Source organism: Numenius arquata, chromosome 2 (assembly GCF_964106895.1).
Source record: "Numenius arquata chromosome 2, bNumArq3.hap1.1, whole genome shotgun sequence".
In the NCBI taxonomy this organism is placed as follows: Eukaryota; Metazoa; Chordata; class Aves; order Charadriiformes; family Scolopacidae; genus Numenius; species Numenius arquata.
Window position 1 is genome coordinate 8275033 of NC_133577.1, and position 144179 is coordinate 8419211.

Here is a 144179-nt window from a genome sequence, read left to right on the forward strand (position 1 = left end):
CTGCAGAATAAAAGTCCGCAGACAACTGAATCCTAAATGTATGTATTTTGTGTGGATGCTTTTATCTTCCCTACTAGAACTGCCATCCCCTGCTTTCTAAAGCAGTAACCATATCTGATTAGTTCTGCAAGGTACCACTGAGGTATGAAGACAGGACCCTTAAAAATGAAGTGGTTGCAGAGAAAACATATAAAAGAAAGTCGTCACCATCAGTTAATTTATGAAGAAAAAAACCCAAACAAGCACAACAACCAAAACAAAAGAAATTGGCAACTTAATACAGCCACACTGGAGGATGTGATAACTATACCCATTTTATCAGCTTAAAATCGACCTTGAGGAGTTTATTACTTCACAGGAATCATAGCAGACAGATGATATATATTCTTGCATTGTAAATCGGGCTTTTACATAGCAGGGGAACACAAATTCCTTTGATAAAATTAATGAGATTCACCAGAAGCAGACAGGAACACTTTTATGTTCCTGTTTACGAGTGACTCCAAAGAGGTAACTCAAGTTTCTCAAAACAAACCCTTTAAAAATCATTTTTCAAGGTAAGAAAAACAAATGTGGGGAATCAATGCAAAAAAACTCTGCTGAGAAATAAATGACAGGAGTTGGTTGTTCAACAAGCTGCCCCTCCAAAAGCCTTTCCTCAGGTTGAAGAAGGGACCATGAGACCATCTAACTTCCCCTTGGCTCCCACTGTGGGATTGAGCCTGGTCCCTCTGTACCAGCCCCACTCCCTTGTCTTCAACTCTGGGCTGTTATAGGGGGCCTGGATTTGGAGGTGTCAGGCAAAGAGCCTTGCCTTCAGTGTTTGAATGTCCAGGAGTGCTGCAATGCTATTCTCTCCTCGCAAAGGCACCGTTAAGTTAAAATGCAGTGTGTCAGTCTTCCCCGAGCGCATCGGTGCCAGCCTTCTTCAATCCTTTTGTTGGAGAGCACTTTCTGCACTTCCCGTCTCATCTTGTGGACCTCTTTTGAGCTGTCTCCCATGACCTGGCGTCTTTTTCTAAAGGGAAAAGAGCAGCACTGGACATGGGACAGCACTTTTGGTCTCATAAACAGTGTGACGATGTAATGGGATTTCTGCCTACCCCTTTCCTATTTGCACATCCATATGTGAATATCAGCTCCCTTTTGTACCAGCACCAGCTCAGGAGGAGCTCACGTTGAATTTCTCTGAGCCCCTACGTGCAGCATCTTTCTAAGATACCTTCCTGTGTTGTCCCATCCTGCAACTCTGACTTTTTTCTTCTTTTGACCCTATTAAAACTTACTTGTTCGAAAGAGCTGAGTTTATTAAATAAACCAGATAACTCTATAGCTGCCTTGTCATCATTATCACTCTGGTAATATTTACTCCATCTAAAATTGCTGCTGGTGGTGATTTATTTAGTCTTTTAAAGCTGTTTGAAATAATACTTCTCTAGATTGCTGATGAAAGCGCTGAAGAGCCTCCCTGCAGCTCCCCAACAGAAACACCCTCATTAAATGCTAGTGTTACTTGGACAATTGATTTAGGTTTTCATCTGCTTGTGCTTTATTAATTTTCTGCTGTCCTCACTTTTTTTTTTTTTCTCTTACTAAATCAAGCACCTAGCGGAAGTCTATTACACTCAAGCCTGTACCTCTAGGAATTTAATCATACAAAACGAGGAAATAAAAGACCTGTTTACCAAGACCTATTTTCTATAAAAGCCATGAAGAGTAGTATTAGTTGTATTCTTCTCTATTTACCATGTGCTAGCTGATGACTACATCTCTTCTGCCTATGAGTGAAGTCAGGCAGAAGCTATCTGTGGTGCTCCGTTTGCTTCCTGAGTACAGGAGTTCCATCCCTGGAGGTGTTCAAGGCCAGGCTGGATGGGGCTTTGAGCAACCTGCTCTAGTGGGAGGTGTTCCTGCCCATAGCAGGGGGGTTGGAACTCGATGATCTTTAAGGTCCCTTCCTTCCAACTCTAACCATTCTATGATTCTGTGACCACATCTCTTCTGCTTATGAGTGATGTCAGGCGGCAGATATCTGTGGTGCTCCGTTTGCTTCCTGAGTACAGGACCCACGCTAACGCAATTCTCCATCTCCTGAAATACCACCACAGTGCCAACACGTACAAAGATCAGCAGGCCAGAAATCTCTTCAGCCAAGCCCTCTGGGACTTCCAGGCCACTCAAGAACACAGTAATTTCACCATATATCTTGCTAATAGGTGTTCTTTAGATGAGCCTTGAGTGTCCTCGGGTGATGCATATGCACCTCCCTGCTTGTTTCTAGACGCTGCGTAGTAATAGCTATTACACACTTGGGCTTTTTTTCTTCTTCTTTTTTTTTTTTTTGCATCACTGGCAACAGTTATCTGTCTGCTCTAGCGTTAACCTTGTATCACTGCTTAGATTGTGGTTGTGTATTAAGAAAAAAACATAAACCTTTGTTCCTTTTGCCCTTGTGCAATGCGCAATGTCTATTTCTCCCCATCTTCACCATTAAAGTATCCAACTGATTACATCCCTTCTTGTCACTTGTGACAGCAGAGTGTTATCTGGATGCTGCTGTTCTAGACTATCTTCTTTCTTTCCAAATTAAAAGTGGTCCTGTCTTTGATTATGCACCTGGGAGAGAGACAAGGGTTGGGGACTTTTTCTGACCTCTGTCTCAGTGAAACGAGGGCTTGTTGTGACCCCACGACCTGCCCTGCCCAGGTGTTCCCCATCCACTCGTGTTGGTGGCAAAGCCCTGGAAACTTCTCCCAGCCAAGAAGTGGCTTGGAGCAGGGCGCTGGGATCGCTCTCTGGAGCTGTCACACGTTTTTCCCTGGATCTGCAGAGAAGGGGTGGAAATAATGTTCTGTCGGGATCGAAGTTTTGGACTTCAGGGAAGGGCAGGGGCTTGGGACGCTAGCAGTGCGAAAAGCCTCACCAATTAAGCACCGTCTTTCCCAATTTCCGTGTAATTAAGGGTGGTTTTCTTTCCTTTCTTTCCTTTCTTTCCTTTCTTTCCTTTCTTTTTAAATTTATTAAAGACTTTTACGGCCCCTCCCGTGCCCCGATCCGGGCAGGGAGCGGCGCAGCCCCCCCGCCGCCGGGTGGGGGCGAGGCGGCGCCCCGGGGCGGGGAGGGAATCGGAGCCGGGGGGACGGACCGACCGAGGGACGGACGGGGCTAGGCTGGGGCCGACCGGCGGCCCGGCAGCATGACAGGCAGCCGCCGGTCCCCAGCCCCAGCCGGAGTAGCCGCCCCCCGCCAGCCGGGGAGCGCGGCCCCGGCGAAAAGTGAGATGCCCCCCCGGAAACAGCCGCGGCGGAGGCTGCGCGCCCGGCGGGCGGCGTGATCGCCTCCCGGCCCGGCCATGGGCCAGACCTCCGTCTCCACGCTGCCGGAGCCGGCCAGCGGTGAGTACCGGAGGGAGCCGGCGGCGGGACGGGGCGCAGGGAGGGCGAGGGGCCGCCGGGGCTGCGGTCCCCGGGGCGGGGGTGCGGTGCCGGCCGTCCCCGGGGCGCTGCCGCCCGCCGGTTCCCGCGGAGCGGAGCGGGATGGTGGCGGCGGCCGCTCCCCGCTCTGCCCCTGCCCGGCTCGGTAGCCCCGGGGGACGGGGGGGGAAAAGGGCTCCGCGGTGCCACTCTCCCACCTCCCCCGAGGGCTTGGGACTCCTGTTTTTCCCCCTTTAATAAATAAATAAGTAGGAAGGGGGAAGGAAAGGAGCTCTGGCACCTCGCCCGGCAGCGCGGCTCGTAACCCGCCCATCTGGTTGCTTTTGGCTCCGGGACGTTTTATGTGTAAGCAGACTATTGAAAATAAATAAATAGCGTGTGAGTGGAACCCCCCCCCGCCTCCATCTCCCCCCCCCCCCCCCTCCAGTAAAGCAGCCCTCGCTGTTTGCAAATTAACTTTTTTGAAGATAGTACGAGCTACCTGAGAATGCTGTTTGGAGGCGGGTTAGGATAACCCGGTGTGTTTTAGTTACCGCAAAACAGAGCGGGGCTCTTCCCACAATAATAGGATGTAGGATCTAAATTAACTCCAGCGAGGTTTGAAGTTCCCTGCGAAAATGTCACCGCACGCATGTTTTTCCTCAGCGCCTGTTTCCTTTGCATCCATTGAAAAATATAAACAAATCCTGTTGTAGACTTTTAATTCCGAAGGCTTGACTTTATTCTTAATTTGCTTATTGCTGTTAACGTAGGAATGTTTTGTCAAATAGGAGACAGCTCAACAAACTTTCTTTTTCCCCTTGTTTTGTCTTCCCGGGTGTTTCAAAGAATAGTTTTAACACATACATTTTCAGAAGAGCTCCATTATGTTGCCAGTGGTGCAACTTCCCAGTCATACTATCCCGGTCCGGATCTTGGATGATTTCTTCTCCCACCAAACACTGCATGAAAGAGAAATTTGACTGTTTCCAATAAATTTCACTATCCTGTTGAAGGTTTCACCCAGCAGCCAGCGCGTTAGAATTATATCAAGGTAGGCGTCGGGAAGCAGATGTAAGGAAACAGATGGACCAGTTAAAAGTTTTTGTTAAACTTCCTGTACAAAAATGTGTCCGAACTCTTATGTGCAAAAGTCTGTCGTGAGGGTGGTTTGTCTGGGAGGGGGCTGTGGTGCCTGTGTTCCCTCAGCAGAACGCTAACAGGCGGTAATTGGGCTGGATTTCTAGTTTTAGCTAAAAGAAAAAAGTCATCCTTGAATTTTTTCCTGACTGAAACCAAGATTTTCAATCAGGAGCAAAAAGAGACCGTTATCTGAAGATGTGAGTTCGGGTGAAGCTACCTCGCTATTGCCAAGTAAATTCTAGTTGTCGCCATTTTAAGAGCACTGCACTTGTGATGAGATGCTGGTAGCAGTGCCTCTGGAAGGTTTCACAGAAGAGCAATCCCACTGCACTTTCAACCCTGTGGAAAATGTTGGGAGAATATATTCTCAGCAAGAAATCATGGGGCCAGGTAGGTTTCTGGCTGGCATGGATTCTTGGGGGCGCAGTCATTTGTTTTCTCTAGCCTGCTGCGCAGTTATGGCCTGAATGCTGAAAACATTGGGAAGTTTGGGAGGACCCATCCAGCTTTCATCAGGGCAGGAGAATGACTTTGATCGGTTTTAGTTCAGATGGGTTGCCCCTCAGGCAAGTAGTCTGAAAATCTTCGTTGATTTTGCTGTGCCAGCCAACTACAAGCCATTTAAGTCTTTGACAGCTGCTAGAGATTAGAGCTGAAGGAGATCCCTGTTTTACACACGCAGGGGCTACAAATCTGTTTTAGTGCTAAGGAATCAATAGTGCATTCAGATCCCCAGTGAGCCACACAAAAGCAGCTGTGAGAAGTTACTTGCCTGTTCGCTCCCTTTTTTTTTTTTTCCCCATCCCTGCCAGCCTGGGAGGGCTCAGATCCTGCCCTCTCATCCCTGCTGTGCCCCTGCAGGGTTCAGAGGGGCTGTTGGCTGGGCGCAGGGTGGGGGGCACCGCTGGTAAATCGCCGTGGGGCCTTCGGGTGGACTGATACGGTGAACATGGTTTGATGGAGAAAACTGAAGTAAAAGGTTTTCCTGAAAGTCACAGAGTGTTGGAAGAGATGAAATATATGCATAATACAATACTCAGCATGGACTCCAGCCAACGCCCTGCATTGTTTGTGGGGTTTTTTTTGTTCTTGTTCTTTTTTAAGATTTACTTTAAATCAAAGATTTTACTCTTGGAAAAGGAAATATTGTCCTGAAGTACTTACACAGACCCAGGTCCTCGTGGTACTTTCCCATTGGGTTGAGTGCGAGACCGAGGCCTAACCATAAAACTCAAAAATCCTTCTCGACTGGGCAAATGTAGACTCATACCAGTTGGATTAGAGTGCCTATAAAGAGAGGAAGAATCGGATTTTCGTGCCCCATTGGAACTTTCTTTAGTAGCAGTGCTTTCTCGTTAGAGTTTGCCGTCAGCTGTGGGTGAGTGGGTGTTGAAGTATTTTGGACAGGAGGATCAGGGCTTTAATCATCTCCCATAAATATGCCCATAAATGTGGGCAGTAAAGCAGGTCTTAGCTGCCTGTGGACACGCACCAGGCAATCCTTTGCTCCTTCTCCTCCTGGGTTCCAGCTTTTCAGTCATTCAGATAAATTTTCTAAAGCTTGTTTGTTATTTGTCGTTGTTAGCAAATGTGAACAAGCAGTGGTCGGAAGAGGGGCTTGGGAAGACAGTACAGATATATGGAAAAAGAGGAGTGTGTACTCTCTGTGTTCATCTTCCTTCCTCTTCTGTGATTTTCCCACGCCTGGCAGGACTCGATTAACGGCTCTCTCCCCATTCATTGGCTGGAGTTCAGTGCTTTTGGGGGTTATCAGCCATTGTGTGCAAAGGCTATCACTTCTGCTTTCTGATCTACAGTTTATCAAAGGGCAGCAGAGCTGTGTGCTTTTTTTCAGTCTTTTTTTCTCTTTTTTTTTTTTTTCTTTTTGGATTTGTTCTTGTAGTTCAGTACCAGCCACAGTACTGGGAAACAGCCAGGTCCTCAAGTGGAAGCGTGATCGGCATATTGGGAAGGTAACATTTAAAAGCAGACCCAGTTAGGTGGCAAAAGACATTTTTGCTGTTTCTTGAATAGCGATGCCCTGTTGGGAATGAAACTTGCAGTGAAAACAGACCCACCAGTGTTCCTGGGAAGAGGTCGGTCAGTTGAGCACGGAGTCTGTGGAGCACAGCAGAGGGTACGTGGAGGGGAAGGACAAGCTGCAAAGGGAAGGTCTCGGGAACCTCTTGCCCCGATGGTCAGGGTGCTCAACGGGGCCAGTTGAAGACTGGGGTCAGATCCCTGTGCTGACCCACAGCGCCAAGTACGTAATCCATGGTCTTGTTTACTCCAGGGTGGGTGGGGAGTTCCTCTCATCCTATACGTTTTACAGAAACAGAACACAAATTGTCAGGCTGGCCTTTCATCCTGTTACAGACCCAGAGTTTTTTCAAGCACATGAAAATGTACTTCGACAGCACAGGAAAACCGTTTCCCACCCAGCTCCCCCCGTGAGATGAAAGCAGTCCATGGTAGGATCCCGTTGTTTGTTGACCTTGGCACTCGGTGAAATGATTATCAAAGGTCAGAAGCGAGCATGTTTCTCAGACTGCTCTTTTTCATCTCTCTTGGCTTTATGGGATTTCCTGCTCATTGGCAAGGAAACAGCAGCTTCACCTGTGTCTGTGCAGAGGAATTGTAATTGCCTTAATGGGGCAACCTTATCTTAATCCTGAAGTGAAATGGAAAGCTAATATGTGTTTCAGCAGCTCTAGATGTTGGTAAGCAAAGGAACTGGTTATCAGTACGGCAATTTCAGGACTTGTCTGAGGAGAAGTTATTCCAATAGTGCTCTTTGGTAGTAGGTACTTGTGAGCCTTCCCGAGGGTGCTGTTCTGGAGCAAGCACTTCTGTTCCTGAAGAGTTGGACATGGATGTACTCAGCCGTAGCCTTAAATTCTCATCCTGACTCAGTCCACTATGAATCTGGATGTGCAGACAAGCCCTTACAGTAGTAATTGTGAATGAAGAAAAAAATGAAGTTGTTTTTTCTCCTCCATCTTCTCTTCCTTTCAAAAGCAGAACAACTTTGACATCATGTGTTAAAGTGTTGGTTGACTGTCAGCTGAACATGAGCCAGCAGTGTGCCCAGGTGGCCAAGAACAGCATCCTGGCTTGTATCAGGAACAGCATGGCAAGTAGGACTCGGGAGGTGATCTGTACTCAGCACTGGTGAGGCCCCAACTCGAGTACTGTGTCCAGTTTGGGGCCCCTTACCACAAAAAAGAAATTGAGGTGCTAGAGCGGGTCCAGAGAAGGGCAACGAAGCTGGTGGGGGGTCTGGAGAGCAAGTCTTATGAGGAGAGGCTGAAGGAACTGGGGTTGTTCAGCCTGGAGAAAAGGAGGCTGAGGGGAGACCTTATCGCTCTCTACAACTGCCTGAAAGGAGGGTGTAAAGAGGTAGGGGTCGGTCTCTTCTCCCAAGTCACAGGCGATAGGACAAGAGGAAATGGCCTCAAGTTGGGCCAGGGGAGGTTCAGATTGGATATTAGGAAAAAGTTTTACTCTGAAAGGGTTATCAAGCATTGGAATGGGCTGCCCAGGGAAGTGGTTGAGGCACCATCCCTGGAGGTATTTAAGAGATGGGTTGACATAGTGCTTAGAGACATGGTTTAGTGATGTTTTTTATCAGAGTTAGGTTGATGGTTGGACTAGGTGATCTTAAAGGTCCCTTCCAACCTAGACAATTCTGTGATTCTATGATCATTGCACTTTACAGGAGGGCATCTCAGAGTATTTCCAGGCACAATGAGCTACTCGCAACACACCTGTTAGCTGGTCATTTTAGTTATTGGTGCACTTTAGAAGAGTGAAAAGCTGAGATATTGAGCTGAAATGTCAAGTTGCACTTGATGTGAAGCCCTAAATGACTTGACCACAGCCACAAAAGTTCTTCCTTCTTTTTTCTGAGGGTTACGTTGATTAGGGGCTTTGCGGCTGAACCCTTGTAATACTGCACTGGGAATCCTATTCCTTTTTTTTCCCTTCTTTATGCTTTTTGAAGAGTTGTAAGTACAAAGGGAACTCTGGTTTTAGTTGCTGCTAAATTTACATCCAAAGCTTTTCAGTTTTTGTGGATCTTGTGCAAGGGAAACTTTTTCCTCGTCCTACCAGCATTGTCAGATGGGGCTACAATTGTGGCAGCTCCAGAATTTGGGTTAATTAAATAGGCAATTTGCCCCAGACTTTGGGCTGATTGAGTGGATATTTTAGATACTTAGTCAAAGGCATAAAAAGCCCATGTTTTCAGACAGAACGGCTATCCACAAATTTGCCTGCTACTAATGGGAGCTCTAAGAGCTCTTTTAAAAAATTAGTCCTTGTGTGTCTTCAGCTGAAATATCAAAAGTAATAGCAACTACTGAAACTGTAGGTCTCAGCACCGAAAACCATTCTGATTTGTGCTGTTGGTGAGGGTCCGGGTGTGAGCATGTGGAACGAATCACGATTTATAGAGAAAAAAATTGTACATGTTTGGAAATATAACATGTTTAGAAAATACGAAGTGTATTTCCATGTTCATGGGTGCTGCCATATACTCCGTGCTCTGGCCCGGACCAAGCTCCTCAGCTGCAGCAGTAACGCCCTGCAGAGGAGGCTGCAATCTGAGCCTTCGCTATGGGGCATGGCCAAGAGCAGAGATCTTGTAAGGACATGGAGGACCAGCCACACCACAGGTTCCTGTCGTATGTGAACTCCGGGATGATGAGTGTGTGAAAATAAAGGCCTGATGCTCAGCAGGTCCCAGGTCGGTGTCTCACCTCTTCTCACTCTGAGGCTGCTTCAAGGATGATCAGGAATTCTCCTCACTTAGCTGCCAAAATAGGTGACCTTTCATGTCAGGCAAGCTGGCAAAGATGCCTTCGTGCGCTGGTGTTTGGTAGCCACTAATCACCTGTTCACAGTGTTAATCATCAGCTTCCTCATCTGCCACGAGGAGAATGAGAGCTGGCTCCTGGGACATCAGTGTGGGCAGGGTGGTGGAGCTCTGTGGGCTGGCTGGGTTTGTGTAGAGTTGTCTTCTCAGATGACCACCCCGATACTTCCCCCCCAGCTGAAAAGCTCACGGGAGATCTTGTTTCATCCTGAGCCCCCTGTGCTAAGCCCCACCAACAACTGATCCCACTCCGTTGGATCTCAGCCACCCCTTGGATCAGTTGTCCTTCCTTCCTAGATCTGCTTTCTCGGCTTTCTTACTGCTCCTGGGTAATATCACCCTGTCCTTAGGTTGTGTTTTCCATTGCAGATTTCAGAACACTTTCCAGTCCTTTTTATAATATTCGTTGATTTAAATGGGAAAACTGAGCACAAGGAGGTGGGACAGCACCTAAGACACCGCCAGGAAGAAACCAAAGAGCTCCCAAGTCCTTATCGGTGTTTGAGTCTTAGCACGATCCCGCCTATTAAAAGCAGAAAGGACTTGGACTTTTATATCTTTCTTTATATGTTTTTACCTACTTAAAGTTGACCTTTAGTGGTTTTTGACACTGATGCTTTTTGGGATTTAAGAAATGAAGAAACAGTAACATTGCTGAAAAATAATTCTGAATCGGTGCTGGGTTTGGATTTATTTTTCACTTTAGTTTATTGTTTTAAAATATAATAATGATGATTTAAAAAAATGGAACGCACTTCAGGCTTTGCGTCAATCACTGATGGATTTAAAAAAAATACTTCAGCAAACAGCCAGCTTATTTCTGCCCAATGTATTCAAATTGTGACAACAACTAGAAGAATATTCCTGATCCGCAACAACGTCCCAACCAGCTGCCATTCAGTCCCATCTAGAGAAGTCATTTCCGACGTGTCCATTCATCGCCTTCTCTAGTTGACATAAGGTGCATTCCAATGTGGTTTTTCCAATGGGAATCGTGACAATGTGGTAGAGGGGTTTTCATTCAAGTAGGTCTGGGCAGGGCCGGTGCTAGGCATCGGAAAAAAAGAGAGGAGGTAGTTTGCTGGTGACGATAGCCCAGTTGTGTGTCTGGGAAGAGGCATTTCAGTTTTGTCTGTGCCCCTGAGTCAACAGAATTCAGTTTTGCCAATGCTGCTGAGAAGCCATCACTCAGGTCTGGTTTCAAGCCACATAACGCATACTGATGTTAAAAATAGGTGCAAAACTGAAGAAGGAAGAGACAGAAAATGAGAGTATAAACCATCAGCAGGGAAGGTAGGTAGACAGTGAGAGGGTTTTTTATTTTATGTCCCCAAAACAAAGTCAAAGGCAAAGAACTAAATCATTTATATCTGCTTTTAGGTGGACTCTACAACCCCTAGACTGTCAAGCGTATTTTTTGGCAAATGGAAAATTACAGTGGGGCTCCAGAGTGTGCTATTTCCTAAAATGTTGTGATAGAAACAGTTCAGTAGGAACTAGGTAGGATGGTCACTGTGAACGTCAAGGTGGTGCATGTTGTGAAGATGGGCTGCTTGATCTCTGACCAGAATCGCATGGGTTACAGTGCTGTGTGTCCTCTCTCTTGGGTTTGGTTTTTTCCCCCATTTTGTTCTGGATATTACAATACATGAATCAATTTAACTATGCCTGTTTGCAGTCCACGGAGTATTTTGGACTAACAATCTGTACAGACAATGCAATTACCTCTGTCCATCATGTGGAGGCTCATTATTAGGAAATTTGATTTAAGACTTGAGCGGCTTGCAGGCTTTATAAGAGGTCACTGCATAGGAATTAATTTCTTCTGTCACTGACTTGGGTCTTGGGCATTTGGAAATAAGGTCTCTGTCAAAAGTGAAGGTCTTACTTACCTTTGTGCTCTCTCACTGCTTTGAACAGCTGTGATGATCAGTGTAACTGGGGAATCAGTGTTTACTCTGAGGGTGGTGAGACTCTGGAACAGGTTGCCCAGAGAAGCTGTGGCTGCCCCATCCCTGGAGGTGTTCAAGGCCAGGCTGGATGGGGCTTTGAGCAACCTGGTCCAGTGGGAGGTGTCCCTGCCCATGGCAGGGGGCTTGGAACTTGATAATCTTTAAGGTCCTTTGCAACCTGAACCATTCTATGAAAAACGCTAGGGAGAAATGAGGGCCTAGGTTGCTCTGCAACTGTATGGAAGTCTAGGGTATGCCGTCAGGTTGCATGCATGTAAAATAAGAAAAAAATGTGAAGATAATGACTTCCTGTCTGTTTTGTATTGATAAAAGAGTTGACTGAGTGTATGTTGTAGTAATACTGTTCTATATAATACTATAAAATTGTGATAACACTTTGTTACTTGGCAGATCAGAGTGCTAATACAGAATCCTGTATCAATCGTAGCTTTGTGAAAATGAAGTTTAACATGAAAAGATGTAAACAGCAAGGGATGTGTTGCCATTTTCTTCTCTGATTCCTGCTTTGGTTTCATATGAATTAGAGTAATGTTTTTTCAAGCAGAGTCAGACTGTGACATAGCTGTTCTAACATTTGAAACTGTGTGAGTGTCGTGGCTTCTGTTCCCAAAGATCAGCCTGCATCCCTCACCCCTGAGAATGTCCTTTTTTTCCATTAGTGTTGCAGCATGTCTTCATTCTGACCAACTGGCCAAACTGTCAGCAAATCCTAGTTGTGTAGATGGGCCATCCTCGTTTCAGTGTTATTTAATCCTTTTTGTATTTGCTGGATCGGTATGTTTTAATGTGTTGCCCAGGAAAAGTCCAAGAACGGTGCAGAGACCTTAGATGCTGGTTGAGCTTTTAAGCCTGGGCTATTACTGCTCTGTGCGAACAAATCATGTAGTTTATAGTCTAGAAATAATTAATGAAAAATACAGACAGTCTCTAATGTTTATTGATTTAAGCTACATAGGTAATTTGCACAATTAGAATAACTGTGATAGACCATGAAACTTGATGTTTTCACTGCGATCCCATAATTTACATTTCCAGCTTAAGCCATTACTGACAAGACTTAGAGGTGCACAGGGACTCTTTTCCAGGCTTAAGAATTTTTCTTTAATGCTTGAAGCTTCAGCTCAGAAAATTAACTCTTGACTGGGGATTTGTCACCCCTGGTTGTATTTCTGGGGTTTGCAGCCCAAAGCTTTGTTGATACACACTAAAATTATTGTCATTTTGCTTGATCTTTTCTGCTGAAGAAGACAGGGCTCAAGATCAGGCTGGATGGGGCTTTGAGCAACCTGGTCTAGTGGGAGGTGTCCCTGCCTATGGCAGGGGGGTTGGAACTCAATTATCTTTAAGGTCCTTTCCAACTCTAACCATTCTACGATTCTGCCTGTAGAGAGAGGGCGGGCAACAGAAAGTGATTCAGACCCCGACTTCTGTTTGGTAGCCAGCTGAACTCAGTAAAATCGTACTTGTCGTGAGTGAAATTGGGTCTGAATGCCCGGGAAACTTCACAGGAGGGCAGCCTGTTGCTGGAGAGGATGGCATGTTGAAGAAACAAACCACAGCAACGGGAGCAGGGCCCTCCATTCCAGCTCAGCCCGCTGCAGTTGGATGCACCGGTGGTCCTCCTTCTCAAACCAGGAGCTGGGAAGCCAGTGCCGTGTGCCAGTGTCTGTGTCTGCATCCTCAGCAAACTGTGGCCTCTGTTGATGTATCCCAGATACCGGTATAAGTCAGTGTGTGGTGTTACACAGATACCAAAAGGCACAGCAGTTCATGGAAGAGTCATGGTGCTGTAGCCCTAGGTCATGTCCATCTGTTCCCAGTGTCATTTTTTGCCTATACCATAGGGAGTGAGGTGCCCGAGATGCTCACTCCTGGCCAGCGTTTGCCTGTGAGGCCCTGGTAAGCCTCAGTGTGGCTTGTAGATCCCCCACCTCTACCGTCTAAGAGGTGCATGGAGATTTCCAGTGCTTGGGCACCAAACCAGTGAAGTTCATCAACACAGCAGCTCCCTGAGTTAAAAACGTGGTGTGACTGTGAATAGTGAGGGACTTTTCTCCCAGTTGCTTTCCTTGCTGATAGCCCCCAGAGATAAACTTACCTGAAGCATTTCTGTCATAACAAGCAATATAAAGTCACCCAGGCTGAAAACTAATCTCTTGTGGGCTTTTTTTTTCTTTCCTCCTTTCTCCCCCAGATCCTGGATGAGTCAACAAAGAAATGACACTTTCATTGTGTGCTTATGAGACAGATTCAGTGGGATACAATCAAGTAGTTTGACTCACGTAACCACTTAAAGTTGTTGGAAGCTGGTGGGAAATGATTTTTAGATACTAGCTGTCTTTACAAAGGGAAAAAAAAAAAAAACCCAAACAGTTCATTGCCAAGAAACTGGGCATGTTTAAATTATACATATATAATGTGTTATAATTTATTGCTTTGGTAATAATTCAAAACTGGCTGTGCATTTCCTTTCCTGTAAATTCATTCAATGTGTCTGAAGGTTACTGGTTTGTTTCTTGGAGTTGTATAGATTTATTGCATTTCTGAAGGGAAGGAAGTGTTGATTTTGGCACGGATGCTAAGAATATTCTTGTTCTGAAAATGTGAAGCAGGGCTCAGTGCACTGCTAATCTCGCCTCTTTTGTGCTGATACGGGGAAGGGTGTAGTGGTTTTCTGGTCCTACATGTTATACCACCATGCATGGTTCTCCTCTTCCAATGAATTGTTCAAGTGATTGATAAAAAGAAGCAAAAAACTAGTATTAATAATTAGTATTAAAAATCTGTATGTGATTTAAAACGATTGCACTAATTGCAGAGTAGTTCCTGTGCTTAGATTCCTGAAATGAAAAGTTTTGGAAAGCGGCTCTGACTCTTAAATAAAAGACACCAGATTTGATTTCTTGGGAAGAAGATGCTGTTGTTGCTTCTTACTTGAATATTGCTGCTGTTGACACATGGAAATAGGGTATGGATGAAATCTATAAGGCCTGATGGTGAGACATGAAAGAGTCTGTGTCTGTGCGAGGGAGCGAACAATAAAATGGACAACTAAGAGTGTGGATAAAGCCAAGTTGTCAAGAGCTGGACAAGCACCAAGCAGAAATGAAAAATGGTCTATACTTTAGTTGGAGGAGAAAGTCGTAGAGAGTAGCAGGATATGAGCCAGCAAGAGAGAGAGGGAGATGTTAACTACAAAGCATTGCAGAAACTACATGACCATGACGGTTGGCTTTCAAAACCTTTTGTTGGACAATACCATCATGTAACTGTGTGGTGGTATAAAGCGAACATGACTCTGAAGAGGAAGAAATTTTTGTTGGAAAAGTTTGGGGGAATTCGCAGAGACCTGAAACTGAAAAAACAAGTATCTTGGATACTTACAGCAACACCTCTCTCTTTACTCCCCTCTGGCACTGCTCCTCCTGCTGATTTAATTTTCCCATCCCTACTGGAGGCAAGCGGGGGGAGAGGAGGAGGAGGGCATATTTCAGCCAGACCCAGCAAGACAAACAGTTTGCTTCTGGAACATCTAATGCACCTGGAAACTCTGTAGCTTAGTTTGAAAAGCATAATAAAAAAATGTGTTGAAGAGAAAAGTATTTAATGTCAATATTGGATCTCTAGCACCATGCCTCTTTGAAAGAAGAGCAGGAAAAAAGAATATACTTTAATAGCTGTCACCTATGTATGATGAAAAAAAACTTGAGAATACAGAGCTGGGACACTAGAAAGCATCCAAAAGCCAAGCATTATTTTCAATACATTTTAAACCATTACACAAAGATTTGGGACTTTATGGGTTTCTCTAGTTAGCAGGGGAAGCTGGACACAGAATTTGGTGTATAGCACTGCACGCTGTAGTGAATAGACTGATTATTAGTTTGGGAATGGCTGTGGCGGCTGAAGATGCACCCACTCATGCTTACCTTCCCTTAGACAGAAGTTACCCTCACCTCGGCTTAGCCCTGCTGATGTTCAAGCCTCTCCCAACTGCTTCAGTGCAAAATCTGTTAGTTTGTAAGAATAAAGGCCACAGCTTTTTATCCTGGCATGATCTGGAAGGGTTCGTGTCCTGTGTGACAATGAAATACTGTTATCCCCTGACCTCGCTGTGGATGGAGCATGCTGGACCTGAAAGCCATAGACCAAAGAACAAAGTGAGCACAAATGAACAAAAGTCAGGCCATGGATTTTTGGGTTTGTACCTTTCAACCAGCCATCCTTCAGGGATCTGTTTGTAGAGAAAACATCTCTCTCTGTTGCTCAGCCTACACTGCATTTGGGGTTTCCTCAACCACAGAAGAAAAACATTGCGAGAAACATCCCTAGAAGATGAAACGAACAAAAAAAAAAAACACCAGTAATTTGAAGTCCTTCATTAAGTGAGTTCACTGTGGTGGAGAAATACAGCTGAGGACAGCTGGTGGGTTAATGCTGTGGCTAACTCTTCCTTTAGCTTTTTGAAGGGAGCAGCAGCCTCAGACCCTGCCTGCCTGTGGTTTAGCAGATAGTGTCCTTACACCCTGAGGATGTTCCTGGGTGGGAATGCTACTGTTTAGCATATTTGGCAATCTGTTTTTTCCCCTGAGGGCTTGTTTCAGGGGTTATATACCACCAAGGCAGAACTGAACACCAGTGTCTTTTCCTCAGCACAGAGGTGTCTGGTAGCACAGATTAGGTTTTTTTAACCCCCTAAGAATTGATACACCCTCTGTATATATGGGGCCAGAGGTTCCTTTCTTTCAGTTTAATTTTTTTTACTCTTTATGCAGTAAATTCCACATAAGAGTGAGGGGAGAGTGGAGGAAAAACAGATGCAGTGCTACTAATTAAATTAGCCATCTCTTAACAACAAATAAATACCAGGCAGTTCAGTCTTGTAAAAAAAAAAAATGCCAGCATGGAGCCTGTTCTTTCTGGTTTAAGGGATTACTTGAATGCCCACATGTCAATGTGGGGAAAATGTGCAAATCTAGAGAGACTTATTTTGTCTTACCCTGTGTATTTCTTCAATTCCACCTTTGCACCTACCACTTTTGCCTTTTTTTTTTTTTTTTTTTTTAAACCTGTGGGGTGGTAGCAAAGGTTTTGAGGCAAAAAAATGTCATTCTTGAGGGGTGAAAAAAAAGGAGTGTAGTTGAGGTGAGAGAGAAGGGAGGGGAGTTCTGGTAGTGCTGAGGCTGTGCAAGAGGTGACCCTTCAAGGAGGTGGGTAGCAATGTGAAAAGTCTTTTTAAAGACTTCCAGTAGCCCTCTCTAGCCCAGCAGCTTGCTATGAAATTGTGTGAGAAAGCCAACCATTAATATATCTCAATGCAATTATTGTTGATATTGTATTATGGTTGTTGTTATATTTTGCTGTGAATTTCTGTAGCACAATTTGCAAGAAAACTGTGACAACTTTTCAAAATATTTCTCATCTCTTGTTGGTTAAAATAGAGAAGCCAGGGCTCTGGTAGCAGCAACTGGGTTTAGACATAGAGAACTGTTTGCAGTTGGAGGATGGTTCATACCTGTGCTGCTCAAGTTTAGTATATTACTCCTGATCTTATACAGGAGTTTAAATAAAAGAGCCAGTTGGCTCTTAAATTGGTTTTAATTTACTTTTATTCCTTCTAGAACAAGAAGGTACTGAACATCCTTGGAGGTGTTCAAGACTAGGCTGGATGTGGCTGTGAGCAATCTGCTCTAGTGGAGGTGTCCCTGCCCATGGCAGGGGGGTTGGAACTCGATGATCTTTAAGGTCCCTTCCAACTCTAACCATTCTATGATTCTATGTTCAGTGAAGGTTAATGATGCTTTTCTAGCCATTTTTTTTAACCTGAGTCAGGCTGTGCTGTTGTGCTTACCTACGCTCCTTGTGTTACACATCTATATTGAAGCACAAAAAATCTACCAAAGAATAAGGAAGTCTTCAATTTTACTTTTTTTGGCTTTGTATGTTTTCATCACGTATTCAGGTTTTTGCTTGAATTCCCATACCTTATGTGAGCACCACATGTGAAAGGTTCAGTATGACTTGCCGGCGATGGCCTTCTGTACCTCCTGTGTGTAAGGGAGAAGACAGTCCCACCGTCGGGTCAGTGGCCGCCGCATGCAGTGACCCCTGCGTGGGGCAGGAGCTGTGCGGTGGGACGCACCGGTCCCTTTTTGGGTCCCTCCCGGGGTGAAAACTGCTGGTCCTTCCCACAGCTCAGCATCCAGCACTCCGGAAAGTGAGCCACAGGGTCTAAAAATGTGTTGAATGTGTGTGCCGAGTGCTTGAATGTTTGCAAGAACGGGAGGGAGGTTTAGGGAAAATTATAGACCTTTTTCAAGGCAAGAAAAGTGACTGAACCCTTTATCACTTCTTTTCACTTCCAAAATGTCACAACCACTCCCCTAAGCTGGGGAAGGTTGCCGTCATTTGTTTGTAAGCTCCTTGAAGGCGCTCTTTTAAAGAATAATTATTAACCTCTTTCTGTTTCAAAACCTGCACTTACACAGAGCGTGTTTCGGTGGAGATGGAGTTACGTGACAGCTTTGTTCAGCACGGCAAAGAGAATTTTCCAGGAGGTATTTTCTGGGGGAGGTAAATTGCCAGAGGCTGCAGGAGGGCCCTCCGCTGCTTCGGCTGAGGTTGGAGCTGAAGGGGCTTCAAACAAGGCAGTTGGAGCAGTGCTTGGGGACGGCTGCGAAGGCATCGTGCTTTGTAGAAGTGCGGGAGGACTAGGTTCCACCCCTGGTTGCCAGCCCGCTGGCACGGGGGCAAGAGCATCCATCATCCGTGGGCTCTTTGCTTTCCTTTCCCTCCTCAGATCCTCACAGAGATGCCGTTTTGGGATCGGTGAGCAGGGACCCAAGTGAGCCCTGGCTGCTGGGACAGGCTGCCTGCTTCTGGGCAAACCCTTGGAGAAAGACCCCCATGGAAAAGCCACCAGTGATAACTAAGGATTTGCTTGTTTCTTTGTGGGAGACTCTGCACATATTGATTCATTCTAATCTGCCCAGAGGCTGCCCAGAGAGGTGGTGGAGTCTCCATCTCTGGAGACATTCAAACCCACCTGGACACGTTCCTGTGCGACCTGCTCTGGCAGGGGGGTTGGACTAGATGATCTTTAGAGGTCTCTTCCAACCCCATATCACTCTGTGATTCTGTGAAATGAGTGGATAAATAACGCTTTCTCTCCCTTGTTGGGAGCTCCCATCTACTTGATGGCAGCTCCCATCAGCTGCCATTGAGTCGCAGAGAAGAGAGGAAAGAGAAACAGTCAGGACAGGCAAAAACTGCCAGCAGGAATTTCTGAAATATTCCTCTGGGCTTTCCTAAGGGATGGCTTGCTTTCCCAGGGACCGCTGGAAACAGGCAAGCACCCCGTCACATAACGTTCCCTCTCTAGGAAAACATTTGGTAGTAGTTTAAAAAAGAAAACTTTACAGAGCTTAAATAAAGCCAAAGATGAATTTGGTGAACCCTGATGCTGTACATACTTTACTGGGCAGGATTTTGAATTTCCAATGCTGCTTGGAGTTGCAATAGGTGCAGGGCTTGCTGGGCATATTTGGGCTTTTTGCACCACCTTTTTTTTTTAAATCAAGTTCTTACTATGGCACTTTTAAGCACATTGCTAAACACCACTTTTGTGTTCAGTTCATCTGTATCAGCACGGTCGTGGCACTCAAAGACACTGCGGATTGTAAGTAATCGTAACATTCATGAAATCCTAATAATTATTGAGAACGGCTTCAATTTCGTTCAATTTTTAAAGCAAACCATTTCAGCGTTTTTCATTTCTATTCTGGCTTGTAATTACTCAAGGATCATATAGCCTGGTTTACCTCTGCAGTCATAAGGAATAATTAAAAAAACCCAAACAAAACTGTTTTTTTTTGTTAGAAGTTTAAAGAGAGTCTTTAAGAAAACACGAAACAGTGAAGTGTGTCGTTCTGTACAGTGGGAGTGACCTTTATCATCGTTAGTCTGGCTAAAGTAGGCTAAGTGATTCTTGATGTCTGTATTGGGTTTTGTACAAAGTAAATAAATCAATATATTATCTGATTCAGGACAAGCTTGAATACAAGCTGGGAGACTTAAAATTTCTCATTGGGCTACAACGACTGCTAACTCCTGTCTGTGCCTGGCTCAGTAGGGGAAGGAGAGGAAGGGTATTCCAGGCGGCAGCTCAGTGGTACGTGCTCTCGTAGCTGGGGTGGGCTCAGATCCACCCCTGCCCCCGCCAGGAAAATAGGCATCACTGCCGGTGCCGTTTGAAACTCTTATTAATGATGTGTGCTGAAGCTAAGTACCGCATGAATACAGTTAGTCTGTGATAGTATAGCACTAAAATGCATTGGCGGGGAGAAGATGGGGCCTGGTATTTATTCTGTGGGTAGATGCTTTCCGCCTTAAGGGATGCTCACCCAGCTCCAGCTAAAACAATTCGGTTTAAACTGGCACATACAAGTTCAATTTGGCATTTTATTTAGCCTACAGATGACAAAGATGCATTTTTATGATTGCTCAGTGCCAACGTCTGAATGAGAGAAGTGTTGGAAAAGGACGTGCTGCAAACAAAATCGTACGGACTTTTCAATAGCTGAAAACTCCTAAAAATGCAACAGCTGAGCAGGTGGCAATGAAAAACCAGAAATCTGTTGTTCAAGCTGTTCTCTTTTGTTTTATACTCGGAGATGGAGCAAGAATGGTCGTTATGGTTTTTGTTTGTACGGCTCTTGTCACAAAGAGGTTCTGATCTATGACCAGCCCTTGTAAGCACAGCGATAATACAGTCATTCATTATTAACGGAGCAGAGGAGAAGTGGGGACCTCAAATACAGCACAAGACAAGCAAGTGGGGAAATGAAGGTATCAATTATGTATCTGCTGTGTTGGTGATGCTCGTACAGAGTTAGTTGTTTTCCCCCAAGGGAAGAATCTGCTGGAAGAGCGAAGTGTATTCTCAGTGCCTTCTCTGGCAAAAAGTCTCCCCATCCGAGGCGTCACCAAGCCCTTTTCTTTAACCCTTTTCCCTCCCAGGAGGACCTTGATGCTTTGGTTAATCCTGGCCCTACAAGGAGAGTGCTGCTGGCTCTCCCACAAGGAAGTGGGATCCTGGTTTCCAGCCCCACTTCCGTGAGCATCTGCACCCTGGGGACATGTTGCAAACGGGGCACTCTCCTGGCACGGCATCCCGGTGCGCTGAGCCCAAGGGAAGCAGCTTTCCATTTGCAATTTGTTCCAAAAGCTGAAGCCTTTTGATTATCTGTGCCTCACTTCCGTAAACACTGGTTCCATGGAAAAATTGAAGTTCAAAATGTGTTTCAATACAGCCTTCAAATCTATATAAAGATAGTACTGCAATTCCACTGGGTTTTGCTGTAGTGATCTACGGTGCCACCAGCTCACTTGATGGAATTACTATTTCTTGATTGCGTAGGAAAGGGAGCATGCTGGTTTGTAAAGTATAACTGAATCTCATCACAAATCGTACATGGACCTGAGGGTCTGTGTTTAAATTGGCAAAGGAGGAGCAGCTGGGCTGACAGATATGTCAGCTTGTGCCTTATTTTCCCCACCCTGACCCTAATAAAGAACAAGATACAGGGAATAAAACAGCTGTTTGCTGTGTGGCCGGGGATGGAGAGAGTAATGAAACTTGATGCGGAATAAAAGTCAGCTGCAACTTGGCAACTCCCATTTCCTCATAGCAAAGAAGATGACTTTGACTGTAATTCAGAATTGTGGTATTGTAGGTACAGAGTGATATGAACAGTTTTTACAGGTTGTGGTTTTAAGTGTTGACAAATTGGCGTTTTGAGTGAGAGGAACTGTGTTTAATCATTATTAGTTTCTTCTGAGTGTGTTGGAGTTTTATTATTGTTATTGTTTATCCACGCTGGTATCTAGCAACAAAGACAAAAATCTTAAAGGCAGCTAAAAAGCTGAACTTAAAAAATAAACACAGTTTTCTCTACAAAGACTGCAAAGCGAATAGCTGTACAAACATTTGCAATGACAGCAACACTGAGAAATTTGCTGGTTGGATTTAAAAGTGTCCTTGACCTCCCCAGTGGGGTTCTGAGGCCAGTGGGGTCGCAAAAAAGAAACTATTTGCTTCGAGTTTGACTTAGACACGTTTGGAGAAGTGCAATGTGCTGTTTCCTGTACTAGAAAAAAGGTGTTGAAGTGGTGCCAGTATAAAAGAAAATGTCACTTTAAAAAGGCAGCGCAGCAAGCTCCGGGCTGTCCTGTACAGGGGGGATTTAATTACATGAGTGATCAAATTGCTCCTAAGGTTTTTTTGTACGTAAATGTTCTGTTATTTGTAGATCAAGAGCTCCTTGTTAAAGTGCTTAAGTGTGAGGAAGCGTTGGAATGGCAGCCCACAAAACCAAACCTGTTCTGAGATGTATAAACATGGTAGTTGTGAAAGGTTTGGTTAAAAATAGTAATAATAAAGGGAAAAGCACACGTGTAATGTTTATACAGAATTGTATTTAGCAAGGGTGCTGGGTGGTCTGGAATGAGTGGGATGGGATGGGGAGGAGAGGAGTGTACCTCCTTCCCTAGCTCCCTTCGTGCAGAAGAGGAAAATAGGTAATGGTGTTAGCACTTTCGGGCCTTTGTTGCTTGAATGTTGGATGTGGTGAAGGGGTCGGGGCCCGCTGGGGTGAGGAGCACCTCTCGCACCCGCTGGCAGGGAGCTCAGGCACTGACCGTGTGCCAGGACTCTTCCATCTCTTCCCAAACTTCTGTTCCTGCCCTAGCTCCATGGCACACCACCCAGCTCAGCCTCGTCAGCAAAACTATTTGCCTGACCCTCCTGTGCCAGTAGAAAGAACTGGTTTTAAAAGCTTAGGCAAAAGGTTATTTTTCTTCTGGCTCAGTGGAGTGATGAAGTGCAGCCTCACAAACGGTCACCAGCACGGTTGGTGGTTCCGCTGATGTTTCTGTTGTGGTGGTGTGAAAACACGGGCTGAGATGAGCAGGAACCCACTTTTGTGGGCAGCATCTCTATCCAGCCATAGCTGCGTCCTGCCTCTGCTGGCAGCGGTGGTGGCTTCTGGGGACACATCCAGCGAGCTGCAGGGAAACACCTCTGGCTTTCCAGATGCACCGAGGGAATGGCCAAAAGGCATGGGAGCCTTTTGCGGGGAGCCATCAGCGGCTGGGTCCTTTAGCCGGTGCTGCAGGGTGGGCGAGTTGTTAGGGCAGTAAAAGCCTCCCTTGGGATGATGTACGCCTCCAGAGGAACCAGCCGGCTGAGACCTGAAGCAGCCCCAAGCTTGTGTTTGCTTAGGTGTGGGGAGGAGAGGAGCTAGAGACAGCCCAGAGTAACTTTGGCCGTGCTTTGACCATTTTGCTAGGCTTTTGACTCAGCTCGGATAGCAAGTAGCAAGGGCCATCTGAGAGTGGGCTGATGCACTCTCAGAAGGAGTCCAAGGTAAACACCTAGACCTGCCCAGGAGTTAGCAGCCTGAAGGAACGGGGGCTGCTCAGCTGAGTTTGCACCAGACAAGGAGGTTTGCGTTCACCTTGTGTCTTTCGGTTTCCCTTTCTCCAGGTTCCTCTGGTCCATGTTTCTCATCTTGTCAGGTTCCTGGGAACGCCGGGGATGAGATGTTCCAGTGTGGCAGCGACATGGCCGTACCTGTCTCCTCGGCTCTCTTGTCAGGAGGAGGCAGCACCAGGAACCTTCCCTTTCCTCATCGGCCACCGCTGCTGCTGGGACAGGACATCCAAGGGTTCCTGGCCCCTTTGGGGCCGATGGAGAACAAGTTTGCCAGAAGCTGGAGAAGTGGGAAGGGAGCCAAAGGCTTCCCTGTGACACGCTTGGCCTGGTTTTGTCTCAGCATTAGTATTCCATACCTGTTAATTACCACAAAAATGTTTCCTTTTAATCCCTGTTTACTACCACACGGGAGAGGGGCCACATTCTCACTTCAGTTTATTTTCACACTTAGCAGCTATCTGCTGGGAAGTTTTACCACTTGCCTGTAGCTAAAAATAGTTGTAAACCTATTATAGTTATTTTTCTCCACCATATTAAGGCTCTAGCAAGAAAAGTCAGTAAGGAAATATTTCCAGTTCTGCAGTTCTGGTTTTCCGATGTGATGTTTTAAAAATATCATTACAGAATTTAACAAGACGAGTATGTGCAGCTTGCTTTTAGGTGGAATTACAAAATTATCCAAAAAGATTTTAAAACTATAAATAGAAATCTATATCATTGTACTCCAAGGAGATTTATCCCTTAATATTCTGACACAAGAAGCATTAATTTTCAGTCCTCAGCTGTTCAGAGTAGTTTAGTTGCTCTTTTATGTGCGCTGCTTTTAGCTGTTGTTGTTTTTTCTGCCCTCCCACATCCCTGTTACTGTGCCTGGATTTTTTTTTTTTTTTTTTTTTGTTCCTCAGTTTTTGTGGAGAAGTTGCTTGGATCCATAATTTGACCTTTTGACCTGATGTTTCGTATATCTGGAAAATGTAACTGTCTGGCAATTTTTCATTTGCTGCTCTTCAATCAAGTATTGGGGTTGAGAGGAAAAAAAAAAAAAAAAAGGAAGAAGCAGCCTGCATTAAACCTATGATCCCTTTCCTTCTGGTCGGAGCCGGCTGTGCTCAGGTCAGAGAGGAGGTAGCAAGAAGATTTTTGGCCAGGTGACTTTCAAACCTGTGTAATGGGGTTGCTGAGCCTTCGCTTATTCCTTGTGTAGGAAGCCAAAAGGAGGGAATTTAAAGGTTTGGTTGAAAAGGAGGAAGTAGTGGAGGTGTTCTAATAAGGACTGCAAGAGGCCAAAATGTAAATAATTAATTTGCAAACACATGCTTGTGGGCATATTGCAAGCATGAGGTCAGGTCCTTATTTTTATTCAGACCTTAAGGAAATCCCTAGTGTGTTTTGACACAAGAAACAAGTGAGCAAAGAGGTGGTGTGATGGTAGAGGTACTACTGCAGTGCTCAATGCACTGTAGAACCCCCCCAGCTCACACGCCAGCAGGTGTAGCAGACGAGATCTGCACAGGTTCCTGCATGAGAGGTGTCATTTGGTCAGGCTGGGTAGCCCTGAATTGCCTGTGGTATTTCCAGTCTCTCTGCAGAGTGCCCTACAAACATAACTTTGCTTTTTTTTTTTCTTTTTTTTTTTTTTTCTGTAGAATTAACCCAGTAGGAGTGAAAATTGTGCTGTGAAGTAACTCTGAAGCTGCGCGTAACAAGTTGTTATCTGCATTTGGGTTGCATTAGCAAGAGACAACTTGCGGTAACTAATGTGATAACGTGATAGCCTGTAACTTGACAAAACACCCAACGGCAGTGAAGTTGATGTGATTATTGTGACCAGGATATAAAAAAAAAAAAAAAAAAAGGCAGCACTTAAGGTAATTCTAAAGCAAAGATGTCCTTTGTGCTTTACCCCCAGTGAAGCACCAAGCACATCTCGAGCCCTAAAGTTAACACTGTTTTACTTACTGTTTCTTGTGTAAGGTAATAGGAAGACAAGGTAAAGTCCCCTCCTTGCTTGCTGGGGACCAGTTTCCTGCAGGGCTTCTTACCTAAGAGACAGCTAAAGCTACCTAAGAGGTAAACAAGCTCTTCCAGGCAAGTTAATCCCGGGTGTACAGATGAGAGTGAGAACTAGAATTAAGTGCGTGTGGGAGGCAGCACCATTGCTTGGCACTTTGCTCATGTTCCTCTTCTGCACACTCTGGAAGAGGATGGTGTGGCAGGGCATCCCTCTGAGCCACGCAGCTTTTTCTCTGAAATGTGGAGCCCTGGGCATCTGTGGGGTCACTCTCGGAGGGGAGAGGGGGGCAGTACGCTCCCCTCCTTCCCTGGGTGGGAGCACCTCCTGCTTTTCACAGAGCTTAGGCAGGGACTGATCACAGGGGCGGAACAGAGTATGGCCTTTTCACTCCAGACGTCAAAAAGCTGAATTTTCCACCCCTTGCAGCGTTTGACTTTCTGCAGCGAGGTCATGTTTTGCTTGTGGCAAGATGGGGAGTTAGGGGGTTCAGCCTCCTGAAGCCCTTTCTGGACTTTGGCTCTGCCGGTCCATGTGTGACTCCGACAACCCGAAAGGTGTTTGTGTGTGTATCCCTGTAGAAACCTGGAGGCATCCAGGCAATCGCATCCATTCCTGGGGTGGTTATCCCAGGAAGATCCCCTCTGGCTGTTTCAAGGCAGCAGCCAGCATCCCTCAGAAGTAGCCGCTACCCAGCCTGTTTAGCTCATCGCCAGCAGGAGGTCCAATTAACATTTTGCAATATTGGCAGTTCCATATGGAAACTACCATTCAGCCGCCCACATCTGAACTTCAGCTTTTTCCTTTCATTTAATTAAAACACAATCAAGTCAATTAGCTCATGACAGAGTTTCCCCAAAGTTAAACTCCAGATGTATGGCAAGGCGAAAGCATTCTGATGCCAATTCATTGTGCTGCTCGGAGGTAGATTATAGCTCTCCCATTTGTCAGTTTATCCACTGGGGATTAGTCGCATTTTTTCCCTTCCAAGTAGAAAATAAAAAGGGAGAAAGAAAAAAAGACCTGTCTTTCCATCTAGTTCTGGTCAGGAAAAATCGATATAACGTTACAGAATTTGAGTTGATTTATTGAAAATGACATTGATAGTGTCAGAATGACTTCTGGTTTTTAATGACCACGTCAAACATTTTACCATGCATTGTCTTGATTTTTTTTCCAGTAAGCTCCAGCTCACCATACTGTGTAGGAAGGCGATGAGTTATTGTTCTTGTCACTAAATGGGGATAATATGCAGCTGCATAAACATGTTGATTTTGTTGGCATAAAAATCATGGCTTCCAACTCTGTGCCCTTTGGCAAAACTGTATAGAAAATCATAACACTGTCAGAAGAGGTTTTGAGGTCTCAATAAACCAAGATGATTTTTGCAGCACTTCCCTGTGGGGCATCTGGGTGCAGTGAGAGGAAGAGAAAAAATTACTGTACTAGCTAACCAGTAGTTAATAAGCATAGAAATTATTCAGACTCAAATCCACACATAAAGTAGCTTTGAACTGAAGCCATTGCATCTCCTGTTGTGTTTCTTAATTCATTTATGGTTAGATGTGGCAATGCCCTGAGCCTGTATTAAAACAAAAAGGTCATCCTCACACACGTCAGGTGATGTAGTGATACCATGGTCATACTGCAGGATGCCCAATGCTACCTTAGTACCTGGATACTGGTGGAACACTTGGGTCTGTGCCTTTTCCCCTCTTGGTCATGATCCCCAATGGGGAGGAGGAGAGGCTGGAGGCAGGTTGTTCCTTCATCTGGCTGCTCTGCACCTTGCTTTTCTTGACAAGGATCCAGAGCAGAACTGCAGTGCAGGTGGGTGAGCCCTTGGGAGGCAAGTGAGTGGGAGAAGGGGCTGCAGCATGAGAAGTGCAGCACCCAGAGAGGTGGAGAAAGAAGAGAACTTCGCCAGTACCGTCCCGTACTTAAGAGCCCCGATGTGAGAAAGAATCCCTTAAATATATATCCCAGTGCTCCAGCAAGATTAGATCAGTTGTGGAGTAGGGTGCTGGTGAGGGGAGTAGAGAGACAGGAGAAAGAAAAAACACTTCTGACTACTCATTTGGAAGGTTCAATAGCATTGCAATCCTGTAATTTTTTATTTCTTTTTTATTATGAGGAAGATTCAAGTGATATTGTAGATTCTCATGTAAAGTACAGCGACTGTTTGTCTTGCAGACCATGATGTATATGAATTCCCGTATCTTTGTAAATGAGTGAACTTAGCTACCCAAGTCCAGCATCACATTCCTCCTGGTGTTCTCTGTCTTGCTTGTGACAGAATGTCCCCAAAACTGCTTTCTGCAGAGGACCATGACTCCCGCTCCCAGTTAGGATGTTCTTCTTTGGGAAGGGGAGGATAGTAGGTTTCAACAGTACTTGTTTGGGAAGGGGGAGGAACCCAAGTCTTCCACCTGCCCTGTGAATGCGCTAGGCAAAAGTATGCTGATTTTTGTGGACTTACCCAGGTTCAGGCACATGGTATGTGCCAGGCTGTGTGGCACTGCCAGGCTCATGGCTGGAGCGTCCTGGTGTCCTGGCTGCAGCTGTGAAGCTGATTTAGGCTTCCTGCCCAGCCCAGTTACCAGCTCCCACCCCCGGCCACAGCCCGCTCCTCAGCCAGCCCTGACACGTCAAGTGTTTGTAGGATTGTGCTGAGGACTAATTCACTGAAGTGGCCCAGATTAAAAATAACCTTTTAAAAAAGGAAAGAGGGCAGAAAGGGGAAGGCGTTTTCGGCCGGGATCATTCAGAGATCTACTTGCGATGAAGCCCAAGGAACAGTTGTATTTTTACAACCGAAGGGATGGCATATTTTTTTTAGGGTCAGGAATGAGCAGATGGAAGTACAGAGAAGAAACTTCCCAGACTGACTTCATCACCAAAGCCACTCTGCTGTGAAACTCCAGTCTGGGATGCTGTGTTAATGTACAGCGAAGCAGAGATTTCAGATAGGTTTAATGTCGTGAATAACAGCGTCTGTACCTTCAGAGTCCAGGGAGCATCTGATCAGAGTTTCTCAGGCTCCCAATAGCACAACTTTTGACATACACACCTAAATTCTGCCTTATTTCTTTTCTTGGATGTCACCCTAAGTGCTTTTTACTCCAGGATCTTAAGGATCTTTGTGACAAGAATAAACTAATTAAACTTTACTTATTAGCATTGATTCCAGTGTACTTCTTATCAGCTTGGAGTCTCTGTAAGACTAAATTAAAATGATTCATGTTTTTCATATCGTGTTGTTGTTGGCCAGGCCACACAACACAAAACTCCATTTAAACACTGTTAAGATAAGACTTAGTAAACAGCAATTTTAAAAGACATTCCCTTCTATATTACAACAAAGTCTATCTAATCAACTCTTTCTCATTGGGTCTAAATGTGAGTGTGGACTAGCATGAGAAAGAATCTTACAACTATTCAGATTCAGTAAAGGATACTTCTACAGAAAAATCTTCCAAGTGTACTCTTACTGTAGCTAGCTACTTAACTACTCAGATTTGACCTTTTATAAATCACCAGTGGTTCAAATTTCTAGTAGTAAACTACAAGCAAGGAATTCGGTTCATATACTTCAAATAAAAAAAAAAAAAAAAAAATTATGATTCTAAAATACGCAAACCCCATATTTTCAAATTAAAATATGGTTCTACCAGAAAAATAATAGCATAAGGACATCCTGGTGTGGTTTTTTTTCCCATATATCTTGTATTACTCCTACTATTCAGTCATGAGGTTAGGTTTTTCTACTGGCTTTCCGCTTTCACTGCCAAGAGTGAAAAAATACAGAAGTGAAAGTACAGAAAAACTTATGGTAGGAATGTAGCCCTGTTTTTCTGATCATGAATTTTCTTAAGTCAAAGATTTTGAAAAACGGTCTTACTGCGTTCCAGGTCAAAAGGCCCGGAACCAGCAGAATCACAGCTATTTACTTCAGAGGACTTGCTTGAAATATATTGACTTATATTAGACTTGCTTGAAATGATCCGATGGATAGTTTTTTGTGGCATTTTGCTTTTGTAAAGTTAGTTGTAAGTTCTTACCTGAAGAAGGTGTTAGCGTGTGTCAGTGCTGAAGCGTACAATGCCCTAGGAAAAACTATGATGAATTCACACACCTGCTTCAGCCCCACAACATCTCTGGAGCTCGTTCACAGCAGAAAAGTGTCTCCTAGGGAGCTACAGGGATCAGCGATGCTTATTGCCAAGTAGCCTTTTTAAGATAAGACGTGATCAGGTATTTCCATCTTCGGGTGTTTATAGGAAAGCTGGTATTATCCATAAATTGGTCTAATCTTTGCTGGCTGCCCACAAGCTTGGGGAGAGGCCGTCATTTTTGTGTCCTTCATCTATCTCATGGCCTGTGCCACCATGATTTGGCTTCGCAGTGTCTCAGTCAGAGTTATTGTTGGTCTCTTACAACCAGATCGCCGCCGCGCATGACATCAGCATGCATGGTTCGTATACTTACTTCCTATCCTTGTTGTGTACACTTTTTACCCTTCAGATGTAAAACCTACACCTAGGGCAAAAGACTGGAATGTAATAACATGAACTATGCAGGCAGTATAGTCAAAAGTCCTGATGTCAAACTTAATAATGATATTTATTGAAGTCAATGAAGTGACTCATGGGCTTTTTGAAGATGGTGGGAAGAAGGCAGGACTTAAAGACACTGTACAAATAAAAGAATAACACAAGTGACCAAGCTCCTCTAATCTTGGAAAGCTGTTTCCTTTCATCTCAGTGAATATGTATAACATTTATAATGGTTAATAGAAGGTACATAAGCTCTCTGAGGTGAAAAGTACACTGCTTTATTCTTGAATAGTACATGACCTATAAAGCAAACAGTGTAAATCTTAAACATCAATTTCCTGCTGAGTATTTCAAAGATGAGGAGTAATAGCTTTTGAAAAGATCTTTCCATAAACGCTCTGGAACGTCATTGCTGAAATTGTTTGGGTTTTTTTTTTTCTAGGCAATTTATTAATTAGTAAAATGTGCTACCTTATGATTACTTTTGAATATAAATAAGTCCTTTTTCCTAGAAATGTTTCTTTATCTTAGATTATTTCTGAAATCAGTGTTTGGCCATGCTTATTTCTCCTTTCCAGATACATATTTGGGTCCCTTTTTGCAAATGAAGGAACTGGTACAAGGTCAATCGTTTAGTAAATTCCCAATTGTGAGCACTTAATGAATTCATTTGATAAATCAACTCCTTGTGTTTTATTGTCGGAAGGAGTTAATGTTGAATCCTATTTTCAAAAGTTACAGTCTTCCTGAATGGAATTATTCACCACTAAATGGATCCCTTTTTTCATATGTTAGCTCATTTGAAGCAGACACATTTATTTCGCTAGGATGAATATTGTAATTTCAGAGTTAAATATTTTCAGCAGAGGGCAAAGCAGGGACTGATGCAAATCCATGTTTCTCTGTGAGGAGCTATTGGAGCCATAATTCTCCTTCATTCCTGCTGGTAGGCACTGGAGAAAAAAAATTTAGATGAGACTTTTGTGAAAGTGGTTGCCTGCAACAGACTGGACTCCATGACCCAAGAGGGTTTGAAAAGATCTATGTTTATAAAGACTGTGCTGTCTGTCACCAGGGTGCAGGCTCTTCACATCAATAACCCAGCCTTTCTAAGCTGGTGGAGGCAAGAACATGGGTTTTGTCCTGCTGACTCCAAGGAGCGGGTGGCCTTTCCCTCTAATGAGCTGATGGACTGCCTCTGCCAGTGAGATAATGCTTGGCTCCTGTCCCAGGGTAAAACTTCTCAGCCACCAGATCCTGGTCTCGTCTCTTCAGGACTTCACTTCTGATTCTTTGGATTTACTAGCACAGATTTCACAAAGCAACCGTGTCTTTCCACGTCCCTTAACGCTATGGGTATCTTGATTGGGAAGGACCTCAGGAGGTCACTCAGTCTAGTCCCTCACTCAGAATAGGACTATTACTGACAGTAGGTGAGATGAAGCCCTGGTTGAACCTTCAAAACCTCCCAAGACCTGCTCCAGTGTTGTGCCACCCAGCTCTAGGAAGCGTTTTTCTTATGTCCAAGCCGACTCTTCCCCAGCCGCAAGCCGGGGCCCTTGCCCCTTCTTAAATCAACTGGAATTGTAGCTACCTTCCAAGTAAACGTACTTCTCCCTTAAATCCAGTTTCCAGCAGAGGCTCTGTATTCCCTAGGGGATTGTACAACATAGGCAGTCACTGGAAGCATAGACGAAAGCGTGATCCCTAATTCCAGGTGAGGCGCCCCCACAGAGGTCCTTCTGCCGTCCCATCCCTCTCTCTTTCTGCAGAGCTGCTCGCTACCTTTGGTGGTCTTCTCATCCCCACCTCTCACCTGGCTTCTCAGGGTCTGTAGGGTGGTGGCTGGTTTGCTTTAAGGGAGTCTCAGCTAAAACGTCCCTAAAGATCACCCTGTTGCATTCACTGGGATGCACAAGTGAGGAAGCTGAGGTTTTGTGCTTGTGCAAGGGGTAGACATATCCGGGTCCTTACCAAAAGCTTGGCTTTTTACACTTAAAGCCCATTATCGTGCCTTTATTCCATCTTATCTCCATGCTATAGACCAGAAAGTACCCAAGGAAAACACTTAAATAGAAGCTTTAAATTCTGATGCATCTGAATAATTTATCCTGGAGAAGTTTTCCATCTCTCTGACAGTACAGAATTTATTACATTTGATGGCATAACAAACTCAGATTTATTGATTTAAATGCTATCATTTTCATACAAATTTATCTCTGGTTTTAACTTCATAGACTCAGTGAAGTTATACAATAGATCTTTTTCCCCAGTAATTTATTTTAAAACATTGGAAATAAAGTTTCTTGGACTCTGATTGCATTACATCAGCTTTCTCACAGAAAAGATTTTTTTTTTTTTTTTTTTTTTAGCATCCTGGATAGATCTAAAGTCTAGGACAAATATAGGACTCATTAAATGCCATTTGTCTGAGAAACAGAATAATAAGATTGCACCATGATGTTATGTGTCTGAATATGTGTCTTTTTAGCAGCTAGGACACAGGACCAGGATTCAGGAAGCCATTTGGCAAACATAAAATTAAGCACTTAACAATTCTGTGCTTCATATTTTCCATCTGTAAAACGGGGACAGTGATATTTCCTTCTTTGAATAGCACTTTCTGATTTAATGATCTATGATTATCACTATTACTGTTGACAATGGCATCAACTCTGTTCCGAATTGGTTATAATTAGAATGTTTAGATGAATGAAAGCAATTACAGAGCCCTTATGCCGCAAACATTTAAGCTTGTGATTAATTTTATGTACGTAAGTAATCGCAGTTACTTCAGTGAAGCTGCTCACGTGAATAAAATGAAGCATATTTGAAGTGTTTGCAGGACCACGAATGGAGAAGGCACTAAGAAACCTCAGTTCTTAAATAGAAATAGATAATAATAGAGTTCTTGGGGAAATTTCCGGGAAATTTACTTTAACTGTATGCTACAGCATGTTGTGGAATGAGTCTTATTTTGGTTCACAAAACTTGATGTTACAGCCATCGATGATAAATATTGGCTTTCATACCACTCAATATGTTTTTGCAGAAAAGTAATCTTTCATTAAATTTTGGCTACAGCCCAAAAGCTTATTGTTAAATACGTTTTGTTAATAAGAAGCCGGAGTCACGGCAGGCTGTACTGTGAATGACTGATTACCAGGGATATCAAACGGACCTATTTCCATTCCACTGCCAGAACAGTTATTTTTAGAGCTCATTTAAGAAAGGATTTGTTTTACTCAAAAGAAAATAGTTTATGTTTTATATTGTAAGGGTTTTGTTTTCTGTATGATGACAGCTGGTTATTCAGCTTTACCAAAGATAAAGTCACCCAAATATGTATTGAAAGAAACTCTCCAGTAGCGATGAAAAACCCCAGAGCCGTGCAGACGTGCCAGATGTGCGTCGTGAGAAGCAGATTCTGGCCTGCTGCAGCTGAGGTGCTGAGCAGCAGCGAAGCCCAGGGCTAGCTGAGGTGGGGACTGGCTAGTGACCACAGGACACAGTGAAATGCCCTTTGGCTGTCTCCTGGAAAAGAAAACACATGGACCCACACGCGGCTTGTTGCAATCTGGTAGTGGAGGAGTTTAGCTGTCGGGTACCGTTTTGTTTTGCATCCTTCAGTTACCTTTACTTTTCTTGTTTGAACAGTTGATGGCTTGGATAAGGCTTCAATCGCTAATTCGGATGGACCAGCCCCAGGATCCCAAACTCCCCCCTTCAAGAGGAAGGGCAAACTCTCCACCATTGGCAAAATCTTTAAACCATGGAAATGGCGGAAGAAGAAGACAAGCGACAAATTCAGAGAAACGTCGGCAGGTATGTCTGTGACCCTTTGGTGGCAAATAGTAGAAAACACTATGATGGCTTTGTAGAGTAATATTTGAAAAGCTGTTGGAGCTTGTTAGATGGCAGGGATTATTTAGGCACAGTATTTGACATACGGAGAAACAGTTTGATCCTTGGCGAGGAAAATCCTAACCTTGTTCAGCTTGTCCTGAACCTATCACCAAAAATATGCAGTTTATGTGTTAACTGTACATTGTATGTGATATTCTTTTGATGTTGATGGTACTCTTTTTTCAACTAAGAAACACTAGGCTTTATGTGGCGTATCCTCAAATATGTTGGAAATGTCTCTCTGTCCTCCTGATAGTCAATGACTTGGATTATGAAACATACCTTGCCTTCCCGGGGACAGAAGTTTGGTCTGTTCAGAGGGGAGAAGCAGGTGTGGCCATGCCAAGCAGAAGAACGAGGATCAGCTTTGCCACCACTGCCTTCACACAGGCTGCTCTGTCCCTTCACTCCCCCATTGGCAAGGCTGAAGAAGGGTCTGAAATAAAATGCTATGATTGGATTATATTTCTTCTGAAAAAGAGGAAGATTGAGGGCTGGGATTCAGTTAGCTAAATGCAGTTGCTTGGTGCCACCTAAGATGTCCTTGCTGCTCTCCCAGAAGGTTCTGTATCGTATTTGCCATCCCTGTGCGGACATTCCCAAAACCCTGGGGCATCTCAAGTGGCTGTAGACCTCCACATTTAGGAAACTGAATGCCACCCTGCATGTATGTGCCTGTGTCTCTGTGTGTCACAGCTCTGGCCAAGCTTTCTCCAGAAAAATCCCAAACTTTTGTTTTGGGATTCAGATGTTTGATGTTGTGCTTTTCTAAATCTGATCCTAATCAGAGTCCAGGGGGCATCTATGAGCTCTTCAGACTCATTGCCACAGTGCAAGCCCTGTCTTCAATGGCTTTAGGCAATAAATCCAATGCTAATCTCCTAAGGTATCCTCAGTAGGCTCTCCTGAACTCTTAAGAATACACCGCTTGACATTTTAAACCCATAGCGACCCTTGACAATTACAGCAAGGAACTCTGTGGTTTTGCAGTGTAACTTCTAAAACATGCTTTATTTACACAAAAGGCAAAAAGAAGCCACGTTCTCTGGTGCCATCATCACTCCAGGTACCAAATGAAGATTTGGAGTGTCTTTCTGAGACCCTCAAATCCTTCTCTCAGTCTCTCTCTTCTTTGGTTTGGTTTTTTTTTTTTATTTTCCTGAGTACCCTACAACAAAACCCACACAACTTCTTCCACGACTGCAATAAAAAAAATCCCTTCAGTCTGCTATTTGCTTCACTGCTTCCAGTTTCCTTCAGCTTCTCCAGTACTTTCATCATATTGCTTGAGCAAAATGATTTCTAGTTAATGACTCCTGAATGTTCTGCAGCTACGGTTGGACAGGTATGTGATTTTATATGCAGTGAATTCTCCAGAATAATCACCATTCATAAGCTGTGTACACAGACATTCCCCAAACTGTCACAACATATAAGCATGCGTTAAATTATTATGCCATTAAATAATAATTCATGTGTCATTTTGCAGTTATTTTTTTTACAAATCAGTATCTGGTAAATTCATGTTAAATACAGTATTTCTTATGTTGGTCCTGTCTTTCTTTAGAGGCCTCAATCCAGTCTTACAAACATGACAGATCAATTCTTATAATACCAAGGCAAAGTATGTGTTTGTATTTCTTTTACATAAGGAGGAACTTGGGCACAAAGAAACTAAGGTCAACGTTTCCAAAAAGGCCTCCTTAGTTACTTGCTGGTACTTAATTTGTTTATGATGGTGTGGTCCCTCAAGTCCTTTCAGGGTTGTGAAGAGCCCACAGTTCCCATTGGCAGTGACTGCAGATGGATTTAAGGACAGTTTATCTCAAGGTGAGCACCTGAAAATGCCTAACAGTAGGTGTAATGGACAGAAAACATTAAATCATTTCAAAATTGTAATGAAAATCAAGCTTTAAAATTATGCTATAGATACAAACATGACATAGATACATAAATATGTATTATGTAATATACTTCCATGAAATGAGGTAGTTATTGGGAAGCAGTGTCCATCCTAACGACCTCAAAACTAGTTTTCAAGTGATAATTTGTCACCCCAGTTCTCTCAGCTCTGTCTTTGTACTTCCACTGCCTCCTGTGTACTGGCACCAGTTTTGCGATGAGCAGATCACAAACCTGATCCAGCCGAAAACAAATCCGGGAAAAACATAGCAAGAAGGAGTAGTTTTCACTCTTCAGCAAAGGTTACTGCTTGGATTACTATCAATAAAGCACTCTGAAGCAAAGAGGAAAACCAGAGCCACTCTTTTGGATGACTTCTTAACGTTTAGACAACCTGATTATTTTTTTCAGCACTGCCTTTCAGGTCTGGAAACTAAAAGAGTAATATAGACCTTCTTGTCTTTTTTTCAAAGTTAAAGCCTTATTTTCTGATCAGTCTTTTCTTGAAAATGGAGAGCACCAGTGTGCAAACAGAAATCCATGAAAGTCAGGAGAATTTGCGCTACAAATTGGCAGAAGAAGAAGAACAGAGTAGGTAATGAAAGATAAGTACAGTTCATAGATCATGTAAGTGTGAGCTCTTTTGGTCAATTGAATACATGATTATATATAATTATGTATTGAAAAGTGGAAGTTAATTATCTGTTCAATGGAGCATCTTTGTAAATGGTGTAGTGGATGGGAAAAGTTCAATGCAGGAGGAGGAGGAGGTAACAGTTCACTAATGGACGTCCCCGCTCTAGGTCCAGTCACAAGACTGTATTTATAGTCCTTTGTGGCAAAAAAGCAACTAACGCGCTTGATTGACTAAGTGCTTAATGTATCTTCTGTATCTAGAAGTATCATCTTCTATATAGACTTTTAAATTACCTTGAAAAACCTTTGATTTTTTTACTTCATTGTTTAGCTAGCATCCTGCTACATAACCACGTAGTACATACTCAAGCTCTTAGACAGTAGAGACTATTATTATATTTAATAACATAATGTAAAACAGCTAATAAAACCCCCAAAACCATTCTAATGCTCTGAATAAGACAGGCTACAGTATTTTGATGCCTATATAGTTTGTGAAGAGTAAATATACAAAATTCAGTGCATGTCTTGGTGAACAGAACTTAAGATGTTATACAGGAGGTTTGGGAATTTTTGATATTTTTGCATTATTCAGTAGATTGATTTTTTTTTTTTTTTTTTCTCTAAGGAGTACATATGCTTTATTTTTAATAAAGTTCTGCTTATTCATCCTGATACACTGTAAAATTTAATTTGTTTGGGTGGAGTTACACAAACATAGTGACAGGGAATTTCAGGTTTTCAAAACTTTTATATTATTTCATATATTCAATATATCAGGTTGGATTTGTATGTCCCAGTTTACATGCATTTTGACAACTATTACAATATTTAGTGCTTTTTTTTTTTTCCTTAAAATTATACTCCGAGTTCTGTAATATCTGAAGATCTTGACTTTCACCTCAAAACCAGCAAGACTGGTTCGCTATGATATGAATCGTAAGAGTTCTAAACATAAATAAAAGGGTCCCAAATTATTTTCCCTCTAAATTTCGTATGAGAGTTTCACCCCTTATAACTCTGCAAGGTGTAACCTACAAATTGAGGTATTTGGCCATGTGGTACAGTGGTACAAGTACAGTTCCCCGAGCTTTTATGTTGAGAAAGAAGAATGTATCTAAGTACTGATTAATCTCTACAGAGCAAAGATTTGGAGAACATCTTCAAGGCAAATACGGTTCGTAGTCTTGCTTAGGTGTTACGGCTGTTTGTGCTTCTATCTACATACAAAGCTTTTTCTTCCAAGTCTGGCTGTACTTTCCATCCTCTGCCAACAGCCGGTTGTGGGCCAGGTGGGTCTTTCATTCGTGCTGGTGGCCCAGTAGTTGTATTAGTAACGCTCGTAGGAGCGAACCAGAATAAGTCATTTTATGTGTTGACTTCCAGTGCCCTCCTGCAGTTCCTCCTCTGTCTTGGCCAGAAATACAGATGACCTCCCCGTGCATTTCCATATAGAGAATAATAGGGATAAATTGTACTGTTCTGCAGCACTAACTGTAAGGGGTTGTGTCCCCAGAAATCCCGGAAACACCCAGGGTGCTGGCCCCAGTTGCATCATGAATAAGCTGTAGCTTTTCAGTGCAAATCAGGCTAGCTTGCAGTGAAAGCCTATCTTTACATGCTTGAGGACTCTTTTGCTGTCAGGAAGCCCCAGAGCTGTAGGGAGATACTCATTTATACACTTTTAAACTCCATGTATGTAAGGTATGGAATCACTTATTTTTATGTATGTGCTTCCTGTGAGGCTAGAATTTGAAACTGGTTTGGATTGCATTCACCCTGCCTCAGATGGTAGTTTCAGGGGGAGGAACAATATTAAAAAATAGTTATCCCTGTATTTCTTGAGGAAACAGATCCAGGACCAACAGAGGCTGAGAAGATGCATTTACTTGGCAAGTTGCCCCTTGCTGCATTTGAACTGACGCAGCAGAAGAAACTTGCTTATCTAACTTGAGAAGGAAATGAGAAAACATCCATACAAAATAGAAATCCTACAGGAAATCCGCTTCCTCGGGCTACTCAATGAGAGATGTATTTACATTACAGAACAGGGTACGGGTATGTACGTGTGCGTGCGTCCGTCTTACATGCAGGAAGCCAATTTCCTGGCCTGAGACCATGGGACAGGGCAATGATCGTCACATTTATTGCCTGTTCTCTTAACAGGCAATATGCAACTTGATAAATCTGAGTGCAGCTGAAGAAAGAGTTTCTTCTCAGACAGAATGTGGGCTATTGGAAAGAGCTTTTATTGCTTTATCTGGGTTTTCAATAGGCTTTTTGAAACAGGTTCTTGCTGCAGCCTTTCCAGGGCATGCACCATGCAGTGCTTTGACAAAATCTCACGTGACTCTCTTTTGCCAGAGACTGAAAGATGTTCATAAACAGCAAATACCACAAACATCAAAAAAAGATGGAGGACTAGATGTGGAGGCATTTGTGACGATGTGGGAATGATGGATGGAATTTTTTTCCTTTAGCAATGTATTTTCCATGCTGTATCTCAGAAAATCTGTTCTGGGCACTGGTTGTATACTCTCTGCCTAGAGGGCTTTCAAAATTAAGTAAAAACAAACAGAAGATGGCATCATCTCAAGGGTTTTTCCCTCCACAGTGTTTTGCTGTGAAGGAAAAGAAGGCAGCAGTTTGTGTCTTGGCACGAAGTAGCTGCCACTTCAAAGCTCCACTGCAAGAGTATATGCAGACAGGGAGCAGAAGGCAATTTTAGCTCTTACGAGATCAGAGAAAAATTAAAAATCAGCATTCTCTCGAGCTTGGAAGAGCAAAACTAAAGACTTAAAGCTCAGTGCAATTGGGCTGTGATAATCAAAATACTTGACTGTGTAAATGTGAAATGTATAGTCCAAAGTCTGTAGTAAGCAATACATTATAATGATGAATCCACCCTGGCTAAGTAGCACCCAGTACAGGTTCATAAGTAGACAGGCTACTCGTTCCTCTTATACAAGGGGACATATTTTTGGTCACTTTGACTTAAATTAAAATTCTGCCTTTTTCTTGGAAGGAATTAAAATTATGATACTCATAGTGAATACTAGTATGATTTCTAATGTTCTTTCCATGGGCCAAATAATATTTCAAATAAATTATCTTTTCAAGTTGAATTAACTGAGCTTAATCAGTTTAAATAAAAACACCACTCATGGCTAGCATTTTAGATGATGAAGGATTGGGGCTTAAGCTTCTTATCTGTTCATAAATTTTCTAATCTGTGAAATGGAGATAGCTATGTCTAAGGGATATTATGAAACCTGAGTAATGTTAATAAAATGCTTTGAGGTCTTGCAGTAAAAGTGTAAGGACTTAATATCTTTTAATGCCAATTGACATTTTCCATGATAATTAATTCGATACATATGTTAATTCAATGTTGTAGAACTGAAAAAATACATAATCCTGAAAACTAGAGAGAGACATTGATGGGGGGTCTGGTTCAATGTTCTTGAACTTGATGGGAAGAGCATCATTGTTTGCAAGTGGATTAAGTCCCACAAATAAATGCATGAGAGATCATCTCATTTACTGTCCCCAAGAAAACAGATGTAAAAAGGAAGCAGAGAGGAAAAACAGTAGGAAGTAAATTATATTTGTAAAGCTGAAATAATAATAAGAGAATATATCTATTCACCTACATGAAAAACTCTTTGCAAGAATAGGGCATGCTCCTGTGCTTTGTTTGCCATGCCAATAACATGTGTGAGACACAGTTGCAAGGCATATACCTTAAAAAGTAATGGGGAAAAATTGGAAGAGCTCCTGAATAATTTAGGGTTGGGACCTAAGGCAGTCTCACCTGATCCGAGTTCAGGCTGCCAGGCTCTTCCCAAGGAGGCTGGCTTACACAGCGGGTCTGCAGCTGCCCTCACGGCCTCCTCTATATTGTCAGATGTGATTTGAATGCCGTGAAGGTTTGACCTTTAACGGACAAATCCCACAAAGTACCTAAGTTTATAAACACAGACCAACTTGTATGTTCTTGCGCCAGTACTGTTTGCGTTCACGAGCTGTTGATCTCACAGGCATGGATGGCTTGAGCTGGGCTAGTCAAAATGGTTACGGCCCCCACTTCTTCTGCCAGGATTTGGTGCTTTTTTTGGCAGGGAAATGCAACCCATGTGGAGCATCTGCTGAATGCCCGCACTTTGCGGTGTGAGAAATAAACCCAGTGCTGTAAATCTGGGAAGCGCAGAATCTGCTTCATCTTCTGTTCAACTGTCCCCTTCCCTGGCGGAGAAGGGGAGCGGGAAGCTGTGAGGGGGGAAGCCTTCGGGCGTCTTGAGTTCAGCCAGCCTGGTGGCAGGTCAGCAGCCGGGGTTACCTGCTGCGGGGAGAGACGTTTTTCAGCTGCTGTGCCTGGAGGGTGAATTTCTCAGAAGCACCAAACTTCCTCTCTCCACACCTTCACAGGAGCCGTCACTTCACCGTACGGCTGCTCGCTCCAACTGGGCTGGCACAAGTGAGATTGACAATACTTCTTGCAGCATTTAATCTGCATACAGCAATTAGACTGGCCCTAGAGAGTAATTGGATTACCAGGGTGTTTGAATTAGTTGATGAGATAAATAACCCTATCCCATAGCATTAATAGGATGAAGTCCAGCATGGCTGAAGCTTTGCACTCAGCTTGAGCTCCGACCGTGACTTGGGGTTTGATGTAAACAAAATCAGGATGGGAGATGAACTTTTCCTAACAGTGAAGACAGGCTTTTGCAAGTGATGCTCGCATTTTATGGACCGTGCGCCGTGGTTCTTTGGATCATTACAGTGGCCTCCCAGATCACTGACCAAAACCGTATTGGTTTGGCGGTGGGGTGCAGTGGGGAGTTACTCTATTTTGCCATCTGTAACTGCTTTTCCCTGTAAAACTATTTAGCGTTTTTCCCGTGGGAAATAAACATAATTAAAATGTTTAATGTCACAGTCTTTTTTTGTGTGTTGTATACTTCTTTTTTTTGAACCTAAAAAAAGGGTGCTGCATTTTTTTCCATGAAAGCCAACCAGCCTGGATGAGGATGTTGTTCCCTTTAAGAACAGAACTTTCTAGCTTCTGTTTAAGGTTCTTTTTCTTCCTTTGAAACAGTTTGCATGTCATAAAGGCTATCCTTTGAGTTGCTTGCTCTGAGCAGGATTTGTCTGTCCCAACTCAAGACACTTACAAAGCAGATGGAGGTATCTCCAGCTGAGCTACTCACCCCAGTCAGTGGTAAATAGGTGCTTTTGCATAGTAAATGCCTATGCTAGGATGAGTTCCGTTTCACTCCGGAAGTGCCTTTTTCCATTGGCTGTAAAGGAAACCTTATGGAGCCTGGCTCAGCTGAAGGCATTGGGTCAGATGAATCCCCCATTCCGTGCCTGAAGTTGTGGGAGAATATTTTCAGAGAGAGTCCCTGAAAACCCAGACCACTTGTCCCGCGGAATCAGCAGAAACAAGATTTCTCAGGGTTTCTTTAAAAAATAATAATCTTTTCCTGCATTTTTCACAAACATCAGCAGTATGAGAATAAATCTGTTCTTAACTGTGCTTTTTCTTTAGTGTTGGAAAGGAAGATTTCGACAAGACAAAGCAGAGAGGAGCTGATAAGAAGGGGAGTGCTGAAGGAAATGCCCGAGCAAGGTGATAACACATTGCCTAGAACTTAGCTCCTAAGTGCTAAACATGGATGATAAAGCCACTATTGCATTGTTTCCAGGTGGTATAAATAGGTATGAGGAGACAAAGCTGATGTGTGAGAGAGGTACCTTGGGCCAGTTGACAAAAAACTGGAGTTAGAGTTGTAACTGTTCCTGCCATAGGTACACCATCTGACTTCTGGTCATATCCTTAAGTATTTTGATGCTCCCCGTAAATCATGTGACTCCTGTGGTTCGTTCTTATTGTTTGCAGAATTTTTGGAAGTTAGTGATTAATCTCCTTTTTTGAATCAAGGTCTGCTGTCTAAAGCAACTGGAGTATAATGTGAGAAATTTTGGTTGACCCCCAAGAATGTCAATGGCATCCATTTCAGGTATCAAAAAGTACCAGTGCTGGGATCGTACAAATCCCACCGCTGTCACACAGACCACATTCACAAATGGCACAAACATAAAACGGTGGTGAAAACACCACATGTTTCAAAAGGTTATAAGGTTTAGTGACTAGTATTAACCAGAACTTGTGTTTCAAAAAGCCTGAGTAAACCACAGTTAACACCTCTGTGCTGCATCTGGTTATGTTTTTAGTGGTATTTTTCTAATATTCTTGGTTTTCTATAAATCTAGATGAAATAAAAGTCAAGTGAGTAAAATAATTTTCTGTAGCTTAAAATTAAACCATTTTATCAAGGAGTCTAAGAACCCCAGTATTTCCAAAAATATTTTTCTCCTAGAAATTGTGTTACTGTGCCTGAGCTGAGGAACCATGAAAGTATCGATGTGTATGGTTACTATCGTACACATTGATGCTTAGAAGTAAAGGCCTTGTTTGTCGACATGGGGCATCACTTGTCTTTACAGTGTTTTGCTAATTACCAAGCTATGGCATTCAGCATAGCTGGCTTCTCAACTTGTCTCTGCCACTGTCTTTGACTTAAAACAAGAAACGCAAACTCTCCATACCTCACTTTGTCCCCCTGTGAATTTGTTACATTTTTTTCCTATATGCTTTACTGGGGAGCTGTGTGAGTTTGTCCATTGATGGTTGTAAATTGCATTTATACTCCTGGGATGGTTAATGAAATGTGTTAACATTTCAGGTTGGTTACAAACAGTCTGAACATAAATGCTATAATTTGTGCTAAAAGTGTGTATGCTTTGGTCATCAGTGTCCTTGACCCTCTATTCCGCTCTTAAAAGGGGATGGGACTTTGGGTCCCTCACAGAGATTGAGCAAAGTGAGAAAAGGATGTAAAGATGAACAATTTCCTCCCCTTCCTCCCATCTTAAGAAGGCCATCAATCTGGTCCGTGTTGCTTCCTGTCTGATGAAGTTGTAGATTTTAAGGAGCAGTTTGAAAGAGTACAGGATTGGTTTGAAGGTGCTAAAAAAGGAGATACAGAAAAGACAGTGTCTGAGCATTGTGAAGGTAGTTAGAAGGAATGGCTCTGGAGGTGAAAGCTAGATGGGGAAATTCCACGGAGTCCTGAAACGTGAGAGGTAAGAATTTTGAAGTGACAGTTTCACATGGGATGAAGAAGAAAGAAGTGGAAGGTGGCAAGTGCCCCTTGGAGGCAGGAGGTGTTTGCAGAAACGTGACATGGTTAAGAGGTGGGGGTGCCACATGTGGAGGCAGAGAAGAAAGAATGGATTTATGAACATCTGGAAGAAAGGAGCTGAAGAACCTTAATGTCATGGTAAGGTAAGAAGGAAGCCTTATGCAGCTCATAGCTGAGGCAGTCTGGGTAAGTGAGTGAATTATCATCAGAGCTGGGAAAGAATTTGACTTGCAGGATTCAATGATAGTATGATATGTGATACAGAAGACCTCACCTTGGTTCTTAAGATTAGATGATGACTTCATGACCTATTTTATTCATTAACTGGGCACACATATTCTGAGAACTTCTGTTTGAATTCCTGGCTGATCTACCTACTGGGATGCCCCACGGTGGTCCTGCAACTCTGCCCCACAATTGTCCAGATCTGGGGCCTGTTGGAACACGTTGCAGCTCCATTGTGGTCCATGCACACATTTCTTTGCTGTGTAAACCAAGATGCAGGGAGGAAGAGAACAGGATGCAGATGTGTTCAGACAGAAGCCTGGACCTGAAAACCAGACCCACTGCTGCAGAGCGGTCCACCCAAAGAGCATGGAAGCCTATAGAGTTCCTTTACAGCCTTAACTTTTCAGAGCAGTTCTGCAGCCTGATGTTTCTCACATTTCAGTAAGTCTTTCTGCTTTGCTTCCATGGAGACTTGAAAGCAGAGGGATGCTGTGTGTTGCCAATAGGTGCTAAGGGAACAGTTAAACTCAACAATAGCTTTTTAATTTTCTTTTCAGACGGTGATGTAACAGTAAATTTTGAAACTTCAAATGGGCACACCATAGCTGTTGGTGAAGAAACCATACAGGAAGAAAATGTGGTAAAAGCCAGTGGAGATAATGGTACTTTATCAGAGAAAGCATCAGCATTGGAAGGAAAAAAAGAAGATCAAAAAGGTAAATGAACACATTCTTCACAAATTGTTTTTTGCCTGCTTAAAATATTAACATGTTCTTCTATCAGCACCGATACATGCTGTGAGTTCTGTTCTGCCACAAGGATGCCAGCAGAACCTGCCGAGAAGATAAGACTTGTGAAACACCAGTATTTCATCACTGGTAGGCACGACTTTTACTGTGGATATAATAAGGTCATAAAGAGAAGCATGGTCTGAGCATGAAAATGTGTGTAGGGGTGTTTGGTTTCTAAATTCAGTGTGAGCCTTTCCTTGTAACCACAGGCAAGCTTTGGTTTTAGGTTTTCTTTTTGTGAAAGAAGACACTAAGTGCATATGCATCACCTCTCAATACCACTGTAGGAGTTGCTCATGGGTTGAAAATTCAGCCACTTAAAAACCATGTATCATTTTGAAAGTAACTTCAGCAACTTGTTCCTATTGGTTTTCATTAAATCTTAAACACGTACAGTACAGCTCTTCAGAAACATTCAAGGGGCTATATCACTACTGCAAACCAAATTGAGGTCATTTATGGAAAATGTACTTTATGACTGCAGGGTTTTTTATAGAAGAATTGCAGTAAATATTTAGCAGTCCCAAAGTCCATATTAATTTTGTTACGTTTACTCAGATCTACCTTGGTAACAAGAGTTTGACTACAAAAAAAGTAAAGATTAACGTGGAATCACAAGATTTGGGCCGGTTTTATTTTCTTTCTCTAGTCCCCTTGAGTAATCCACCACTTCTCTTCCCTGTCAAAAAGTGTTCTTAAATACTATTCCATTTATTGGATTTTCCTAAAGGGAAGAGCGAGGATACAAAAGATCAAGCACTTCATGGCTGGCTGGTAGACTGAGCAGCCTTTCCAGTGTCTTCTAGTAACCTCTACCTAGTGATGAATGAGCCTCTGGACGTTGAGAGGGTCAGTTTGGCTAATACAAAAATTTGAATTCTTCCCTGAGCTATGTAAATCACTTGACTATGTAAAAAGTGGCTGAATGTCCAAGGAGAACTGCCTTTCTTACGAGATTTGTAGTACTTCCTGTCTCCCAACAAGACAGAAATACAAGATTAGCCTTTTTCATGACATTTAAATACGTCTATCTTTTGGTGCCAACTAGAACCAGATGTGTATTGGGTCAGGGGAAAAGAGTTATAAAAGCCGTGGAAAACTCCTTTAAAATGGTTCAGGTTAACTTTGGGGTTAGATCAGACCACTTATTATTTTATGCATCCCTAAATACAGCCTTTTGGAACTGTCAGGTCTTGGAATTTTTCCTAAGGTATAGGGTTTTTTTAGAAATACACATTTCTAACTATGTTGAAATCCCCTCTAGCTGACTTTGCAGAATGTAGAACTCCAGTGAAGCAGGAAAGGTTTAATATCTATTTCAAACATGTTATTATAGTCTGCACTCCCTGTATATTGTGTTGACCTTAACAGGGAGAAATTAAAAATGATTGTTGTACAGGAGGAGACTCAGTGCAGAAGAATCTATAGCTGTCACTGCAGTCCCACTCAGAAGATGAAGTATATAGGGAGGAGAGAGAAGGAAAACAAAAAATGAGCAAATTTGTATTCTAGGCTTCATAGAATGTCAATATGACCATAGAGAAGATGCAAAACACTTGAAGTATACTTTCCTCTTACATCTAATCGTCAAGTTCTGCAGATAAACATCTTGAGTCCCCTGAAAAGGAAGAAGATAGATTTATTGCAGAGGAATAGTCTGCTCCAAGAAAAGGTGTTAGGAATCAATTCCACCCATCAGCAATGGTGTTACACAGTGCAAATCCAGTACTACTCACTGGATAATCATTGTGAATACACTCCGGGTATTCTTTACTTTATAGCACATTAAGCAAGAAGGTGAGCCAGTCTGTTGAACTCAGTGGAAGAGTAAGGCCCTCTGCATCTCATGGATGCATGTCCTCAGTGATTTTTTAATGGCAGATGCAGCAGGTATGCGTTACACCCACCCACGCTGGCAGAGCAAGGAATTGACAACCACAGAGTGGAGGTTCGCTAGTGCTCACAGAGCATCAAAACCAGAGCTGAAGCAGGAGTACCTACCTCCTACTGTCTTCTGCTCAGACCATAAAAGTGCTGGTGTATCAGGTCACAGCCCTCCGTCGTGAGAAATGAGACAGGTGGAGTGAATACTAGCTGGGTAGTTGGAAGTAATGGATGCAAGGAGTTCATCTTTGCTGAGGCTAAAGTCAGGCTTTTTAGAGTCATGAACTCTTATGTGTAAATCTTGAAGGAAGTTTGATACGCTTTCCATGTTTATAAGACCCAAAGACAGGGTTAATTCCTGCTGTTCAGTAGCACAGTGAGCTGCAGTTCCAACTCCAGCTGAATCAAAATGTCCCAAAAAATGTATCTCAGCCCCTGAAAGTTAATGAGGTTATTTTAAAATGCTTTTATGAAATAGTGGTGGTCTTTACTTGCTCTCTTGCTCAAGTGGGTCTTGCAAATGGCTTTCTCTTGTAAATATGATGATGACTACTGAAGCTGGAAGCTTAAAAAGAGCAAGGGATACAGGCACATTGTGATAATATGGTGAGAGCTGGCAGCAATGCTTGGTAGAGTGTGGAATATGTTAGGAGTTAAAAGAAGTTAAAGGAAGAAAGTTGTTTCAGCGTGAGCCACAGAAGCACAGAATCAACAGGGCAAACAATAGGCTCAGCCGTGCAATGTAAAAATGAGTTAAGCAGAGGCGAGTGAAGATGACAATCCCTGAAAGCTGTTCCCTGTGCTGCCAGGCAGCTCCGTAAACCATGAACCCATCTGCTCCCTGTCAGCCCACAGGTGCCTTTCGTATTTGGTGAAAAGATTCCCTTTGGCAGTTTAATAGTGTAGCTGTTACTGTTTGTAGTAATGATGAGATGTCAGTCATCCAGGCAGGGTGTTTAAAAGGAAATTTCTCCTTTATGGCAGGATAATAAGAAGCTGGTGACAGTTTTACATAAAACAGGTAATTGGTGGATAAAGCTTTGCAGATGAGAAATCAAAGGAATCTTTTTCCTAGATCATTTTTTCACATTATGTTTGTACTGGGTTGAGTTCTGAATTGCTTGGTTTTGACTAAGAGAAGTCACTACCATCTTTTGCAGAAAACAGAGAGCTAAGCTGTAGCCATTCTCTGTGAGCACCCTGGGAGGGATACAGAGCAGCAAGTAGACGGGCAGCATGTCAAAGCAAACCCAGGTTGTCTGGGCAGCAGACCAGACTCTTCCATCATGCCAGGGCTCTTGACCTGTGGTGCTTGTCTGCAGTAGCCCCAGCAGAACCCACCACTCCAGGTCCCAGGTGGGGTATGAGCATCGCAAAGGGGATCCGAGGAGCCTCTCTGCCTCCTGCCCCCTACAGCAGTGTTGGAGAAGACCAAAAGCCATGTCAGGAGAATAGGTGTCAAAGTTGTCGCTGTTTGCCTCCCTAGGTATAGAGGCATAACATGCTGACGCAGCATGCATGCTGCACATTGTAAAACCTCCTGGTACTGTATCAGAGTGGCTTTTCTCCTTTCCACCCCCCCAGAATGCCTCTGGCACACAGATGTACCAGAGGGCCCTGAATTTGTATCAGAGTTCAGTTTTTAAACTTAGAGCTTACTCATTTTTATCATATCAAGCTAAAACTTTTCATGACTCTAGTAGATAGTTCCACATTTCATTGTTAGCTTGGGCTTGAAGAAGTGAAAGGCTCAGTAACCATTAGCTGGAACCATTACTGCCTGGAAAAAAGGAATAAGTTTCATTTTGCATCCCGTCAGTCAGGTGTGTTAGATGCTGCTCTGATAGTTGCATTGCAGGAAGGCAGAGCTCTGCTGTGGATGTTGTGGGTGACATGGAGCATAAGCTTCTGAAATGTTTATGGAAGACTGATCCTCTCAAGTTTTCTCATGTCCTTCGGTGAAAGAAATAATTTGTAGTCCTCTTTCCAAATGAATTCATAAGATACATGCGCATAATGTTTTCACCCCACAGGATAACTCTGAGAGCTAGCAAAGGTTCCAGGCCTTAGTATGTTGGGTTCAGTGGTCCTTTCCTCTATACTTTGTCTGCTCTGCCATTAAATTTAATACTTCATTTTTCTTACGGGTAACAAAAAAAAAAAAGAAGGTTGGAGGCACAAGCTATGGTCTTATGAGCATGCATTGTTGCTGACCAACGCTTTAGTTTGTCTACCAAGGCATGTTCTTCAAAGTCAAATTTTCTAGGTTCCTCTTCTCAGAGGCCTTTGCTTTATTTCCCCAAAGTGGAACAAAACCTGTTGAATTTAAGATAGTAACCCTCATCTTCCAGGGACTCAGACGAGAGCCTGCTTTCTCGCAGAAGTCCAATGCTGCAAACCACTCACTGTGAGAGACAAGGCAGACTTTCTTCCCTCTTGTGTGCCTAGCTGGCTCCCTACACTCCTGAGCTCTGTAGATCACCGATATGAGGACCATAGATAAAAGGGTTGGTTTGTTGGGTTTTTTTTTTTTTGCTTGACTTCCAAAGAATCTCTCACTCCAGCTGAGTTATTTGCTGCTGGCTAAAACCAGTTCTTCTAAGAATAGTATGTCTTCGATTCATCACCTGAACTATGTAAATGAGGCTGAATCCAAATCTTCTTAAAAGGAAAGCTACCCTACAGATAAAGCTGTATTTGGGCAGAGCCTGTCCACTAACTCAGCCAGGCTGGCTCGTGCCAGTAGGCTGATGTGAGAGGCACCAGCTTTCACCCACAAAAGTTGAGTGGCAGAGGAAAGCTCCTGATTTGTAAAGGTTTTCTTTTATAGGAAAGATATCCTAACGTGGCTCCAGAAAGAAGATCGTAGATGTGATTTTAATGAGCTAACCATCCAGTTATTTGAGCATCTCTATACAGAAAGTATAAGGGAATGTAGGAGCCTACATGCCTTTCACTTTCCAAGTCTCCCATAGCCCAAGAAATGGTAAAAGTATGCAGCTGACAGTGGAGATGTTTTAGGTATTTTAGGTATTATTAAATCATAACAGCTTTTTACGCATAAGTTGGACAGTTAGCAATGTAAAATGACAGTCAGTGGGTTTTTTTCCCTTTTTTATCTTGGAATCAATGCAAAATATCTGAACGTAGTTGCTTTAGGTCAGTTGTTACACCTGTCCCTTTCTCTCCTCTCCTTTTTTCTACGCTGTTTCTGGTACGAGACCTCTTGCATGTGGTGCTGTTGAAATCATAGAGTAGCTAAAATGTGGAGATGTACAGATCTGCTTATCCATCTTCAAGAAAGATGAATTCAGAACTGCAGAGAGAGCTGCAAAAAGCATCGTGAGACAGCTGTTCTTGTTCAGCCTGGCAAAAGGGAGCCTGAGAGAGCCTGAGTGCATTTGATGATTGTAACAAGTTGGTATATAGCCAGGAGAGAGCATGGCTAAAGGACAATGCTGGCACAAGTAGAAAGGAATAAACAGCGGCTTGAAATACATTTAGCCTGGAAATTAAAGGAAGCTTTCTAACAATTAGAATGGGTCTTTTCTTGAACAGAATTTTAGTAGCAATAGCAGGAGCAAAAAATGGAGCTGGTTACGTCTGAAGTTTATGAAAGGATTTGTGTGAGTTGACCACCTGCATCAGCACAGTCAGTGAGTCAAAAAGCAAGACAAAAGACACCTTGTCTTGCTCTGTGTCGCATGTTTCTGAATGACAGCTTCTCGGTTTTGATTAATCAAAATACAGCTCTCTGCATAGGTTGGAAAGGAAATTCACAATTCTCAAAACTCTTATTGAGTTTCAGTTAGCAGGGAGTCATCCTGCAAAAGACAACAAATTATACTTCATTTCCAACTTCCATTTTAGATAGTGTTACTCCACTGAGTTGTGCTCATCTTCCAGGAGAAGGGTGCTTTGCAGTTGACATAGGTTGTACGCTTGTGCTGCAGCACTACTGGTTTTCTCTGAGCTTGCTTCATGTCACTGCTCTAGCTGTAGAAACAAAAATACCAGTACTGTATGACATACATTTTGTATGACAAAATCCTGGGGTAGAAAAGCTTTGGCCTTCGGCTCCTTAGAAGTTCACAAAAGTAAAGAAAAAATTCTTGTATTATTCAGCCCAGTCATGTATGGCTTCTGAAACTATTCCCAGGGTTTTCGTAGGTCCATTTGGTTCAGAGTTTGCAAAAGGTCCCACGTTTAGCTTCCAAAATAAGTCATCTGATTTTTGCAGTGCATATGGCACACTGGCATCTCTCTGTCAGTCTTTGAGACTTGGTGAGTCCCCACAAGAGCTGTTGTATACTGAGTACTTTGTAACCCTGACCATCATTTAGGTGTTTACATGAGAACACAGCTTTCTTAAGAGTCTGGCCCCAATCACAGTTTCTGTGAAGAAGAAAATCTGGTCTCAAAGTGAGCTTTCTTGAAAATCTGGCCTTTGGAAAATTTATTCTAAACATAAACATGTTATTGATCCAAATGCTTAATGAGACATTAACATTTGCTTTGCTTTCCTATTTAAAGAGTAATTTATAGGCACATTGCTTTTACAGCAGATGTCTTGATCAAGGCAGCAGTGAATAAAAGATATTCCTATCTGATGGTCTTTTGGAGACCTTTTATTAAAAGGTCAGTTCGTGATGAACAGATGTCTACATTAAGAAAAAACAACTGCAATAAAAATACATTGCAGCTGGTACTGAGGTACCTGGGGGATTGGCTTGAACAAATAGATGGGTCTGAACTGATTCAGGTACCTCCTTGTTTTGGCAAAATATGTGAAAGAAAGAGCAGGCATCAAGGGTCCATATTCAACCAGAATTATGTTAGGGAGGTACAACTACAGCATAATTGTGTCAAGCCATTTGCAGACATCAGACTGTCCCTGTCATTGTTCAAGGTCAAGCCACTGTTGCCCTTATTAGTTATTTGCATTACTACAGTACTTACATATATACCAGGAATTTATTGTAGTCTCTTACATGAATGCAGAAAACCACAAAAAAATTCCAGCAGACTTGCAGAAAAAGAGAGGAGACTGTCTTTAGGCACTGAAAAACAAGAGGGGACCAGACCAGGGTAACGAGCACGATGCTGGCTGCCTAAAAGTTGTCAGCTTTGGCATCACAGCAGAGGGGAATTTGTGAATTTACAGTCAGTAAATGTTCACAAAGCCTGAGGGGCAGCAGAGGAAAAGCAATGAAAAGCATCTAGTTCAAAACTTAGCTTGTTGCTGGCAAAAGCTAGTATAATGGACTGGTCAGGTAGGAACTGGAAATCTGTATCTCAAGAGTAAATGAGAAACAATAGTTTGAGCAAGATCAGACTACACTGAGAGCAGTCAAGTTTGTATCTGATGAGATAAAAAAGATGAAGCTAACAAAGATAAAAACAACAAAGCTAGTAAGATGCCAAGAGGGACGATATGGTCAAAGGCAGCCATCTTCACCACAGCTTTCCTCATGGCTATGAAAAAGAAGATTCATTGGTCAAGGGCATGTATGTAATCAAGGGGCAGTCAAGACTCCATGAGAGCTGTAACTGTCTGAGCAGGTAGGATGCTGCTGTGCAGAAAGAGTCTGCCAGTCTTTGATACGATGTCCATAACAGTATGGAAAGAGCTGTCCTGGATAAAGATGACATCCCACTGATGGCAAGGTATTTTGGTTAAAACCAGTGTTATATAAATTGCTAGTTTTAATCACAACTGAAGTCTGCAAGCAAGAACCTTGATGTGAATTAACTGTTCCAATTTTGTTTTCCATTTATAGTTTTTAGTCATTTCTCTAGACAAAATTTGAAAATTATTAGTTGGTTGTCACTAAGATGTGTTTAGTTGCAATTAAGTAAAGCTTTAGCCTTATATTTTGTATTTTTTTTCCTGAATCAGAAGAGAAATTCTAATACACATGATCTAATCAGTTACATAGTTTAACGTAGCTTGACTGAGATTCTAAATAATTGCACTGTATTACTTCAGAATATGGTGAGTGGTGTATTCCTTTTTACTAGGTTATCGTCTCTTTTTAATATTTTCTCTACTAATATGACTGGAAACAAAACACAGTAATGGTGTATAAGGACACAAGTTTTAAATTCTTACTAGTAAATAAAATTTTAGCATGCTGGACCCATAAGTAAAAGGTATATCAAAGAATTGTTTACACTTAAAATTCTTTCTGATCATCATGTCCTTCAGTATCTTCAAAATACGAAATATTGTCTTTTCTTGCCATGTTTGTAATGAATGGAATTAAAATTTTTAAATGTCCTGCTTTTTCAGAATTATATCAGTTTTTCAACTTTGAATGAAGGTAGGTAGAATTTCACAAGGAGGTGCTTTTTGCTATAAAAGAGAAGAGCAAAATGTAACAAATATGTATGTTTCTTTCTTCTTCCAAAGTCTTTCTCTGGTCGAAAGCTCTTTTTCTGGAAAAGTAAGAGGCCGCACAAGAATCTGTGCTTAAAATAATCTGTTTGAAAGCTGTAAAAGGTTGCTATGCAATGTTTTTTGCAAAACATTAGCAAGAACATACTGGTCTACAACGGGCTGGAAATAAAGGGGGAAGACACCGGACAGTTAATGTTAATTTCTTCAGTTCTTCAGGAGACATATGTGTGCATGTTGCTTTTAATAACTGCAGGTGATGCATTAGATTCATGTTAACAAGCCTTAAGCTAGAGGTTGAAAAGGCTTTGTTTCCAAGATGAAGAATGTCATTGTTGTCCAACACATTATTTGTTTCATCTACTCTCTTAAAGTGAAAAGGTGCTGCTTATCTCTTGGGAATCATTTACATGGGAAGGAAGAGAGCAAGGAACAGACAGGAGATCAAGGAACAGCCATTTAATATGTGTAAGAGTGAGGCTTAAATAGGAACATACTATTTAAGCCTCAGTGAAGAGGCTTAAATAGAAATTAATTGGTTTCCTCTCGAATCATAAGAGGCTGTTAGGAGTCCTTACAATATTTGTTTGGTTCCTTTCTTCCCCAACCATTGTAGTTTTTAGTAAGATGCAAATAACGTCCATATGATTGAGATGGTATACTCTCGCTTTTATAATATCCTTTTCCTGCAAGGTTTGGGAAGGCTATCTTCAGACCAAATGGGCCCAGAACTGGTGTAATCGAAAAGATAAAGATTCCCCCGTGAGAACTTTAGCTGTTCCCGTCTCAGAACAGCTAGTCTTACAGCCATAGTGATTATGTTGCAAAATTTTATGTTGACTATAAAGGGCTCACCTAAATTAAGATTACAATTGGCATTTAGCATGCACTTTTGAAGTTAATTTCCTGGTCATCCCCACTTACTCTTCTTTGGTTTGCAAAGCACACAAGCCAGGTTTTTTTTTGGATGAAGCTAAGCCAAAAGATGCATTCAGGAGCTTGTGTTCCCACCAGGACTGGGCATGCGATCTACAGAACTAGCCTGAAGCTAGTTCAAAGCCAAGTCTCCCGAAATGCACATTGTGGTCATTGGGTCCTCGCTGCTACCTCTTTCACTCTACAGAGCCATTCCTATTGCACGGCACAATGTAGATCCTGTCCAAATGCCCGTTGACTAAGGAACTGCTGATTTTTGAAAGTGCAGTCTTGTAACAGAACCCAAAGAGCCTGCAGAAGAGGACAGCATTCCCATGGCAAATGATATCCTCTTTGATTTAGCTTCATCTCTTTTCTGAAGAGTAGAAACACCCTGGGGAAGATACCCAAAATAAAGTTGCTATGAGCAAGCAGCTCAGGAGAAAAATTCCGGGGAAAAATTCAGCTGCATAGCCATATTTGAACCCGTGGCTGAGAGAATGGCCCTGCTCACATTCAGATTCACATGAATCTGAGTTTTATAGTCTGTTGATCTCAGAGGGCTGGAAAGAAGCCGAGGGAATTTGTTAGAGGAGTAAATGGCATTTCCCTTGTTTAGTTTGCAGCCAGCAGTCTAGTTGGGGATACTGAATGTTAGGGGTGATCCTTGGAGGTCAAGAATGGATGAGACTGAGAGAAGTGCTGGGCAAAAATCTTCCACGAGAAGGACTTGAATTGAGATGGTACTTCAATAAGAGGCAGAGAAGATGGCTCTCTTATTGAGCATCTCCCAGAGAAGACACTAGAACAGGTCTCCCAGAGAAGCTGTGGCTGCCCCATCCCTGGAGGTGTTCAAGGCCAGGCTGGATGGGGCTTTGAGCAACCTGGTCTAGCGGGAGGTGTCCCTGCCCATGGCAGGGGGGTTGGAACTAGATGATCTTTAAGGTCCCTTCCAACTCTAACCATTTGATGATTCTGTGACTCTAAGATGAAGTTTCTCCTGATTCCCAAAAGCTCAAGCAGCAAAAAGTAATCATTGTTGTCAGGCTTGCCGTTGAATGTACGTGGTATATGTCTGTGTCAGTTGGCTTCTGTTCACTTTCTTATCTATAGAGAGCACTACTGATCACTGCCCAGAAACACCGGCATCCCATGCTCCACCACTACCCAAGCCTAAGCCTAAACCTAAAAAAGCTCCGCTACCACCAAAAAATGCTAGTGCCGCTTCCACCACCACCACCAGCCATAAGAGTAACGAAGCACCTCATACTAAAAAAAAGGGAAAGGCTCCTGCTAAGCAGCCTCCTCTCCCACCGCCCAAGCCAACAAGTCACGGTGCGAACCGAGAAGCTGGTGAGTACTGCAGAGGCAGTGCCAGTTGCAGTGGGTGCATGTGCATGGGGGCGCTTGGCTTGGTCTTACCATAACTTCTGCCTTTGTACGTAGCAGTGTTACTGAAGGGCATGCCACCGATATTTTATAGCTCGCTCTGGTTTTGCTGTCTGCAAACACCCCAGACAGCGGACAAATCACTTCGCTGTTTAATGAACTTATAATGCACAACACCAAGCACATATATTGAATTCCCAGCTCAAGTGTGAATGCCGGCAACAAAATGACTCAGAGAACTGCTGAAGAATCAGCAGGAAAAAAAGGTGACTTCTGAAACCAAACATGAGTTGACCCAAAGTAAAACCACCTTGGTATCGCTGTAACTTTCTGCTGGAACTATCTACTATTCTGATAAGTTTGACAGGATTACAAGATCTCAAAGAGGTAAAGGATAAAACCATGAAGATATCTTTAAAGACTGTTGAGTAGCAGTTGTTTTAGCTGCAAAAATAAAAATAATTATAACTCATTAGAAAGGGCCAGGCTTCCCTGGGCCAGTTGATGGCTTACTGTGATTCTAAATACACACTGGAAATGGAAAATGTCCATCATCAGGCACACAGAAGATGTGTTTATCACTACTTTTTCAAAATGAAATTCAGCAGTGATGCTAGATTATAGATTATAGGTAGCTGTTCTTAAGGTACTGATCTCGAGTTGAAATGGTTGGAATTTAGACAATGACCAAAATGAAGACATCCAAATATAATTTGAACACAAGCAGTATTATGATAAATGTACTGTATATATGCATTGGCCAAGTTATACAAGCTTTATGTTTCCAATCCTTTGTCAGTCTTTCAAAGCCCTTCAGTCCCTCCAGTTTTCTGTCCAAGTATACCTCTTCCTAGCTTGTACATTTTGGCATGTTTTGTGTTTGAAGCACACAGAAGAGGACAGTTGGAAAACATTGCAAGACTGCTAGAGTTACAATAATAACTTTGCCATAAAATATCCATTAACTTGGTATTAACTGTCCCTACTACATCAGACAACCACAAGAATAAATATTTTGAAAACCCCAAATTTGCTGCTTGTATTTCTTGTTCAGCAGGAAATCTCAGTTCTTCCCAGGTGAAGGAACCTTACAACAGCAGAACTTTCAGAATTGAAACAACCCATCACATAAAGAAATGTTTAGACCAATGGTTGGTAACAAGCTCTCAGGTATCTCAGTTCTTAAATTAAAATACATTCAGATTCCAGATTTGTCTTTCAGTAGCCTTGCTGAAATTTTATGCAATGCTTGAGACCATATGGGTATAAAACATATCGCTATATTCCTTATATAAAATAGTACATATTCTACTGGTAATTTCTTCCGTTAGGTACATTATGTTCATTTGAAGGGCAATACTTAATAAATAAAGCTGATCAGGAGCAGTATTTAGTACAAGAGATTTATCAGATCCTTGTGAAAGTGAACACATGATGCAGTCGATGATCCATCCCATGAAGGAGAAGAGGAATATGAGTAACAGCTGAGCCAAGGCTCTCCTGAGGGCACCACAGCAGGTTTCCAAACTGAAATAGCAAAGTTGGGAGAAGGGGGGATTTAAACATAAGCATGGACATGTGCCAGAAAGCAAGTAACAGCCATGAAATTTTTTATTTAAACAAAATCCAAATCTTCTACTGAAAAAGAGGCATGACAGAAAATTGTCAGCCAGCCCAGTCAAAATCAACAATAGCAATAGCACTTTTGACCCACATGAAAGTGTAGGGGGGATTTTCCCTGGGAGAAGTCTTTCAAGTTGCTGTATCTAATTGCAGGTCTAGAGGGGTTCTGAGAATAATGTAAGGGTTTTTTCAATGGAAACATCTTTTGACATTTTCCCAGCACCAATTACAGTGTGGCTGTATATTGGTATTATGTTGGTGTTCTTAAGTGTAAGCATGTAGCTGGTTCTGCTGACCTCCAGCCTGTGTTTAAGTGCTTTGCTGGATCGGAACCAGAGCCCTTTCTTAATACCATCCAGTTACTCAGTAAGGTTTCTGCTAAATAATATGCAGGTTGGAGCCACCATGTATTTCCACTGCAATTACGAACTGCTGCCTATACCGTTTCTTTGCTTCCTTTTGTTTTGCCGGTAAGTTAAGTCAGTGATTTGTAGTCGGTGTGGATGATTAGCGCAGCATCGGTGGATTCTGTACTGTGCCCTTTGCACTTACCTTGCAGCACAAAGAGGGACAGTGATTTGCCTGAAGTGAGGAGCTTCTGCGGATTTTTCCAGATGTACTGAAAGCCTCACAGCACTCCAAATGTTTATAAACCATAACATTCAGCTACAGAAGAGAACAGTATAATGTGTCTTCTGAATTATTTTCCGTCTTCTTTGAGGCTGAGAACAGTCTCACTGTGAAAGCTAGTTTTATATCGTGAGCTTATTATGGCCAGTATCTGTATTTTGGTTCCATCCTAATCTGCTGGGGCTTTGTTTTTATTTAAATGCTTATAAGTAAAGTAGGCCTTTCAGCAGATTTCTATTACAGCTTTCTGTTTTACTCAGTAAGCTTAGCCGCAAGGCTGCTGTGTAGCTTTATAATGCTTTCATTTGTTCTCTTGAGGTTAATGCATTTTTACTGCAGCAGAAGTGTTTGAGTTGGATGCATTTTGTGATGAGAAGGGCTGAATCGTTAGACGGTTGTCATTTTTATTGCTTTTTAAATGAAAGGCAGAAGTCTGAAGCTCCCAGTCCAGATGATGGGCGCATCAACACAGCAATCAGACGTGTGACTGGAATGCACACGGGCGTGCAGGCTAACTCAGATCTCTTGCAAACTTAGGCATTGAGACATACATGCTTCAATATAATAAGCAGCACAGGGTTAAACAACAACATCCCTGGCCAGCGTGTACAGCTAGTGTCAAAACTTTGTGTCACTACATTTTCAGGGCTACCTGAGTTGGTCACTGGTAAGACAAAGACCTCCATCTGGAATTATTCAGCCTGGAGAAAAGAAGGCTGACGGGAGACCTTATCGCTCTCTACAACTACCTGAAAGGAGGTTGTAGAGAGGCGGGGGTTGGTCTCTTCTCCCAAGTCACAGGCAATAGGACAAGAGGAAATGGCCTCAAGTTGCACCAGGGAAGGTTCAGATTGGATATTAGGAAAAATTTTTACACTGAAAGGGTTATTAAGCCTTGGAACGGGCTGCCCAGGGGAGTGATTGAGGCACCATCCCTGGAGGTATTTAAAAGACGGGTTGACATAGTGCTTAGTGACACGGTTTAGTGATGGGTTTTTTGTTTTTGTCAGAGTTGGGTTGATGGTTGGACTAGATGATCTTAAAGGTCCTTTTCAACCGACACAATTCCAGGATTCTATGATTCTATATACAGGAGGCTTTCAGTGCCTCGTCCTTTCTGGAGACAATTTGTGCAGAGTAAGATCAGTGGTTTCTGCGTCTGTTTCATGGACATGCCCAGCTGGACCTGAAAGCACATCTTGTTTTGCTGTCCTCTGCTGCTTGCCATTAACTGGGAGCACACAATTTGCAATAACGTTGTGAAAGGTAATAAACTGATATCCATAATGGCCCTGAGGTGTTCATTGAAAAACATAAGGAAAATCATGGTGTTCTAGTGCTCAGACCAAAAATTCACATAATAGAAAAGGTCAGGCAGTTTTCTCTGTCTGGTAGCATTTGTTTTTTTAAACAGGGCACTAAACACATATTGGAATTTGTAGATGATGTCCAGGCAAGTTGTAATGGGCCAATGCAGAATGCTAGAATCAAACTCTTACCCATTCACGAGGCTGAACTCTTACCCATTCACCCAGGCTGATCCCCTCCACTGTTCTTGGGCAAGTATTTACTGTTTCCGTCTTTCCTACCTCAAAGGTGAAATTTGAACTGCAACATTTACTCATCTCAAGCATATAGATGGAGGATTGTAGAAGTATCAAGTGTAATTTTCTCATTTTTAAAATACCAGCACTCGTGAATCCATGCAGAAAGCACAGTGAAAAAAATCATATAGTTGCAAGACTGTAAAATGCTTTGTCTTTTCTTATTTTAGCTAGTTCCTCTCATGCAAAAAAACCACCGGTCTCCAAGTCCTCTTCATCACCATCTCCTTCATCCACATCATCTCATCCCAAAGCCTCTAAGGAGACTTCCAGCAAATCGGGCACATCAGGGACTCCCAGGGGCAAGAAAAAACCTGGGAAACAGTCAGCCCCACGAACAGCGCCGGATGGGGCTGCCGCCTCCCCCTCGGGTGCCACAGCCAACAGGTTGGAAGCCAAGACAGAAAAACCTGAGCCTCAGCAACCTTCCATAGTGATTTCTGAGACGGAGGACGCAGATCAACCGAGCAAGCTCGTTGTCCCCCCTCCTCCCACTGCTGCTCCTCCTCCACCTCCACTCCCACCTCCTTTTCCTGCTGCGGCCGCTCAGCCCGTTGTTTCCTCAGATGCCCAAGATGTGTCAGACGGCTGCATGGCAGGGCCAGCCGTCCCCGGGTCAGATACTAAACCTCTTCTCCAGACTGAGCATGGCACAGATGAGAGCCTGAGCAGTACGGCCCTAGACAGCAGCCCAGATGCTAGTGGAGAAGACACTAAAAGGTAAGACGGTGTGGCTGTCATGGGTAAGTGGCAGGACCCACAGCCAAGGCAGCCACATTTCTTCTCATAAGGGACACTGTGGGCACGTAGGGATCTCTTCTGTTTCTTCTGAAAGAGGGGAGATTTAGATTAGATACTAGAAAGAAATTCTTTACTGTGAAGGTGGTGAGACACTGGAAGAGGTTGCCCAGAGAAGCTGTGGATGCCCCATCCCTGGAAGTGTTCAAGGCCAGGCTGGATGGGGCTTTGAGCAACCTGCTCTAGTGGGAGGTGTCCCTGCCCATGCCAGGGGGGTTGGAACTGGATGATCTTTAAGGTCCCTTCCAACTCTAACCATTCTATGATTCCGTGATTCTGCTGACTGGTAACAGTTTGTCTCCTTTTCTTGGAGGCCCAGAGCAGCGTTGCATCCCAGCACAATTTATTCTTTGCCAATGTCTTTGAGCCGTTCACATGCAGTGCCTCATGTTTCCCCAGAAGCTCATTGCTCCTAACCTGCCTCCTGTGCCGTTACGTGGCTTAATGTGACCACTGCGGTTGGCAGTTCAGCTAGCAGCTGGTAACATTTTTATTTCTCTCTCATAAAGAGAGGGATATTTTTATTTCTCTCTCTAACAAGAAATGATGCTGAATTACAAGGGGGGTTTACTTTTTGTGTGGATATCATTAAATATCTCACTATTAAAGCTCTCAATTCAGTAGCTGAATTTACTTGCAGACTTGAAAATGACATTTTCAGGCTTTGGTTAGTAGGTGTTTGGTTTGTCACTGCCTAATGGCTTGTCTACGTCTCAGATAACTATAAAATTTAGTCAAGAGCAAGGTCATCATTACATTTTTTTTCAGCAAAATATCTGGCAGCAATAAACAAACTGACTTATTAATCTGTATTTTCCCTGCCACGAGAACCAGTATCTTGCATAGCAACCCAAGAGAGTTTAGCGTAGATGCCAGTGGCCTGGAGACTTTCCTTTAAATTCTTGCTGGTATCTCTGTGCCAGCATTGTGTTCCCATGCTGCTTCTCCCCTTACTCTACCCTTCCTTTACATAAAGATTTTCCCAAGGCAGAGAACACTCTGCTGCTGATTTCCATGTTCATCAGTGACGGACGTGAACATTTTGGACTCAGCAGCAGTAAAACTGTATCTACAATAGAGTTAGGCTTCCACAACCAGAAGCTTTGCACTCCCATCCACTCTCCAGCTCGCTTCTCTCGCTCCCAACTGTATGAGCCGTTTTTCTCTTCTTAGTAGTTTTTAGGTACTATTGGTCCCATCCCACAAGAAATAAAAAACAGAATTAGGATTTTTCTTTATACAGCCTTTGCAGCATGTCATTCCAGACTGTTTGCATCTTTTTTCTTAACATACACACATACAGATATGTATACACCTACTTTATATAGGTTTTATATAGGTATATTTTTTAGAAAGAGAGAAGTTAGTTTGACTAACAGAACTTTTGTTTTCATGCTTGCTTATGCAGTCTTTCTCCCGTTTGTGTTCTGTGCTGCTTGCGCTAATGTGACACCATGTCTGCTTCTGAATTACCAGCTTGGCTACCAAAGAAGACCACGAAGCGGAGGCACCTGACCAGGCACACTCTGAACCGGTGGAGGAGGCTTCTGATGCTGCTGCTCCTCCTGAGAGTGAAAGTAGCCGGGAGAGCCACAGCAGCGACTCGGACTCTGATGGACCAATACTCTACACAGACGATGACGATGATGACGATGACGATAATGCAAGTACTGAAAGTAAGCCCCTGACAAGAAGGGTGTACTGGGAAGGAGTGGCCACCTTTGGGTATATCTACTATACATGTTTGGCTTGGGCTGGCTGAGAGAGCCTACTAAGCTGCTGTGATTGCATCCAGATTGCTAACTGGAACTTACTGGTTGAGTGCAGTCGAAAGACATCTATCTACACAGTGAGATTTTGTGCAGCTGCCTCCATTAAATTGTGGCCTTCAGGAGAGCAAAGACTTCAGGATGGAGCTGCGAGCAAGCACATCAATCCACGGGTGATTCTGTACCAGGGTCTGGTTCTCTGGCAGGGCATCCTGCCAAGGAGTTGCAGGCTCCCTTTTGCACATTGTTTTATGTGAGCGTGCCTGACCCCTGCTAGCGCAAAGTAAAGAGTGCAAAGTAAAGGAGGATATGGCTGCATGGGATGGTTTTAGAGAATTTAGTATTTTACCACTACTGAGAAATGAGCGTCCCACTTCTCCCAGACAACTGTGGTGAGAAACCTGGTGGGGCCAGTGCAATGGTGGGAGCAGATCAAGCATTATGCAGATGGGACTGGAGGTGGGAGGAGCAGGTTCAGGAGCACACGAGGATGAAACATAGCCTCCACGTTAGGGCATCAGGAAGTCATTGGTTTGGCTTGCCCATGTCATGAACCTCTACTGTTAAAGCACCAGTGTAGCTTTCCACTGAATTGCACTAGAATCCCAGAGTTTCTTCTGGGAGTAACAGGCAGGGGTGGACAACAGAGGAGGTCCATCAGCCAGCAGCTACACTGTCTGAAAGTCATTTTTTCCTCTTTGATCGGGGAGTTTTAAAGCATTGGAGCACCTTAGCAGACAGAGCAGGTCACAGTGGATTACTTCTAAGTTTACAGCTTTGAAATTTCATCTGGGGTCATGGCTGTATCATCGCCGTATATCATTTGGCAGAAGTCCTTGCTGCTGCTGCGGGGGGTTGTGCTGCCCACCCTCTGCCTCATCCCTGCTCCCAGCTGTTCCTTTTTCCCTTAGGCCAGTGCTCATGTTTGGTTTTGCAGCGGTGGCTGATTTTCAGTAGAGCTGGTTCCCTGATCCAGCTCACCACATGGTTGCACCTTGGCTGGAGAAAAGGAGGTGGCAACCTGTCAGGGGTAGAGAGGAGGGCAGCCCTACCCCTACCGCCTGCAGGGTGGCCTTATGTCAGAATAAAATGACCATCAAGCCATGGCTTGAGAGCCTTGGCCATTCAGGAGGAGGTGCTTCTCTGTGCTTAGTGAAGAACACCTGAACATGAAAGCAGTGTGTACTGAAGGGCATGTGAGGGAAAATGAGTGGTTCTTTCTTCGTTGGACACTGGACACTTTTTTCCTTGGATACTCTTCGTAGCTCAAGAGGCTGAAGTCTTCTGCAGTTCTGCTTTTGGTTTGAATACAATCCAAAGTGGTAGCAACTGAAAATTCGTGTATTCAGACAGCAGCACGGTGGCTTATGAGAAGTGAGCTCAGAGCCTGTGGTCTTCCCAAACTGTTTAATGGCATGAAAACCTGCCAACTTAGGACAGATGTAGCACCCTCAGTCAGAATATCAAGAGACAGGGGAAGGACTAAAGACTGAAATACTTTTCCTTCCACAGCTGGCTGAAGCTAACTGCATGGCCCTTGTCCCTGCTGTATCTGTTCTATGGATAAACAGGTTACTTCAGTGCCAGGGAGGTCCTGTCTAGGTTACTTTACAAGCACTCACTGTGTATTTTGTTTTAATTTACAGATTATTTAAAGATGAAAAGCACTATACAAGAACTAAGTGGTATTAGATTGAAAAAAAATAAATTGAAAGAATGTGGGAAAAGTTGAGAGAACAAGACTAAACCATTTAAGGCTGAAGAAAAAGAGCAGCAGGTTGATAAATATACTAAGTAGATAAATAAACCAACCTGTAATGTATCAGACTTCAAAGACACTTTTGTCATTTTTATCCCATCACTTCAGAGATGACAAGTGATGTTTGTAAAACTCCTCTATCAATTTGGCTGGTAGCTTTTTCATCCAAGCCTTTCAGCTTTTTATTGTTGTGAACTGAGCTAAAACTATTTTTTCTTTTGATGTTAATTAAAATTCCTCTCCTGCATGTGGGAACAAGGCTGCTTTGGGGAGGTATTAAAGTTCTTACTCGGAGTTTGTGTCTGTAACCTAAGCATGAATGAACTAAGTCTACCCTTCTCCTCCTTTCCTCAGGCTCTTTGGCAAGTAAAATTCGTCGCAGGGATACTCTTGCTATCAAACTTGGCAACAGACCATCTAAGAAAGAATTAGAAGACAAAAACATCTTGCAGCGTACATCTGAAGAGGAGAGGCAGGAAATCAGACATCAGATTGGAACGAAGCTAGTGAGGTATCAGTGGCAGGGTAAATGTGGTTTCACTGTGCGGAGGTGGAGGAAGAGAATCAAGAACACTGGGTTTCACGTTTTAAATGCAACCCAATGTGTGGTACAATTGCCTGGAAAACAGTATTTTTATTTCTTAAAAAAACTTTAAAATGTCAATAACTCGCTTTTGTTCTGCAAGAAACAAATCTGAGAGCTTCTGGGGTTTGGGGTTTTTTTGTTCTTTTTAAAAAGAGGAAGAGAATAAGAGCAACTCCAGAATAATCAATGCCATGGCTCAAGCTTTTTCTCACATTGGGTACCAGGGACTTGCACTTGAATATCCCCATCTCAGACTGAGTAGTAGTTCCTGACACACAGAGCATGCCTGTGCATGTTCATCCCTCCCGGCCCTCCTCATCCTCCTCCTGCTCTCTAACCCCTTCGTTATGCATGTGCTGGTTCCAGCAAAAGAAACAGAGAGAGGCTGACCTTGTAGGTCAGTGTTTAGTGTTTTACTGTGCTCAGCTCTGAAGCATGTCTTTCTCATGCTGCTTAACTGCAATGGGATATACGTTAGTTTCTTTGCCTGGACCTGAGAACATTGCACAAAAAAGACTAATTTTCACTTGCGTTTTCACAAGCTTTTTTTCAAAAATTCCTCATAAATATTAATTTTGGCTTTCATGGTCTCTGAGAAAAGACTACAACATGTCTGGATTTTCCCAGACCTGTCCTTGTTTCTCTTGTGCTCAGAAATGTTGTCCAGGCAGATTTGGAGGATGTCCTGTGTTTGTCGGAGATTTCCAGATACTGGGTAGCCCAGCCAGTCCTGCTCCAGTACAGAGCACGGCAGCTCTGCATCAGCACTTGGAAGATGAGCTGAGCTGCTCTATGAATCAGGCAGCTGGCTAAATCATTTATTTCATCCCTTAGCCATAAAAGTGATACATTATTGTGTACAGCCCAAGGGTCATTTTTCTTCTGCTAATAAAGCAGCGTGGTTGTTATCACCGCTTTCCTGACCCAGCTCTGGTGATCACATCCTGCTTGTTGGTGCTCCCTCGGGGGCTTGAACAGCAGAAGCTGCTCCAGTTCCCGTCCTGAGCATCTTGCACAGGGACATTCCTGGTTCTGCTGGGAAGCTGGCACGCTCCCCACGCAGCTCTGCTTTGGTGGCAGGAGACAACATCTGTGTGTGTCAGTGCCTGAAATCATGACCAAGTTTGACGCCAGTTCCTTAAAACTTCCTGGGGTGGTGGTGGTCAGCACCCGGCAGCATTGAGGTCTGACGGGAAACCTGTTCCCGTAGTTTGGTCAGGGTCGGGTCAGGTCCCAGCCTGGAACTTCCTACAGCAGGAGCTGGTCACTTGGGGTAAACTTGTTGGTCCTCCCCACCAGGTAGACCACATGCTTGGGCATGATTTGAATGAGATGGGTTTCATGAGGCTGAAGATAATCTGTAGGGAACTGTGCAAGGTTTTCTGGACAGAGAGGCATCTATCTTTAAGACATCTGCAAAACTAATTCTACTGCTGAAATTTTTCTTGATCCTCTTAAGTGAACAAGTCAACCTGTTTAGTAAACACAGAGACAATATCAACCACATTCTCCACTATACAAACAAGAAAATTACTATCTCAGGGTTGGGGTTTTTTAATGGCAGTTGTTGAAGGTAACTAAAATTAACTTTCAATTAAAACTCCCAATTGTATTGTACATACAAATGAGTGAGGAATGCACATCTTACATTGTGTTTAAAAAAAAAACAAACAAAAACAAAAGGATTTGCATTCAAAATATCTGAGAATAATCTTATGATTGCACAACTTACCATAATTACGGTGCTTGGGGGCAAAAAAGATTTATGAACTCTCATAAAATTCTAGCTGTAAACGAGGAATTTAAATTTGCTGGTACAATTTCTGTAATACTATGCAAGCTTCAGGTATTTATGTATTTGAGTGGCAATAGTACATCTTTTAAAACAAGTGGCCACTTAGTACTGTGGTTGCGTGCACATTTATTATAACTGTATCTGGAAATTACCTGTGTTGTTGAATACCTCTGATGGCAAAGAACAGCATGGCCATATGAGGAACACCTTTTAAGCTGTATTACAAATCATAATGTGTTATTTAGATCTGATTTTAAATCAGTGCCTTTGTTCTCACAGGAGACTTAGCCAGAGGCCTACAACTGAAGAGCTAGAGCAAAGAAATATCCTAAAGCGTAAGTATTTTATTCAGGTTTCAGATAGTATTTACTTAGAAAGTGAGCATATGCTGGATTCATATGGAAGCCTGTCATTGTTGCTCTAGTGTTAGAGCCATAACTGGAGTGAAATTATGTTCTAGAAAATAACATGTCAACACTAGATCTATATACTAACCTGTAACGGTAGCTGTGAAAATTGCATATATTCAAGATGCTGAATTTTGCTTGTCTCAATCCCACTACTTGAAGTTGGTCCCACAGATCAGGAATGACTTAGATACCCCTTAGAAGTAGTTCTAGGCTAGTTAAACTTTCACCTAGTTTTTATGAGGAAGAGGAGGAATAACAGCAGGAAGCAGAGGTGGGATATAAAGGCGGAGGTTGGAAGGTGGAGTAGAAAGAGGAATGTTGAAGTGTTGAGGAGAAAGTGAATAGATACATGCCGACTACTTCAGCATGGTGGCCTTCATATCCGCTTCTGACATCTGTACTGAAAGAAGTACATGAGACAGTCTCACTGAATATCCCATTGATTCCCATTGATTAAATCCTTCCTCAGTATCCCTCTTGAAAAATTTAAGTCTATAATTCAAATAGTCAGGGGCAGAGGAATGAAGTTACATTGGATGTTTACCCTCTATACCTGTTCTCCTATTTACTTGTGTTGGGTGTGTTCTTAGGCTGGCAAGCGCTTCAGCATGGGTATTTTTTGCCTTCCTTTATGAATATTTCCATAATATGGATATTACCTAAACACATACTGTAACAGTTGTCATGGCCAGCTCCTCTAGCCCCGTCTTCATTCTACAAGGCTAGCTAGTTCTTGATGCTTAAGTAGAAAAAATAAATTAAGAAAATGCACATGGAAGCATTTCACACATAGCAACAAATCCAAAACCTCATCTGTTCTTAAGGTATAAGAACTTTCCACAAATGTAACTGAAAGAGCAGGTATAATGCCGTTATTTCCAACAATCATTCAGAAAAGTTGGAGTTCATCTGTGCAACCCTAATGGAAGAAAAGAAAATGGGCTGTTTACCCAACAAAGTCCATGGACTGATCACCCTTGTCACCTGCTCAGGCCACCAAATCAAGGAGACATAGCAATTACTGGCTTTCAGGCAAGCATCCATGCTAATGAAATCCTACTGCTGTTGTCTGAGCTCTCAAAAGCCAAATAGTGCCATGTCTTACCGAGAAGTGAAGCTACAGTTCATGCATTATGGTGCACAGGAGAGGGTTCAAGGGACTCCTGTCCAATGCATAATGTGAACAGACTTTCTAAGACTACAATTTCTGAACCTATAGATTGCATAGATAAATAAAGATAAAATTTGGAAAATGAACGTTTTTCTTTATATGACAAACTGCTCATGCTGGACTACGTGAGAAAGGTAATTCCAAAACATCTTTGGTGGGCCAGGATACAGCCCACTGAGCTGGGAGCACCAGCAGGGCTTCCTTGATGCCTTCTCTGCCTGGCTAATCTCTAGATAACTAATCTAGCAACAAACCTGTCGTGTATTTAATATCCCTTTTGCCATTGTTTATTCCGTTCACTGATTTTGCAATAAGTAGCTCAAGACTGGAAAGCAGTTAATAGATTTCTTCTCCTGTTTCAGCTTGTTTACTTTTAAGCTTTTGGCAGCCTCCCAGGCCTTGCACTCAATGCCTCCCGCCGTCCTCTCCTGCTGCTCCAGGGGGTGTCTTTTAAAGAGGCAAAGGAGAGCAAGAAAAGAAGGCTGGGAAGCATTATAAATCACACAAAAAAAAAAAAAAAAAAAAAAAATTATCACAGGGACGTTGAGAATCCGAAACTGTATTTTGCTCCTCACTGAGATATAAAATATTTCGAGCTGACAGTGGTGGGTAAAAAGCAAAGGGAACCAAAGCAAGCTGGGGCTTGTTGGTGACAGTCTGATTCAGAGCCCTTTCTGGGTGCAAGTTAGCTCTAAGGCAGTTGTGTTATTTATCAAAATTACTACATTCCCTTCCTGTGGATCATTCGGAAATGTTTACATCTCTTAAATGCCTTTGTTGCCGTAGGCAGCTTTTGTGAATAAGTTGGGATTTCTTTCATAAAGCTTCCTTCCTCCTATTTTTAAGCAGTGGATGGGGAGAAGGGGTTATGTTATTGCGTGTGTGTAAACTGCAGCTAAGGGAGAGTATTGTTTTGAGTAATACTTATCAGGCTTCGAGGTTACTTTAAGTGGTAAAGGTCTAAATGTTTCTTTCAGGATTAAGTTCAGCCCAAATCTTTTAAGAGGTTCAGAAAAAGTCCCTGCTTTTCTTTTTTTGTATTTCCAGTTAGTGAGGAAATCTGTCTTGCAAGAAGTTTTGTTTTGATAATATTTCCAGATAAACCAGTTACTGAAAATCCTGTGATGGACTACGATCGCAGGCGGATTTCTATAAAAACAATTTGGATAAAACTATCCAGACTTCTGAGTCTTCCCACACTAAAACAAAGTTATGATAACTCAAGAGTCCACTTGAAGGAATAGATAAAGCACTGTGTTTTTAATAAAGACAGGTTTCTTGTGTACTGGCTTTAAGCCAGTAGTATTTATAGTATTGCATTATGGCAAAGAAACTTTACTCTTCCAGAAATTTTGGATTAAGATAACTGTATTTTTTCCTGTATTTGTAAGGGACAGTGAACTTCATGCGCTGTGCACCTGCATGCCTGCCAGGACTGGCTTTGTGAAAAACAGGGCTTAGCTCTTGATGCTGGTTAAGGAATATTAACGGTTATCTTTGCTTGTAAAACCAGGAAAGAGAAACCGCTTTGTGCGTTCCAGAGCACTGCAAGAGGCAAGAGCTTTGTTTGTCTTTTCTTTCTCTTTCCCTCGCAAGCCCACAGAGAAGTCTAAACATAGCTAATCCCACAGGGACACAATGGAAAGTTCGGTTTTATGCTCCAGGAGTACTTTCTGGTCAAGAACGGAGCAGTCCTCAGGCAGAACAATTTCTCTCTTCTCTTTTCGCCTTCTGCTGTGAAGAAAATGTCCCACAGAACAGAAGGTGACCAGATGTAGGGTGCCAGGGACGCTGACTGTTCAGCTTTGACCGGTGGATTGTTTAACTCGAAGGCCACAATAAATGATGCTAAAAAAAATGGTTTGAGTTAGGAGTCAAATCCCAGTTTGACCTCCCAGGAGCTGCAGACAGGGATGGAGAGAAACCATAGCTTTGTGGAGATCTAAGTGGAGACTCCTGCAAGCAAAAGGCGCTTGCTGGGCTGGTCCTTTGCCAGTACAGCAGCAGCAGGACATCTGAGGAGGGGACTTGCAGCTGGGAACGCTGTGTTTATATTTTCTTTCTCCACATCACACAGATTAGATCTGTTTTTAAGGTGGAAAGCAGTCAGAAGTGCGTTCCCGTGCATTAATATGTTCCTGTTTGGGCAAACGATTCAGTTCATACCTGCAGCTAAAACGTGGCCCTCTGGCTGGAATTTTCCACACCACCTGAAGGCAGCAGGAGCACCAGACCCATTATTTTTAGCACCACACATCTTCTTAACTCACTATGGCAACTTTCAAAACTTTTACCTTAAAAGAACAAAAATACATAGTAGGTGTTACTGTTAGGAGGAATTTTTGTCAGGGCAGTGTTTCTGTAGCTCTGGGCTTAAAGCAGCACTGTGCCCAGCAGGCTGGAGGTGGGAAATAGGTGCTTTAGGTACAATTCAAACGTACCTAAAACCCATAGATGGAGGGCTGTTTGTCAAATAGCAGATTCAATATATTAGCAGCAACCACCAGATTTCAGTCCCTTTCCTTTAGCTCTTGAGTTTTATTCCTCGAATAAAACTCATATGTATAAACCACATCCTGCCTCTTGACCTCTCATGCAGAAGAGACTGTTCCCCATGGTTTGATCCCTACCTGCTTTGCCCAGGAGTGAAAGAAGCTCCTGATGCCTCCTCTTGGAGTTGTCCTCCAAAAGGTGGGCTTCCAGCCCTCCTTGACAGCCTGCTCCAGGACCTGCCTGGACCAGCCCAGCAGCTGAGATGATGGCCTTGCTCATCTCCCATTTCTAGGTGGATTCCCTTGTCCAGCCATCCCTTCCTGCAGTCACCTGCACTCCATCCTGTGGTCCGCAGCCCCCGGGGAGGTCCCTTCACAGCTTGGGATAGGCAGCTAACCTTCGACCTTCCTAAATGTCCAGCTCAACTTTTTTTTGTTATTTTATCCTTCCCCAAACTATAGAAAAACAGTATTTTGAATGCTGTTGGTAGTTGTTTGTTAAGGTACAAATTAAGCAGAGTGAGCCCCTGTTTCTTCCATCAAGCGTCTTATTGCTGCTTCTTAGGAGATGCAGTGGTTTAGATAGCAAAGAAATGTCAAGGTATGAATAATGAAGAACATTATTTTACAAAGCAAGTTAAGGAAAAGGCAGCACAGTGATGCGCATATCCAGCTGCGCTTTTCCTGCTGTGTCTGCTGCTGGAGAATTTGTGAGACTTAAGCAACTCGGTTCGTGAAGGGACAAAATTTTTTATGTCAAACCCCAAAGCAATAGTTTGTGTTTAATTACCTCGCTTACTATGTCTATTGATTGCAAAGACTGTGTGTTTAAGCAAAAGCCTACCGAAGATTTACCTGTCCTAAAACAGCTAGAGAGCTTTGGATTTTGTTAGCTGAAGATGTTATAAAAGGAGTTCTCATTTTGAAGTCACAAGTCCTTAAATGCAGTCAACTTGTTTATTGGTAGATACAGTAATAAAAATTTTAAAAATGTAGATCAGTCTTTAACTCTCCATTCTTCAGTTTTAGTCAGTTTACAGCTCCCCTATGAAAACAGGCCATCCATTTCTTCACCATTTAAGAGAAAAGCTATTAATAAACCTTAAATTACATTCACGTTTCAGTATCTCAGTAAAATCACCATCAACACTAGATCCAACCTTGTAGTCCATAACCCCTAACCATGAATAAAACAGGATCAGAATTTTATGGATCTCTCTAGGTGGGATATTTCAGTCACAACAAAGTTAACTTTGCATATAACCATCAGAGGTGGACAGAAAGGGCAAATAATGTTCTTCAGAATGTACATCAATTTAAAAAACTGCTGAGGCCATGTGAACGTGCCTTTGTAAGTGTGATTTTCACTGGAACTGAGGAAATCAAGTGTTTTTTTTCACTCTCATGCCCAAATACACTCAAAAAATGCACGTCATTTTCTGCTGCCCTCATTCATTTGGTCTAGCTAGTGGCCCTTCACCAAGAGGGTTGAGTACTGAATCATATGTCAACGTTATAAAATCAGAACAAAAAAATACTAAAGTAACAAACCCAATTTGCAGTAACAACTGACAGTGAAACCAATTGTCGTTGACTCCTTGTAGCAGTAGAGGACACTCCACCGATTCAGATACTCAGGGCAAACTTTTTTCTTTACCCTTATGAATAATTAGACTCTGAAGTCAATAGGTGGCATGTTGGAAGTAAAAGCAAGAATGATTTTGATGTTGGGACAAGTAATTGAAACATCAGGCAGCTCTTTGCTGTTACTTCCTATTTGCTGTTACACAGAAAGGAAACGACAGGCGCTGCCTCCTCTTTGCTGTGTTCCTGACCCACAGTGGTGACTTGAGATGTCTACAGAATCGGGGGAAATGAGGGTAGGGAAAAGAAATGAGAGCAGACAAATTCCTAAAGGCAGACACCATATGCAGGATCACCCAGAAATATGAGGAAACGTGAGCCAGGACTTGAAGTCCTGAAGCTTCCAAGCAAGAGAAATACAGTATGTGCAGTTATAATACTTAAATATTCACTGCTTTTTATCTTCTTTAAAAACAGAGAAGAATGAAGAAGAAGAACAGGAAGCCAAAAGAGAAATAAAACGTAGACTCAGTAGAAAGGTGATGATGTGTTTTTTGTATTGTGTATTTTATGTACATAGGATTATTTTTTACAAGATTCTAAAAATCCGTGTATATACATTATTGCAAACATCCATCAGTCGTGCCCCCAGATTAGAAATCTGTTGAAAACGCAGTACAAGCGAAGTCTTTCTTGGGGGCAACTCCATCCCAAGTCCAGTTTCCCATAGCTGGAAAAACACGTGGAGTCTGGCCATGCTTAATATTTGTCCATGTAAGTGTGGGAGAGAAACAACATGTGTTTGTGAGCATGACCACTGCTGTCGTGTATGTTCAAGGGCAGCCCCACCTGTAGATCCACTCTTCCGTAGAGCAGCAAAGCAGCGTCGGCCCTAAGAAAGCCCTTCAGCTTTCTTCTAACCACATCAGTGGTCTTGGCCGCTGCAGGTGGGATTGTGCTCATGGCCCCTGGAAATTAAGCAGTTATGGATCTGCTGCCCTGGCTTTGGGAGCTTGTTCTGGGAGAGGATGGGGGCAGTTCTCATACATAGCCCTAGTCCGCCCTTCTCTGCAAAAATACAGTTTCCTTAATATGATCCTTCGTAGTTAATTGAAGTGAATATCATGTGAAGTGGTACAATTTGGCATCATAATGACCTCCAGATGTTCAAAATCAATGTTTTCAGTTAGGGTGGCACCTCCAAATCCTGCTTATTTTCAGTATTATAGTTGAACACAGCAGACTCTCTAATCATTAATGCAAATGGACCTGCTGCCTAGTGGGGTAAACAGTGTGACAGTTGCAAAGTCACAATTAATATTCCAGGGATAACTGTCATGATTCTCTGTGACCTGCCCAACAAAGACTATTTTTATAATTGGAGAAATTAGGTTGTGCTGCTTCCCCATTCCCGTACAGCACTCCCAGGATGGTGCCTTTTTTTAGACACCTGAAAGTGACCCTATTTAGAAATACCATTAAAGTTCTCTTGAGATTACATCATACCCCTAGCTTTTATTTTATTTTATTTCATCTTATTAAATGTACTATTTTCTGCCTCCCGCTTCCAGCTCAGCCTGAGGCCTACAGTGGCTGAACTTCAAGCAAGAAGAATCCTTCGATTTAACGAGTACGTGGAGGTCACAGATTCTCCGGATTACGACCGTCGTGCCGACAAGCCTTGGGCCAGGTTAACTCCCGCAGACAAGGCAAGGGACAAATGTAGATTATAAGAAAATGCTTGCATCTGTCACTTTTGGGAGGACTTTCCTCTGTTTCACATTCTCTCGATGCCAGCATCACAAATGACATCTGCTGGAGGCAGCAAGATTGTCACGGTACTACTGTGCATCTACTCCTTGCAGCTCAGAAAACCCACTCAGGCGCCTATTACGAGTGTATTTGCCACCTCCGTTACGGCAGTTCAGGCCAGAATTTCTTGCATCTTTAAAGCCTTGCTAAGCCAGGCACACACTCTTAGCAAAGATGGGTAACATAGAATCATAGAATGGTTTGGGTTGGAAGGGACCTCAAAGATCATCGAGTTCCAACCCCCCTGCCATGGGCAGGGACACCTCCCACTAGACCAGGTTGCTCAAAGCCCCATCCAACCTGGCCTTGAACACCTCCAGGGATGGGGCAGCCACAGCTTCTCTGGGCAACCTGTTCCAGTGTCTCACCACCCTCACAGGAAAGAATTTCTTTCTAGTATCTAATCTAAATCTCCCTTCTTTCAGTTTAAAACTGTTACCCCTCGTCCTATCGCTCCACTCCCTCCCCATCTCTCCTGCATTCAGGCAAGGTTTCTGCAGGCAGAAGCCTGTGTCGCTCCCACCAAGAGTTACTTTTGCAAGTCATTCAAGTGAAAAAAGGTAGAAGCTGCTCCATCCTCATTAGGGTTCTTGGCCACAGCCATCAGCGCAGGAGCTGATGTGTGCAGCACACTTTTTGGGGGAGTTTGCCCCCAGCATGGTGCAGAACTATTGTTCCTCTGCCTAACTACAAAGGATGAGACAAATGATTCTGTGATTCTCTTCTAAAAAACAGATCAATCAAAGATTACCATGAAATACTCTTCCATTTAGCTCCTATTCCACTTAATAAGAGGAAAACTGTAGGATTTATGTATCAAAAAGTGCTGGCGCCTTTAGCACTGGGTCTGAATCAACTTTTATGGAAATCGCGTGAGATGTGGTTGGTGTGAAAAGTGATACATGCAAGAACTCACTGTCTTTTAGCTAAAGACTAAGAAGCACTGATTTCATTTCAGCTTGTATTTTACTATTAATGCCAGCTCATCTGAAAATCAAAGGAGAATCTCATATCAAGTCAAGGTGGAGACATTAAAAATGTACCCAGAAGTGTTTGTAGCTGTTGGTTCTGGGAGATGCTGAGCACTCTCCAGTCCTCACGTAGCCTGTGGGAGGTTCTTCCACTTTCAACTTGGTCCAGCCAGGGTAAACTGCACTAGAAAGAAAACAGTAGAGTTTCCAACTACTTTAGGGCAGCAGTTTTTAATCTCAATTCATTTTGTAATGAGGAGGTGCCCAAGGTGATCCTGGTTCTGTGATCCCCATGTTTGTTTGCCTCAGCAGAAAGGCAGACCCCGGGTTGCCTGGAAACTCCTTTGCCCTGTTTTTTCCCAGGGAAGTCATTTTTCTAACTCCAGTGGGAGCAGAAAATTTTACTGTAACTATATTATGGAGCTGGAACTCTGGTGTCTTTGCTGCTCAGAAATAGCTGTCTCTTTCCTAGCTATTACAGCAGCCTCCTGTAAGCAAGCTGTTGTGGCTAAACAGAACCATCCCCTGTTTAAAATGAAGTTTCTCATTTACGAGACCGCAGTCTGGTGATGCTATAATTTTATCACACTGCTTGTCTGTTCTGCATTGAAAGGCGTGCACACCAGATGAGATTTCTTTAGGGAGTAATGAAATGATACTGCTTTTATTTGAAATGGTGAAAGAAAAGAGTGAGTAAGAATAAACTGTTGTTTCATTTCACAGTCAAAGTAGGAAAGCATATGGGATAGAAACAAAAGCCACTTGTATATATTACAATATTTCAGAAATTATATGTACTGCTTGATGAATTAAATTGCTTATCACTCTTTTAACATAAGCAACGAGGCATTTACAAATTGCACCGAATTTCTGCTGTCCTTTAGAATCTGCCAACTGAAAACGCAAGCCTGAAATGTCCAAATATTTCATGTAATTTTACATAAAACTAATCAAACCAAGTGACTAATTCCACTTAAAACCTGCTGTTCATCTTGCATTCCTGAAGTCCTGTCCCTGGTGGGGAGATGGAGGGCCCTTGCTGTGTGTACAGTGCCTGTGCAGGCAGCGTGACTCACCACCTCCTGGGGGCTGCCCCCGCAGGTGTTACCCCTCGCAGTTTCATACTCAGCAGGTGACTGTCTAGGTAACCCAGTCCCTGGGGTTTGTCCATTTTTGTCCACAGCAAGAGCCGTATTTCGGTGAGGGGGTTGGTTCACCCATTGCAGGAGATTCGGTGTTTCTTTGTTTATTGTTTTAAGTCTCTCGTGTTGGTGATCAGAAATGTGTGAGCTGTGGATTACAGTAAGGGAGACTGGAAAATGGGAGCTGTATGGGAACCTGCAAGAGTAGGGCCAGGTTTCTTTCAGACTCTTTACCTTCCTTAATATTCCTATTTCTTATGTTTGCATATATCATTATTGTTTATTAGGCAGCAATACGGAAAGAACTGAATGAATTTAAAAGCACAGAAATGGAAGTACATGAGGAAAGTCGGCAATTTACCAGGTGGGTGAATCCCTCTTCTTGCGTAAGTCATAGAGATGAGTATGACAGTGACCCTCTGCCTTTCTGCAAGTCCTCTGCAGCTGTGTCATGACTGGCTCCTTGTGTAGATTCCTACTTGAATCCCACCTGAATCCCACCACTGATTCTGGTGGGATCCCCAGTGTTGCTGGTGCCATCCCTGAAGCTGAGAGTGGTTCAGCAGTGAAGGTGACTGCAATGGATCGGTTGCTAAGTGGAAAAAGATTGTTTGGGAAACCTAAAAAAATAATCCTTTGAAAGGACTCAGCATCTCTCCCAGATTAATTTAACAGTCCTCAAGCACAAATAAAGGATGTCCTTCTCTGGCAGTACTCCCTTGCTCATCAAAGTACACATATTTGTAGATGCACTTGCTAAATGAAAACTAGATGGTGTGTTGAACTTCAGAAAAGCTTATCAGTGTTTTGGGGAGCTTTCTAGGCTCCTGGCAGCAGTTTCTGGGAGAAAAAGATTCTAATATTCCTTGTTTGCTACTTCTAATGTATTAATCTGGAATTGTTTCATTCTCTGTCTTGGATAACACCAAGATGTTGTCTGAAGCGTTATGATTTAAAGAGCTCTGAAGTGTCCACAGTTTTTAGTAAGTCTTCAAATATTGCAGATTTATTCCCTAGGAGGAGGGAGGCACTTTCTGCCATCCCCATGGCATCTGTGTCTTTTGAAGTTACAAAGGCTGGGCAGAACTTGCTGTTAGTATCAGCCAACATTGCAGACATAGTATTATTATCTTCACTTCCACGCAAAGTCAAATCAAAATAATTGGCTGTGACTGTGTCCCTTCCTTTTCCTGCTGCTGTTTTAATCAAACTTAGGATCTGCACAGGTGAGTGTGAATCCTCTAATTAAAGACAGTGTCAGAAGGAAAATTCAGCACGAGAGATGGGGTTTTGGTGATTTCTGGCATCTCCTAGTTCAGTGCTTGATTTCACAACTTCAGTGATTTTTCTTCACCAAAACATGGATTTTCCTATGATACTATAAACCCACTTCAGTGTAGTATTTATTCATGTATAACATGAATTATATGTTATGAATTATAACATAAATGAACATTTATTCATGTATAACATGAATAAATTAATTTAAAGAAAATTAAACCAGTTTCACAGACAGCAAAACTAAACCAGGAGATGAACCAGGAGGCAGGAGCCTTTTCAGACACGGATTTGTATATTTTCATTTGGCTTCCGATGTCATTTTCTCTTCAGCCAATAGGTAGTATATCTTCTTCAGAATATATAAAAATAGTACTTTAAGAAAATGGGCATCCCAAGGGAGAGAAGGAAAATGAGCAGGAATAGAAACCTGGCTGTGTGCTGAGAGAGATGGAGTGCGACCCCCTGCTTACGTTGTTATGTTTTGTTGAGTTGCATTGCAATATAGAGACGTAAGTACAGATAGGCATGAGTCATACAAAAAGAACTGGTTATTTTTTTACGAGAATTGAAAACAGTTGAGACTGATTACAGCTGGATTCTTGAAAGATGAACCAAAAATCTCAGGGATTCAGTGGAATGACAAACCAGTTAAAAAGTGAAATTTTTTTCTAAGGAGGGCTTTGGAAAATGGAGTCAAAAAATAGGCACAGAAAAATTGATAAATACACGGTCCTGGAAGAATTTCAACCTGAGGGAAATCAGGCTTTCTCTGTTCTCTCTCCACCCTGTTTTTTTCACCAGTTATGTTGTGGAGCCACTGCACAGAAGTCAGCAGAGTAACAGTAGAAAAAGCTAATTAAGAACAGAATTAGATACAGATGTTTTAAGTCAACTGCAATTTTGAAAATAAAGAGAGATTCGGTTTCCTCCGGGACCTCTCATTAAAAATTATGTAGTTCACCACTACATTTGGATGGATACAACAAAAGTGATTTAAGAAAAAGACAGACAAAAGTTTCTGGCCAGAGAATTAGTTACTCAACTTTTAATTTTTTTCAAGGATGATCACTAAGGTAATACAAACCAAAAGGCACTCGCATTTGCAGCTGGTTAACAAAGGCTGATTTGTGAAGTTCTGTGATGGAACAAGACAACAAGGAAGCTGCTTACAGCATACGGTTTCTTATATTATTAGATATTCAGTATAAGACACTAATATTATAATCGGTATTTACATTATCTTTGAATTGTTAAAATTTTATGTTAAAATTGGGAAAGGAAAAACACTGGTTCTGATTGTTCATCATTTACCGTAATGACTGTCAGTTGAGCTGTTTCTCTACTCCTCGGAACTTAGACTGATTCCTTCTGTTATTTCATAACAGAATCCAAGAAACTGAGTTTCTAAAAATAGAGAAATAAATAAAAGTTTGGGAAGAGGATATTAGTAGATGTTTATAAAAGTGCTTCGAATGGAAATGCTAGATGTAGTCCAAGATATTGTTGTTCTACACAAATACAGAACCCCTGTGTCTTTTTTGCAATGCACGGTACCCTCACGGAGCAGATGAGCTGCGTACTTGCGAATGTCAGCTTTTGTGCACACCTCCTTTCTTTGAGAAATGCGTCCTTGTATTGTATCGAGCCACGTTACAAGGGTAACATGTGCCTTGTTTTCTTTTCTCCTCTCTGGAACTGTTAAGAGAAAATGTGTCAAACAAAAACTTACATAAATGTACTCTGCAAAGTGCATCGTTAACTAGGCTTTTTAAAGTTGTTGCGTCTTTTACTACTTCATGGATAGATATATTTTTAAAGCCATTTAAACAGATTTAGAAGTCTGGTGATAGAGACGTTGAACACCTGATATTGGTGCCCTTCTTACCCTTTTGCTTGGATTCATTACATTTAAGCTGAGTTTGAATTTCAATTGCTGTAGACTCCCAACTTACTCTAGAAAAAGGTTGGCAACACCATTTGGAGCAACCCACCTCTCTATCCATCATACAGGCAATCTGGAGCGATGTGTGTGCCCTACCTAAAAGTCTAAGAAACAATGAGGTGTATTTGGGCCTTCGTGTGCCACAGTTGGCTGCTGTTAATAGGAAGAAAGCATCTGCAGTGCTATAAAATTTGTTGCTTACTTAAAAAAAAATCCAAATTTTTTGTTAGCTTCATTTTGTGGAAGGATTAAAAAAACCAGAATGCTAAGTTTTATGGCATAGCAAAACCTTTCTGACTTATCTACGGTGTCTCCAAACAGTAAACGCAATCTGGCTAAATCTATATTGGTAAACAAAACAGAGTGGAGACTGTTCTCCAGCCCTGAGGCCAGGAGGCTTGGCACAGCTTGAATTCATACAGTCAACCTCTTCTCCCAACCCCAAAACAGGGTGATGTCCCCCCATACACAGCCTGCCTGTTGGTCTGGGCTAATCCCAGCCGTGCCCAGGCAATATCTGGAAGAGTGCTGGTTGACCCATGCAAAACTGTGCCAGGGACCACGGTTAACAGGTTAGTGGTATGGACAGACAGACAAACACCAGTACCCAAGCTACATCATGGCCCCGTTTGGTTTTCTAGTTGTGACAGACAGACAGTGTGGGATAATAGAGCTGATTCAATCCCACTTAGACTGGGAAAATCAGGAATAATTCTGTTCAGGCAACACAAGTAAACGGCTGTGGGAGCGGGATGAAGATCATTGTCATTATCAGTTGAAAGAATATAATTCTAAGTTTTTTAATGACTTCTCATTTCAGGTTTCATCGTCCATAACTGTCTGACCGCATCCCATATTTCACGTAACAATTTTCTTTGGGGAAGTCATTGCGTCCTGATGAGATTGCACTGGAACTTGACTGAGTGTGAGTGTGTGCTACAGCTTACCCTGAGGTTAATGAAGGATGTGGCCCTCGTCTTTATCAATGGACAAATGATTTGTCTGGGAGGAGAACCCACATGAAGTGTTTGTCACGGTTAAGACAGACCACGGTTCTGTGGCTAACTCACACAGACGAGTCGGTGGACTTCTTCATTGGAGCTCCACAAGTCAGGAAGAGCTGAAGACAATCGCTTGAGAGCCCGTTGCCAGGAACTCATCAGACTTTGTAGGGTTGTGACTGAGGGTAACGGAGAGGGGTGAGCGTGAAAAGGACTGAGAGCATCAGGGAAGAGAGACTTCGCTTGTCAGTCCGCAGAGAAAAGTAGACCGGATGGGACTGCTTAATGATGCACTTGGCCAGTGGGAGGAATTATTTTTTTTAAAAAAAAGAGTGTGAGCAACTGTGCATGTTATTTCTTTTAGTGGCCAGAGCCTGTCTTAGAAAGACAGCAAGCCACAAGTCCTCATGTCATCAGTACTTTAGTGAAGAACTGTAATTTTCTTTGGTGCCAGTAAATACAGTTGCCAGAAATTAGTCCTAGTATAACTCGCCTGTCTTTTTTACAATCCTGATGAGCATGCTTCAAGAACATACATTGAACGTTCATACAGAACAAGTCATGCATTTTTTGGTTTTTAATGTTGACATACCCTGGATCCTCAGAAATACCTAAACAGGATTTGAAGGACGAATAACATGACACTATGAATGCAATGAAATGCTTCGTGTTTAGAAACACTCCTTGCTGTCTGTCACTTGCCATTTAAACCAGAGGGATCATTATCTTTCTCACCCATGGCAGGCAGTGGTGGCAACTTTGACATCATGCTAGTGTGAATCCAAAATCAGAATTGAAATTAGGCACAAAAGTCTTTACTAGTAGGCTTGAGCAGTGATTACTAATGTGATTTTTTGCATTTAGGGACTCTTGCACTGCTTTGAGGAAGAACTCACAGATGAGTCAGTATGTCTTCAGCCACTGGTCCTGTAAAAGTGAACGGAAAATCCTTAGTGTCTGCAGCCTGTTCTTGATGAGTGTGAAGAATGCTTCTTAGATTCCTAATTTTTTTATACTATCTTGAAATTGTACATGTGAATACAGTACTATTAAAATTAAGTGGTATGGAGTGTGAAAGGCAATACATGGTTTTTCTAAGTTGGCCCAAAGGCCTATTAAAAAGCCTGTGGCGTTGTTTACACTAAGAAATTCTGTCTTATCTTAGCACTTATTTATCCTTTGAATTAATGTACACAACATTGGGGGGGGGTCTGGAATTCACATATGCATCCATTTAATGCAGTATTACAATATATTTGCTATTTATCCTTTCTAATGTGTGTACATATGACAATTTATTTTTGTCTTTTATGTGCCCTGTTTAGTTTTTAATTATGAAGTGTAAGTATTTCTTTTTCAGGCAATAAAAGGTCTGTGTAGATGTGATTTTTACCTCTGAACCTGCAAGCGATTCTTGTGGAATGTTTTTCATTTACAAAATTGAAGGTTGTTGTTTTAGATGTCAGCCTAAAGGCAGGAAGGCAATTTGGTGGCTAAAATTAGATCTCCTTCTTTACTGATATTTCCAAGAAGACCAGGTTTGCATAAATGGGGTAGATTATTTTAGTAAAGAGCACTTCTAGTAACAGGAGAGTGCTTTCCAACAGCTGTCACTCTATTATTTTTAAAGAGATTGACAAACCTTTTTTAAAAAAGATAAATTTACATGACTGTTAGGATCACTTACATTTTAGTAAAAATCTAATGACGTACAGAGCCCAAAATATCAATAACCACATAAAATAACCATCTACATGCTTGTAGCAAAGAAAAGGAAGCAGCGCCTTCCTTTTATAATGGAATCAATAAGAGCCATTAGGATTCCATTTGCAGAAAACAGTTTAGCTTCTGTGAGGCTCATCATTTTATAAATATAGAAACACCACTTTGACATCAAGGAAACGGTGAAAATGTATTCTTTGGCACTAAATCATCCAGGAATGATCAGGTCATTAGAGTTAAGATTTGTCAGCGATTCTGGTAGAACCCTAATTATTATTTTTAGAATTTGAAGAGTAAACTTAAAAAGTACATTGGTACTTAATAAATAGTTCTCCTGCTTAAACTTTTCGTTGTTGTTGTTGCCAAATTTAGAAATGTGTGTCCAAAGCCTATAAAGGCCTGTTATGTTGGCTTTGTAGTATAAAACACAGTATTTCACTTCAAAGGAAACAAGCGGAGCAATTAAATAGACCTCAGTGCTGCCTTAATGACTTTGAAGCATTTGAAAGCAGCCAGGATACTAAAGGCCAAAAGATGGCTGTTGCACAGGCAGAGTAACCTGGACGAAGGTAAGGTCAGACTATATAAACTTTATATAAGACAGTAGCTCCACTGACACGCCAGGGCACATACGGCTTACACAAAGAAACTAAAAGTTGTTAAACTCTTAGGATGAAACCAATGAATTGACTTTGCAAGATGTTCCTCTCTACTAGGCCTGGAGCATGGATGGAAAGACATGTGGCACCTTCTTGTTTCAAGAGCTAAAACACAAAGATGAGGATACAACTTCTGGCTTAGACTTCCTCAAGCTGCGTTTTGCCATAAGGCATGAGGATACAAAGGTGAGGTATCGCTTAGGTTTTCCCTGTCCTCCTTCTGCATTTGGGATTTTTAAAAGTATTCACTACAAGCCATTGCTAAAGGCAGAATACTAGTCTGAATAGAGATGCTGAGCTAAATCTTTAATTTCTTATGTAATTTCTTATTATTTTGATGATAAATAATCAGGTGCATTCTTTGGTCCACAATTCAGCAAACTACTTAAGCAAATTTATGTAACTGGACTAAAAGAGTTGCCTCTATTGGAACTTATGTAAAAATGTGGTATATTTGCAGAATTAGAACTATAAACTATCTATTGTGTATTGTACCCCCACACAGAATTGTATATACTATTTTTATATTCCAAATATCAACTGGCAGAAAAAAGACAGCTGTAAAGTGTTATTCATCCAATAAAAAATAACAAGCTTCTGGTATATCACTATGTGCAGTGAAGCAAGTTTGCTTTACCTTATTGAGCTGCCTGAAGTCGGTTTCTGCTGTATCTCCTAATCCTCTATAGTGATGATTTCAAATGTCTCCAAGTTGCTACAACAGCCCATTGGAAATAATACATCCTGTATCTAACTGCCTCTGGTGCTGCATGCCTGTTAGAAGGGAAAGCTCATGATAAGTCCTGAAAAACTCCTGAGTGAGCAATCCTTGAGGAAAAAAGTAAGAAGATGTAAAAAAGGCAAAGAAAAAACAACACTTTCCATGCAACACATTGTACAATCCAGCTGGTGAAAAGGGATCAACATGTTAATTTTTATCGTTAGACAAATAATTAAAATGTCATCCAGAACATATGATAAACCTGACACATATACTTGTGTTCCACAGAATCAGATATGAACTCAGATGTCTTACATGCACACAAAGAGAAAATGAGTAGCTTGAAGCAGTGGTTTCTGAAATTACCTCATATATCACATTTATCAGTAGGATCACACATCACAGCATGTTGCTGTGGGTGCAGAAGAATGGCTGCTTAATCAAACCCTAATTTCTCTTTCACATAACAAATTGAAATTGTTCTAGAATGTCTTTCATCTCTTTCTTCTTTCAGGTAATACATATTAGTCCTTATAACTGAAATGAGTTGTTTCTGATGAAGAAAAGCCTATCTGCATTTCCTTGAGTTGTGATGTACGTGTTGACTAAACAAGTACCAAAAAAAATTATTTAAGCTAAATGGTTACAATTATTTAAGCACAATACCATTTTGACCAGTGATTTGAAACAAGGTAGGACTAGGAGCAGTGTCTCTTCAAAATCACTGCAAGTATTCACAGCCATTTGTAGGTCTACAAGATTGTATTTATTTGTTGGTTTTAGCATTTACATACAGTTTTGTGTGTCCTGTGCTGTGGTGGACTTTACCGACCTCTGATGTGGTGTTGGGCAGGGCAGCCCCATCTTCTGCTTTGGCCACACTGAGCTCTTAGAGAAGCACCACAACCTCAGTGCTGACATGTAAAAAACATATCAGATGACCACTTTTGTTTTTACCTTTTTTTTTTTTCCCTTGAAAACCAAATGAAAGATGTGAAACAAAAGGGATGAAAGTATCCCTGATATTACAGAAATTAGACCCCTCCTTCCAGGTGAAATTAGTGCTTTGTTTTCAGCAGAGATGCTTCAAACCCAGATCTGTGACTGGTAATACTACAGCTACATCAGAGCTGTCACTTAACCCAAATATAAATACAGTCTGAATCGTTAATGGGAAGAAGATCCAGCCAGCACAGACTCAAAACATCTATCTAGTCTGGCAGCCCAGGAATCAAACGAAACCCCCTCATGGGCTGCAGCTGGGAGCGGGTTGGAGACAGGGTAGGGAGAGCCACGCTGTCACCTTGGTACCTGGCAGATGGCACCAGGAGGACAGGTCTGGTTCAGCACTGCTGGCATCCTAGAGACTAGAACATGAGCTCATGTCCTAATGTCTGTTAATGCTTTAACGATAAAGTAAACCAAGCTAAAAGCCTACATTTACATTAAATTGTCAGGTATAGCAGAACTGTGTCTTTTAAATCTTTCACGTCACCTGTTTTTATTCGTATCTTAAGGAGTTCAGACCTGTGTTGCTGCTGTAAGCTAAAATAAAAACATACTCAGGGTGAAAACCAGAATAAATTTGCCTCCCGCCTTTAGGAACTCTCACATTTAGCTCCATTATTGTTGCTATCTTTATTCTTCTTGTACAAAGCTCAGTGTAATGCTCACTGGTGGGACCTAGTTTTTGATGGAACGAAAAAAAGCAATTCTGAAAGCTTTTATTAGTTTGATATTAAAATATTTTGAGGATCAGATTAAAAGAAAAGTAAATTCCCCAGAATAGCTTAAGGCTTCTATTTAACAGATATCTGAAAAGAAAAAAAAAAAAAAAAAACCAAACAACAAAAAACTACTTATGGAAGTCTAGCTATATAGAGAAAGGGAGAGACGGAGTAAAAATAACATATTTCACTGTAATGTTTTGTCACGTTTCTATTTATTAACTTTAATGATCAATAAGGTCGTCTTTCACTTTGTCATTGTTCCCATCTTGTTTCAGGATTTTAATGGAAATAGAGCTCATATGAACTAGATACAGCATTTCACCAATATTTCATTATTTTCTAGAAGCTAAATATTGCATTGGATAGGTACAAAGAAAGTAATGGTATTCTCTGTGTCTCCTTGTTCAATCATTAATTCTTTATATTAAAAAAGTCTTGCAATACTATGTCAAATTTAACCATATTTGAACATTGTTATAAAATTGTAAAATGTTGCTGAACATATCTTCTCTTCCTTTCACTACTTTGTGTGGTGGTATATTGATTTGTAAACTTGTATAAATTTGGGAATTAAAAAAATTCTGTGTTTTGGACGAATATTTTAGCTGGAGTGATTTGAAACAAAAAAGATACCAATGGCTTGTTTGAATGGGCATCTAACTGAATGAGTAGGGGTGGGAAGGGTGTGGAGATGGCATGTGCTAATTGCCTGCAACTGTTTAAATAGATATTGAGATTTTTTTTTTTTTTTTTTTTTTCCCTAAAAGAGCAATAGAATTCCATTTACAACCAAACTGCAAATCTAGGAGAAGTACAAGAACGCTGCAGACTATCTTTCTGTACACTCAGGAGCTAATAAGTTTGCGTCCCTTCCCAACTTTTTATGGAACAATGACTCAAACAGTAAAACATGGCAATATTAGTAGGCTGTACCTTAAACACTGGGCATTCAAGAACGTGTATTTCCCTGGCAGGACTGCAACATGCTGGGGCAAGGTACTACTCAGTAGCAGGAATCCTTGCTCTCACATGTATCTTGCAATCAAGTCTGCAAGGACACCTCTGAGAGATGACTCTAGGAAGGAGGGCTGGATAACCCATCCCCACCAGTGCAGGTGGTAAAGCTCCAGCAGGGTCTTTTGAGGGTCCAGTAAAGCCGGGAGGGTCTTGGGTGCTGAATATATCATAAGTGGGCCACAATCACCTGAAATGAAATTTTTGATGTGAATTTATTGGAATCAAAATTTTGCAGCACATAATGGAGAGTGTCATCTATTAATAGGCACTGGGCCAGTTCTTAGACATCACTGTTTCCATTAATTTGATTTAAAATACAAACAAATTATGCTCAAAGTAATTTGCATGAATTTCACTAAATGTTCCTATTTACAAAGACAATAAAATTCAAGACAATGACAAAGACAACAAAAATTCAAGACTTAGTTCCCCACTGGCCGTCATGCTGGACAGTTATTGATAACTATAAAAAACCCAACCTATCTGAAACATTATCATCTTAGAAATGCTGGTATTTTAAAATGTCCTTTCCACATGTTTAATGATTTTTCAAAAGATGTGAGGCTGTGGAGAATCAGTACTGATAACTTTTCAGCTTACGCAGTGTGTATTTTATACAATGATTATAAAATGCATTTACCTGTATTTTGGCAACTTGACTTGGTGTGATTGAATATGGTAACTACAAAAAAGTGGCTGATCTGATACCGCTTTTTACATAGGTGTATAGGTACCTGTGAATGTAAATAACTGGAATTGTTACAAATTAATGATAGCTGTTTCTTGGGGTTTTATTTGTACTGTAGTATATACCTATATATACACACATACACAAATATATTCCAATATTGTCATCTGAAAAGTAGAATAAGTATTATCTTTTTTATACAGTACATATATTATGCTTATTTTATGGTGTTTTTATTTAACAAGCAAAAAAAATTGTGTGCTGCCCTAGTTGTACAGTACTGTAGGATACTCTGCTGTGCACAGTTCCAAGTGCCTTAGACAACTGTTTAGCTCTTTGAATTATAGATATGTGTGAATGAATATATATAAAAACATAAAATGAAGAAAATTACCTCAATAAAATTGTTCAGAAAATCTTTACAGAAGGTATTTTGTTCTTGTATCTCTAGCAAGTACGTGAGCGTGTGTAACGGAGTTAACTTCAGAGAGCTGTTACTTGTTGGAAAGCGGCCTCTAGAGACCGAATTAAAAGTCCCTCTGCATGGAAATGAGGTGAAGGAAGGTTCCTGAAACCTTCCTTTGAATTTTGGGAGTCCTTCAAACATATCTGGTAGCTCTCTTGTGGGTGGTGTGTTCAAAGAGGTGGTAGTTATTTTAAAAATACAAAGCTGATGTTGTATCTCAATGGTTCAGAGACCTAATTTATGCTCCCAGTTTCCCAATTATTTTTTATCAGCAAGAAGTGGATTTTACTAGTTTCAGTTTCATTGACAGCAGATTTGCTGCAGTTACACCTACTGCACATGGAGAAAACTGCTCTGCAAAGCTGAGGGTTCAACCTAGTCTGCAGTACATCTGCCAATCTTTTAACGTTACAGAGTGACTGACAATAACTTTTGCCTTTTTAATTACTTTGTAACAATTTCTGCTTTGCAAGAACGAAGAGAAAAATTATTAGCATCAATTTCTACACATGGAAGGCAAGATGTTGATTATGTTAAGGAAATGCATGCTTCCGGCGTATTATTTTTCAAGTGGTTGCCTCTACAGCGAGACCATTCCAAAACTGACCATTCTCCTTCCATAAGCGTGTAAGAAGTGGTCGGTGATCCGAGCGCTTTTCCCCTCAGTCTCTGTAGATGCTCTTTGCTGAGTTTAAACTGCGAAGTGTCTCAGCAGAGAACACGATGAGAGTAGGGTGGGATGGATGGCCTTGTAAGGCTTAGATGAAATTAGAAGCCTAGGTGGAGTTTTCACCTGAGACTCTCATACACATTTCACATACACGTGATACTAAATTTTGATATATCGTAAATCAGTTGGAAGGAGATGACTCACCCTTAGGTATCAACAAAGGAGGCAATATGATGCTTATTATTGCTAAAACCTCAATCTTAAAACTAATCTCCACATGTATTAGTGTTGGCATATATTATCAATCTTCTGTGATAAGGGAGCCTGTTGTTTTAATCACAGTGAGAACAAATAATACGGATCCTTAAACACTTAGAATCCAAACAGGAAATACAGGGTGGGGATGTGAGTTAAAGCAAGACAGAAGGTCCTGAGACTTAAAAAGCTGAACAGGTAAATTTAACTTACACATATGAAACACTATTAGCAACGGAGCTGAGAGCAAAGGCTAATTTTTCCCAATTCCAGACTGACGTGATGCTCCTACACCAGATTTGGGGTCTATGGAATGACATTACGGCCACTGTTTGACAGGGGGTCATCAGGCACAGGGGACTGTGAGGTGTAATCCTGTTACCAAGTCTCTGTACAAGTACTGTGCACGTCTATGGATGCCAGAGCTACCTCAGGGACCTGGAAGCAATAAGGAGCATCCAATCTGTTACCCCACAGATAAATGCTAAGCACTGTATTTTTAAAAGTTGGGTGATTCTGCTCTTAGTCACCTCGTGAAAAGCTGGCTCTCCTACTCCACTTGACGCTGGGTTTGAAGTACAGAGACACTATAGAAAGGGAGTTGCTCCTGTTAGGTGCAGTCCTGACAAACCCATTCACAGCATGCAGTCAAAGGGTCACCAGCCTTCCTGTACCGCAAGGTGTGCACTACAACCTTCACAGGCTGACAGCAACAAGATGTACTTTTAGGAAGCAAGAGGAAAGGAAGGTCTAGGCTTTGTGCAAATATATGCAGGGATAATTTGAGTACAGGAGTCATTTCAACTGATGGAGCAGATCAAATTAATTTGTACACTTCCATGAGAGTGATGTGATGTAATTTGATGGTAAAGATGCAAGACTTCAGAAAACAACAGGCAGGAGACTGAAAACCTGGGCTCTTTTGAAGCTTTAGTGACACCTACTGAAAAACAATGAAATCCACTCAAATACAGTTGCACAAATACAGATTTAGCTGCACACATATACACACATAATATGTGGAAAATACTTTCTTAATTTTCAGCAACAACCTTTCCATAGTTGTTATTGTTTATATGCGTACGGAATAAACTGCTCCCTTCTGTGTTTTGCACTTTCTTTTTGAAATGTAACGAAATGGTTTTACATCATATTGGTAAAACACCAAGCATACTTTTTTTTTTTTCTTTGCAAGGAGCGTGTACCTGTGGGTCTGTGTGTTTGTGCACAGGCTGCTACATGGCATAGGTATAATTTATACAGCTAAAGTATCATATCACAAGAAATGCCCCATCCCTGGAGGTGTTCAAGGCCAGGCTGGATGGGGCTTTGAGCAACCTGCTCTAGTGGAGGTGTCCCTGCCCACGGCAGGGCGGTTGGAACTCGATGAACTTTAAGGTCCCTTTAAGGACCCTTCCAAGGTCCCTAACCATTCTATGATTTTATGATTCTATGAAATAAAAACTCATATATGGTGAAACATTGTTAATATTAATGCATATTATTTACACCTGAGCCTTCAAATTGAGCCTGGATGTGAGCTCACGTGGAGCCAGATTGCAAAGGTGCGTGTCAGAGCTGACACTAGAATCATAGAATCGTTTTGGTTGGAAGAGACCTTTCAGATCACCAAGTCCAACCGTTAACCCAGCACTGCCATGTTACCACTAAACCATGTCCCTCAGCACCACTTCTACATGTCTTTTAAATACCTCCAGAGATGGCAACTCCCTGGGCAGCCTGTTCCAATGCCTGATAACCCTTCCAATGAAGAAATTTTTCCTAATATAGAATCTAAACCTCCCCGGCACAACTTGAGGCTGCTTCTTCTTGTCCTATTGCCTGCTACTTGGGAGAAGAGACCAACCCCCACCTCTCTACACCCTCCTTTCAGGGAGTTGTAGAGAGCGAGGTCTCCCCTCAGCCTCCTTTTCTCCAGGCTGAAAAACCCCAGCTCCCTCAGCTGCTCCTCATAAGACTTGCTCTCCAGACCCCTCACCAGCTCCGTTGCCCTTCTCTGGACCTGCTCCAGCACCTTAATTTCTTTTTTGTGGTAAGGGGCCCAAAACTGGACACAGCACTCGAGGTGGGGCCTCACCAGTGCCGAGTACAGGGGGATGACCACTTCTCAAGTCCTGCTGGCCACACTATTCCCAATACAGGCCAGGATGCTGTTGGCCTTCTTGGCCACCTGGGCACACTGCTGGCTCATGTTCAGCCCACTCTGGACCAACACCCCTAGGCCCTCTTCAGCCGAGCAGCTCCAGCCACTCTGCCCCAGGCCCTGCTGTGACACAAGTGCGGGACCCGGCACTCGGCCCCGTTGAACCTGGACGCGGCACGGCTGGCTGAGGAGACCCTTTCTGTCGGGCCAGACGCCGAGCGAGTGCTGCTGCGCCTCCCATCTCACGCAGCGCCTCCGCAAAAGTTTATGGTGTTTTATTGTCGCGACAGCCCGGCCGCTGCGCACGCGCGTTGCCCTTTGGCCCCCGCTGCCAAGCGTGCTGCCGCTGAGGGCGGAGCCATTCTCCACTAGTTCTGGGGGGAGAAGTGGGGAAAATATGCCTCTGGCGGGTGGGAGGAAGTAAGCTGCTTGCGTTCACGGAGCCTCTCTTTTATTAAAACGCCATTTCAGTCTGAGAAAACTCCCCGGTTTTCGTTAGTTGGGGGAAAAAAAAAAAACCACCTTATCTGGAGTGGCAGCCTATCACCATCCCCACCCCCGCTGGTCACTGGTTGATCCCAAGATGGAGGCGACAGCTTGGAGGTGCTGAGGGCAGGCCTGCGTGGGAGCGGGAAGGGCCTGTTTGTCGGGGGTGGCGGCAGCGGTTCCTTTCGCCGGTGGGCAGCGTGTGCTGCTCGGCCTGACCCCGCGCCATGGTGAGGAGGAAGAAGAGGAGGAGGAGGAAGAAGGCGGCGGGAGGGCAGGGGACCGCCCGTCCGCGGCTCGCTAGCTGCCATGTCTCGCTGTTCCCCCCCAGCGCCTGGGTGGAAGTCGGGTCGTTTCCGTAGCGGAGGGGAGAAACGGCAGCCCCGGACCCGCGGCGGGGGGCGGGAGGGAGGCAGCCAGGCGGCGGCGGCGGTGGCGGCCTGGGAGAAGCGTCGCTGAGGGGGCGGCCTTGCCTCCCCAGCGGGCTGGGCCGCCCCGGCGGGGACCGTGGAGGGTGGGGGGTACCAGCGGTTCGTAGGGGCAGCACGTTGCCTGTTTCCAAAAGCTTCTCGTATTTCCTTTTATGATTGCTCCAAGCATAAGATTTTAAAGCACGTTTTGGGGGTTTTTAACTCAAAGCTTATGGTGGCAGTTGATAACGCTCTGAATTTTTGTATGTATCATGTTGTATGCTTAAAGTTACGAGGTGAGAAGGTTAGATCTGTAGAATAATTCCAAGAATGCTAGAGAGGGACTTTTTACAAGGGCAGGAAGTGGTAGGATGAGGGGTAATGGCTTCAAACTGAAGAGGGTGGATTTAGATTACATATTAGGAAGAAATTCTTCACTGTAAGGATGGTGAGACACTGGAACTGGTTTCCCAGAGAAGCTGTGGATGCCCCATCCCTGGAGGTGTTCAAGGCCAGGCTGGATGGAGCTTTGAGCAACCTGGTCTAGTGGGAGGTGTCCCTGCCCATGGCAGGGGGGTTGGAACATGATGATCTTTAAGGTCCCTTCCAACCCAAACCATTCTGTGCTAAGTTGCATGTATCTGCTATTAACACATTTCAGTAGGTAAGTAAAGCCAGAATTACTGATAAAAGGATTTCTGTAAGTCAGATGTGCTAATGTGTAGAAAATGCTTTCACCCAGTTAAGAATACTTTAGATATGATGTTAGAGCTGTGTCAGTGTAATGGTGCAGTTGATGGCTTTCTTGGTTGATACTGAATTGGGGTGTAGGAACAGCTGTCTAAACAATTTTCAAGAAGCTAGGTGTGTCTAGATGAATTTCCTTACGTCAGGAAACTCCTGGTTTTTTTGGATGAAGTTTGTTTCAGATTTGACTGGTGTTTAGAAAGCAGTTACTTAAAAATTCTGTTCTAGAATTATACATTAATGTGTGTATGCTATATTTATTTATATATATAAAAATATATTTTTTTTATATATAATATATATATTATATATATATTTATTGTACTGATGTATTGCCATTTTGCAGCTGAATACAGCTGCGTGTGCTATTAGAACATATGAAATGTTGTGCACGGGATGAGAAGAGTTAAGCTACGACTGGTCTCTTTTTGCTTTGTCTCTATAAGACATTGCCTTAGAAGGAATGCAGTAGCATGCTTCAGGCAAAAGATTCTTTTTCGGTGCATTTAATATTTTATTTTTTATTAATGATGATTAACCAAATATCCTTTTGCAGCCTCACAAGAAGAAGAAACCCTTCATAGACAAGAAGAAAGCGGTAACGTTTCACTTAGTGCACAGAAGTCAGAGGGACCCACTTGCTGCTGATGATACCGCGCCCCAGAGAGTTCTGCTGCCTACACAGAAAGTAAATACTCGCTTTTAATACTGAGGTTCGTTCAGATAAGAAATGTGACGGGAGAGAAGAGTGTTTATGCAGTCGTACAGTTCAAAAAACCTGAGAGAAGGTAGTTTTTTAGTCCAGCTTATTTAAAAAGGGAACATTGCAGGGAATTTGATGGTCGTGAGTTACTACCTGATGGGTTGAAGGACGACTAACTGGCTTTAGGGATATAAACATTAAAACAAGAACAAAGGTTGCCTGACCTACCCTGAAAAAACAGGCTTTGTTAGTTATGCTGCTTATGGAAAAAGTTGGTTAAAGTCCTGCTCAGACAGCACTCAAACACTGAACCAGATGGTTACAATGGGCTGTGTGTTAGGGTAGGGAGTGGAGGGAGGACTACAAGGACTTTAGAATTGGGGCATTATCAGTAGATGTGGTACTTTTCTTTATACTAATAAGTTTTAAATGGACTTAAGTAACTAAATATATTTCATTTTACAATTCCCAGGGGCATGAGGAGCAAAGGAGGGAAGAACAGCGGAAGTATGGAGTCTTCTTTGATGATGACTATGACTATTTGCAGCATCTGAAGGAAGCCTCTGGTCCCTCTGAGCTTGTCCCTTCTGTGTGTGGACAGCAAAGCAGAATTGTTGTCACAAGTGAGGGGCACATAGAAGATGAAATTCAGCGAGTATCAGTAAGTAGTATTTTTGCTCATAATAATCCTGTGCTGTTCTTTGGAGTTGAGCATCCTGTAGACACTTTAACCATATTCAACAAGTATTATCGTGACTGTGATACATATATATATATATATATGATCTTTTTAACCCCCAATCCGACTTTCCTACAGGTAAAAACAAAAATTAACAAGCCAAAGTTTACTGTTGAACAGTATTTTGCTAGCACGGTGTTAAAACACTTTGTGTACCCATGAGAAGCTTTTCTTGACAGAGGTGCCTTACAAAGGCATTTGTTTGAAAAGTCATGTGTTTTTCTGGAGTTGGCATTTGTTATTAAGATTTTTAGAACCTTTTAATGTCCTAGGAGTTATGAATATACCATGTTGTATTACAACTGTGGTATGTTACACCATTACATTACATGGTGCCTTACATTACACCGTGCTTTTAAAGTGGAGTGTAACGGAACCCAGAAGGAATAAAATCAAACTTTTCAACTGCTGGCGTAACTTGTGGAATTTCATGATGCTAGATCATGTTGGAATGGAAAATAAATAAGTAATTTCAAGCAATGAAGTACGCAATTGCCAGTCAGTCACTTTTAATTGAGGGAGTTTGGTTTAACCAAATACTGTCATTTTAGTTGAGAATTATGTTCTTAGTCAGAAATACCTTATGTAGTGATGCTACATAAGATGTAAAGTTATTTTAGATGTGCATGTTAGTAAGTTTTTAATAAGCCTATCAATAAAGGAGCAGTTTCAAATGTGTGTTAGTGTTCTCTAAAACAAAAAAACCCTACAAATTTCATTGTGCCTGCTGTACAAACGTGCTCTGAAAAGCTTTAGAGATGCAAAAATACCATCTCCATACCTGGAGAATATTGATGTGAGAATTAATGCTGCCAACACTTTACCTGGCTTTCATTGCATGACTTTTGAAAATTTGCCACCAATAAAGTAGCACTTGACTTAATACTGAAGTAGCACTCACAGAGTTTCTTTTGGTCACATGATTATTTGCATATTTTTGTAAATGTGAGCTCATATGAGAAACTGAGAAAAAGTAATTTTGCAATGTTGGAGTTTTGTTTCTTTTTTCTAAGGCTCCGTCTATTAAGTTGCCTTCCTCAGTATTTGCCACAGAGTTTGAAGAGGACGTGGGCTTGTTAAATAAAGCTGCTCCTGTTTCAGGTATCGTTAAATCTTCCACCCTTCTGTAATGTGAGTTGCCTTCTAGGTATTAAATGATAATTGCGGCTTTGATTACAGTGCAGTGTCATATTAGTTTCGAACAGGCTCAATAGCAGACAGAATGATCTATAGGAGACCTGTTTATGTGATTCACTAATAACAGCTTTTTAGCTTTGCTGGGGCGGGGGAAATCCATGAGCTCTTACTATTGTGTAGCAAATATAAACTAATAACAGGGGAAACTTTAAGTAGTAGATAATAAGTAGATATTAAGTAGATAATACGATTGATTTATTACTCCCATCTGTTTGAATCCAAGTCTGGAGCTGGATTTTCAGTTAGAATTTCCCTTCTTTTCAAATGCAGAGTGGTGTTTACTTTCCTTCCTCAGTATTATTTCAGTGCTACAGGCTGTAGGTACGCTTTTGTTATGTATCCATGTTTGCACTGAACGTTCACTTTGCAGCTATCTTAATATTTTATAACAGGAATTGTGGTAGTTCTCTGTGTCCTGACAGAAGGATGCTAGAAACACTTCTGTTAATTGCAGTAGACAAACATTTTCTGACCTTTTGTAACGTAGAGAGTTTTAGGGGGTGGGAGCTAGGATTGGTTGGTATACAGTACTCCAACTTGGATAACTTTTCTTCTACAATATTCTAAGTAAAATATATTAAAATACATTCCCCGGAAGTCTTAAGCTTCCAAAAATGTTCTTTTTTGGATGAGGAAAATTAATAAGAGGCTGGTGACTTGCCCTGGCTTGTGTAAATCTACAAATATTGAGTAATTTTGTGATTCTTAGGTTTAATCTTTCCTTAGTGCAAATTAGCAGCCTAGTTGGATTGAGTTTTATCCAGGAAAGCAGCTTCATAATGTCAGAGAAACTCAGATATCTATTTATGTTGGTTTGTGTTTGTTTTTTGTTTTTTTTTTTAACTTTCTAGGACCACGTCTGGATTTTGATCCTGATATTGTTGCGGCTCTTGATGATGATTTTGACTTTGACAATCCAGAAAATATTCTGGAAGATGATTTTGTTCTACAAGCAAATGAACCACGAAAAGGGTACAGAGAGCTTTGTAGAACTGTTTGTCATATGTAAATAGCAATGATACTACTTGTTATTTCACGTGTTGTTGGAGGAAGCAAGAATGGTTTCAGATTTCAAATTGAATACTTAAAAGTGTGTTAAAGGAAAAAAAGTAATACCTTGTGTTATGTGGGTGGTAGCTTACAAAACAAATTTTCATGTGTTATCCAAGAGATGGATTTAATTTGTTACTTTGAGCTCATGGATTATACATTTGTTTACATATGCAGTGTATGGAATAATGGGATTCTTGAACTATATAAAACACTGCCATCTATCATATTTACAACACATCAGTAATGATATTGATGAGGCCTAATGGTTGTTTCCAGAACCTTTACAAATGCTTTATGTGATACCCTACTGCATATTATTTCTTTACGTTTTTGGTATAATTCTCATCATTTTATGAACAATGAGAAATTTTGCTAGTTTTAATACTGAAGAATGCAGCTAGTATTTTTCTTTTTCCACTTGGACATGTATAGCTGAATGTAAACACAACCTCAGTCTCAGTGTGCAGATGCGTGAACCAACAGTTACCAGATTTGTTTTCAGCTTAGGGACAGAAGTAGTATTATGCTGACTTTGGCAACGCTGTTACTGCTAAACTTGGGTTTCTTTTATTGGCTTGAAAATCATCACTTTTTACCTTTGCCTCTCAAGATTTAAATCTATTACTGCCAAATTGTTTCACGTAACCCAGCACGGGGAAGAGCTGTGGAAAGGTCCATGTGTTATTCTATAATTGGTTTATACTTGTGTTCCAGGGGATCAGATGTTGAGGATGAAGATGAATGGGAAGATGTGGAAGAAGATAATGATGAAAAGGACAGTTGCAGTAATGATTCAGAAGGTCCTTTTTCAGACGATGGGGTTAACGGACGGCCAAAAGAATTCCTTTTTATGCAAGAGGAAACCAAGAGTCGTTTCACAGAATATTCTATGACATCTTCGGTAATAAGAAGGAACGAGCAGTTGACCCTGTTGGATGACAGATTTGAGAAGGTGAGGCAGCTCAAGAATGTAACTGTTAAACATAAGGCTGTTAAATGCTTCTTTGTCTTTTGATTCATCTCCTGTATGCCTGTGCAAATTCCTACTGCCTTCAGCAGTCAGGGCATCAAACAGCTCTTCTTTGCACATATTCCACATTTAATATTGTGTGTGCTAAGAGGCTTGTGTTAAATAGTTAGAGTGTTAATTGCTATTAAAAGGCCTAACACTGATACAGTTAAAGAAAATTATTGCAATGAGCATTCATAGTTGGTGTTACAGTTCTGTGTGAGAGGCTCAGTTCAACACAACAGATCAGGTACAAGTGCCTGGTGAAGTCACACTGATTTCACCCTTTCTCCCCGCTGTGCCAAGTACGCATTCATTAAACAATGTCAGAGCAGTGGAATTACTTTATGGTGTAACTTTTGTCCTGAGCAGAGTCAAGCTTTTTAATGTACAGATTGAAATAATGCATCAGAATAAGAAACAATTTTCCAGAAGCTCATTTAAATATTATTTAAAGATAACTTTGTAACTCCCATGCTGAAATAATAGTGGCAGTAAGGAGGAAATCCCACTGCAGATGTGTTTGGCAGTTGTTCAACAAATGAGAGGGGAGAGAAAAAAGGGTCAGATAGCTTAAAGAAGATCTACATATTTTCTTCTATCAAAAAGTTGCATGACAAATGTGGTCTAACTACAGATATTCACTTCTTTATTTTAGTTCTTTGAGCAATTTGATGAAGATGAAATTGGAGCCTTGGATAACGTGGAGTTGGAAGGCTATATTAACACAGACAATGCTCGGTTGCAGGAAGTCCTGAATGATTACTACAAAGAGAAGGCAAAGAAGTATGTATTCCCAGAAATACTCCTTCACATAAATAGCTATGTCATCCTGTGTTTATATTGAAAGTTTGGGATGTTGTTTCCAGTTCACATACTCCCAAGATTGCATCCCACAATAAAAACAGCTACGTATGAGTATTGCCCATTTCTTAAATGTCTCTCAATGTCAGTCTTAACTTTGAAGATGATAAAATTAAGTGGAGGCATTTTGTTGGTTTATGTGAGATTATGCTACTTTTGTCTAATTGTGTTGAATTTAGTGTACTATCTAGAGGCATTCTTCCTTTCCCTTCTTTGTGTAACTTGCCTTTCTCCTTGTACTTTTACTTTTGTTTTTAACAGACTCTGTAGCCAAGTATATTCTGTCCTGTTGATATGCGATTGATCCCGCTATATACCTAGTTACGTGATAATTAACTCGTAGGTGACTGTTGCTTGGGTACCACTCTTTAGAGCACTGCGAAAATCAGCACTGGTAAAGCAACCCTGTGTCAATGTGAGACTGCGTTTCCACAGAATATTCACTTTCTCTTAAAGCATGTGATACTACCCCAAAGTTAAATGGCTAAATCTTCTCACATTAGTCTTGTATTTCCATGGTAGTGTGTCCCTTGTAGTGAAAGTCGACTGCTCAGTAGCAGGGTACGTAATCACCTCTAGAGGTGCTTTGCTTACAGACTAAAAAGTATATCCTCTTCTCTTCCTGCCCTCCAGTCACAAATTCTGTGTGCCACATACTTTTGAAATGCGGAAATTCTACCTTTTTTCAACTATGCCTCTTGTCATAATGTTTTAGTTTATTTTGAGGATGCTTACTTAAGGAAACATTTTTGCTGCAAGTTTCATTGGGAATAGCTTTCTTTGGTTTGGGTTTTTACTGAGAGGAGACTGGGTTTACGTAATTATCCATTTCTAAGAAAAGATAAATCTTTTTTTTTTTCTCCTCTGGATTTCAAAGTTGTGTGAAATTGGATACTCTTGAACCCTGTGAGGAGTTAGACTCTCCTATGAATGAAGAAAGTGAGGAAGAAAAGGAAGAAATAGTAGCTGTAGTAATTGAAGAATCAAAAGAAAAGTGGGATTGTGAATCCATTTTGAGTAAGTATTTTGGAGTTCGCTTGTTTTTTCATCAGATTTCAAAGTAAATGATGAGTGATCTCAGAACTTCTCTAGCAGTGCTTTAGGTAAAATGTTTTATGCTTCCTGCACAACATCAGGAATTCTTGCTAGATAAAACTACTGCATTTTTAAACTTAACTCTTGTAATTTTATAGCTTCAAAAACTAAATAGTAGTACAATTTGTAATAAATTTACCTGGCTTCTATTTGCAAGCCGTTCTTCACTGGTTGGTTTTGTTTTTTTCTTTCTTTGTCACCTAGGTACATACTCAAACTTATATAATCACCCAACACTTATTAAGGAGCCATCAAAGGTAAAATCATTAAACTGACTCTGACTAACAATCTGGCCTGGGAAAACTTCAGCCAAAAGTGATTGTTTTCTCAAGGGATATCTGTTTTTAAAAGGAGGGAGCAGAACAGAGGATTGGGGAAGGTGTTAGCCTCTGGTATTGCTGCTTCACTGAAGAAGTGTTTAGATAAATTTAGATAAATTAAAAATTTCTGCAGTAGCTAGGCAGAAATGTAGGGAGCAAGGAATTCGCTTTCTTGTTACCTGCATTACACCTTTGTGTAATCTGTGTCTCACAGCCACATATTAGGATTTATTTTTTTTCTTCAAAATAGGTTTCCGTTTCCCTTCTACAGTTTAAAACAATTTATTCTAGTTCTTCGGTCTTCCGGACATTCCCCATCATTAGATCACAGCTCGGTGCTCCACACGTGTGAGATTTTGCAAGGAAACCTTTTTCTTGAAAGCTTATAAAGGAATATTAGTGCCTACTTAGGTTCGGGGTTTTTTTCAGTAATATTTAAATAAAAGGGAGAAACTCTTCTTGTTCCTGGAGACCAGATTCTGCTCACAGGTGTGTTTGATTTCTTACTTTGGGATTAATGTGCATTTTTCTGAGGGAAGAAAATAGCATGAGGAAACTTACCTGTTAATTACTGTTAAATCTGAATCTAATGTTTTTATACTGAACAGGCAGTGCAGTGTGCACTTCTTGGAGAGAAAGCTAGGGACCATTAATACATATGTGCTCTCTATTTTAGCCCAAACCAATAAAAATTTCCCAGAAGACTGGAATCCCCCTATATATCTTGCCTCAGAAAGGTCTTACTGCTAAGCAGATTGAACGCATGCAGATGGTTAACGGCAGCGACCTGCCAAGAGCATCCACACAGCCCCGTTCCAAAGACGAGAGCAAAGAGGAGCGGAAAGCTAGAAAACAGGCAATAAAAGAGGAGCGAAAGGTACGCCTTGTTTTAAATAACAGAAGCATGTTATATTATCCGAATTCTGGTTTACGAACTTTTTTTAAAGCTCCTTTGTTCTTGTGTCTGGAAATGAATGGGAAAAACTTGCTGGTCTCACAGGACTAATTATTGCTTCTTTAAAAAAAAAATCTACTGCAAAGAAAGTTAACCTCATAATTTTGTCATCCTGATTTCCTATGTGAAAATTTTGGTCTGTTATTGTGGTCACTATTGTGTATATCACTTTGGAAGGAGCCCTCATATTTCCTTATTATCTAGGGAAGCAAAGAAAATAGTTGTGGTGTTCCAGATCACACAAAGTGAAAAGTGTCTGAATGAAATGTGGAAAATCTAATTGGCCACAATGATCTTCTGGTTGTTTTATTTAGGAACAAAAATTACCAGCCTATTAGAAGCTTCAGCTAATTAAAGATGATAACCCTGGTGGTATACATATTAATTTGATTACTAATAATTAGTGCCATAAATAATAATATTGTTCAGATAGCTGCTGGTTTCGTGATCTAGAACGGTTAATTAAAGTGTTGTTAACTAAAGTGGTTTCTTTTTGCCTGTTACGCCTATTTTGTAAATTTGTGATTATTCATATGCACAGGAGCGCAGAATGGAGAAGAAAGCCAATAAGCTGGCCTTCAAATTGGAGAAAACCAGGCAAGAAAAGGAGTTGCTCAATCTGAAACAAAACATTCAAGGACTGAAGCTGTCTTAATGGAACTGAGGAACTTATTGTGGAAACATCCTTAAGTTCTCATTTGTGTTGAGAAGGGAACTGCGAACTCACAGCGCTGCCGGTCGTGCACTAAGGGGGTTATTCAGATATTGCTGTAACAAGAACCAGGAACTTGTCATTCTTTCTGAAATGAAGTTACACATAAAAGAGTGTATTAATGATGTCTGTTCTGTCATGAGTGACATGGCAATTCTTGCAAAGTTTCATTACAGAAATGCATTAAAATTATAAAAAAATATTTTTTCTTACAAGCTATCACTGGACAAGTTTTATATATATTTTGAATGTATTCAGCAAATCAGCGGAATCTTACAGATTTGATCTGATTAGATTCTTCTATTAAATTATTTCAGTTTACAAAGCAATGTATCCATTTATGTCTTCTCTCCCTTATACTGATGGTTAAATATAGTGCCTTGATACAGCACAGCTTTGTAAGTCAAGGGGTTTTCACCCACTCCTTAGATCTTTCCTGGGTTGGTTATTTATTGTTTGGGTACTGTTATGAAAGATGTAAAATAATCTTTTGTAAACAGAGGTGTCTGACAAGCTGTTGTGTGGGTAGACATCCCTGTTACCTAACTCGAGTTTTACATTTCTTAGCAAATAAAATCTGTCGCAACAAGTGTTGCCGTTGATGTAGTCAGTGACCCTGACTGTGGACGTTGAAATCAGCTTCGCTGAAAGCGCTCAGTCTGAGAAGTGTGGCAAACAAAGCAACAGATACGTAGAAAAATAGATAACCATTGTCTTGAGTTGCCTGAAATATTATTCTTCAGGTCTTGCATTCAGTTTGTTTTCATTGAAATACAAACTTATGACCCACCACAATTGTTGCAAAGGCTTTCTGGAGATGAGCAGAGGGACGGTATCTTCAGGCTCGGTGTGATCTTAGATTTCTGTGCTGTGCTTGTGAATTATTCTGATAGTGACCAGTCCGTACACGTGAATGAAATGAGTAGGATTTGTAGTCAATCCTTCTGAATCCTTCTGTATTGGTAACAAACCCTCAGCTTTAGATCTTCAGGGCTGGAGACTGAGCAATCTTCTGCCTTTGGGTGAAAAGTTAACTGTTTTACTGGTAAGGAACACGGTAACCAACACACCAGTAGCGTGGTTTGGCTACTACTAAATTCAAAGCACCTTAAATATTCCTTAAATATTTAAAAGTTTTGTGAATACTAGATGGAGACAAGCTGACAGAAGGACTGATGAGGCCTTATAATATACAGAAACAATTGAAAGTACTCCTTTTTATTGGAAGAAGGCATTTATAATGAATTTTAATTGATAAAGTAACATGGGTTTGGAGAAGGCAATAAACAGGCAACTAAGTCTACAAGTCTCTTGGTCACTGCTCAGAAAACTGAAGTGTCAATGCAGTATTCAGATCTAGATTAAGCCTTAATTTCCTAAAATCATTCAGTCTGTGTTAAGCAAATCAGTAGAAGCCATCTGAGCTTAGAACAAGTTTCAGAGTTTTCATTTAGCTGATACCTGTACTAGTTTTCATGTCTTTCACAGGCTTAAGCAGGGTCTGCCTGCATCATAATTGTTAATTATGTAATTGCTGATGCTGGTAACACGAATTGTGAGCTTTTGAGTAATGAAGACCCATCACCTCGTACTCCCGACTCCTGGCAACAACGGGGAAGAGGAAATTTAAGAAACCATTCTATTGAGATGAGTCAGATACCAGAAAAGGAGTTAAACAGAACAAGTGAGTAACAGAAGCTGCTCGGTGGTTTGGATGGAATGCGATTTCGTGATTTACTGGAAAGGAAAACTTCACTAAAGACAGTGCTCATGTTCTTTACCAGTCCTGAACTCATCTGCACTTGTATGTGTCTAAAGTAACTCATCTTCTGCGGCAAATTGTCCTTTTTCCTGATTTCTCATTGCTGATTCAGTGATGCTGTGCTTTTACCTAGATTTTTTATTTTTAAAAAAAGCTGTATCGGTCAAAACCTGGAGGGGATGAGAACGGAAAAAAGGAGTTGGGGGAGGCAGAGGAAGACGCTTGAAAGGAAGAGCCTAAGTCCAGCCGAAGCACAGACACACACACAGGTGTTGCGTGGCAGCAAAAGTGGAAAGACCTTTAAACAGAGGCAATAGAATAAGAGTCAAAAAGGTTATAGAATTGCTTTATTCCTCTGCGGTGGAATTCTGTAGTAACTTTCACTCCGTGCCTTGGAGTGTGGAAGGAAAAGGTAGAAGTAAAAGCAGCTGCGCATCTGCTGCTGCTCGGCCACACAAGGGTTTCTTTTCTTTCAGCAAGAGCGGGTGCGGAGCACTTCAGTCGTTCCCTCTGGAGGTTACCAGTCTCATGAAAAAGGCTCTTTTTTGTTGAAAACTTGAACTTACTGTTCAGGTTTTCCTGAAAGCTGTTTTTATTAATACAAGTAATGTATTAATACATTAATATTTGTATCCCGGCTCTGAAATGAGAATATGTGACTGCCATTGGAGTCACAAAGGCTGCAAACTACTTTCCGTGTAACTTTAAAACCTATTTTTTAAAAAAAATCTACTGATTTAAAAAATGGAAATTTGACATCTACGAAGTAAGATCATCTTGGAATGCTGCTTAAGCGTCATGGAAACATTCTGTTTGAAGAATGCAGATACTGTCACACTTGAGAGTGTCACCTGCCTCTTCCTGCAGTAGCAAGGGTTTACCCCGAGCCGTTCCCGGGCATCGCTCGCTCCTGATGACTTACAAAGGAACCGGAATAAATCGGGGTGCAGTTTCCAGCCCACCCCCCAGAATTTAGGCGGCGATGAGCTTGAGTGCTCTTCCGTCATCTCCTCGCCCAACCGTGGTGATGTTGTGAAGGGACGTACCTGAGCAGTCGCGTGGAAACCAAAAAGCTGTCCGTCGTAGTAAAGGAGCGCTTGTGCTTCGTAGGAACAAGAGAAAGGAGGCAGTTCTGCAAAAGGGAGCCCTGGCAGGTGGCTGGAGCCCTCCCTTTCGGAGGAGGAAATACTGGTTTTAGCAAGGGCTGAGTCCGAACGCCAACTCTGCTGTAGGTGAGCCGTCCTGTACCCTGCCACTGAGACTCTCCCATGGTTTGAATTTCACACAGCTGCCCAAAGGCAAGATCTGGTTCCCTGTACAACCTGTGGAAGACGTTTTGCACAAGATGTTCTGGTAAAACAAAACTTTTTTCTTTTCTTTTTTTTTTTTTTGAATGGGAATGTCAATGCGTTTAGCTGAAAGGGGGTGGTGAGCGCCGGGGAAGGAGGAGGTGGCTGCTAGTAGAGAAATGGGTTGGACTCATGTTTAAAAGAGCACATGATCTAATAACTGCTTTCGTTAGCGAACTTGATTAGGAATTGATGAACGTGCACAGCAATATTGTGACTTATCTGCAATCTCGCACTGTCTTAATTTACCTGCTTGTCCAAAACCAGATGTTTACTATACATTGCGTTTAAAATAACGTATTATCTCTTGGTGAGGCATAAATTACTAACCTGAAGCTTCCTTTGTGTTCCAGGGTTCTAGGCAGAATTTGTTATTTCAGGCTTCCTGGGAAAAATAGACTAATAAACCATCTGATAAGTAGTCCCTTCGACAGCACAATGTGGGCACCAGGCTCCCTTCCAAAGCCTGCTGAAGTGAATGAAAAGATTCCCCCTGACCTCCCTGATCCCTGGATTACCAACTAAATGGGTGGCTGCGCAGTTTGCCTGGCACAACCCAGCCACGGGGGGGTTTCTGCGAAGGGGGGAGCTCTGCATGCACCCTTCCCTGCCTCGGTTTGCATTACTGATCCTATGGCAGAACGAAAAACTAATTTAGAAAAAAAAAGACAATAAAAATACACTGGAAGCTGAATAACTATGAGCACCGAGGCGAAGGTGGAACTACTCTATGTTAGTAGTTCCACGTTTGGTATCTCAGATCAGAGGCATGAAGAACATGATGGTTTAATCCAGCAAAGCTGTTTGGAAAGACAGCTATCTATGTTTTCAGGGGGGGCGGGAGGTTTCTTGTCACTATGCCTAGCGTGAGACACACGGCCCGTAGCGCCTCTCTGTGCCCCCATGATGCAGGACTGGTGTGCTCTTCGGTGAGCCAGACAGGTATCTGCTGCCCTCTCGGTCCCCCAGAGGAACCCTCCTCTCAAAAGGAGAGTTTGCTGTCAAAACTGTCTAGAAACAGAAGATAAGGACCTGGAGCACGTGAATAGGAAAGTTCAAAGGGGAACGAGAATGTGGAAACGTGTTGTGGCAGGAGCTGCTTCTTGGCCCAGCTGAGCTGCAATGAGATGCCTTGCTCAGGGAGCTGCTTAACTCCTATGGGAAGGGAGTGGGTGGTATGGAGAAATCAATGAGAGGATGAAGAATAACTGAGAAAAGGAAGGTGGGGAGTGAGCAAAGGAAGATAAGAATGGGCTCCTTAATTTACCAGCTGCGGGTGGGCACAAATAGGTCTGATCCACAGCACACAGAGAGGAGGTAGCTTTGTCCCCGCTTTCACGGTGTTCCTCACAAAGGGCCATCCTGCTCCAGACGAGTGAGGTCGATGCTAAAATCTGAGACGCTTCTGAATCTTAAAGCCTCCTTTGTTGTGAGGCATGGTTCTTCCACAAATTTGGCACTGGATATCCACCTACCTCAAATTTCCCTGTGCTTTCAGCTGCGGGTGGTATCCCTGCTTTTCCCTTTGGCATTGTCGGGTTTGGCGTGCTGGTAAGAAGCTGCTCCCTTTCAGCTGCTGTTCCAGTGGTGTTGATGGGATGAATGGTGCTGTGGTTTGTCAGGAGAGTCCCCAGTCTGGAACACTTCTCTAAACTCAAAGAGCTAATAATGTAAATATTGGGCCCTTGAACAGGATGAGTCTGTTCTCCCCCTTAACCAAGAAAGAAAAAATGGAGAGGGGAGCGAAAGTCCAACGGGGCTGTTCCTGTTCACAGACCCAGTCTGTTCTTCTCTGCAAGTCGTTATTTGTGCTGGCCTCCAGCATGTCCCGGAGCAGAACGAACTGGAAACGGCTTCTGTGTCTTATTTGTGTTGAACTGCAGCTGTACTTGGACAGCTCTATAAAGTTTTGCTGAACTCCTTCAGGAGTTAAACTGAACCCGAAATAAACGCTGCTTCAGCTCCCTGTTCCTGAATAGAAGCAATTTTAAAGCCTGGGTAAGGAAGCATCATTAACAAAGCGTGACTTTAATCCGTAAACGACTGTGTTTCTTCGCATCCCAGCTGAGACATGATCCAATATGCAAGAAGGTCTTCAACAAGAAGCGCAAGCCCTTCAGCTCTTTGAAACAGAGACTGCGGGGAACAGAAATCACCACGGTGAAGAAGCAGCCCCCGCCAAAGGTGTAGTTAAAACTGAAGCACGCGTGTTATCTCTATATGAAGCCTTTCATTCAGTAACGCTATTGTTTCCTCCGGGGACAAAGCCTGGATGTTGTGGATGAGTCTCACACATGTGCTTGACTGAGTGCCAGATTCTTTCCTCCCCCCTCCCTGCGTTTGAGAGTATTTCTCCGTTAAGAAGCCAAACCAGTAGGAGTCATGATTACTCTGGGAACCCAAGTGTCTCTGCTTTTCTAGGAAATGGTCGTGTGTGTATTTTAAAGACTATGCGAGCCTCTGACAGCTTCCTCTTCACTTAAATCTGAAAGAGAGCGTGATCCAAGATGCTTGGTGCCGGAATACCCCGGGTTGAACCTGAGAGCTGTCAGTAGCCCCAAATCTATGGAGCTACAGAGATTCACTGCTATTGAACTCAAGGGTTTAAAAATGCACTTAAATTAAACTTATTTACAGAGCTGGAGGGGAAGAGGCTTAAACTTTTACTGGAACAAGGTTTTTTTCATGCATTGCTGGAGAGGAGGGGAATATGCATGGACATGCATGTGTATAATTTTACCCAGAGATGCCAAATCACTACTGATTTTGTATCCATGCAAACTGTGGTTGTAAAATGTCCTTTAAAATCAGTTGCAGAAAGAAACAGAAGGGCACAAAGGCTTAAAGCAAGAAAAAGAATCTGACAAGTGGAGGGAAAAGGGAAGGGCTTGGTCATAGTGTCTTTTCTATTCCGTGTTATGTGTCCTTTGGTCTGCCATGACCAGAGTGTTTTGTTGGCAGGCGTTTTTCTTTTATCCATCTTCTGGTGCCCTCACTAGACAGCAAAGGGCTAAATCAGCTTTCCTGTGCCTTTCAAGAAAAGCACGCTTCTTTTATTTGTACCGTTTTTCCTTTCCCTCAGAAAGGAAGAACCCTCGCTCTAAGATTTTTCTCTGTCCCTTGCAAAGGGGGGAAATACAGTTTGTGCCTTCCTTTTTTTTCCCATTACAGAAACAGCCAAGGAAGAAATCTAACTGGAGGCAGCACCATGAGGATTTTATCAATGCTATTCGATCAGCCAAGCAGGTCACAAAAGCTCTGAAGGAGGGCTGTCCTCTTCCGCCTCCTCCCCCGCCAAGCATCAATCCAGGTTTGTGGTCAACTTTATCTTATTAATGTTCTGGTACTGATCTTTGGCAAAGCAGTGGCCTCTTACTGCCCACAGCTGGGCTTCGGTTTTGCACCCCCCCAGCACAACACAACGTGAACATTAATTCCCTGTGAACTCTCTCAATTTCAGCTGTGTTTCTTGGCTTAAATTGCCGGGTAGTGCAACGCAGAGGTGGTGGGAAGGAAGAGAAAACTAACTGTAGCTTTTAAGTTTAAAGGCAGCAAGTTTGGGCTCTGATATCGGACAGTGCTTTGGGGGGAGGGTTGGGATGCCTGCGTTGTAGCACAGGCTGTACCACGGTATAACAGGGGGCAAAATACATTCCCTTGCCCTTCGAAACAGCTGTAGTGCACACAGGGTCCCCACTCCCATGCGGTGGCCTTTCACAGTCCCCTTCTCCTGTGTAGTCAGGGGAGGTCAGTTAGAAAAAGACTGGTCTGGTTTGCTCCTAATACCAGGTGTGGTCTCTGCACGGACCTCACTGTGCTAGAAGTTACTGATCCAAAAAAATGCACGTAGAGCCAGTATTTCTCACAATATGTGATTTATGAAACGTGGGAGCAATTTATGAAACATCTCAGTGGAGTCTCGCCTGCGTTATGAAGGTGGAGGGAGGGAGGGAAGGAGGGAAGAGGGAAAAGGGGGGCTCTCTGGGCTCACTTCCAAAGCAGGAATTCGTGACTGATAGCAAAACCAGCTGCCGTGATTCCAGCCTTTCTCCTCTTCTAGATGACAGCAACGTGGTATAAGCAGCGGGACACATCTTCCTCCCTTGATTGGGGTCAAGCTCCTCTCTGAATTTCCACTGCCAAACTCTTTAATGGCTCTGTTATTTCTTGTCTGACTCTGCCGAGTCCAAGAGCAGACCCCTCCCTTTCCTTCTCCCTCTTGGAGGAAACCAAATTGTGCAAGAGCCGCGGTAGCTGTGGAGAAAGGAACTGGAGAGCTGTTCTTTAGGCAAGACAAACTGCTGAGGGGCCTGGTGAGGATGTATATCCGGTGCTACAGGACTGGAGAGAAAGCACATGGATTGGGGGGAGGAGAGAGAGAGAGAGACAGACATTCCCCTTCCCTCTCTTCCTCCTCCAAATAGAGCCCAAAGCTCCCCGTTCTCCCCTGAAGCGCCAGATCCCCCTGCCAGCCCCCTAAAGCCGGGCATCTGCCCTGTCTCATCCCCCCCTCCTGTCTTCAGAACCATTTTGCCCATGCTGCTGGTCTGGGGCTGGCTTTTGGTGGCTGCTTGGGCCACCTTTTCTGGGCTGTTGCCAGAAAGATGCTGTGTAAAGATGCTGTATCTGTAATATTAGGATAAGGACACTCAGGCTGCTTTTGTAAAAGGCACTGGGCGGAGAGGAAGGGTCTGGGGACAGCAAGGGCAGTGCAAGGGCTGAATGTGACTGCGTTCACCCCTAACACCAACCATTTGTTGAAACAAGTAGGACTGATCAGTGATAAATGTAATCAAACAGCTTTTAGCAGAATCAGGACTATAACTCCATGAAAAATGGCTCTAGGAAGCACCACGGTGTGTTCTTCACATCCAGAAACCTGGCTCTTGGGTGTGCCTCACCTGCTGGGGCACAACTTCTTAAGCAGCGTTCTGTCAATGTCCAAAGGAAATGGATTTTGTGAAAACAACTAACAAACTTAATGACCAGTCTTGAAAAGTAGTCTTAAAAACATTGATTTAGACTACTCAAGGAATTTCTAAATACCACTTTTTCTGCAGATATGTTAATTGTGAGGCTGGGGGTGGGAATACGACAAAGATAATTAAATATACTTTTATTAATCCCCAGGTATTTATTTTTAAAGCAATTGCTGTTTGTTGGGTTAATACTGTAAGCATGTATTTTGGGATCCCAAGCACTTTTCTAGAGGAGGTTTTTGTAGTTTTCCAAAGTTTGTACTTCAGGAGCTTATGGGAACTCACCATGGTCACCTGCTAATGGAGCCAGGCTTTGAACTACATCTTGAGTGCTCCAGGAAAGCAGGACAATTCTTCTCTCGTACAGTATAAACTGTGACACGAGTTGTTCCTTTCATGATCAGACTATATTCAGTGTCCACACTGCTCACGAAGATTTAATGAGGCCGCAGCAGAGAGGCACATGAAGTTTTGTGAAGAACAAGCTGTCCACCGAGCCTTTGCTGCAAAGATGACCCGACAGGCTTTGGTAAGCAAACACAGTCACACTTTGTCTTGTCCTGGAAGCAGATTTGCCAAACTGTAGTTTATGCTGAGTAAAGACCTATATCAATATAAAATTTAAGACTCCAGGGAAGTTGATGAGTTCTTAAGATGAGGTATGTGCTGAACATCAGCCAGGAGTTCCCCAAAACTGGAGCCCTTTGCCAAGAGAAGCTGTGGCTGCTTCATCCCTGGAGGTGTTCAAGGCCAGGCTGGATGGGGCTTTGAGCAACCTGGTCTGGTGGGAGGTGTCCCTGCCCATGGCAGGGGGGTTGGAACTTGATGATCTTTAAGGTCCTTTCCAACTCTAACCATTCTGTGATTCTATGATATAAAAAGAGACAGAATATGATCATACAAAAAAGTTGGACAACAATTTCTTCAGTCTCTTCTGTGACTGGATTCCAGGGTAACAGCTGCAGGGAAGCAGGAGCCTGGCAGCTTCTGCAATGTATGGAGAAAGCTCTTCCTGTTCATCAGGGCTCCCTGCTGTTTGCAGGTTTTCTGTTCCCTGCAAATGTACGGCTGATTTACTCACCAGACAGTTCCCCTTTGGGGAATCAGAAAAGTGGAGGTAATTGGCAGTGTCTTGAAGTGAGCTTCTATTTTATTATAGAACAAACAATAATAATGTAAACAGTTCCTTTAGGAGAGTACCCTTCTCCTTCTCCTTCTCCTTCTCCTTCTCCTTCTCCTTCTCCTTCTCCTTCTCTTTCTCTTTCTCTTTCTCTTTCTCCTTCTCTTTCTCCTTCTCTTTCTCTTTCTCCTTCTCCTCCTCCTCCTCCTTCTCCTTTTTAAAAGGTACTTGAAAATCTTATGAGACTTTTACCTATTTTGAGCAGGAAAAATGGCTTCCAAGTGGGAAGGGGGTGCTTTCTCCTATCCCTTCCTAGCACTGCTTCAGCAGTGATTTGGAGAGTTGTCACCAGGTTCCGTAAGCTCCTTGCTGGAGTTGAGTGTGGACTGTGCATCTTCTTTTACCAGGGTAAGCAGCCAGTGACTCAGAAAAAGCCCCCACCTTTAACAACTGCTGTGTTATCGCTTCAGAAGAGAGTACAAGAAGGTGCCAATACAGACAAACCTGTGCCAAGTAAGGAATTCACTTAACTGTATTTATGTCTTTCTTATAACAAACTCTGATGTATTTGAAGTGCAGGGCAGCATTTTTAAAGCAGATCCTAAATTTTGGAATCCAGTTTTCTGATAGAATAATACAGTTGGAAATTTTTTTACTTTTCTTTTTTTTTTTTTTTTTTTGCAAGTCCAGGCCTTGACATGAAATCCTAAACTCGTTTCCACACACCCACACACCGCTTGTTAGAAATGAGAAGGTTCAAAAATTTCCAAGTGGATGTTGTTGATATTGAATGGCTTTCCAAGTTGTTATCCTGATCCGTTGTGCTGAGTGGATACACAGAGGTTTTCATGTGGGTTCTTAGGAGGGGCTTCTCAGCCTTTTCAAATAGAGCTCTTCAAACAGAAGTGTCTTTATAGATCTGAAACACACAGTCTGGGTGTGAGGTTCCTTCTGTCCAATAAAGGGCTCCATAACCTTTAATCTTTGATGTTAAAATTTATTCCATCCTCTTTATCTTTTCTTAAGTCACAGAATCACAGAATGATATGGGGTTGGAAGGAACCTCCTGAGATCATCTAGTTCAACCCCCCTGCCAAAGCAGGTCTACCCAGAGCAGGTTGCACAGGAACGTGTGCAGGCGGGTTTTGAATGTCTCCAGAGATGGAGACTCCAGCACCTCTCTGGGCAGTTGTTCCAGCTTGTTCCACCCTCAAAGTGAAGAAGTTCTTCCTCATGTTTAGATGGCACTTACTATGTTGAAGTTTGTGCCCGTTACCTCTTGTCCCTGGGCACCACTGAAAAAAGACTGGCCCCTTCCTGTTGACACCCACCCTTCAAGTATTTATAGGCATTGATCAGAAATTGGGTCCGTTGGGTCCATTGAGATGAAGCATCAAGCTTTGTATGTTGTTCATTCCATATGACTCCCCCTGTTGATTGAACCTTAAAGTTAACACCACCACATCCCTAAAACGGTTCCCTCTAAGCAGGATACCATGTAATATGTTTGCTAGCACCCATTGCTACTGGTAATCATGACCTGTACTCAGCCTATGTTTAGCAGATGTTTTATGAAGTTATTTTAATGGTTATTTGTAGCATAACCCATGACTGATAATACATACTGCTCTTCATATCAGTCCCTTTGATCCCTACATTTCTGGGATTTATGTTGAATTTATGTAGGTTATAATTTTTTACGGCCAATATTTTTTTTTAAATAATGATCTGCAGGGAACCCTCCAGGAATGCTGCAGAAAACCAGAAAACCTTTGGGTGTATCTCCTGGGAAAAATTCTTCAGGAGAGTTTGGGTAAGAAATTTTTTTTTTTCTTTTTATTTCAACAGAGTAACATAAAAGGACCTCATTTGCTTTTGTGTATATACAATATCCTGTTGCAGTATTAATTTATTTGTATTTATTAAATTGCAATTAAAATTTTTGCAGAGCTCCTCATGTCCCCAGTATAGGACGCTGAGAAGATTCATTTTGGTGCTAAATGCCCTTTGATTTGGAGCAGCTCCATCTCGAGTAGGCAGTGACTGCCTTCTGCTGTAACAAGCATCTCGAGAGGGTTTGCTGCTTGATACTGCAGACCTCTCTAGCAGGTCTGGTGCTCTCACGATGTGCTTCTGTTCTCCAAGTGAGGAATATGCCAGGAATATTCAATAATCACTTAGGAGGACAGTGTGGAGGTCCTTCTACTCCTCGATGCCTGGTGCTTCTACTCTTCAGACCATGTGATCAGAGCTGTTCCCATCTCTGGCCATGCAGAACTGTCAGAGCAGCAAGGCCTTCCAGCCCCTGCTTAAGGTGGTTGTAGGGCTGTTGTACAAGGAGATGGCTCAGATGATCAGCATCTTGCACCCCTGCCAGACACATACCACTGCAGAAAATGAGATCCTGGCGGGAATGTGGCCAAGACAGATTCCCTGTAGCTGGCAAGATATTTTGAGCCTGGGAGATGAGCTTGTTTGTTAGAGAGCTTGGAGTGTGGCATGATGGGGAACGTGCACAAAACAATCTATTGTGAGACTCACTGCAACATTCAAAGTCTTTGCAGGAGTTTTGCTGTCCTTGATTGCTGCTGGTACATGCCTAACCACCTTCAACTGTGGGCAAGTCTGCAATGGACAAGATGGTGTCCAGTCCACAGTGCCATCATCAACTCTACCTCCTTGATTTTGCCAGCTATAGGAAAAACTGTTGACGGTACCCAGTGGTCCCATCTGGTGTCCTCCACTCCCTGGATTACCTGTGACTACGTTAACAGTGTAGTAACTCCTACAGTTATCATGCAGGGTCTTGGAGACTGTCAACAGGGATTTATTGAGACCATCATCATTCCCAAGGTTTAGTCACTGAGCTCTGAAACTTGGGGCTTGACAGTTTTGGGGAGGATACACATCTTTCCCTGAGTCCAGGTACAGCTGAGGTTGTGGTTGCAGCCAGTTTACAGCGGGTTGGGGACAGCCTGTGCCTCCAGGAGGCCCCCGAGGCAGATGTCCACATGAGCATCCAAATTACAGGAGAGTATCCTGCATGTCAGGACACTCTCAGCCTGGATAAAAGCGAGGCTGAGGGAAGACCTTATCGCTCTCTACAACTACCTGAAAGGAGGCTGTAGAGAGGTGGGGGTCGGTCTCTTCTCCCAAGTCACAGGCGATAGGACAAGAGGAAATGGTCTCAAGTTGCACCAGGGGAGGTTCAGATTGGATATTAGGAATAATTTTTACTCTGAAAGGGTTATTAAGCCTTGGAATGGGCTGCCCAGGGAAGTGGTTGAGGCACCATCCCTGGAGGTATTTAAAAGACGGGTTGACATAGTGCTTAGAGACATGGTTTAGTGATGGTTTTTTTATCAGAGTTAGGTTGATGGTTGGACTAGATGATCTTAAAGGTCCCTTCCAACCTAGACAATTCTATGATTCTATGTCCCAGGGACCTGTGGGAGGAACTGGCCTGGGTGAGCCTGTAGGTGCTGGGCTGTGGGCAACTGCTGCATTTTCTGTAAAACCTGAGCTTTGCCAGGTGCTTTGCAGAGGACTTCGGGCAAGTGAGAGCAGCTCCAGGGCTACCCGAGACTGCTTCCTAGCTGAGAAAGCTAAGGAAAAGCCAGGAAAAACTGGCTCTCAGTGCTGCAAATGAATGTTCTCATCCCTAAAGTGCCTGGAAATAGTTTCCAGGATGAACTGCTCCATCAGCTTCCCAGGGATTAGGTTTAATATTCTTAGGTAAAATGGAGTAAAATACAAAAGCTGTTTCTATGCAACTAACAAGTATATGGCTTGTTGCTGCTTTCAGCCCGCAAACGAGCAACAGAAGATAGAGTGGCTGCTCGGCAAGGATGTGTTAAGATTTTCTTCTGAAGCATTATGGAAGACCTCAAGCAACGCAATTTTCCAGCACCTTTCCCACTCCAACAGCTACAGTCATCACACTCAATAAAACAGGCAAACAAGTTTTTTTCCCCCTTTTTTCTTCCCTCTAGGCTACAAAGCTTATTATGCTGTCCTTTTTAAAGATGTGAGATTATTTGTGTATCAGTTGCCAAAATTTAATTATCTGATTGCCTGAAAGTAGGTGGATGTGGCTCATTCAATGGTTTCAAGAAAATGCAGGAAGATCCAATATTGTGATCCCCCCCCCACCCCGTGCTTTGCTGTGATATATTGAACAAGAGAAATTAATGTTTTGGAATTTCATTTATATATTTAAAAAAATATATATAGGATTTATATGTTTATATATAAATCAGTATTAAATATATTGATTATATTTTGTGAAACATATAATTAAATACAATGAGATAGATGGCTGTGTATGCTGTGCATCAGCTTCAGAGCACTTCACCTTTAGACTAACTGAAACCAAATCTCATTCTTGCATTAAAAACTTCAATTGCTTTTAGAAATTGATTGATCAGACAGAAATGTCGCGGATGCATGTGCCGCCTTAGATTTTTGGCCACCTGATCTATTTGCATAAATATAACTTTGCATAAACTTTAAATATTGCAGCACGTTGGGGTTTTTTTAAGCCCAACAGTTCCCAATAAGGGTTTCAGTTAAAATCCATACGGAATTTTCTTGCCTATTAAATGTTTATAAAGTAAATGGAGATGAAAAATAGTTGGACGCAGCAATAGTAAATACCAGACCTTAGAGAGTTTAATTAAACTCTACTTGGGCTCTGGCTAATAGTCATCAATCATAGAAAGGATGACACTGAAGCAAGTGTCACTCCTATAGCTAAACTGTCTTAGAAACAATGGGCATGAAATTAGCCCAAATACATTAAAGCTGTGCTTCTTGGCCTTTTTTTCAATCCAAGGGGGTGGGTGGGAATACTTATGCAATGTTGTCACAGTTGTTTTCTTTTACACCTGAATAAAAGAACCCTCAAACGTTAAAGCAAGTTTTACTATACTTGGGGAGTCCCTCCCCCATCATTTCTGTGCATAGAGCAATTTGGTACCGATTCCACAGATCATTTCCCAGTGTCCTACAGAAAATATAACTACAGGGACAGGAATGGTGTATTGAAGAAGAGGACTTTAAAATTGTGCTAAGCAGAAAATGACTCGCTCATGAGTATATGGAACTTACCATCCTATTTCAGACTGGCTGTGACAAACTCTTGGGAATTAACAGTAACCCATTGATTAAGAAAACAGAGTCCCAACAGGAACAGCTGGTGAATAGAACCAGAGGAAAAAAGAAATGAACATGGTTTCTGATAGGGAATGGGAACCGAGCACTAGAAATAGGTTTGTTCTTTTATTTACATAGAGGACGCAGTCTTTTGTTTCACTTAGTATAATTTTAGCTCCTTGTTTCAGGTTTACATGGCTTCCTTTTCTTTATAAAATGAGTAGAATTTTTTGTATGAGAGCAAAGATGTACTAAGTTTCTCTATTTTTTTTATGGTATCATTTGATTATAGTAATTCTGTTGGTTATTAACAACAGTTGGTGTGTATCACTCTGCTTCTACAGCTTTCCAAGCACAGTTCAGCTAAAAGAGTATTTTTATCCTTACTATGCTGTGAGGTAAAACATCCTAAAATCTCCCAGAGGGCCAGGTTTCTTTTTTTCTGTGTCCCTTAGGTGCTATGCCATGGTCTATCCTACCTTCCCCACACCACCTCTCTGCCCATGAGCCTCAGCTACCGCTGGCCTCTCAAAAATGCTCAGGAAGCCATGAGACAGTCCCGCCCTACGCTAGGTACGAGATGGCTCAGGGGTATCTCCCGAGTCGTGAGAATTTTAAAACAAAACAATTTTCCTGCAAACGTGACCTTTTGAAATCATTTGCCTGCCTTTGCGATGGGATGTCATCAGCTTCCTCTGCATTTGCGATGTCAAGAATCTGGAAAAAGGAATTTGAATTGACCGAAGGGTAAAAGCTGCAGTATTGCACGTTTAATGCGCGTTTTCACAGAATCTTCTTGGTTGGAAGGGACCTTTGAGATCATCAAGTCCAACCATGAAAAAACAAACAAACAAACACACAAACACCAAAAACAAAATAAAACCAAACACCACACAAACCAAACACCCACAACCACACACCACCCCACCACAAACAGACAGAAACCAACAATCTCAGGCACTAGAGCATGCCCTGAAGTGCCATGTCTACACGTTCCTTAAATACCTCCAGGGATGGCGACTCCACCACCTCCCTGGACAGGCTGTTCCAGTGCCTGACCACCCTCTCAGTAAAGTAATTCTTCCTAATATCTAATCTAAACCTCCCCTGCCTCAACTTTACACCATTTCCTCTGGTCCTGACATTATTCCCTTGAGAGAAGAGGCCAATACCCACCTCTCTACAGCCTCCTTTCAGGGAGTTGTAGAGGGCAATGAGGTCTCCCCTCGGCCTCCTCCTCTTCTCCAAACTAAACATGCCCAGTTCCCTCAGCCTCTCCTCATATGACTTGTTCTCTAGACCCCTCACTTGTTTTACTTGTAGACACCGTCACAGCGTGCTTTTTAAGTGTTTTAATATCAAAAGTGGTTCTTTTCTTTTTTTACTTGAATGAGACTCGGTATGATAAGTGTCTCTCACCCGTCTAACTCAGTGCTTGCGTAATGTTTTCTTCTTAACATTACATTTTAATTCAAACCCAAGTATTTCAGTAATTTGTTACACCCCTTATAGAAGCACAAACCAAAAAGACAAAATGTCTACTAACGGTATATCATCAGGCAGTGCTACAAAACTTGTGAGTTGTTTGGGTTTTGTTTGGTTGTTTTTTTTTTTCACGAGTACATAAGCTTGGATGGAGCCAAGTGAATACAATTTGCATGAACAAAGAAAACAACGCAGTAAGTGAATACACACACCCCTTCCCAAGTCCGGATGAAAGTACGAGCCTTGCTGTAGAACGTACATATAACATTGTTTGCAACCTTTTCCCTATTCTGGAACTTGTAATTTAAATAACTGCTAATTGGGCAGGACTGCGCAGCACCTGCTCTTCCTACTGCTATTGTCATTAAAAGAATATTAAAATTCCTTCTGATTCCTTATGCCAAAATTTTTCATAACGAAAAATACCCCTCAACAGCGTATCTGAAGAACATACTCTTGCATAAACTGTAATAATATGACCTTTCTTTAATCCAAGCACTGATAAACTTGTAAGAATATTCTGATCACTGGAGTTGTACCATGTCATTGTAGTTCATTAACAGCAAACCAGCAATAATTTAAAAAATATTTTTTTATTTGAAGCTGTCTGGGAATATTCCTGTGATTAATGGGGGAGAAGAGAACACGCTCACTCGGGGTTTGAGAATTTACTCAGATCCATTAGTAATTGCATCATCCACTAAACCCAGGGTTATTTTTTTATAAGCATGGGTTAGGTAACAAAGTAAATTGTGAAGAATTTGGCTTTTTGGGTTTTCTTAATAATGTCATCTACTGGGAGATGCTAGTTCATGCATTAGGTGACACAACTGTCACATCAACACACCATCCACTGGAAAAATACATGGACAATTTACCCCAGGAAACACTCAAAAGTACCAGTGGCTCTGGTCTGGAAGAAGGAAAAGGCTGGAAGTCCAATTGCAGCTGTCCCAACACTGCTGAGCAAAACCCCTCCCCCGCGACTGAAATGGCATCAATGACACCCACTAATTTCAGGTGACACTTATGAGGCAGGTTCATAACCTGGTTTTGAAGAGGGCCAAGCGTGAGCTCACCACCACAACCCTTCTGCTCATGGACCTCCATTCCCCAGAGGTCCCACTCGGTCACAGGCTCCCCTGGCCAGGGTTGGCTTTCAAGTGAAGGAATCCACAGTTCAGATGGCTACGATTAATAATCATTTCCCAGACTAAGCAAAGGCCATTTTTTTATCAACAAAAGGTGAATAAAGGCCCCCTAGGTAGGAAGCATTAGTTTTTATTGAGTGTTAAATCAATCAAGCCCCTGACCCAATGGGATAACGTATGCTTAAATTTAAGCGAATGCTTAAGTGCTTTACTAGAGAAAGACTCATGCTGACACCTTGCCAGATCCAGCTCTAAGTGAAAATTAATGATTTGCTCTAACCTCTGAGACAATTCATTTCCCATTCTGAAAACTGCACATATACAAGACATGGGTTCTCACACAGTCAGGCAGAAGTGGGAGTTATTTCCAGCCCTAGGAAAGAACGCAGGAGATGCGCAACAGCTGACGTGATCTTCTTCATTTAACAAAGGAAAACAAGGAGGTAAGATTTATTATTGGAATGATTTCGATTTAAAGTAAAGATTCATAAAGTTCCGTAATTAAGTGCTTAACAGAAATCTATGTGATGTTGATAAATCGTTTGTTACATTTGCCATGTATATAAATTTGCTGTGATTTATGGATCATTAAAATAATTTTTCTGTGATTTCCCCCTTCTTCCCATTCACCCTAACCCCTAATTTCTCCTACCCCAGCAGCCATAGTTTTATTGTGCCTGTTATGATGCTTTGCTATCATAAAAGATATTTATTCAGGTTTTTGCATGAAAGGCAAGAAACAAAAATGTAGAGGGTGTTATGGGGAAATATGTTAGTTCTACTACTGCCATATGCTAAAAAACTAATAGTAGTATGAAAAATAGAGCTTCTTGTTTATTAACATCCTGAATTTAACTACCACGTTCATAATGTGCTTTGAAAACATTTGGGGCAGTTTTTCTTAAAAACAAAAAAAAAACCAAACCAAAACCACCCCATCCTACCAGACTTAAGTAAGAAGCACAGTCTTTAAAAAAAAAAAAAAAAAAGGAAAAAACCCAAACACGGTGATAGTTATTTGAAGGCATGGTGAAAATGAGGCAACGTTACAGAATTTGTAGTGGATGGAAAGGAGCGAGGAAGATGATGCAGCTGGTTTATGGCCATCCCACCAGTTGCTAGCTGAAGACCTTGCTGTTGGCCAAGGCCATTCAGCCTGTGTGATGGTTCCTCTGAACCAAATGCCATTGCCATGTCCCCAGTAGTGTTCTGGTTGTCACCTTGTGGGAGGTGCCAGAAACTCATCACATGAGTGAGATCCATGAAAGGCAGGCTCATAGTTTCAGCTGCTGCCTCTGTCTCCTTGTGCACCGGGTACTTGTTAGTATCCCCTACAGGCCCTGAGGAAACTTCTTCCAGACTGATTTTGTGGAGAGATTGAGGTTCTGGTAATGGCAGGTCCTCAAGAAGATGCACATTGTAACCTTTAACATCCACTTTTATGGGTAGGTTCTTGAGGGATCCTGCTGCAAATGAGGTAGAACTAAGGTCGTATTTATTATTCGGCTGCTGCAGGTTCAGGTTGGCAGGAATGGCTGTTGAGCATGGCGTGGGATGGACAGCTGGAAGGCTGTCTGCACAGCCCATCCTTTGCAAATGAGGAGAAGGTTCAAGGGGAAGAGCAGGTTGTAAGCTTGGCTGGGAAGGAAGATGTGAACAGTTGTATTCCTCTGACTCTGAACTGTTCAAAACCCCATTATGCACAGAGACCCTTTCAGGAAAAGGGGACAGTATGCCGGCATCTTCCTTCAGCCTGAATGGAAAAAGCTGGTCAAGAAGACCCACTGAGTCACCATTCTGCAACCTGCTCTTCAGCAGTTCTTGCGGATGAGTCTTCCTCGTATGGCGAGTCAAATGGTCCTTCCGCCCAAACCTCTGGGCACAAAACTGGCACAGAAAGTCTTTGCAGCCCGTGTGAACCACCATGTGACGCCGCACATCTTTACGGGTATAGAAGTGACGCTCACAGTGGTCACACTTATGTTTCTTTTCCTTGGTATTACCAGTCGGTTTCCCTGCATGGCTTTTGAGGTGTTCCAACAAAATTTCGGTGCCGCCAAACTCCTGGGCACACACCCTACAGGTCAGGTCCCCGCTGGTGGCTGCATGAAGAGCCAAGTGTCTCTTATAGCCTAGCTTGGTGTTGTACTTCTTGCCACACTCTTCACACTTGAAGGCCATCTTGTTAGGGTCATGAGTCTGAAGGTGGTTCTTTAGATGATCTTTCCTGTGAAAGGTTTTTTCACAGTAGCCACACTGGTGAGATTTCTGCGGAGAATGAGTGGCTGAGTGCCTAAGACCAAAAAAAAAAGGAAAAAGAATTATTTGCATTTACATTCACTCTAATACACAGCACAGCTTCAAGACTTGAAAACACTGGCACTTTTGGAAGAAGGCATTTTCACAAATTCTCAGATTATTAGTAAAAGCCTAATTTTTTTGGAGGGGGAAGGTGTTAATCATAAAGCATACAGTAGGTTAAAACTGCTCACCATAGCCTTTTTGAGTAGCCACCACAATTGAAGGAGATTAGTTTTCTGCAATTCTAACAAAACAGGAAGAATGAAAACTGGAACTCGGGGATTAACTGTCACTAGGACACTCAGAGAAAAAAAGATGTCCTTGTTTTTTTCCCCACACCCCCACCAGAAAAGGAGTGCATTCGGAGCTGTACCTGAGCAGTTTATATTTAGAAATGAAGGCTTTTGTGCATCCGTGCTGTGAGCACTTGTAGGGGCGCTCCCCTTTGTGCGCGTAAGCGTGGACTGTGAGCTTGTCAATTGAATCAAATATCTTCCCGCAGAGTCGGCAAGGGTAACTCTCTGTCTGCTTCACGTCTTTTCCCTTCAACAGTGAAGACCGGCCATTTCTCCATTTAGGTATGAACCTCACAAGAGCATCACATGTGCTTCCTGAGCCAGCACAGCTGAGCTTTGCGGCAGAGGAACAGGAAATGGTCCCGTAGCACTGGGCAATGCTTTTGCCTAATGTCGCTCCTCTCAGTTTCCCTTTGAGTTTGCTTTTTGCCTTTACAGGTCCCAATTTATTTGGTGGTCTGAACCTGGTGGTGAGGACTCGGTCTTTGTGGATGCACTGGTGAGATTCTAGCAGAGCAAAAGTTGCAAAAGTGCTTCTACAGCTGGAGCATATCCAAGGCTCTACGGGCTCTTTCTGCAATGAGAACAAAACCAGGTCTTTCTTATTAGCTGTTCTAAGGAAAGGTCATGTTCTTCTCACTGACCCCTACTATCACACAGAGGGGAAGGTATTGGGATTAGAAGAGAAGGGGTATTGCACAGGAAAGACTGAAATAACCAGTGCATTATCTGACCAACAGAAAATGGTCAGAGCATAACAAAGCGACACTGGTGGAAGAAGTCTGAGGCTGGACAGCTTGTTTATCTACAAATTAATGCCAATCTTAAGTCTTTCCAACACATCCCCCTGGTGTCACTTACTTCTGGCTTTATCTAATGGCTCTGTTGGATTAAAAACACAGGAGAGGAAGAGCAGCCTTTCTCTGAGTAGCTGTTTGGTTAAAATTGCTCTTGGTTTTGTGTTAGCCTACCACTCTGTGGTCTACTCTGCATTACCAGAGTTACATAAACAGAGAAAGCCTATAAATTGTCATTTACTACGTCTGGCGATGGTTTGAATGCAAGTTAGAGATACTTACTGCTACTGGAGGCAAAGGACAGACGTCAGATTCTTCTTTAATGAAGACTGCAGAAGCTTCCATAAATTTGGCATAATCGGCAGCATACCATACTTTCAATTCTGTGTGGGGTTCAATTGGCTGTGAATGGAAGAAAATAGCACATGTTTACTTGTCCCAGTTTTCTCCCTACCAAATAATACTGAAATTGAAGGGAGGGGGAGTGGGGAAGGAGGGAGAATGTACATTTTGTCTCCTTACCCAAGATCTTTGAATCTGTTTAAATTATGGGTAACATAGTCTCACAATTCAAGCACTTTTTGAGCACTAGGGTTGGACACCTTCACTGTGTCTGAAAGCAGAAATGCATATGTACAGAGAATTTCGGGAGACAGTAGCAGGAGGGGTGCCTCAGCCTTCATGACCTTTGCTCCGTGAAATCTATTTGTTTGTGATATCCACACATCCAGCAATCCTTCCGAGAAATATCCCACGCCTATTCCTCGATGTTTCAAAGCCCAATGAACACAATGCTTAACCATAGGGTACAGGCAAAGGAAAGATGCACCATGAATGCACAACAGCTTGGATGCCTTCTGGATGTGTGTTGCACACACAGAGTACGGGTGCAGAGTTCATCAATACGTGGATTGCGAGTCAAACTTGCGTGTTCCACGTGCTGGCTCTAATGTGTCACGTTATCTATGTATGTGCTTTATTGTATGTTTTTTTGGATGTACTTTATTACCCTCCTTTCTCTAAAGCCTTCCCACACAGTTCTACAGGAGCCCATAATCTGCCGTCTCCCATCCAGCCGTGCCTGCCCAAATCTTGATTTGGACTGGACTATGACCTCCTCTGACAAATACTTTCAGTCAATAATACAGCAAATACAAAAAGAGAGGAGTGATTACGCTCGCTGGTTAAAGATCCATTAGTTATTTAAAAGCAAAGGAGAAAACTAATTTTGGGGTCATGATTTATATGACTCCCTGGCCCTGTACATAGTTTTCTTCAGCTATAATAAAAACCAACATTGCTGCAACAAGGATAGAGCCAATCTGCACTATACTTGTAGTTTTATTTAAACTAAACACTAAAGGAACACTAAATTGAACAAACTAGCCTGTAAGGAGAGCAGCTGAGTCTTATTCCGCAAAATGTAACATCTTAAAATGAGCTGATTTTTTAACATCGGTGTTGGATAAACATTGTAGGTGAAAGACAACTTGGATTGTGAATGCTGACAGGTAATTGTGTGTATAATGTTGAAAACTGAACTTCTGAACTCCCAAGCACAAGCCTGCTTGCTAATTACAACCAGTTATGGGTTGGTTGTACATTTTGATAACACCTGGCCTGAACAGAAAAGGTACGTGCTGAATTCTCCACTCCATAAAGGACATAAAGCAGAGCCACCAAAAAGGAGGCTGATCATGCATTGTGCTCCTGCATATAGTCTATTTAGATGGAGAAAACCAAGCCTGGGGAAGCTCCATAGAGACAAGTGCCTGGGGATACGCCGGGACCCGGGACTGGTACCCACAAATGGCTGCACAGCACGATACTGTTGTGACTTTCTGCCCGATGTTCCTGGACCAGCAGCGATCTCCTCTGTGGGAAGCTGAGACCCAGTCAATGGGACTTTGGAGGGAGAGCAAAGCGCATCACTGTGTGAAATAGTCAAGTAAGGTAAAAGCTCTGATCTCAGTAAAACCGAGATTAAACACCAGTATTCAAATCCACTACAAGCTGTCACTTACTTTGTCTTACCTGTGACAGTAAGAGAAAGCTATGGCAGTACCCACATGAAACTCTGCCATGATCAGACACAGCAACCGTGGATGATGTTTACTTCATCATAATTCTATACTTTTTAAAGCACTTGTTTCTAAGGACTGCAGTTACTAGGTCAGCAAGTATGCTAACCGTGCGGTTACGCTTTTGTACCTGCAGTTTCATGTCACCAAAATCCCACCTCTTTGTAAAAACAGTAGGGAGAGGAGCCAATGCTTCTAATCCCAATTTAACAGACTTTATTCAAAGTATCTTGAGAAAATATCTTCATAACCATTCCTAAGGCAGCCTCATGCCATGACCAGCAGGGTGTGCCTAAGTGTAGCAAAAGGCTATCGCTTTCCCCGAAGAGGACAAAATCTGCAGGATGCCACAGTACCGTGAATGATAGTGGGACTCAGGAGAAATAAAACCAAAGTAATTCCCTGTGATACACAGCACAGTAAAGGTTCCAAGACACATTCCTCACTGTAAGATGCTCTTCATGTCAGCATATAGGATGCAACTCTCCATTAATGCCAATGAGCAGAGTTCTGCTGAAGTCAGCACAGAGCTGGTTCAACAGTATTTAAATTATACTGGAAATTTTAAGTTAACAGCTCATAACTACAACTTCTTAGAAAAGCATTTTTTCATGTTTCCTAACTCTAGCATTATTAAACCTGCCAGTTCGACATGTACAGCACGCATTTAAAATCAAACTGAAATCTCAAATCATATGGACCGCACCAGAATCTCAAACACAGCCTAAACAATGTCTCAGATTAGTATATACTGTTTTACGTTGATTTTCTTATTTTAAAATAATTATTTTAGTATTAATCCAAAAGCAACTATACTTCATACTGTTATAACTTCATACTTCTGTAACTCTGTTATAAAAGACTTTGAAGGGTGCAAAATATTACCACTATAAATTTATTCTCACTTCATCACAGTGTGGTAAATATTTCACTGTGCAGGTGGAGAAACAAAAATGGAGGAGCAAAAGTAAATATTACTATCCCACAGAAATCTGTGCCAATCTTGGAAAGGAAACTGAAATGCCGGATTTTAATCCCACATAACTTCTTTTGACTCATATTTCCTAATATTTTTAATGTTGCTTATAATGACATACAAACATTAACTTAAGAATAAAAAAGAAAAACAACAAATGTTCAACATACAGACTTCAGTTTCCTAAGTGTACAAAAGAGTAAGTTCTGATTAAAACAAGCTCTGCCTAAGAAAGTGGCCAAAACAACAAAAACCCAAGACTGTATGTTCCAGCGTCATTTATAAATACAGGGTACTTTGTTCTCTCTCCTCAGACGAAGACGCAGCCCAGAACCTCTAACATAAACTGATCATTTCATGGCAACATTGCAGTACTGTAAATTCCGCAGTTAAGTCTTCAGATTTAAACGAGAGCGGAAAATAATACATAAAGGTTCTACGTAGCAGCCTGTTCCTGAGCACCTGGTAATGTGCTACAGAATACAATGCGTGTCCAAAAATGTAATAAAAGGAAAGGAATGTGTTTGTTCTTTCCAGGATGAAGTACTGTTGAATGTAACAGTGATAGATAATCTCACTGTGTACCTATCTGGAACTGAAGAACTGTACAACATTCACGTTTAAACACTCCCATCATGAATGATATTTCTGTTCCCCTCTGCTCAGTTTCTTCACTACCCACAACAGCGAGTACGCACTGCCTTTTATTGGAAAACCCCACACACTGCTTGCTTTACTACGGATTAAGTGATATAAAAGGTGGTATGCAATAAAGATCCAGCTGGCAGAACATAATCAACCTCTCAGCTGTAAATGGGTGAGCCTTTCAGAGCCTTTGCCTATAAATTTCCATTTGGATGGCGGGTGAAGCAATGTGGGTTTAACTACCTTAACAGTGGTGAAGTAGACTTCTCCACAGTGCTGATAAGCCACAAGAGTCTGTTCTTCTTGGTTCCGGGCTAGCCGGACAAACATCATCCAGTTTCCACAGTCTTCATTGGGAGTGTCCAGAAAGTATTTCCCTCCATCTTTCAATACCTGAAACAAAGGGGGAGGACAGGAGAAAGAACATGATAAAACCAAGTCCTGTATAGAGTCACGTTAGTTTTCTTTAACTTGGAATCGTGGCTATCGGTTATTTACCCTGTCTTGGTCATATGTCCTTTGAAATTGTGGTTGTTTTGAAATAGATCACTCTTAAAGAATACTAGGTGCAAAAGCAAGTGAAGAACAAACACCTGCCAAGGCACCCAGCTACTAAAATAACCGTAGGCCTTTGTATGCATTTCCAGTTTATAGTTCATCATTTTAATGTTATGTAAAGATAATATTTTAAGTGGAGACAGGTAGAAAGATAAGCTTTATGCCTTAATGTACTTCCTGAGTACTTGATAATCTCAAACTTTAGTGCTGTATTAATGCTACATCTTGCATGGAATGATTGTATAACTTGTGTAATAAGTCCAGAGAGGTAACATACAATATAATGGTATTTTAAGAGTCTTCTCTTTTTCCCCTTAACAATGCAAAAGGAAACATGAATGAATAATTGTGCCAGAAAGATCTTTCTTTTTGCTTTATTTCATTCTTCCCAGATTCTTTTCCAAGAGAATGCCTCTATGAGGCAAACGCTTTGACCTCATACGAGACAGTTGCTTTTCTGCAATATAGTCTCAAACGCGGACAACTGAAGCTGCACAACAGATGTCAGCGCAGCGTGTACCTGTCCTAGTAACCACGTGAGCAAGCAATTAATTGCAAAAAAAGTTGCATTTCCATTGCTTCTGGGAACTATTTTATCTAACTTCATCACGTTTCCAATGAAAACACCCGCCTGCTGGGCAAGTTTGGTCACAAACTCAAGAATGTTGCTAGGGAGAAGTCAAGGCAGCTACTTCTGTCCTGTACGAAACCTGGGACTCTAGTGTCCTGAAGAAACAGTCCATTCATCAGCGAGAGCTGTGCTTATCACCATATACGTTTAAGCAAACGGGGCTCACTGATAGAGGACAGGGTGTGGTTTACAATGGCTTTGGTGAAAAGGAAGGAACTGGGTGCTTACTTAGCTCATCCACATTCGCAAGCTTGTTAGAGAAGTACGTTTTCTGCATTTGTAAGAATTAAAGCGTCTCATAAAAAGACGGGAGAAATTTAGTTATCGAGAGGAACAAACCCTCTCTGGTGCCAACATGCCACGAAAATCCCACAGAAGGACAGTGTTACCTTCCTGGCAGACCCTTCACATGACTTCCATGAGCAAATAAAGTTCACAGCAATTACCAAAGCTATTACTTTTGCTCTCAAACAAAATTACAGAAGTATCTGTATCTATGCCTTTCTCCACAACACACTGTTTTCCAGTCCCGAGCTTCCGGAGAAAGCTCAAATGAAGACATAAGGCACGTCACAGGACAGCTGTTGGGGGTGAGAGGGCCTGACATGAAATGCAGGCTCTGGAAGAACCGTGACCCATTGGGAAGTCCTGGCGGAGGCTGTGGCTTGACCATGGGCTCATTGTATGACAGAGGTGTGTGTGCCCAGGCGTGACCTGTGCAGCAAAAACCGAAGACCAGGGCATAGAGGATTATGATCAACTATCACTCCCAAGGAAGTCCTGTGGGAAAGGATGTGCTTATGTCTAAGTAGGCTAGTCCTGAGAGGCTGCTAGGTCCAGAAGAGACGATCAGTATCTGCACGTGCAGCAAGGGTTGGTACCAGCCCTAAGTAACAATCTGACTAAACTCAGTTAGTGCATTGTGTGTCAAAGATTATGTATAATCACATCAATAAGAAGCGTTTCCCCATCCCTGCACTGTTCCTCCCTACTAAGCAGGTGCCTTAGTGTGTATTTCTGCCACTATTGCTAAATCAGTGCACAAAATTAACCCTCCCAGTGGCACGGTGTAAAGCACAAATCCTTTTATCTGGGAAGACAGTACTATCCTTGGATGCTTTCAGTAGCCGTGCTCTGTGAAAAGTTTATCAAGAGCTGTTAGTCTGATAGGTATATCACCCGGGAAGTGGTAAAACTGGAAAGCAGGAAAGTGAACTTCAAGAAAACACAATATACAGGAACATTATAGTACTTCAGGTTATGCTAATAATGTGATTTACATTCATACGTTCAGATCAGAAGTAATTAACTAACTATATCAGACAGCAATTTAACTGGTTAAAATACATACACACATATGAACTGTTAAAGGCACATATGCACTTCATAGTAAGCCACTGGGTTTTTACCTGCAGGACTAGCCTGCTTTCATCATAGCGGGTCAGTTTTGTAGACAGTTGCCCAACATAAGGACCAAACTGTGTTCTCTTCTGTATTACTTTCTTTGCAAATACTCCAAGGACTGTAAATAAAAAAAGACCAGTCTAATATTAATATAGACACCACAAACTATTTCTTGTATATTTAAAAACAGTTGTGAAAATGGAGATAAACACATAGTGCAAAACACATGAATTCTTCTTCTAGACAAATAACCCAGGTAAATAATTCTATCGAGAAGAATCTAAAGAGGATGATAGTAGGTACAGAGATTTTTTTTTTTTTTAAATGGGTATTACACTGAATACAAAAGTGCTTAAAATCCATGACAGGATATTAAACTGAGTATGCAACACAAATGTCTTGATACTCTCCAATCTACAAGATGATGTTATCACAGAGCTCTGCTTGTTGGCATAATTTATGAGGTTGTTCTCTCCTAATACGAGTGGAGAGAATCTATAAAAACACAACATTAGCCATCATAATCTTTCCTCCCCTGCCTAATACCAACGGTGCGACACAATGGGCATCTCGTCATTCTCTTTCTGAAATGCGATCAAGGCAGGACTAATTTTACACAGGTAGCTGTGGAAAATTCTCACACTAAGGATGTAGTTCCCTTGTTCAAGCCTGGGCATTCAAATTGCCCTGCCCTCAGAAGGAAACAACAGTCTTTCTATAATATGAACTGAAGAAGCTGTAAAAGGTACGTTAACCTGCTGTTCTTTTGAGTTTGCAGGGGGTGGATGAGGGATGTTATTTACCATTTTGGTTCTGACCTCTTATTGAATACTCTTTCCTGTTTTTGCATGCTTGGAGAAAAGAAAAAAACATGTAATAGTGCATGGCTGTTACTATTAGATACAAACTCAACATTCATTCAACTTGTATTGACTGAAGAGAGCTAACTGATTGCTCACAGCTAAATGTCACACCAGCTCTGGCTAATGTCCTGCCATCAGTCTATGCATTGAGGTTGCTAGAAATCAGACATAAAGAACAGTAGCTGAATGTGAGCTTTAGCTGTGCTCAGCTGAAAATAGTCTTCATACTGTTAATACCCAACGATTATGCCTTGAGTTATCCATGAAAACAGCCACTGTTAATACATTTGTCTCCTCTTTCTCAAATGTAGGAAAAAGAGCTAAAATACTTACTCTGCTGGTTTCCAGCTCGCAGCTCCAAGACTCGCAAAGTGAGGTAATGAGGTAGGGTGAGTCGGGCTCGGCTAGGAATAACCCTATCTTTAGCCCTGATGAGTGGTCCGTGGAGTTTGCATTCTCCTATAAGGCTTTTACCGCAATCCTCACACCCTACAAATCCAGAAAAGGGAACCTGTTACTAAAAATGACATACTGCTCTCCAATTTAGTCTCTTCTAATTTTGTCACCTTGAGAACACATCTTGAATTACCAACGCTTTTCTTCACACCACTCTTCTACGTTAGGAAGTGAAAAGATTATCTGCAACCCAAAACAGAACTAGGAAGGTTTGAAGTAAGACTTCCTGTTTGTGCATTCTCTCCTGTGCGAATTGGTGGGTCCTGACCTCCAAAGATTTATACACGTTCATTTGGAGGTGTCGCAAACTGTGCCTTTGAAGACTAGGATGGCAGCAAAACTGGAGCTCGCAGCATGCACACCTATAAATCAGGATGTATGTATTTATATAGAAATGAGAAGGGCACAGTTGCGAACAATAACCAAGGTAATTTGCAGAGATCCAAGGAGTCCAGGAAGTTTGTGTGAGTTTGCACAAACCACTCTCAGTAGAAGCCAAGACCCTTGGTATACTGCGAAAAATGAGTATGATGGATCTTACAGTCACAACTCAGTTGACAATCATGCACGGGCAGCCTTCTCATAGACTGTCCTGCTTGTGGAAGTAAGCAAAAAAGGGCACACCGCATCTCCCAGTCATTGGTTCACAATAATGACATCTGCAGGCTGAACACATGGAGCATCCAGAGAAGTCATTAATGAGAAATACAGGTCTGCAAACTGACTTTCCCCCAGCACAGTGAGGTATTTTTGGTTCGGCATAGCTCAAACTGGTTGCCAGGGAAACTCATACGGAGCAGTGACACAACGGAGCAATGAGGCTCTCCAGCAGAAGGTCATCTTGGCACTGGTGTCACACGGGGCGCTGGGAAAAATGGGACTGCTTGCACAAAACTTTTTTATAGACAGTAGAAACCAAACCAGTGAGTCAAGAACACTTTACGACCGAGTTAAAAGGAAAAGCTGATATTGGTCATCCATGACTACCTCATTTTGTGTTACTTCTGAAAACTCTGCTGAGCAAGTCTATTCAGAAAGCAACAATCAGGAGCAGAGGAGGGGAGCCAGAACAGCCAAGACAGTCCAAGGGAGCCACAAAATGCTGCAGCAGAGACGGAGGCAGGAGAGGCGAGGCTTCACCACAGACAGGAGCTCATAGCCAAAGAGGTCTAGAGAAGCATAAGAGCTCAGGAGACACCCCACCTGGAGAGACATCGGAGATGGTCTTTGAAAAAGGACCATAGCACCATAAATGCCATATTCAGGGTAGCTCGAAAAGGTTTCAGTTTGTAAACACAAGAAGGTGCTTGACTAAATTACACACCTCAAGAGTCTAAGTCAAAAATCTCCCCAAATAAGTCTGCAGTGTTCCTACTGAGTTCTTTGCGCTCTCCACTAACTCTAAATGAGGAGGTAGACTTGTGTGTTGGTCAGGCTGCAGGCACTGCAGTAGTCCGTGTTTTTCAATACTTTGGGGACCATGTAATAGTTTTCTTCTGCCAGGCTCCAAGACTGCACACCTGCACTATGAATAGCTGACATAAATTATTTATTTTTTTTTTTTGCTAGCACTGCAGATAAAGAACATGCCACTCTGCAGCCATCATTTAAAATGCACAGAAAATAAATAATACAGCTGTAAGGCAGATTTTTCTTGTTAGACACTGATTTATGTACCTAAAAGTCCTCTACAGCTAGGCTGCAAGAAAAAAAACGTATTTTCTTGGTGATTTAACTTAATTGGCTTTTAAATAAATTGCTAAAAATCTATGTCTTCTGAGGGCAACAAAATTATGAGGGCTTCCTGAGCTCACCTAGAATAATAGCGACTTTGTCTCAAGTCAAACAGCTCCTGCTTGGAGAGTCGTTGTACGCAAACCGTGAAAAAAACATTACCGAAAGCAAAACGGAGACAAAGAACCACAGTTAGAGGGAGGATGTATCTAATCGTAAAGTACACGACCTTATCAATCTGTGCCATGCCTCTGTGATTCATCACCACCAAGCTCCTGAGCAAACCTTGCAGCCACCCCGGGGCAGTGCCTGCTGCAGAGGCCCCAGGGTGGGAAGGCTGGAAAGGGAAAGGAGGGAAGAACGGTCTTCCTTACATTGGCCTCCAAATTTGGCACTAGTGCCCCATTCGCAACCTGCCTTGGTCCTCTGGATCCAAGACTTAAGGTCTGAAATGATTGAGGTGGTGTGGGTGCTGGAATCATAGAATCATGGAATTGTCTAGGTTGGAAGGGACCTTTAAGATCACCTAGTCCAACCATCAACCTAACTCTGATAAAAAAACCCCATCACTAAACCATGTCACTAAGCTCTATGTCAACCCATCTCTTAAATGCCTCCAGGGATGGTGTCTCAACCACTTCCCTGGGCAGCCTGTTCCAACGCTTAATACCTTAATAAACCCTTTCAGAGTAAAAATTTTTCCTAATATCCAATCTGAACCTCCCCTGGCGCAACTTGAGGCCATTTCCTCTTGTCGTATCGCCTGCTACTTGGGAGAAGAGACCAATCCCTGCTTCTTTACACCCTCCTTTTAGGGAGTTGTAGACAGCAGTAAGGTCTCCCCTCAGCCTCCTTTTCTCCAGGCTGAACAACCCCAGTTCCCTCAGCCTCTCCTCATAAGACTTGTGCTCCAGACCCCTCACCAGCTTCGTTGCCCTTCTCTGGACCCGCTCCAGCACCTCAATGTCTTTTTTGTGGTAAGGGGCCCCAAACTGGACACAGCACTCAAGGTGGGGCCTCACCAGTGCCGAGTACAGGGGGACAATCACCTCCCGAGTCCTACTCACCACGCTGTTCCTGATACAGGCCAGGATGCTGTTGGCTTTCTTGGCCACCTGGGCACACTGCTCGCTCATGTTCAGCCAACAGTCGACCAACACCCCCAGGTCCTTTTCTGCCAGGCAGCTCCAGCCACTGTGCCCCAAGCCTGTATCACTGCATGGGGGTTGTTGTGACCCAAAGAGAGAGGCACTCCTCCCAAACCAGGGAATGCTTTGTACTCCGAATGGGTGCAGAGCACGTCACCAAGCCCAGAGATGGCTCCCCAGGTGGCACACCTCACTGGCACAATGGAGCCCTCAGCTAACTCTGAATGAATTTACCTACAGAGCTGGAAGTGCTTTTTAAGCGTTTTGCTAGTACTGCTTGAGATTTTGACCTGGCATCGCTGCGCGGCACCTTGAAATATCCAGAGCTGCCCAAGGCTTGATCTAGGATTTTCTATCTTTTGTTACATGGGATACGTAGACAACTAGATGACTTAGTTATTTAACAGGCATCCCAGAATTACATTCACTACACAGTATTTCCCACCCCACACCAGCATATTAGAACCCTGACTCTGAATTTACTGCACACAAAAAATTGCCAGGTGCATCAGAAGCACAGGACCGGACCACTGTAAATATAACAACTTGAGGGGCTACCCTGGGCAAGGGGCATCCTCGTAATTTCTTCTCCCTAAACTAACTGCACAATACTGTCGTGTTCACATTTTTCCCCAGAGATAAATACAGACCAAATCCTTTGTATTTCAACACTAAATTACAGATGTTGTTGGCAAAGGAACGTATGCATTATCACAGCTGCAGCACGGCACCGGTTTGCAAAGCTCACGCAGATTTTATGCCCCCTTTTAACTTGGCTGCTTAAGTAAAATGTAATTTTTTCAACAACAGCCTCAGAACACCCTCTAACCTGTTCTGAAATATGGAGCATCCAGCTACAGAAACAACACATACTTTGTTGTATTAGCACTAGGAATTAAATACACTTGGTTAGTAAAATTACTTTCTGTGAAGAAGATTTTTTCTGCTTTTTGTTAGGCACTTCAGTACCTCACTTGATGTTTTTAGTTTCCCTGTTCCCTTAAATTGTATTTACACAAACAAAATTAATGGATTAGATGCCATGCTTACAGGAATAAGCACATTAGAAAAGAAAAAGTCAAACTGCCTCCATTCTTCTGCTTTGCTCTGATTTACATGAGTAGGCAACAAAAAGAAAGAAACAAGATTCACAGGAGTTACAAGCTGTTAAAAAACAGACTGTGTAATTTACTACATCGTGAGAGCAGTAGTGCTATATTGTCCCCTGGAGGGTATTTCTCCATTCTTTCCCTATGTCTTTGCAACGACTCCGAAATCAAAGTTCCTAATAATGCCTTTTTTATCTATCTGTAGCTAAAACTACACAAGCTGATAGAGCTCGTAGCTGGTGAGGGTCTTATTTTGCTGAACCCCAGTGCAGCGGTGGGGAGACAGGCGTATAGAAGAGCCCGGCACGGGTGCAGGTACAGATGCCCACCAGGTTACAGGTGTGCAGCCACCACCTTGTCACAGGGAGAAGGTGCTCATGCCCTGAGAGAAGGGGTACATCTCCTGTATGCCCCCAGTTTGTTACCCCTGTGCCCCAGTGTATCTGCTCCCACTTCTGCCCGTGCCCAGGCACGGTCGGCAGCCATGGCTTTCCCCTGCTCTTTGGATGACCGCAAAAATGACACCCGCTGCCTGCTGGATCTACTCCCACCTCCTGGGCTGACCAGAATGCTGGTAGCCATGTTCCCAGGGAGGAGAATGGGCTGTCAGCGTGGCTCACCTGTACCGTCCTCACCATGCTGGTGCTTCCCTGCAGTCCAGGTCTAGGTGACAGCTCTCCTTTGCTGCTGACTACAGGCTGGCAGCATCGGTGGCTGTAGTCCTCCAGATGGTTCTGGGGCCAGCCACGCTGCACGGGGACAAGCTCCTGTGGCCAGCAGTAGCCAAGCTGGCCGCTCGAGCAAACCGGACTCGAGCACAGTTAACAAACTCGGGATTCCGAAACAGCAGCACCCTCGGAGTGCCGTGCCACCCCCACAGGCACAAGCCCGGCCTCGGGGAGAGCTCATTAGCGTGGGCAAGGAGCCACGGGCTGCGGTTACACAAAGTCCGGCTGCAGAGATAACGGGGGCTATACATAGCCATACTAGGAACTGCAATCGCTGTCGTGATAGCTCGAACATACCACCAGATCCTTAACCAATCACCGACAGAACACCGCTTTTTAAAAACCAGTTTGCTGAAAACAAGATGCCTATCAGGCAGCCCTTCCTGCTTTCTCCAACCTCTGCTTTCAAGCGAGATTTTGCAGTATCTGAACACTTCAAAGATGCCTGCGGTGCGATTCACGTGCCCCGTGAAGGCAGAGGTAAATCATCCCTCTTAAAACGTCCATTTCGAGCAAAGACACCCCCGGGAGAAACGACTGCCCGGGCTGAGCAGCGCCTGGCGTTCGCTGGGCTGTTTTGCAGCATTAGAATTAGCCCCCCTGCGCACAGGGAACAAAGATCAGTGTACACAGCAGTCCAAATCCCAGCCTAATTACAATCATGAGATTTGCATAGCAAACAACGGTAATTTATCCCAGAGGAAAACCGTACCGCTCCGTTAGCTGTGTTCAAGCTTCCACGTAGCGGAACGCCGCGTACGTACCTTGGGGACATTTTCTAAGAGACCTTGCATTATGCCAGCCCTGGTTCTTCTTACACAAAGGTACATGAGGATTTCCTGCCCTGGGGTTCGTTCTGCCTCACTCCTTGCTGGAAAAGCTTGAAAACCTTGTTCTACAAGATAATTTATCTGGCAAAAATTCAAAGTACTCAATTAGCAAACAGTTAATCCCAAGTTATTTTCCTATTATTGTGGGCCACTGCCACACATTTCCTCTGCAAAAAACGTTTATGAAAGAAACCTTACGTGTCCTAAGTTTGATGAGCAAAGTGCATTTACAAAGGAGCTGAAGCTCTTAACTGATTAATAAATTCATCCTATTTATATCATTGTAAAATAGAACTTGTAATAATTACCAAAATTCAGAATAATTTTATTCAAATCCCATTAACCTCTGATATTTTGTCATGCTAAATTTTCTAGTGATTTTCACTTTTTAACCGTAATAACTGATCCCTAGTCCAACACAAAAATAAGTGAACATTTCTTCAATGTCTCCTTTTCATGTCTCTTCTATCTCATACAACAAAAATTTGTATTAGCAGAGCTTCAACTGCTCAGCTCTGCATAGGAAAAAAAAATAAAAAAAAAATTCCGGAAACCACACTCTGGGCTGACTTTGCAATCTGAGAAAAGACTGAAAACTTGCACGTTCATGTACCACACATCCCATTATTCGGGAAGCAGGTACTGCATTTTCCATCAACGCGCACCCAAAATACACCCCCCCAAAAAAGAAGGGGGGCAGAGGGGGAGATTTACTCCTAAGTGCTTGAGAGGGAAACTTTCAATAGATTCCAAGGAGTGAGTTCCCATGTATCTGACACGTGGAGACCCTGAAGCCTCATCGTCCCTACCTGGTGGGACCAGTACAGATGCTGTGGGACATGCTGCTGGGGGCACGTTGGCTCCCTTACCAAGGCCTTGTGCTGCCAACTGCCATCCCGGGCTCGCAGGAGAGTGGACCAACAGCCTCTGAGATGCTGGTGGACAGGGAGAAGGGAAAGTCCCGGTCCTGCGCCAGGGTAAGCAGCACCTTGCGAGTAAACACCTTTTTTGGGGCCTCCTCTCCACAGGGAGGAGAACAGTAGGTGGTTTGCAAACATCCCAGCATTCACTCTTAACATTAAACACATTTATAGGAACATGACCTCACTCTACGAAAATGTAAAACTTAAAAACCGAGTTACTATATTTGGAGAGGGAAACAGAGAAATAAAACAGCAAACATGCCTTACTGCCACCCCATACATTCAGTCAGACCAGCACGTCAAGCTAATTCCCTGAAACCGGGACCCGGCACTGCAGGTGAGCCCAGCCCGTAGACATCCTGACCCAGACGCTGATCTGCAGTGACACCTTCCCTCACCTTGCCTCCATCCTCCTCGTGCCCCCCCATGCCTTCGTTCCCAAAAGGAAAGGAGAGGATGTACCCTCCCTCCACATCAGGTCTCCAGCAGCAGGAGATCATCTGTCAAGGACACTTGCTTCTGCCTTACAGGGGTATGATCCTGTCCAGCACAGCTGTTCTCATGGAAGGATGCCTGCAGAAGGGAGGCTCAGCACTTATCTGACTGTAAAGAAATCTTCTAAGGCAAAGGGCACATGCATTTTCCTGGCAGACATGAGTTTAATTATGTAAACTTCAGAACTCTGAAACTATTTATTATCAAACATATAAATAATAACGATGACTATGATTCATTACCAGTTCCTAATAGGGAACAATCACGATGACAGTGAAGCACATCTGGGAACATTAAGTTTTTCGCCTGGTGACCACAAAGTACTACGACAGGCATAGCCAGAAGGAATTTAACCAGCCTCCCATAAAGAGTCATCCTCCCACCAACTCCAATGAGGCTTTCTACCATGGTCCTTCATCTAGCAAACCTTAGGAGCAAAACAGCTAGAGAAGCCTCAAGGAGCTCAGACGGGCTGTGAAATTTGGCAGTGTGACTGTGCACAGCAGCTTCAGCAGGTTCCCATGAAGCCTGTGCAGCAGAAAGATACCTGTGTGCTCTGCTGTATCTCACTAACTTCACAGCCTGGAGGAAAAAAAACCCCACAACTTCATAGAATCATAGAATGGTTTAGGTTGGAAGGGACCTTAAAGATCATCTAGTTCCACCCCCTTGCCATGGGCAGGGACACCTCCCACTAGAGCAGGTTGCTCAGAGCCCCATCCAGCCTGGAGGTGTTCAAGGTGTGACGTGAACTTACCTTCACTGTTTGAACACTTGAAAGGGCACTAACTTATAGGACTTCCCTGCAAACTTAAATTAAAACAAACAAAAAAAAAAACAACCCAACAAACCAAACAGCAGGGAAAGTATGTAGGTGTGTTTATCAAGTTTAACTTCACTCTGCAGTCTCAGCAACCTGTTTATCAAAGTTCTTCGTAGGTTCGTTCATCTAAAAATGACTTCAGATGAAAGCACTGATTGATTGATTGAAAACTAGTTAAAAAAAAATAATCTTTTTCTGGTTATTCTTGGGGCTAAAATGTATGTGACACATTTCTGGTACACCACATGGGGTTTGGTTGCTATCAGAACCCATATACATAATGAGCATAGTTCAAGTGAAGTCACTTCCCATAGCTTACATGTAATAGCTTCTAATCAGCACGAACAAAGAGACTTCTCTCATTGCTGAAAGCTCAATACATTTCAAACAATCAAATTGAAAAATGCAGTTGGATTTTTCAGGGTTTTTTTCCTTCTCTCCCTCCCTCTTCCTCCACTGCCTTGGCACGAATTCATATAAAATTAGATCCAGCAACAGGGAAGGAGGTTAACAGCAAATTCAGAGAAACAACTGCTATTTTTTATGAGAAACAGCATCAGTCAGCATTGCCTGCTCCTACGAAATACCCAGCAAAAGCTTACTGGGAGCCAAGCCGTCCGCTGCACCCTGCCCATCTGTCCCCAGCAGCTGGTCCTGGAGCAAGGCTGTGAAACCTTGTACTTTGGGTCTTCACCAGCACTGGCCAAACCGTACTGCTCCAGCACTGCAGACACCAAAACTAAAATCTTCCCATCCACAGAAATACAGCCAGCCATTGAGTCATATTCAAACTTCTCCTATGCACCCTGCGGCTCCTGGACCACATTTTGGACCCCCCTAATCTACACCTCTCACAGCAAAAGTAGCTTTAAATGGTCTCAAACACTTTTCTTTTGGGGAGATTTTTGTCAGGCTGGTTGACTTATTTTAGTGTCAGACCTTTTAATGGATAATGTTCATGCTACTGCTGCAATTTAACACAGGCAGCAGAATCTTCTATCTTTCTTCTATCAAAAAAAAAAACCCAAGCATGTATGTCTTCCTAAATGTATGTATGTATAAATACATATGCACACAGCCACACACGCTGTATTGAGTGCATTAATACAGCTGATAATTTTATTGATGGCAGGTTAACACCACGGTTTCAATTCCGATAAATGAAGTACAGCAATTCTAATGACTAACGCTTAGTATTAATTAGTTGAAATATTTCCAACCCTTCCAACATTCCCTTAAAAGGGAACCTTAGATTGGGTCTCTCTCCTTCACTGAAGTTGGTTATTACTGGCCACCAAGTCCAGATGACATGTGGAGAAGACTGGTGGAGGGCTCAGTGATAAAAGCCACCTCTCCTTAGGGAACCAGCCCAAATCATGGAATCATAGAATGGTTAGAGTTGGAAGGGACCTTAAAGATCACTGAGTTCTACCCCCCTGTCATGGGCAGGGACACCTCCCACTAGAGCAGGTTGCTCAAAGCCCCATCCAGCCTGGCCTTGAACACCTCCAGGGATGGGGCATCCACAGCTTCTCTGGGCAGCCTGTTCCAGTGTCTCACCACCCTCACAGGAAAGAATTTCTTCCTGAGATCTAATCTAAATCTCCCCTCTTTCTTGCTGTTCCACTTGTGACACAACTTCCAACATGGACTTGCGGAAACTTTCCCAGCAAAGACATTAGCGGCTGGGATATATTTCCAGCTGCTTACTGGTAGAAAGAACCAGGCAGATAGACACGCTTTGGAGAAGGAAATACAAGTTTACTGTAGGAGATAATGAGGAAGCCTGGCACGACAGAGCAAAGAGATGCTGTATTCATCCTGTGGCTGGAGAATCTGAGGTCTTTCGAGACAGTTATAACTAAATGAAGCAACCTACAGCTACGGGGAATAAATGCACAGTGTAAAAACCACGGGACCCACTTCTGCAGGTAGAAGTTCGTACACTGGACTCTACTGATGTGCAAGTAGCCGTGTTATGAAAGAAGGAAGTGTGGAAAAGTGAATACACAGACACTTAGGACTGGTAGGGGCTAAGCCCTTGGAGAGCCAATCCTGAAAAAACACTCCCAATCTATATTACATTCAGTGGAAACCAAGTCTGAATAAAACTGGAAAAACAGCTAACTTTTTCAGTGAACCGTCTAAAACTCCTACATGTATTCCAATTCACCTCAGAGAACAAAAAAAAAGTTGGGTTTTTTTTGACTAATGAATCCTAAAGCATATATTTAAAATATTGAAATGTAGGAGTCTTCTTTTAAAAGCATCAGGTTTTGTAGAGAAAGGGTCATTTAACAGCTTAGGAGAATAGCTTTAGCTCTTACTCTGCATCACCCTCATAACAGAGGACACAGCCAACAACTTCTGTTATTACTCGCCTAATTTCCAACATGAAAAGGAAGCTTGATTCCCAGCTTCTCTGGGAACAAAAAGGGTAGGAGACTCTCATCCTTAGCCTTTATGATCCTTTTAAATGATTGCCCTCTTTCAAGGCATGAAGTGATTTCTTTAAAAAACCAACACAACACAACACATAGGCATTCGGAAGCTTTGCTGCTGAACAAAAACGTATTTTTGTGAAAAAAATACTCACATGTGCAAGTGTCGCATCTGTGTTTCCTGTGTTACCTGTTCTCTTTTTTGCCTGAGATCTATCATATGTTTCTTTCAGTGGGAACCATAAGACAATTAATGTCTTGACACTGTACTAAAGAAATTACGTCCACCTGAGCTTCTTTAACAAACTGATTAAGAAAGGAAAATAAAATTGCCAGCAACAGATTAAGCAGTCATATACTACCTTTAGTTTACAATAACTATTCTCCTCAGGCATAAGGACAGCCTTGAGTCCAGTTCTCCAAAACAGAGAATTACAAAATATGTGACTATAGAGTATTACTGGAGAATTACATCTGAGAGTTGCAAAAATTTGTGGGTTTAGAAAAAAAAATGCAGATTTTTTTCTGCAGATGAAGCACCCTAAACTCAGATTATAACGTATGTCCATAAATCCCGATTTATTCTCCTGTTGACAGGCATCTCGGTTTGAGATTAAAGAAAATCCAAACACTTTTTCTACATGTTTGATTAATTTGTAGTTTCTTTAAACTATTTCCAAAAGTCACAAAAATAAAAATAACAGTAGTCTATATTACTAGAATCTAAAAAGCAACTTTGCTAAGCAAAATTGCAAATAATTTGTTCCTGTTTTCATACTTTCCTAGAGAAGTACGAAATCAAGATCACCTACAAGATCAACAGGTGGTAAAATCGTCACTTTGGGGGAAATGCATCATTCCTCAGATATATGTATTTGTACAACCCTGTAACCCAAAATACCCATTTGTATTAACATGCACATTTACTTAGAGCTGTGTATGATCACATATCCCTCTTTGTATTTGGTATATCTTACTCTGTTGGTTGGAAATCAATTATTTTATACTCCTTCCACTTCAACATTGCCAATAGGTCACGAGGGTGCTCATATTTTATAAAGACCCTTGATGTTAGAAGAGGCAAAGGGACAACTGTCTGGCCAAAACATCCCCATGTACTTCCCCTACACACTCCTGTCTAAAGGCAGTCCAGCAAGTTAAACACAACACCCTCTGCCTTGCCTTATCGCCCAAGTAACAGAGAACAAATGCCACCTTCTGTGTCACACATGAATCATCTACTTTCTTCTCCATTATACTAACTAAAAAAGCCCTGATCAACTGAGCTTTCCACAACCATAATTCTTTTCTATTTACACCATTACAAGTACCCTCACTGGTCAACATTTTCATAACACATCTAGACCATTAAAATGACCTACAAATATACCTCCCTTCCAACTTAAATATTAACTTTAAATCAGCTTTAGCTTTCAATTTTAGCGTCTTCCAACGTCTATCATGTATAAATACACTTAAGTGAGGTCAAAAAACACTCTTGCCACATTTGGATAACAATAATGACAACAGAGCTCAAAAACATCAATACCAGCCTGCTTGCGCTCAATGTTTTTACGTCTTTGTCAAAATCATAAATGCATTTGATTTTTTTTTTGCTTTTCCCTCTGAAAATCTTGGAGATTTAGAAGGCAGATGCCACAAGCAACACCGCTGACACTCTGCAGTTAAGCAATGTATTTTCATTTTCAGGATAGCAAAGTGTTCTGAAGAAGGCATGTTTGCATATGGAGCCCAAATGCTTCCAAGAAAAACAGATAAGTTATCTGCTGCAGAGAAGAGCAAAATGAGACAAAACTAGTATGATTACCAGCTCTAAGTCACTCAAAGCAAAAATGCCAGACTGAGGAACACAAACTACTCTGATAAAATGTGAAATGTCCCAAGCACTTCCCTTGAAATAAGGGGATTACTCAAGAGTTTTCAAACAACTGCACACAGGCACAGACACTTTGAAGCAGGTTCGCAACACAAAACCAGCAATTCCTACTTGCAAGACAGCGATTACTCTTTTTGGAGCTTGCCCTTACACTCAAACCAACAAAGGAAGAAATTACATTACTTAACTTTTTTTTTTCCTGCAGTCGTAAGTTGGCCACACCTGAAAGTTGTAGCTACGTGAGCTCAAAAACCCTCTTCTTCAGTCACCACAGAAACTAATATAGAAACTCTGGCGGTTTGTTCTCCTGTTTTCAGTAGAAAATTTACATATGAATTACACACCAAATTCCTTTGGTCTGATAAACTGTTCTGGACCCGCATGAAGAAAACACTGCTTCTTCATTATCATCCTCCTCTTGCTATTCTTAGCTGTCTTTACAAAAAAACTACATCTAAAACCAGCAAGCGTAGTGGTAAGTCCGTCTCTTGTCTTGAGTCTACGCATAGAAACAGAGGTTTGGAAATATATCCTTACATTTCAAGGGCTTTTATATTCCCAGATTTTCTGCCAGACAGGCCCGCTTGCGAGTCACTGCCTTGTGCCTAAGTATTAACGCAGCGATTTTTACCAGTCAAGAAATCATCTGATGCAATTCGGCTGATTCTCAAAGAACTGCATAATAGCCTACATAAAGGACTCATGTTCAGGATTTGACTGCAGGACCCAAATACCAAATTTTTTCCTATTAATTTTCATATTGATTAATCATCATTAGATAAAGAACAAATGAACACGCACAGAGGCTAGAAACAGCACAAGAGTCACTTCGGTGTTTCCCATGAGAGAATACAATTCAAACATTGTTTTTGCACTTGAGAACATAAGTGCAAACATTTCATAATCGCACTACGTATGGGAAATCAAAACAATCCTTACCTTATTTAAAATGGCCGTTTTAGTAAAAAGTCAGGCTATGCTAGTACAAGGTGGCAGGAACCGTGCCATCCTCCTTCGGCAGACTTTTCCAAGCGCCTCTGTGTTCAACTAAGTCTAACTCCGCTCTGTTTTGTTTCCCCGAGAGGACCCATTCAGCACCATGTGCTCCTTTTCAGCTGTCAATAAACAGAAGCGGTGAATTCCCCAGCGCTTCACAAAGCTAGTTAGGCATAGCCATTCATTTCTTCGGGAAAACAGGGCATTGATTTCAGCAAATTCCCAGGGAGCAGCTACAACAAAGAGATCAAAGACCCACCTCCTTTCCTGCCCGGCTTTGGCTGGCCTGGCCAAGAGGAGCAGCGACAGGTTTCCCGAAGAGCGGGCTCGAGCCCCACCGACCACCGCATGCTCCATTCACACCCGTCTCCTTCCTACGTTCCCGGGACAGCCCCCGGCACTAACCGTGACAAACCCCTACATTCAGGCAGCATAATATACTGCACGCTAGTTCAACCAAGGATAAAAAGAAAAACAAGCTCCAAGGGGAAGTCCGTTGCTTCCCTGACCGGCTGAGCCTCAGTAGCTGCCAGACATTTTATAAACTTCTCTTTTTTTTTTTTTTATCCTTAGCTTCTCCATCTAAAACAGAGAAATACTTGCTACCTCAAATTCAGCGTGCTGAAACTTCACTGGGATGTTGGCTTTTTTGGTTTATTTCCACTTAATTGCTGGAGCTTGAGGTCTACCCGCAGCAGCCCTTGTACTGTGCGGCCATGACATTTTCTTTGTGCAATTTGCCCCAGACTGCAGCATTTTTTTCCTAGGAATCTAAAGAGTTTTGGTATTGTTTAGTTAGATTTTTTTTTTCCTTTTTATACATTTGTCTTTGTTAATGTGACCTGGAACAAGATTTTTAATTGTAGAATTTGACCTTGTATTGAACCAAGCATTAGTGAAAGACGATGCTGTGGCCAGGCTTAGGGAGTGGGTGGTTAGGCTACATGTCTACTACTAAATAATAAGAGCCAGAGACTCTTCCCTGGTGCTGAGACCACCTGGCATCACCTCCACGTGTCTAAATGCTCCTCACTTCCTTCCCTTTTCCCACACAGTTTGGTTACATTCAAATTCCCACCTGGAACAGAGCCTGGTAGATGTTATCCCCAAAACATACCTTGGTGTTGCTTGCTAGTGCACGTCAGTACTAAGCTCATGGGCTGGCTCTGGACTATTTATTTATATAAAAAGAGACATAAAGATCTAGAGTCACTTCACATCTTTACAAATATGCCATGTTATTATTTATTTTTCTCCCGTGCACGGACATTTTTCCAAGGCACTACCTGGCTGTCACGAACCCCATGTGTGTGTGTAGTCCCACCAGCTGGAACCTGGGAAGTCCCCAGAGCACTGGTCCTGCCTCAACACCATTCACACGTCTCCGAGTGAGAAGACAAACATCTGTCCCTCTAGCATGACTGAGTATCACAGGACCTGCCTACAGCACAAGTGGTACAACACTGAGAAGCCCAGGGACAAGTGGTAGGGATGACTGATCATTGCACAGAAGATAGCTGAGGACACAAGGAAACACAGAGCTGTAGAATTGCCTAATTTGCAAGAGACCTGTGGAGATCAACTAGGCCAGCCTCCTGCTGAACGCAGGGCCTTAGATTAGGGTTACCCAGGGCCCTGCCAAGCCGTGTCATGAATATTTCCAGAGTGGGAAATTCCACCACTTCCCTGGGCAGCCTGTTCCAATGTTTAATTGATCCCACACTGAAAATACCCCCTATATCCACGGGCATCTCCCCTGAAGCAACTTGTGGCCATCACCTGTTGCCCTGTCACAGCGCATCCTTGTGGAGACGAGTGCTTCCACCTTCTTCTCCATAACCACCATTTTTCTACTGGAAGACCATAGCTAGATTCCCCACAGCCCTCTCTTCTCCAGGATGAACACATCCATCTCCCTCAACCTCTCCTCAGGTGACAATTTCTCAGCTCTCTTCTTCTGAGCTGAAGAGAGAAAAATTAAACTGCCAGGGCATAAATTAGCTGAAACAGTCCAACTAGCTTCAACATCTGAGTAGAGTTGAGGAGTCTTAAATGATTCTGAGCAGGCCCACTGTGCAGTCATCCTGCCCTCTTTTTTAACATTTCACTCCTGACAGCAGTTATGCCTGTTGTATACAATACAGTCAGGCTTATTGCGCTCCTCATTTTAGAGTTCTCCCCGTATCTAAATGGCACTTAAGCATGCCCCCAAATTGCCAGTCAGCAGATAAAGCTCAAAAAATGCACTTTCACAAATAACATAATCTTGAAATACAGGTATCACCTCCACAGACATCTGCTATCTGCCAGTCCCCCACTGGTGTTTTTATATTTATTAATATATTACAGTTACTGACCAAAAAAATGTACTTGTTTTCTTCATTCCTGTGAGCAAGTATTGGAGACTGATAAAATGGGTTTCTGAAATTCCCCTCCTTATGCTACACAGTGTGCAGCTGGGCAGACCTTAGAGGCAACAATAAAAAATGGCAGCTGAGGCACTGGAGGGACTCCAAAAGAAAGCATGGAGATCAGATCAATAAGCATAGAAAATGTGCTTAATGCTGCAGATTGCCCAGGCTGGAGTGAGAGCGTGCAAGTATCGGACAGACTTGAACAGTATTTTTGCCATAGTTACGACAGCAAAGTATAGGAATATGCCACTTGTATATTCTTTACTGTCAAAAAAGAAGGATGGATAATAGCGATGAGGAGTGAGATCTGGATGCGACTTGGATTACGATGCCTTGGAAACACAGGAGTTAAATTCACAAAGTGATTAAAAAACCACAAGCACATCACTCAGTAGTCATCTGGAATGGTATTTGTGCCAAAGATAGATAAAACATTTTAGATAGAATTGTAATTTTTTAAAGTCTCAATGAACCAGTCTGTTCTTATACATGGGCCAGATTTTTACAATTTTACTCATATTAAGTCATGCCTTACTCCAAGAATAATCCCGTTGATTATAATGGCAATATTGTTCCACAGATGTCTCAGAAGAAACGCAAATGTAAAAGCAGACTTTATACTTAAGATAAAAGACATCAATCATGAGCACATCTGGGAATCTGATAAAAACATATGGTACAAAAAAATCACTGTGGGATGACGGAAATGTACTTACACAGCAGGTCTGTGGACATGTTTACAGATCAGGCAAAGGAAACCTACATAAAATAAATGAAAAAAAGAATGATCAGTTTTCCAAACTAGCACTATTCATGTTTAAACCTCATGCTAGTTATCATATCCATAGTTTTTTACTCTTAAGGAAATGACGAGGACGTAGCAAGGGATATCTAACAAGGACGAATTTCAATTTGTGGAGAAAAAAAGTAAATCCATCATTTTTCATTCCTTAATAAATGATTTCATTTCACAAACAATGTGAATTGACAATATTTGTGTAATACATTTTAACTAAGAGCAATTTACTGTATCCCACGTCTTTGTTAACATATATTACCAAACCAGAATTTTCAGGTGCCGTGTATTTTACCACATTGCATGCCATTCTCTGTTTAAACCTGCTATTTCTGCTGTTCATCTTAAGAGTCCCACCCT

At 42.4% G+C, this 144179-nt stretch overlaps 3 protein-coding genes across 4 annotated transcripts; all 3 read left to right on the forward strand.

The window, feature by feature from the left end:
- Positions 1 to 3124: 3124 nt before the first annotated feature.
- Positions 3125 to 82086, forward strand: PHACTR2 (phosphatase and actin regulator 2). Of its 2 annotated transcripts, XM_074167354.1 has the most exons (13): positions 3168 to 3395; positions 33124 to 33291; positions 41465 to 41545; positions 43907 to 44065; positions 54450 to 54689; positions 58753 to 59302; positions 60857 to 61056; positions 63263 to 63419; positions 65569 to 65624; positions 71424 to 71485; positions 72518 to 72655; positions 75159 to 75235; positions 78915 to 82086. In XM_074167354.1, exons 1-13 carry the CDS (start codon positions 3353 to 3355, stop codon positions 78928 to 78930), a joined length of 1947 nt encoding a protein of 648 aa, XP_074023455.1. In that variant the 5' UTR covers positions 3168 to 3352; the 3' UTR covers positions 78931 to 82086. The 2 variants fall into 2 exon arrangements, with proteins under 2 accessions (XP_074023460.1, XP_074023455.1); XM_074167359.1 differs by lacking the exon at positions 54450 to 54689 and having other exon boundaries at positions 3125 to 3395; positions 78915 to 82077.
- Positions 82087 to 89761: 7675 nt separating this feature from the next.
- On the forward strand, positions 89762 to 100064 carry LTV1 (LTV1 ribosome biogenesis factor). Its single transcript, XM_074167361.1, has 11 exons — positions 89762 to 89903; positions 91387 to 91518; positions 92006 to 92194; positions 93286 to 93373; positions 94321 to 94441; positions 95237 to 95474; positions 96190 to 96317; positions 97273 to 97412; positions 97695 to 97747; positions 98487 to 98687; positions 99307 to 100064. The coding sequence occupies exons 1-11, from the start codon at positions 89901 to 89903 to the stop codon at positions 99418 to 99420; spliced, it is 1407 nt and encodes a 468-aa protein (XP_074023462.1). The 5' UTR covers positions 89762 to 89900; the 3' UTR covers positions 99421 to 100064.
- A 677-nt stretch (positions 100065 to 100741) lies between these two features.
- ZC2HC1B (zinc finger C2HC-type containing 1B) lies at positions 100742 to 110504 on the forward strand. Its single transcript, XM_074144630.1, has 8 exons — positions 100742 to 100745; positions 100976 to 101161; positions 102528 to 102592; positions 104653 to 104772; positions 105760 to 105898; positions 107972 to 108096; positions 109095 to 109200; positions 110422 to 110504. The coding sequence occupies exons 1-8, from the start codon at positions 100742 to 100744 to the stop codon at positions 110502 to 110504; spliced, it is 828 nt and encodes a 275-aa protein (XP_074000731.1).
- Positions 110505 to 144179: the final 33675 nt, after the last annotated feature.

Bases quoted from the DNA above. Each gene is read 5' to 3' on its own strand.
- PHACTR2 (XM_074167354.1), top strand. From the start codon at position 3,353: ATGGGCCAGACCTCCGTCTCCACGCTGCCGGAGCCGGCCAGCG. The intron at 3,396-33,123 runs GTGAGTACCGGA...TTGTTTGAACAG, and splicing joins GCTGCCGGAGCCGGCCAGCG to TTGATGGCTTGGATAAGGCT. The intron at 63,420-65,568 runs GTATCAGTGGCA...TTGTTCTCACAG, and splicing joins ATTGGAACGAAGCTAGTGAG to GAGACTTAGCCAGAGGCCTA.
- LTV1 (XM_074167361.1), top strand. The intron at 92,195-93,285 runs GTAAGTAGTATT...CTTTTTTCTAAG, and splicing joins ATGAAATTCAGCGAGTATCA to GCTCCGTCTATTAAGTTGCC. The intron at 96,318-97,272 runs GTATGTATTCCC...TGGATTTCAAAG, and splicing joins TACAAAGAGAAGGCAAAGAA to TTGTGTGAAATTGGATACTC.
- ZC2HC1B (XM_074144630.1), top strand. The intron at 105,899-107,971 runs GTTTGTGGTCAA...TTTCATGATCAG, and splicing joins CCCGCCAAGCATCAATCCAG to ACTATATTCAGTGTCCACAC. The intron at 108,097-109,094 runs GTAAGCAAACAC...TTCTTTTACCAG, and splicing joins AGATGACCCGACAGGCTTTG to GGTAAGCAGCCAGTGACTCA.